This window comes from Geotrypetes seraphini, chromosome 14 (assembly GCF_902459505.1).
Source record: "Geotrypetes seraphini chromosome 14, aGeoSer1.1, whole genome shotgun sequence".
Classification (NCBI taxonomy): domain Eukaryota; kingdom Metazoa; phylum Chordata; class Amphibia; order Gymnophiona; family Dermophiidae; genus Geotrypetes; species Geotrypetes seraphini.
The window spans coordinates 64,331,562-64,475,740 of NC_047097.1; the positions used below are offsets into that span (position 1 = coordinate 64,331,562).

General features: G+C 43.9%; 2 protein-coding genes across 6 annotated transcripts; one reads left to right on the forward strand and one right to left on the reverse strand.

Moving 5' to 3' along the window:
- Positions 1 to 55,092: 55,092 nt before the first annotated feature.
- On the reverse strand, positions 55,093 to 102,010 carry MRPS11 (mitochondrial ribosomal protein S11). 3 transcript variants are annotated; one of them, XM_033920474.1, is made up of 7 exons: positions 101,745 to 102,010; positions 99,710 to 99,763; positions 79,729 to 79,848; positions 75,862 to 75,960; positions 70,322 to 70,466; positions 65,403 to 65,468; positions 55,093 to 56,018 (listed from the first exon to the last, which is right to left on the reverse strand). In XM_033920474.1, the coding sequence occupies exons 1-7, from the start codon at positions 101,957 to 101,959 to the stop codon at positions 55,911 to 55,913; spliced, it is 807 nt and encodes a 268-aa protein (XP_033776365.1). In that variant the 5' UTR covers positions 101,960 to 102,010; the 3' UTR covers positions 55,093 to 55,910. The 3 variants fall into 3 exon arrangements, with proteins under 3 accessions (XP_033776365.1, XP_033776366.1, XP_033776367.1); XM_033920475.1 differs by having other exon boundaries at positions 70,322 to 70,451; positions 101,745 to 102,006; XM_033920476.1 differs by lacking the exons at positions 99,710 to 99,763; positions 101,745 to 102,010 and adding an exon at positions 83,493 to 83,636.
- MRPL46 (mitochondrial ribosomal protein L46) lies at positions 83,815 to 97,521 on the forward strand. Of its 3 annotated transcripts, none has more exons than XM_033920471.1 (4): positions 83,815 to 84,382; positions 91,533 to 91,728; positions 93,352 to 93,525; positions 96,568 to 96,895. In XM_033920471.1, exons 1-4 carry the CDS (start codon positions 84,167 to 84,169, stop codon positions 96,726 to 96,728), a joined length of 747 nt encoding a protein of 248 aa, XP_033776362.1. In that variant the 5' UTR covers positions 83,815 to 84,166; the 3' UTR covers positions 96,729 to 96,895. The 3 variants fall into 3 exon arrangements, with proteins under 3 accessions (XP_033776362.1, XP_033776361.1, XP_033776363.1); XM_033920470.1 differs by lacking the exon at positions 96,568 to 96,895 and adding an exon at positions 96,928 to 97,521 and having other exon boundaries at positions 84,121 to 84,382; XM_033920472.1 differs by lacking the exons at positions 83,815 to 84,382; positions 96,568 to 96,895 and adding exons at positions 84,448 to 84,597; positions 96,928 to 97,521.
- Positions 102,011 to 144,179: the final 42,169 nt, after the last annotated feature.

The following is a 144,179-nucleotide window of genomic DNA, read 5'->3' on the forward strand; positions in this document are numbered from 1 at the left end:
TTATATCAGCTGATGTAACTTTCTGTTCCAATGTAGCAGGGACTCGAGAGACAGTGGAGCAGCTAGCCTGCTGGCAGTGCTTTACTTTAATCGCTAGTGCTGCCGGCAACCTATTAAAGGTCAGAGGGAGGGAGGGAAGACTAGTACAGGGGTGTCCAACCTGCGGCCCCGTGAAGTATTTTGTGCGGCCTCGGTCGAGGGCGATGCAGTGTTTTCCTCTGCTGCCCCCGGGTGTTTACCATCTTGTTAGCTCCCTCCTCTGTCTTGCTGCAGTGTCTGAGCGTTTATGCGGCCCCAGAAACATTTTTTTCAGCCAATGCAGCCCAGGGAAGCCAAAAGGTTGGACACCCCTGCTCTAGTATGTCTCCTGGACTGCAGTGGGGGAGGGGGGAGGAGGAGGAAAGAAATATCGGACCATGGTGGTTGAGAAGGAAGAGAGATACTGGATAACAGGGTAGGGGTAGGAGGAAGATTCAGGAGCGCAGGAAGATGTGCCAAGGAGAGGGAGAAAGATCATGGCCCTGAGTTGGGAGGGGGGAGAGGGTTAGGGTTCAGGAGCACAGGAAGATTTGCTGGAAGAAAGAGGTGAAGATGGGAGGTGGGGTGATGTGTAAGAGGGCCAGATTCTGGAAATAGGGATAGAAAAAACAAGGGAGATGGTGATCACTGAGTGGTAGGGAGAGAAGAGAGGATACCCATGGAAGGGGAGGAAGATGATGCCCATGAATGGAAGAGTAGAGATAGACACTAGACATTTGAAAAGGAGGAAGAAACGTTGATCTGGAAAGATGGATCTAGGGCAAGAAGTAAAGAGAAGAAAAACAGGAGGTCTTAGAAATAGAGTTCAGAGCCCTGAGTGGAACCAGAGATGCAGAATGAGATGATTAGAAAGATAAAATCACCAGACAACAAAGGTAAGAAATTATTTTATTTTTAGTTTAGTAAGTAGGGTAATGGGATTTGATATAGAAGCAATCCCTGTGTTAAAGACACCCAACAAGCATAACTCGTACTTAAGAATGCGGTCATGGCTTCATTTGATTTCACTGAGCAGTATTTACAGTGGCATGGATTCGTACACTTCTCCTGCTGCAGATTCAGGAATGAGGCATGGCCACATTAAGAACTGTGTGGTTGTGCATACTGAAACTTAAGAGGGAACAGTGGTAGGAACAGTTGGCCTTTTTGTCAGCTGAGAACAGAGGTAAGCAGCAAGAAGCTTAAAATCTACAAGTTCTGGGTTACATACAACTCCGACTTAAGAACAGCTTTAAAAAGTAACTTGTTCTTAACCCAGGGACTGCTTGTACTGTCTTTCTATGGGGCAATTGAAATGAGAATTTACATCTGCTATCAATATAGTGCACTATATAAATAAATACCGTATTTTCATGTAGATAACGCGCACCTGTGTAAAACGTGCACACGGGTATAGCGCGCGGAAAACACAAATTTATGTGCAGAAATTTTTATATACCACGCACACCCGTATACCGCGCATGCTGGCCGACTCTCCTTTCGCCCGCCCCGACTCTCCTCTGACCACCCTGACTCTCCTTTTGCCCGCCCCGACTCTCCTCTCCCCCTTGAAGTCCTGTCCCCACCCTGAAAGCCTGATGCCCCCCCCCCCCACGTCCGATTCACCCCCCGCTGGACCGCTCGCACTCCCACCCCGAAGGACCGCTCACACGCACTCCCACCCGCACCCCCACCCTGAAGGACCGCTCGCACCCCCTCAGCCTCCCGACCCCCCCCCCCATCATGTAGAAGCTCCTACCGGTGTCCTGCTGCTTTCTCTTGGCGGTCCCGGCCCTTCCATGAGCCCTGCACCTGCGCTGCTTCCTCTTCCAGCAGTTCGCCCTTTCTCTAATGTCAATCCCTCTTGCCCCGCCGACTCCCCGACACGATCGGGGCAAGAGGGAGCTCAAGCCCTCTTGCCCCAGCCAACCGCGGCACCCCCGACACGATCGGGGCAAGAGGGAGCTCAAGCCCTCTTGCCCCCCGACACGATCGGGGCAAAAGGGAGTCCAAGCCCTCTTGCCCCGCCGACTCCCCAACTCCCTGAGACGATCGGGGCAAGAGGGAGCTCAAGCCCTCTTGCCCCAGCCAACCGCGGCACCCCCGACACGATCGGGGCAAGAGGGAGCTCAAGACCTCTTGCCCCAGCCAACCGTGGCACCCCCGACACGATTGGGGCAAGAGGGAGCTCAAGCCCTCTAGCCCCCCCGACATGATCGGGGCAAAAGGGAGCCCAAGCCCTCTTGCCCCGCCAACTCCCCGACAATATCGGGCCAGGAGGGAGCCCAAACCCTCCTGGCCACGGCGACCCCTACCCCCACCCCGCACTACATTACGGCAGGAGGGATCCCAGGCCCTCCTGCCCTCGACGCAAACCCCCCTCCCCCCAATGACCGCCCCCCCAAATAACCTCCGACCGCCCCCCTGGCCGACCCCCACGACACCCCCACCCCCTCCCCCGTACCTTTGTGTAGTTGGCCGGACAGACGGGAGCCAAACCCGCCTGTCCGGCAGGCAGCCAACGACGGAATGAGGCCGGATTGGCCCATCCGTCCCAAAGCTCCGCCTATTGGTGGGGCCTAAGGCGCCTGGGCCAATCAGAATAGGCCAGGGAGCCTTAAGTCCCTCCTGGGGGCGGGGCCTGAGGCACATGGGCCCAACCCGACCATGTGCCCAAGGCCCCGCCCCCAGGAGGGACCTAAGGCTCCCGGGCCTATTCTGATTGGCCCAGGCGCCTTAGGCTCCACCAGTAGGCGGAGCTTTGGGACGGATGGGCCAATCCGGCCTCATTCCGTCGTTGGCTGCCTGCCGGACAGGCGGGTTTGGCTCCCGTCTGTCCGGCCAACTACACAAAGGTACGGGGAAGGGGGGTGGGGGTCGGCCAGGGGGGTCGCGGGTCGGCTGGGGGGTACAGTCGGAGGTTCTTGGGGGGGGGCTGTCGTTGGGGGGAGGGGGGTTTGCGTCGAGGGCAGGAGGGTCTGGGATCCCTCCTGCCCGTAATGTAGTGCGGGGTGGGGGTAGGGGGTCGCCGTGGCCAGGAGGATTTGGGCTCCCTCCTGGCCCGATATTGTCGGGGAGTTGGGTAGTCGGCGGGGCAAGAGGGCTTGGGCTCCCTTTTGCCCCGATCGTGTCGGGGGGCAAGAGGGCTTGAGCTCCCTCTTGCCCCGATCGTGTCAGGGGTGCCGCTGTTGGCAGGGGCAAGAGGGCTTGAGCTCCCTCTTGCCCCGATCGTGTCGGGGAGTCGGCGGGGCAAGAGGGCTTGACGTTAGAGAAAGGGCGAACCGCCGGAAGAGGAATCAGCAGGACACCGGTAGGAGCTTCTACATGATGGGGGGGGGGTCGGGAGGCTGTGGGGGTGCAAGCGGTCCTTCAGGGTGGGGGTGCGGGTGGGAGTGCGTGCGAGCGGTCCTTCGGGGTGGGGGTGCGTCGGGGGGGGGAACTATGTAAAAAAAATTTTATATAGCGCGCTCACACGTATACCGCGCAAGGCTATGCACGGTTTGTAAAAACACGTATAACGCGCGTGTTATATGCGTGAAAATACGGTAGATGTAACTGAGTTACTACTGCAGCTTTTATTTGGATTGTGTATTTCTTATAACATCCCAAACTTGACATTTAAGGATTGTTCCTTCTCCCGACATAGGCAACCCAGCTGAAACATGGTTGTTTCCAGAAGGTCTCTGTGATTGTGTTTGCATCTGGATGAAGTGGATTAAAGTTTGCATGGGCTCCTGACCATTCACGTATCTTACTTTTTTGCCCTTGTGTTAACGTGGGACACTGCTTCTCCTTCCTCAAGCTCTTGCACTATAAAGGAGGAAATGTGAGGGGGGTTCATTATGTCTCCAAACGTCTGCTCTTTTCCACTCCCAACCACTGTACCTGGCACAATCCAGCATGTTCCCCCCTTCCCCCTGCAATTCAACGCCACCAGTTCCCTGGTCCGGTCTACCTGAAAGATGATCTCTATGAATGGCAGCATTGTATATCTGCAGCCTGGTCTGAAGTAGAGATTTGCTAGGAGACAGAAATCAATCCCATCCCCACTAGAATTGAATCCGTCACCACAAGTAATCTCTTCTGTCCCTGCCTGTCCCCATGAACTTAAGAAGTGGTTATTTCAATTATGCTACTGAATTAACGGCTCTAGTAGAGACCCATTTACCAATAATTGGGAAGAATACATGCTACCAGAGCCTCTAATGTAAATATAAAATATAAATACTCCAACTGAGGACTTCCTCTGAAGATGGCTGAGGGTCCCATTTGCTAAGCTTGATAGGCAGCAGCAGCAGCGTCTCTGAGTCACAAATGCTGACACCTCAGTGGTTCAGGGATGCTGCCAATGACTGCTACACTTAAGTACTTCAACAATGGAGAAATAAAGCTAGATACGAACACAATGCAAAGACATCTGCTATATATATTTCCCAAAGCTAACATATTTCAGTCATTTTTTCTTTTTTTAACCTTTGTGGTCTGGAGATTTATTTTTCCATCAAGTTGGTTCCGGTTTCTTTTTTTCTGCTTTCCTGTCTTCTACAAAGTCTTCTTTAAGCGGTTGCTGTCCATTGGCTGCTCCTACCATAAGTATTCCTCCCTCTCACTGTACAGCATCCTCACTCTCTTTTGCCCCTAGAACTATCTCTCTCTTTTTCCTTTCCCAACTCCTGCACAGGATTTCTTCCTCTCTCCTCCACCCCCATGTACAACATGTCTCCCTCTCATTCCCACCCTTGCTGTCACATCCAACATTTCTCCCTCTCTCATCCCCTGGCACTTGGGCAGTATCTTTTGCTCCTCCCCACCAGCCCCATGCTCAACATTTGTCCTATCACCCTTCTCCAGTGCCATGCTGCATTTCTCCATTCCTTCCACCATGTCCCCTTTCATTGGTCCCACCCTTCTCTCCCCATTACAACATCCAATATTTCTGCCTCCCTCTTCTCCACCACTATGTCCAACAATTCTCCCAAGATTTATAAAGAGCTGCAATAGGTAGAGAAGGGGGTTAAGATGTTCCAGGTCTCTCACTCTCTTCCCTCCCCAAGGTCTAGCTTCTCTCCCCTCTTTCTCCCCTCCAACCCCTCACAGGTCTCTGCACCTCTCATACCTCTCCCCCTATAGCCAAGGCTCTCCCCTTTCCAGGCCCTGGCCCTTATTTTCATCCCAACCCATTATTTCCTCTCACTCCAAGGGCCAACCTGGGTACTGGGTCCAGTGGGGGAATCTTAGGAGCAGGAGCATGGCCCTCTCATGGCAGCTCAACCCTAAAATGCCCCTGCCCCCTCCATTCTGCCATATTTACATCACACTCCCCCCTGGGGCTTACCAAAGTACCTGTTGGTCCAGCATGAGTCTTCATGTTGGCGCAGCTCTTTTGCTCCTGCCTCCTCACTGCTCTCTTCTAAAATGGCTACCACGATCTTAAGTGGGTGCTCGTGGCATTTCTTGTAGTACCAATCCTAACACTAGAGAATTTCAATAAACATAATCTAACATAAATTAAATATGTGCTCAGTGATGTGAATATTCAATAATGCCACTGGAAGGCTATGAGATGTTCAACTCCTTACATCATTGCACAAGCCCCCCCCTGCCTCCACTGTGAATAAAATAAATAATAAAGTACTTATCTCAATGAATCTCTGTAGGCCCTTGTAAGTTGAAAGCAGGGGGTTTATGGCCCATAAAGTGCAAAGGCGTAGTACCCTCAAGCGGTTGCGGCAGCCATTTTAGAAGGGAGCAGTGAGGAGGTAGGAGTGATAGAGCTGCACTCCTACCATGAAGACCCCCGCTGGACCTCCAGATAATTCAGTAGGTCTGGGAGTCAATGGGGGAAGAGCCACAGGTTGCCAACCCTGCCCTAGCAGCATCTCTTCCCTCCCTCCCCACACCCCCTCCCAACATGTGCAGCATCTCTTTCCCTCCCTTCCCACCCACCCTCAGCCCATGCAGTCTTACTGACCTTTCTCAGGCCGACAGCAGTGTTCCTTTGCTCCTCCACACTACTGGCAGCTGATCTGGAAGCCGCTCTGACACATTTTGTGTCAGAGGGAGGGCTTCCCTCGGATTGCAAAATGCGTCAGAGGGAAGGTTTCCAGGACAGCGGCTGGTAGAATGGAGGAACGAAGAATGCTGCCGTGAGCCTGAAAAGAGCAAGCGAGTGTTACTAGATAGGACCTGACGCCAGAAGAAGGTACCATACCCGCGGGATCCCTAAACAATGACCCATCCCCTCGGAATCTCTGCAAGTATAGAGGGGATCCCCGAGGATCTGGAGGGGATATCAGTGGGATCCCCATTGCCCCCTTTCCCATGCAACTTTCTAGTCTGAAGCTTTTCCTCTGACCAGTCCTGCCCATGCAGAAACAGGAAGTGATGTCAGAGGAGGCTGGATGGAAAACTGAGCAGGTCGCAGGTTACATATGTACAGTACATTCAGGGCTGAAAGTTCACTTAGGATAACCATGGGCCAGTCCTGCCTCCCTAGCTCTAGCCAACCTGAGGAGTGAAAGAGTTGAACACAGGTCTCTCTGCACAGTTCTGTCGTTGAGCCACTCGATCAGCTTGATTTTTTCCTAAACTGCCATATAAACTTGGTTCAGAATTTCCTCTGCTACTTTCTACTCTGTGATTTAATAAATGTCATTTCTATGCATAAACCACCCCCATCCCCCCCCCCTGTTTTATAAAACCGTGATAGCGGTTTTCAGCGCAGGCCAGTGTGCTGAATGTTCTGCGCTGCTCCCAATACTCATAGAGTTCCTATGAGCGTTGGGAACAGCGTGGAGCATTCAGCAGGCCGGCCTGCACTAAAAACTGCCAGCGTGGTTTTGGAAAAGTGGGGGGGGGGGGAGTTCTTTAAAAATCATCTTAAATTACGGGAACATACATCAATAGATGGCAACCAGGATTTGCATTGCACCTGCGAGGAAGCTCCGGTATGCAAGAGTGAGCGAAAAAAGTGCACTTGGAAAACAAGGAACAAATTGGCTTATTATTTTGATTGGTATGATGTTACTGCTGTTCTCGGCGTTTGTTTTCCAAAGTCTAATCCTCTTAAAGAGCTTTCGCTCTTGAACTTTTGCCCTTATCCTGGGAGAGACAAGAAAACATGTTTGCCTAATTAGTTTTTAGATGGGAGAATATTATGGATGCAGAATAAAATAAACATGATATTACTAGAGAGCTAAGATTTAACCCTGTAATGTAAGCTTCCTGCAAGGCTTATATTGTTGTCGGTGATAAACATCTTCTCTACTCCATCAGCAGATGTACTTTATCTGAATTTGATGTAAACGAGATTTTAAAAGACCCAAGATCTGGCAATTAATAGGCTGTTTCCTGTTTTTCATCATAAATGTGTTTTCTTCTGCCAACCACTGTTTAAAGGAAAGAGTGGAAGAAACATATTTTAGAAATCCAAGTTTATTAAATATTTTGATTTATCGCCTATTCAAAATTCTAGGCGATGTACAAATTGTTCAAAAATTAAGGTAACATATCATTTAAACATACAATAATTTGGGTAAGAAAAGTAAACTTATTTAAATAGATATAAATACATTTAGGTGAGATATTTCTACGTATAATAATAAAACAAAAGGGAAGTTATTTAATGGTTACATTCATTGTTAAGTTCATTAATTCAAGGGAACTCATAGGAATTCTATGAGTGTCAGAGCATTTAACGCTTTGGGCTGCGGGAGAAACCTCTACCATGGCTTAGTAAAAGGTGTGTGTGGGGAGGGGGGGGAGGGTAATTTTTAAAGACTATGGTTATAAATCATTTATTTAATTATGCATATTCTATAGATCCTACAATTCTATGTAAATTACAAATTATTCAGGTACTCCAGCATTTTTCCCTATCTGTCCCAGTGGGCTCACATTCTATCTAATGCAGTGTTTCTCAACTCGGTCCTGGCGCAACCCCCCTGGCCAGTCAGGTTTTCAGGATAACCACAATGAATATGCATGAAATAAATGTGCATATAATGGAGGCAGTGTAGGCAAATCAAGTTTAGGCGTTTTCATTGTGGATATCCGGAAAACCTGACTGGCCAGGGGGGTGCCCAGGACCGAGTCGAGAAACACTGATCTAACGTACCTAGGGCACCGGGGAATTTAGTGACTTGACCAGGGTCACAAGGAGCAGGGTGGGATTTGAACCCACAACCCCAGGATGCTGGGGCTGTAGCTCTAACCACTGCACCACACACTCATAAGAACATAAGAATTGCCGCTGCTGGGTCAGACCCGTGGTCCATCGTGCCCGGCAGTCCGCTCCCGCCGCGGCCCTTAGGTCAAAGGCCAGCGCCCTAACTGAGTTTAGCCTTACCTGCGTGCGTTCTGTTTCAGCAGGAACTTGTCCAACTTTGTCTTGAATCCCTGGAGGGTGTTTTCCTCTATAACAGCCTCCGGAAGAGTCTGTTTAGCACGTAAACTGCAGGCACTCTTTTGCAATAGTTGTTTGTGGCTTGAAAGCCTGAAATTCATTAGTGCTGAATAAATTATGGCAAAGGCCTCTAAGTTCATTGTCACTATTGAGCACATGCTCTTGTCTTCTCTAAGTAAAATGCCTGAGTGGGTGTTGAAGCTTGTAAACATAATATACTTCTGTGGTGAGATTTCTGTTATCCACTGATTTACTGTGTCCAAGTGCAAGCCTAGTATTCAGTGTATCGCATGCTCTCATGGTCTGAAAATGATTTTTTTTTTTGTACTTTCCTAGCTGGTTTGAGAAGCATAAAATGCATCGCTATTTTATGATTCTAAAAAAACATTAATAGCAAAGGTAATTTAATCACATAGCATTGCATATACTTTAAAAAGATAAAAAGTCAGATTGGAGCATTGTTTCATATGAGGTTAACTTGTAAAATATCTATGATTTTTTTTTTAATTTAACCCCCTCTTTGATTAACGCGTAGCGTGGGTTTTAGTGCCAGCAGTGGCGGTAACTGCTCCTACGGTCCTAGGAATTCTAGGAGCATCGGATCAGTTACCACCGCTGCCGGCGCTAAAACCCACGCTACGCGTTAATCAAGGAGGGGGTAGGCATTTTTTATCACTGACTGAGCTCCGATGCTCCTAGGCATTCTATGAATGTTGCAGCTAATACCGCCACGACCAGCGATAAAAAAAAGCCTTATGCAGCTTTGTAAAAATGGGGGGGGGGGGGGGGGAGCGGGATAAATTAAGATTTAATGATTTTAGGAATTTCTTTGGTTGCTGTATAGTTAACAGTTCCATAGCCATTCTCCACCCAAGACATGCTGCCTATAAAAAATATATATTTATTTTTAAAAAAAGTAGTTAATTATGATTAGCACATGCTAAGAGGCAAAAAACTACAAAATGATGTAATGTATTTTGTGGTTCCCCACATTAAGGGCCAGATTCACCAAACGCACCGATCGTGTCCTGACCAGTTTGCAATCGTTCCCCGGCCCGTTTTTTTCCCCCTGACCCGATTCACTAACCTTGTGGCCGATCAATCTCCCACCCGATCCGATCCGCCCATGCAAATGAGGGGAAATGGCATGCATAAGTAGGAAGGCAGCGATTCACGAAACTGAAGAAGGAACACCGATTGGGCTGTTGAGGACCAGTCGCTCATGTCCTTGCCGACAGTCCTGCTCTCTGCCGCCCTGAAATCCTGTTCTCTGCCGCCAAATTAAAAGTACGGTGCGGTGCGAGCCCGTGGTTTTAACCCGCGGGTTAAAAGCGCGTTCTTTTACATAAATAATCTGGCTGCACAAGGCGTGTTCTGTCTGAAGAACTAAAATATGTACATCTTGATTCCTTTGGGCCAGCGAATACTGCAGCCACCCCTCCCCCCTTTGTTTTGACCTCGAAGACCAAGCACATGCGCAGATCGCATCTAGAGCCAACCAGAATAGCCCACGCGGGCGTCTCGATCGCTCTGCAGCGATCCATGGGGCATCCAATCAGATACTTTGCATGAGGACTCAGTAGTGAATCAGTCGCCTGGCAAGACTCGCCCACGGATTGGTGAGTTTAGTGAATCTGGACCTAACTATACAAAATGTATTTTGTGGTTCCTCACGTTAATTGGGCATTAACACTTAACACCCTACAGCTGTCACTGCAAAATGCAGGAGCACTTAACACTTCCTAAATTGGAGGTGGTAAGAGCCCTTGCAATCATTTTTTTACAAGTCCCTGTGTGCTAATGGAAAAATTAGTGTGGGACCTGAAAAATAAAATGAAAAAAGCCCTGTTGAATCTGTGCTTAGCACACAGAAAAATCCCACATTAAGACACCCATAGGGGGTCTTTGAAAAAGATTAGCACAAGTGATCGGCCAAAGCGATATGGATTGTGTTAGGGACGATGGAACATCCATCCACATGGGCTTTGTCTACTGCCCTCCAACACAGCACAGAGCAGCTGGACAAAGATTTGAGAATAGATATCCAAAAGTTGGAAATGAAGAGGGAGGTGCTGTTGGTGGGGGGGGATTTCAAACGGTTCATAGACAACCCCGCGAAAGACAAAGGCGCGCGCCGAAGAAAATTACAGTTTTTAGGGGCTCCGACAGGGGTTTTTGTTGGGGAGCCCCCCCCCCCCCAGTTTACTTAAAAGAGATCGCGCCGGCGTTGTGGGGGGTTTGGGGGTTGTAACCCTCCACATTTTACTGTAAACTTAACTTTTTCCCTAAAAACAGGGAAAAAGTGAAGTTTTCAGTAAAATGTGGGGGGTTACAACCCCCGCACCCCCCACAATGCCCCCACAATGCGGCACGATCTCTATTAAGTAAAGTGGGGGGGGGTTCCCCCCACGCCCCCCTGTCGGAGCCGTAAAAACTGTAATTTTCTGCGGCGCGCACCTCCGCACTGCTCTCAATTGTCTGCGCGTGCCTTTGTCCCGGCACGCTTTTGACCTGACACCATTTCAAACTGCCAGATGCAGATCAGAGAGTTGTGCAGGGAGAAAAATCCAACCCGTTCCTGCCTGTCCTTGCTGGAATCCAACCCATCCCCGCCCGTCCCCATCTACTTCAGATGTAGCTATTTCATTTCATTATGCTACTGAATTAGAGGCTCTGGTACAGACCCATTTACAAATAAACAGACGCTTTTAGGGTCTTTTACTAAGGTGCGCTAACTGCTAATGCGCCCATTATAGTCTATGGACGCATTAGCATTTAGCGTCTGCTAAATCTGCTAGCGCGCCTTACCCCCTCTTTTACAAAGGCGCACTAAGCTTTTAGCGCGTGCTAAACGCTAATGCGTGCATGTTATCCAATGTGCCAAATCCGTGCTAAAACGCTTAGCGCGCCTTTGTAAAAGACTCCGTTTATTAATTTGGAAATATTAAACGAGAAGAATGCATACTTTGTAAACGAGTCTCTGCCAGAGCCTCTAATGCAGGGGTGTCAAAGTGCCTCCACGAGGGCCGCAGTCCAGTCGGGTTTTCAGGATTTCCCCAATGAATATGCATGAGATCTATTAGCCTACAACGAAAGCAGTGCATGCAAATAGATTTCATGCATATTCATTGGGGAAATCCTGAAAACCCGACTGGATTGCGGCCCTCCAGGAGGGACTTTGACACCCCTGCTCTAATGTAAGTATCAAATATAAATACTGCTGCTGCTGAGGACCCTCAAGCTATGTCAGCTAAGGACTTCCACTGAAGGTGCCCCAAAAAATCCCTTTTACCAAGCTTGGTAGGCAGCAGCAACGTCCCTAAGCCACAGATACTGGCACCTCAGTGGCTCAAGGATGCTGCCAGTGACTGCCACGCTTGGTAGAAGGGGATTCTGGCCACCTTTGGGGGGAGGTCCTCAGCTGGCGGTGCTTGGGAATCCCCACCAGCTACAGCACATACTTCAGCACTGGAGAAATAAAAATAGAAATGCACTTACTTTTCTGCAAAACACAATACAAAGACATCTGTTATATACATTGCTCAAAGCTAATGTATTTCAGTCAATAAATTCCTTTTTTTTTTTTTTTTTTTTACGTTCGTTGTCTGGCGATGTATTTTTCCATCAAGTTAGTTCCAGTTTCTCTTTTTTTCCTGCTTTCCTGTCTTCTGCAAATTCTTCAAACCCTTGCAAAAGAAAAAAGTTGTGAAAAACATACCTATATCTAGAAATGCTGAATTAACAGAGAATCACAGAATTTATGGCCTTAAACAATATTTTTTTTTGGGGGGGAGGGGAATAAAATATATATTATAGTGAATCACACTGATAGATGCCTATAGAAGTGCCCAAAAATTAGGCGGCCATGCGAGCCCATAAGCATGCCTTAAGAGCACTGATTCTGTATCAAGGTGCCTAACACAAAGCCACACCCATAGCACTTAATTTTTTGAAGGCCGCCTTCATTTTTGGAGGCGCCGTTTTGTAGAATCGATATTTCTTGATCGGTGCCTAAGTTTCAATGATTTCCAATTAAAGAGCTTAATTAGGCTTGTTTTAGATAGCTGCTGTTTTAGTTAGCTGCCTCCAAAGTGGGTGTCTATCTTTAGGTGCTGTTTACAGAACTTGTCCTGCCTGTTGGATAGTTCATCCACGCACAGTGCAGCACTCAGCCTTTAATCATGTGGCAGCCACGAAGTCAGAAACATGGATGTTCCATTGCAAGATTGTGCCATCAAAGAGCAAAGTGCTGTAGTGCACTTTCTTTGGGTAGAGGGAAACCTGTGGAAATTTACCATTGGATATTGACTCGGTATGGACAAAGCACCATGAATCAACAAAAGGTTTATGAGTGGGAAGAACAGGTGTAATCGACGAAGGTCGTTCTGGTCGCCCATCAACATTGCGTACACAAGAGCACATTTACAGGGTAGATGCCTTGATTAGAGAAGACCGATGGATCATGGTGTCTCAGTTGGCTGCAAATTTGGATATCAGCTATGGATCTGCATTTGCCATAATTCATGATGACTTGGGAACAGGAAAGTCTGCGCACGATGGGTGCCCGAACAGCTTACTGACCTGCACAAGCGACGGCGCGTGGAGGTTGTGACCCAGTTCCTGAGACAGTATGAAGAAGATCTGAGTATTCTGGAGAGAATTGTCACCGGTGACGAGACATGGGTGCATTACTGTGACCCAGAGAGCAAAAGAAAAAGCACAATGAAGTAAAGGAAGTGGTGCTCACCTGGCTTCTGGAGCAGCTGAAAAACTTCTCTGCAGGCTGCAGAAGCTAGTTGAACGTCTTGCATGGGGACTGTGTGGAAAAGTGATATGATCAATTGCTCATAGTTACTTCTATTAAAGCCGTTAAAATGTATTTTCCCTTTACTTTTTGATTTACCCTCATGCATAGGTGAAAGCTTAGAAGGTATAAAAATGGAAAATACTATCAAAGCATGTGGAACTGGGAAAATTATTAGCTCTATAGCTTCAGAAACAACTGAGCTAATTACCTCAGATTACATGGGGGGTTTTGCTCTTTGGAAACAGAGAAAGAATTGACCCTCAGAAGGGAAATACAGTACCTTGGTGAATTGTTCTTGATACAATATTATATCTTTGGTTTGATTTTGGTATTGTTAACCTGATTGTGTGGAAACACAAATATCCATGTACCGCACACCTTATGAGTAATTAAGGGAATTGCGCCTGGGATACACCCTGCTGGTTTTACATTGCAAAAAAAAAAAAAGCAAAGGCAGGAGTCAGCAACAGCTTGTTCACTGATTATCCACCTCCTCATCAGCGGGTTTATCAGCTCTAACAACGACGAAAATATGGGGGAAAGGGATGGCAAGCTGGAATTCAATTAAGAAAGTGAAAAAGTGAGGAATTAAATCCTGTGACAGAGCCATCACCGGAAATATTGGTTTTCTCTCCAGAACCACATTCAAAGCGTTACTAGCATAAGATTTGACTGGAATATCATCGTTACATTACATAAGAACATAAGAATTGCCGCTGCTGGGTCAGACCAATGGTCCATCATGCCTAGTAGTCCGCTCACGCAGCGGCCCTCTGGTCAAAGACCAGTGCCCTAACTGAGACTAGCCCTACCTGTGTACGTTCTGGGTCAGCAGGAACTTGTCTAACCTTGTCTTGAATCCTACAACTCTCTGGGTGAAGAAGAACTTCCTTATGTTCATACGGAATCTATCCCCTTTCAATTTTAGAGAGTGCCTTCTCGTTCTCACTACCTTGGAGAGGGTGAACAACCTGTCCTTATCTACTAAGTCTATCCCCTTCAGTACATTAGTGATTTCTATTCCGCCATTACCTTGCGGTTCAAGGCAGATTACAAATGAATTGAATGAAGGCATGGATACCAGTGTTAGGCAGCGACTAGACTAGATGAAACTGAAACCAGAAATGAGAGGATTAGATGTACCTGTTGAACTTGGATACCATTTGATGAGGTACAAAATATTTTTTTTTCTCCCCTCCCTTTTACCGACTTGGTATTTTAGTTGTAACCATGACAACTAGAATAGCTGTAATACCAAGAATAGCTATCAATGAGGAAATGAATTAGTTTGTCTGACCTTCACCAGGAGCTGGCTGTTCAGGCTGGCAAATACTACAATACAAACCAAGCTACTAGGAAAGTTTAATAGTAAGCTAGATGAAGGGCATACAATTAAGTATTTAGTGGTGGGGCATTTTAAGTTGCTATTAAGGTCCCAAATAGAAATAGTGGATCCAAAATGTTCTCCATTAGCAAGAGTGCTATTTAAATTTTCTTGCATTTGCTTTAAGTTGATTTCAGGAGAGTCTCCAATTTATTGGTCTCCTCATTTCAAGTTTTACAGACAATTAAGGAATACAAGAAGCTCTTATTTATTTGCCTATCCTAAGCCAAATGGTGTCAGATATAAGATCTTTTTCGATAGGACTTTAGCGTTTCAGGCAGGCAAACTACAATCTTGGCTTGGTGAATGCATTCATTAAGCCATGTCTTACTGTTCTTTTCGAAAATTAGTTAAGTCCTCTTTGTTTGACAAATTTATTACTTAGGTATTTTTAAGATTGTAATTATATTTTAAACTTTTTACAATGGTTTTATTTCTATGATATGTATGAATTTTGCTGATTGTTCAGTCTCTTATGGTGTAAACCGCCTAGAACTTTTGGTAATGCCGGTATAAAAGAATAAATGTATTATTATTATTATATAAGATAAGCACTTTCAATTGATGCTAAAATGTCCAATGGTATGATATAAGAACAGCATAGGTTAATAACTAATTCAAGATATAACCAAGCTGGCATGTTTATTGAATAAGAAAAACATCTTTTTTTTCTTTTTAACAAACTTTGGTTAAAAAAATTTTCTTATGTGTGTTTTTTTTAAAATTCTTTATTAATAGATTTGAAAAAATATAACAACCAGTTTTGTGATACGACATACCTCCGGATTTACAACAGCATGATGTTTACAATGTCTGGTTAGTTGATGTTCAACTCATTGTATTCTCTTTTTTGAAAAATCAATAAAGATATAAAAAAAAAAAAAAAATCATTCTTATTTATGAAACCAATTTTTTTTTTAGAAATTAACACTGGCTTTTACAAAGCTGAGGTAGAGATTTCTACCGCGGGCCAGCGAGGTAAATGCTTGGATGCTCATAGAATTCCTATGAACGTTGGAACATTTACCTCACCCGCCTGTGGTAGAAACCTCTATCATGGCTTTGTAAAAGGATCCCTAAATCAACTCTTCCTTAGACCACAACATGAGAAGGAAGTGGCTCATATATAGGAGAGAAGCAAAAAAAGAATATTCAAGAAAGACCATTACATCACAACCCATCCCACATATTCTCTTAAATAATTCTCATTCCTCTCCCCCCACACACCACCACCACCACCACCACCGAGTTTCTTAAAGTCCAGAAAAGATTTCAACTGATCTGGAATAAAAAATACATACTATAGTACTACATGGATATGCTAATAGAAAAGAGGAGAGACTGGAAGCCCTGAATATGTCTACCCTAGAGAAAAGGAGAGACAGGGGAGATAGGATTCAGACGTTCAAATACTTGAAGGGTATTAACGTAGAACAAAATCTTTTCCAGAGAAAGGAAAATGGTAAAACCAGAGGACATAATTTGAGGTTGAGGGGTGGTAGATTCAAAGGCAATGTTAGGAAATTCTACTTTACGGAGAGGGTGGTGGATGCCTGGAATGCGCTCCCGAGAAAGGTGGTGGAGAGTAAAACTGTGACTGAATTCAAAGAAGCGTGGGATGAACACAGAGGATCTAGAATCAGAAAATAATATTAAAAATTGAACTAAGGTCAGTACTGGGAAGACTTGCACTGTCCTTGTCTGTATATGGCCACTTGGTGGAGGATGGGCTGGGGAGGGCTTCAATGGCTGGGAGGGTGTAGATGGGCTGGAGTAAGTCTTAACAGAGATTTCGGCAGTTGGAACCCAAGCACAGTACCGGGTAAAGCTTTGGATTCTCGCCCAGAAATAGCTAAGAAGAAAAAAAAAAAAAATTTAAATTGAATCAAGTTGGGCAGACTGGATGGACCATTCGGGTCTTTATCTGCCGTCATCTACTATGTTACTATGTTACTATCCTCCCAGTCTCTTTACTTCTTCTATCTTCCTTCCTTTTATCTTGAGTCACTTTCACTAAATCCGGATAGATCCAAATGTTTTTACCCACAAAACAGATTCTGATAGTTATGGAAATATAATTTCATTATTAAAATTTAAGTCTTGCTCAAAAACTAGTGATACAATCAAAATGGCCCTATCCGACACATCAGTTAGCGAGGTCTCTAACACATTTGATATGTCTTCTACTATATTAAATTCTCCCTGGGCTTGACCTTGGCTTTGAACTTGATTTCGGTTCAAATCCAGTCCTATTCGCTGCAGCAAATAATATATTTTATTTATACTGCAGGAGGGATAGCTTGCAAAAGGCATGAAATCATTAAATCAACAAACATTAAATCAATACTTGTTACAAGAGGGAAGAAGGGGAATTAATTACATTAACCCTTGTTCAATCCACCATCCTCTCTAGACTGGACTACTGCAATTCCATCTATATAAGCCTAACTAAGAAAAACCTCCATAGACTTCAACTAATTCAGAACGCCGCGGCTAAGCTTATTTTTGCAAAAGGCAAGTTTGACCACGTCTCTCCACTCGTGTCCAAGCTCCACTGGCTTCCAGTACACTCCAGAGTCCTCTTTAAATGTACCTGCTTAGCCTTCAAGATTCTACACGGCATCCTTCCTCCCGTTATTCCACTCCTTTGGAACTCCTCTAACCCTAACTCCACCGGATCTTCCCAAAAACTGAAACTATCATTCCCTTCTACAACCACAGAACTCTGGAACAACCTCACATCACTGCTCAGAAATTCAAACTCCCTCCAATTCTTCCGCAAACACCTGAAAACTTGGCTCTTTTCAAAAATCTAACACCTCCTGCTCTCTGGGACCCTTGTCCCTCTCTTTCTTCTTGTTCCTTTCCTATAACCCTTCATTGGAGTTCCTTTCTTCCTAACTCTGTAAACCATGCCGAGCTCTACGCTTGTGGAGATGGCACGGTATACAAACCTAAGGTTTAGTTTAGTTTAGTTTAGATTAACCCCCCTCTTTTACTAAGTTGCGCTAACCGACAAGCGCGTGCTAAACGTTAATGCGTCCTTAGGCTAACATGCACACGTTAGCATTTAGCGTGCAATAATTTGATAAGAGCTCTCTAAAATACTGAGTAGAGTGGAAAGGGTAGATGTGAATCGCTTATTAATGAATTGTGGTTTTTTAGTGGAAAGGGTTTTGAATACTAAGAGTAAAATTTTAAAAGTAATACAATGGTTAATTGGGAGCCAGTGAGATTTAATCAGAAAAGGAGTGACATGATCCTATTTTTTTTACCGTTATGAATGAGTTTGACGGCAGTATTCTGGATTATCTGAAAGGGCTTCTTTTCTTTTTGCGTGATATTTATTAATAAAGAATTACAGTAATCAAGTTTAGCAATAATTAAAGAGTGAATTAATATAGTTAGCCATTTTGGCTCCATCCCCAAAAGGATTTAACAGAACTAGAGAAGGTTCATAGAAGGACAATAAGAATGATAAAGGGTTAAAACTAAACTAAACTAAACCTTAAGTTTGTATACCGCATCATCTCCACAGAAGTAGAGCTCGACACGGTTTACAGGAATTACTAAAGAAAGGAACTCCAATGGGAAGAAGAAGGGCTTGGTAAAAAGGAAAGAAGGAGGGGACTATGTAGAGTGGAGAGGGAGGGAGTGGTTACATTTTAGAGAAAAGCCAAGTTTTCAAATGTTTTCTGAAGCGTTGGAGGGAGGACGAACTTCGAAGAGGGGCAGACAAGCTGTTCCACAGCTCGGTGATCTTGAAGAAGAGGGATGTTCCAAGTTTTCCTGTATGGGAGATGCCTTTTAAAGAGAGGAATGATAGTATGAATTTTTGAGTGGATCTGGTGGAGTTAGGATTCGGGGAGAGCCAAGATAGTGGAAACAGGGGAGTAAGGATGCCGTGTAGAGACTTGAAGGCTAGGCAGGCGCATTTGTAGTGAACCCTGAGGAGAACTGGGAGCCAGTGAAGCTTAGACAGAAGCGGGGAGACGTGGTCGAATTTGCTTATTCAAAAAAAAGGTTAAACAAGTTGGAGGTCTTCAGCTTGGAGAAAGCAAATATGATACAATTTGATAAAATCACCAGTGGGATGGAACGTTCAAACAGGGAATGGTTGTCTTCCTTTCAAACAACACACGAGGCCACGTCATGGAATTCATGACTAGCAGATTGCAAACAAATCATAGAAAGTGCCTAATTAAGCTGTGGAATTTGGTGCTGGAGAATATGGGGAAAAGGGGAAAACATAGCAGGATTCAAAAGAGGTTTGACAGGTTCCAGGAGGAAAAGTTCATAATCAAGCCATTGCTCATCCCTGGAAATTAGCTACGAGAAATAGGGTTACGTTTTGCGTTTGCCAGGTACAGTACATGCGATCTGGACTGGCCGCTGTCAGACAGGATGCTGGGATTGATGGACCTTGGTCTGACTCAGCTTGGCTTTTATTATGCTCTATGACATGTTTTATTTTCTGCTCTGTTTTGCAGCTTTTAATATGGAAACTAATTAGCTATTAGAAAGCAAACATTTTTTTTGGCAGGGTCCTTTCTGTCTCCCAGTAAAGAATTCTAGCATGGTGCTAGCTAGTGTAATAAAGAATTGAAAAACCCAACATTATTCTAATAAGGCTGGCATCCAAGTTACATAATTGGATAAAAGAATGTTAATAACGAGATCTCAAAGAAAAAGATTGCATAGCATTTTGCCATTATAGGACTATTGAGAGGCATCTCAGACAGTGAAGAGTAAAATAAACAATGACTGATTCATCTTTCAAAAAGCTCCTAAACAAACGCTGTGGAGCTCATAATCAGAAAACTAAAATGCGCAAAAACTGCCCGAGTTGGCACTTAGATGTCCTAATCACCAGGACGTACAAGTGTTGTTGGTTTTTGTTTTTTTTTTTAATTCTTTATTCATTTTTAATCTTACATCAAGTGTACAAATAATAAAACATTTGAAATTAAATACATCACTTGAATTTCTTTCTGATATAACATCAAATATATACATTTATTCCCTTCCCACCCCCTTTCCTTTAACATTTAATCAAAAATATACAATATAAATATTCTTTTTCTTTTGATTAAACCCACAGTAAACTATAAACCACCCTCCTCCCCCCATTTGCAAATATACAAGTGTTGATAATCAAAACCTTTTTCCTGGACAATTAACGAGACATTTCTCCTGCTGTGTGTCTAGAGTTGCATGGATCATGCTGGGAGGCATGTCACGAGAGGGTTTTGGGCGGGCTTTGGGTGGGCTTCACTTGGACATTTTGCGGTGATAATCAAACCTTTTCCGAGACATCCTGGATGGAACTTGGGCATTTTGGGCTAGACTTCTTTTGGAAGCGTCTACGTGCCAAAAAGGCAACCCAAACTGACCAGATGACCACTGGAGATATTAAGCAATGATCCCCACACACACTCCCCCACTGGTCACTGACCCCCCTCCTCCCTAAAAAAAAAATCTGAATAAAACAGTACATACCTGTCTCTGGAACAACAGCATCTGATAAGGGGAATCCTAGCAGAGAATCACATAGCCTGATGGGTGGGCTAAAGAATCATAGAGAGGAGGCACCAGAGTAGAGGTCTGCACGGGAACGGGGATCGCGGGAATCCCCCCCCTAACCCACGGGACTCCCACGGGGACCCCCCTCTGGCCTACGGGACTCCCATGGGGACCCCCCTCTAGCCAACGGGACTCTCACGGGGATGGAAGGCTTAGGAAGCAGGGTTCGTCCATATAATATAATAGACACGTCAGCCTTTGTAAAAGAGGGGGTTTATAAGTTAATTACCTGAACAGAAAACAAAAAAAGGGTTCCACCAAAGTGATTCCACAAGGAAAACAGCAAAAGAAACTGTGAAATTGATGATCCTGTCAGAAGTAATTGTTGCTTTTTATGGGGGACGGGCGGGGATGGAGGTAATTCCTTGCGGGGATGGGTGGGGACGGAGAGGATCCTGGCAGGGACGGGTGGGGATGGAGAGGATCCTGGCGGGGACGGGTGGGGATGGAGAGGATCCTGGCGGGGACAGATGGGGACGGAGAGGATCCTGGCGGGGATGGGTGGGGACGGAGAGGATCCTGGCGGGGATGGGTGGGATTTCTGTCCCCGCGCAACTCTCTACACCAGACCTATAAGGCACTCTAACCACAACATCTATGATGTTAATTATGAGCCTATCAAAACCCACCAAAACCCTACTAAACTTCCAGGTACTTGTGACCTGGGTTGGTCACCGTTGGAAACAGGATACTGGGCTTGGTGGACCTTCAGTTTGTCCCAGTATGACAACTCTTATATTCTTATGTTCTTCCTGTTAAAGGGAATGATTTAAGCGTGAAATGCAAATGACATGGAGAACATTAGACAATAGTATGCAAGTGGAGAAATGATAATTTCTGACAGTGCTACTGATCTTTATTTTTTTTTGTTTTGTTTTGTTTTGTGGAAGGACATAATTTCGGGGGACACTGTGAACACTGTTCAAAGTCCACATGTAAAAAACTAATTTCGTATAGTTAAAAAGGTTCCCGTATTGTGCTATGTTTCATAATAATTAAAACGTTGCGAAACACTTTAATACAGTCACACAAGTGATTAGTTATTCCTAAAGACCAACCAGGACTAATGTTTGACAATCGTCTCTTTATCAGATTCAATAAATACTCCTTGCACTGGGTTTGGATATGATATTGCAACATTAGGCTTCTATTTTTGGGTTCTAAATTTCACGTCAACAAAATATAAACTCACTTTGATATCTATTTTTTTTTATTTTTTTTTTAAATGTTCTTTATTCATTTTTAAAATTACATTAAGTATTACATAGATTCAATCACATTAACAATACATATATCACTTACAGACTATCATTTGCACATTACTTAAAATCTTATCCCTCCCCCCTACCATATAATCCAGTATAATATAATATGTATTAATAAAATATCCCCTCCCTACCCAATTAATACTAATAAAATTAAGGGAAACAAATCTAACTACTCCGTGCAATATTTTGTTAATGGTTTCCATACATCCTGAAATTTCTTGAAATAACCCTTTTGTAATGCAATAAATCTTTCCATTTTATAGATATGGCATAGAGAGTTCCACCAAAAGTTGTAATTTAATCTTCTCCAATCCTTCCAATTATATGTGATTTGCTGAATGGCAACACCCGTCATTATAAGTAATAACTTATTATTATTCGCAGAAATCTGACTTTTTGCTCTCATTTCCATGCCAAATATCACAGTATCATATGATAATGCCACCGGATTATCTAACAAATTATTAATTTGGTCTCAAATTGATTTCCAAAAATTCATAATAAATGGGCAATGAAACAGTAAATGATCTAAAGTTCCTTCTTCCAAATGACAATGCCAACATCTATTAGACAAAGAACTATCTAATTTTTGTAACCTAACAGAAGTCCACAACACTCTATGCAACAGAAAAAACCAAGTTTGTCTCATAGATGCCGACACCGTACATTTCATCCTCCGAGACCAAATTCATGGCCATTGAGATGCAGTAATTTCATGCTTAATCTCAATGCTCCAAATATCTCTTAAACCATTTTTTAATTTCTTTTTATTAAATCCACTTAACACTTTGTACCACTGGGCGGCCTGGTGACCCAAGAAGTCTGTCTGAAAACACAGAAACTCCAAACTAGAATGATATCTATGATAATTATGTACAATGCACACGTCTTCCCAAGAACATTGGTATGAAACACGATGCCATATTGGAGATGCACAACGTTGAAGGGCTAGTTTTTCCTCGTTAGCCTGCTCGCGCTGAAGTGGGATTGCATGGCCCAGAGTGGAAGGAAAACGGTCCAACGAGGATCCATGGCAACCAGCTCTCCCATGTTGCCGGTTTGTCGCACAATGGGAGCAAAGAATAAAAACAGGTCTTTCATTTTCTATGCCTCGGTTGGGCTTTTCTTCTGTTGTTACCCCTTTTTGTGCGGCTATTTTTCAGAGACAGTAAAATCAGGGGCTCAGGGTGGGAAGTACAAACATTTGCCAAGCTTATTTTCTTTTCCACAAAAGTTCACAGGGTGCCCAGTGGCCAAATGGATTGATTTTCCCAACGGTGACCCAGTTTAAAGCCCTGCGTAGCTCTTTGTGCAACAATTATAGGAAAGATGAAACTGGCCTAAACGACTGAAACATTTCATGTATCGGCAATGCAAAAACACAGTGCTTCACGCCGCAGATATATATTTCCGAGCCAACTGAGTTCACTTGTACAGTTCTCGCATCAAATTCTGCCTAATCTCATCTAATATCCTCTACTTTATTTCATGCTACTCTGGGATCCTTTTACTAAGGCGTGCTAACAGATTGATTAGCGCACGTTAACTGATTTAGCACACGCGAATCCATTTAGCACGCGCACGCGGTTAGCGCATGCTAAATGCTAACGCATATGGGCACGTTAGCATTTAGCGCATGCTAATCCTTTGCGCGTGTGCTAAATCAGTTAACACGCCTTAGTAAAAGGACCCCCCCTCTATTATCAATCTTTTTCTTTTCTTCACGTACCTCAGAAAGCTGAAATGAGCAAGTACCTGAACACATGAAGTTTACTCCACCACCTTCTGCAATCTCTTGCTCTACAACAGCGCCTCTCAAACTGTGTGCCCTGAAGAGATTCTTGGGGTGCCACGAGAGAATCCAGCATTTTACTTTTTAAAAATTCCCTTCATAAGTACTCGTAAACACTAGAATAGATGACGTATACATTGTGTACACAAAAGTCTGTCAGTGTTATGAGCGTGTGTGTTCGTAAGGATACAACCACCTCCTTGGTGGACTTGGAGGATGAGATGTACAGTGTCGGCATCTATGAGACAAACATGGTTTTTTTCTGTTGCATAGAGCATTATGGACCCCTGTTCAGTTACAAAAATTGGATAGCTCTAAGTCTAATAGATGTTGGCACTGTCATCTCGACGCAGGGACTTTGGATCATTTGTTATTCTATTGTCCATTTATTATGACTTTTTGGAAATCAATTTGGGACCAAATTAATTGTTTATTAGAAAATCCAGTGGCATCATATGATACTGTATTATTTGGTATGTCAATGAGAGCAAAGAGTCAGATATCATCAAATAATAACAAGCTATTACTCATAATGACTGGGGTTGCCATTCAACAAATTATGTATAATTGGAAAAACTGGAGTAGATTAAATGATAATTTCTGGTGGAATTCCTTATGTCATATTTATAAAATGGAAAGATTTATTGCAATACAGCGAGGATGTTTTAGGAAATTTCAAGATGTGTGGGAGCCATTAACAAAATATTGTACTGATTAGATGACATTTTTTCCCTTAAATTTACAGGTTCAATTATGAAGGGGGAGGGGGTAATTGTATTATTATATATTGTACAAGGTATTTGATTAGATAATAGGAAGGGGTGGGAAGGGTGGGAGATGACAGCATATCATTTGTACTATTGATGATTATTAAGTGATATATTTATGGTTAATTTGTTTTAACAAATTGACACACTTATTGTACGTTTGAAAATGAATAAAGATTAAAAAAAAAAAAAAAAAAAGGATACAACCACCCAGACAAGCATCATTCTTTGACGTGATCGGCCCTTGAAAACTAACATTAAGTAATTTTATTTTTATTTTTTATGCAGTAACCAAGCAATCAAGGCTTTGTTACCGTTTGGATCTTCTTATCTTTGCGATCTTGGATTTTCTGCTCTGACAGAAACTAACCTCCTCTTTTACTAAGGTGCGCTAACTGATCAGCGTGCACTAAACGCTTATGTGTCCATAGACTAACGTGCATGCGTTAGCGTTTAGCGCATGCTAAATCGATTAGCGTGCGCTAATCGGCTAGCAAACCTTAGCAAAAGAGGGCCTACATCGAAGAAAGAGAACAACTGCAGATGGACGATGAAATGCGTTTTTGCTTGTCGACTATCAAGCCATGCTTTGAGCTAATTTGTCCTCAAAAACAAGCACATCTGTTGCATTGATTACCAAGGGCTCCTTTTATCAAGGTGCGCTACACGTCAGACATTTCATCACACGCTAACCCCTGTGGCAAGCCAAAATACTAATGCCTCGTCAATGGAGGCGTTAGCGGCTAGCGTGGCAGGCGGTTTAAAACGCAGTATTCCTTGCGTTAAACCCCTACCACGCCTTGATAAAAGGACCTACAATTCTATTCTATCTACTTTAGTTTCACCGTTGTTACAATTATCCATACAAAGCTTAAACAACTTTAAATGACTCTCAAATGCTATTTTTTGTTGATTTTGCAATTTTATAATTTCAATTATGGATGCGCCACGAAAAACATGTGCTCCGTTTAGCGTGCCGGAGCGAAAAAAGTTTGAGAGACACTGCCAGGGAAGGCAAGTACAATGCAATGCAAAGTTCAACATGGAATCATTGCAGCTTATAGCAAGCTGAGTTACATTTGTGATATTGCGTTATTGATAAGCGAGATCAGTATTGCCATGTCTTTTTGAGGATGTCAGTCTTTGGGCTGGGAGGAGTTGAGTCTACTGGTGGGGGGGATCGGTTGGGAGGGAAGGATGGAGGGTCAGCGGGGGTTGAGCGGTTTGGCTGCGCAGCAGGTGCTCAAGGGTTCTGCTGCACGAGGGATGGGAGGGAGGGAAAGATGGAAGCTGGGCAAAGGGGTTCTGCTGCACAGGGGGATGGGAGGGATGGAGGGATAGAAAGATGCTGAAAAGGGAAGACACATGGGGATGGGTGAGAGGGGAAGAAAGATGTTGCAAATGTGGGAGAAAGGAAAGAGGAAGAATTGGGGTGAAGGAGAGGAAGGGACAAAATAAGCCCTCCCCGAAAATAATAATCTAGGTATTCATCAGGGAACACCTAGATTGGCCTCCGCGTGTGTGGGTCGCCGGACTAGATGGACCTAGGGTCTGATTCGGTGAAGGCATTTCTTATGTTCTTAAGACCTAGTGCCTTTTTTGGGCCCCAAATGAATATAAGACACCATCTTATTTTGGGGGAAACACGGTAGTACAGTTTTGCAGTGGTATAATCAAAGTATAGTTACTGGAAGAAACCATAGTTTCTAGCATCTTTGCTACATAAAATATGGTCTATTTCTAGCTAATAACATTGCAAACAACATACATCCAAAACTATTAGCCACCCAAAGGCAGAAAAATGTGTCTGGACTAAAGGTTCCAGAATCTAGCTGTGTTTATCTCAGAAAGATTCATATGGCTATCTTATTAACCTCAGTCTTATCGGAATACCAAATAAAATACCTCAAAGAGGCAGTTCATAGAATTAAGTAAAGGCAATATGCTTATTGTTCCACAGTTAAACATCTTCCTGACCCCATGGGAAGTCTACTGTATCCATGCTTTTGCAAGAGATGATTACTTTCAGTTCTCTCATGCGTTTTACAGTCTGTTCATAATTGCATTCAAAATGCTGCAGTATGGTAGTGAATTTCTTTTCAGTGTGCAGCATTTTAAAGGTTTTTCAGATTGTTTTATTATCTTTTTGTTCATGTTATTTATTTATTCATTCAATTTTCTATACTGTTCTCCCAGAGGAGCTCATGAATTGATTCAGGTACTCAAGCATGTTTCCGTCTGTCCCGATGGGCTCACATTCAATCTAACATACCGCATTGGAGAATTAAGTGACTTGCTCAGGGTTTGAACCCACAACCTCAGAATGCCGAGGCTGTAGCTTTAACCACTGCGCCACTCTAGAAATCAAAATGCAGTGAAAGTGAGCCAAGTATAGGGCAATCAAGTCATTGTGACATCACTGATGAAGCTGGCTCTTAGGCATTGGTGGAATGAGGCATTATGATGTCACAATACCAGCTCTGGTTATCAGAGACTGAAACTTTTCACATTAAAGTTAAAAGGGGATAGATTCCGTACGAACGTAAGGACGTTCTTCACCTAGAGAGTGGTAGAAATCTGGAACGCTCTTCCGGAGGCTGTTATAGGGGAAAACACCTTCCAGGGATTCAAGACAAGGTTGGATAAGTTCCTACTGGAACAGAGCATACGCAGGTAAGGCTAGACTCAAATAAGGCACTTGTCTTTGACCTAAGGGCCGCCACATGAGTGGTTTTGTTGATTTGTATCTGCATTGTGCAACATCTATCTATCGACACTCCAAGGATTTTGAGAGAGGGCTGTATGGGGTATTTGGTGCCAGCCCTCCTGCCCGCTTCCCGGTCGTTGTACTTTAAATTTTCGGGGCAAGCCGCCGCGTAGCACCAACACCCAGGCCTGCCCCGGAACCCTTCATCCTACTTCTGGGAGCAGGCCTGCTCGGTGACGCCGCACGGCGGCTGCTCTGAAGATTTAAAGTACAACATCGAGAGGAGGTAGGGGGTGGAGTCGGGAGCTGGTGATAGGCCGTGCCACAGGATTCCGTTGGGGCTTGGGCGGAGCTCCTGGGGCCCCCCCCCTAACCAACAGCATTAGGTGCTGTTCTATAAATGACCTCTAACTTTGAATGACATGTGGGAGGTGCCATGTCCCTAGGCGCTTACCGATTTAGGCGCCGTTTAAAGAATCAGGCCCTAAGGGCTCATGCGTTAATCGTGTGCTAATCGGTACACACTAATACCAACTCACTAACTGACTGGCGCAGAAACGACCGCTCTTCATCCCCAGACACACCTTCTCTTTGGAAACATCTACCCCCTCCCCCTTTTTTTTTTTTTATGAAGCCACATTAGGCTTTTTTTATCACCGGCCGTGGCGGTATTAGCTCTAACGCTCATAGAAATTCTATGAGCATCGGAGCTAATACCACCCTGGCCGGCGATAAAAAAAAAGCCCTAGCGCGTCCTCCTAAAAGGGAGAACATAAGAATTGCCGCCGCTGGGTCAGACCATTGTGGCCAGAAGTCTGCTCCCGCAGACCAGCACCCTAACCGAGACCTACCTGCGTACGTTGCCTCAGCGCCTCCCTTGGTATGCTCTTTTCAGGTGTGGTAAGCATGCGCTAATGCTTGTGGCGTCCTTTCTCCCTTTCTTCTTATTCTACACGTATTATGTGGTTCCTCCCCCTGACCTCCATGTTGCGTCTGTTCGTTATGTTTAATTATGATTTTATTGTACCCATTGTAAGTATTTTAGTGTATTTTAGACTCTAAGCTGCCCTGAAGGTTTCCCTAAGGCGCGGGGTAGTCAATTTTAATAAACTTGGATTCGAGACAGCTGCAAAATATAACCCCATAGTGAAAAAAAAAAAACCTTCGCAGATGCTTTGTTGCACAAGTACCAACATGGCAAAGAGAATTTTAATTGTCCTCTCCATAGGCCGAGGCAGCTAACAAACGGCTTCCACTGCTTATCATTTCTATAATGTTGCTAGACCCACTCAGCGCTGTACATTAGAACATTCAAGACACGGCACTAAACTATAGACACAATGGATTCTCTCCTTCCAAACCGTACAAGTAATCCAGGGAACATTTCCCACAAATAATTTGGCGTTGTCGAAATGAACGCAGTGCATCTCATCTGCTGTACAGCTGCGTTGTGTTCGGTGACAACGAACAGGGGCACTTTTAATGCGAACTTCCTTAGACTCTGCTTATCCCAAAAGGGGTATATCTTGAGTGTCAGGAAAACAAAGCAAAAAAGGAAAGCAAGTGGAGGGGGGGGGCAGAGGGGGGGGGAAGGAAGCAAGCTGGCTTCTGCAAAACAATCACTCGCTAGGGCTGAAAAGAACCCTAAGAGCACTTTGCTCCGGGGGATAAATTGATGCTCGGTTCCATCTCGCTTCCTGTTTTTCAGCCCTGTATCAGGAGATGAAGTGGTGGTTAGAAAATGATGAGGGGAAAAAAAAAAATAGAAGAAATAAACTCAAATAAAACCTCCTCGGAGGAGTGCTCCGCTAGCGAGCGGTGGCTCCTTCACTAGGCCTGCCATTAGCCAGTTCAATAAGGACAACTAGCAGAAAGTTGCTGAGTGCCAATTAAGGGCTAAAAGGCACAGGGGACTGGAGAGCATTGTGCGAGGAAAAGAGTACCAATCTGAGTGCCCTTGACCTTTCCTGACCCGATAGGTCGTGTGGAAGTAATTTGGAGATGCTCAGATGAAAAAAATGGATTAAAAAAAAAGGGAAGGAGCAGATGTCATTCACTCAAGATTCGGTGGAAATACTTTTGGAAGCTCTTTCTGTTGGACGCTGTTTGTTGTAAGTGTTGCTTGCATGCTACGGGATGCATTTCTTGCTGGTGGTGGGAGGGATAAGGGGGAGGGGCTAAAGGGTTTGGAGAAAAGGGGTTGGTAACTGTTGATGCTTTTGAAAGAGACTAACCCCCCCTTCCCCCCCATCTTTTCCTAAGGGGCGCTAACCGATTAGCACGTGCTAATCGAATTAGCGTGCCCTAAACGCTAACGCGTTTCTAGACTAACATGCGCGCGTTAGCATGTAGCCCGCGCTAATCGGTTAGCGCACCATAGTAAGAGAAGGCCTAAGGCCCGGATTCTGCAAGAGGCGCCGTTAGCGGCAGCCGCCTGCACAAGCGGTGCAGTTGGCGTGTCGGTCGCGCAATGGTGCCGTTTTCAGAATCACGGCCGGGTCTGAACTAGGCGCCGGAAATGTAGACTAGGGTTTTATAGGCCTACGTTTTCGGCACCTTAGTTTACATGAGAATCGCGTCCGTAGAGGCGCCTATGGACTCCTAAGTTAACGTCCAGCGTAAACCACGCCTGCTTCAGACGTAGGCCTCCGTAGGTGCCTGTATAGGCTTCAGATACCTACAGGTTTTAAAAAATTGTTTTTTAAATGATGCGGTCAATTACTGTGCTGCTTATCTCCAATTAAACCAATTTAGGCGGCAGTGGGTCGCCTAACACCGCCAAACCTATGGTGTGGTTTTTAGAATCAGGCCCTCAATGCCCAGCTAGATCCATGCACAGGGTCAGAGCCCTTCTGGTCACTTGGGTCTGCTTTGGTCAGTCTGGTCCATCCACTGGTCACTCCACTTGGGTCCACTCTGGTGACTCTCAGGCTTACCAAGGGATTAGGCTGAAGCCAGCATTCCTCCCTACCCCCACCCCCAAGCTGACTGGGGATAATTTTGTCCCAACCCAGGAATCAAACCTGGTTAAATTCAATTTGTCAAATTGAAAGTCCTATTGTGTACTGCAGACGGGAGCAAACTGCACCTTGCTTCACTATAAATACTATCCTCATTTCTGCTTCATCGCCTACTAGGATTAAGCATTAATTGCATTTCCACTGTACATGTACATTACGGCTTCTGAGCTGAATCAAACAATTATGTGAGGATGGGAAGACAGAGAAGGCCGGGTGCTGTGGGCCGAGTTTCATTTGCTAAATTTTTGTTCATTTCCTACCCCCCCTCCCCCCCAAGATTTGATTTCCCACCAAACTTATAGTGGGCACTGAGCCTGGACTTCTTGTTCAATTTCTGCAGTCAGTTTCAGAATGAAGCCGCTCCAGCCTCTTTGTATTAGCATGCCTGGATGAATAGCAGACGGTGTACACACGGTTTAACAAAACACAATTTTAGGGGGCCCTGTTTTGAAAAGCTTCTCTCCCTAAACATGGAATAGCAGCGTTAGAAGGCTGTGACAGCTTTTATTGAACTCTACGACATTATTATTAAAAAGAAAAGAAGAAGGCTCTACCAAAGCAGGCCAGATATATTGTAGACAACATTAAATAGACGATGTCACTCCACATTGAATACTCATCTTCGATAACCTGAAGAAGTATCGAAACCTGAAGATCAAGATCGTGTACAAGAATACGAAGAACCAGACTCCACAGAGCACACGACAGAAGGAAATGACCAAGACAGCAAGGCAAATGGGGTAACCTGGTTCTCAAAAACAATATCCTGTATTGGGATAATCACACATGGGTTTCCAGACATTCAGCACATAGAAGCATGATGGCAGATAAAGGGCAAATGGCCCATCCAGTCTGCCCATCTGCAGCATCCACCATCTCCTCTTCTCCCTATTGGCTAAAGCTCTTTACACCTGCATTGTGATGTCATAGAAACATGATGGCAGATAAAGGCCAAATGGCTCATCCACAGCATCCACTACCTCCTCCTCTCCCTATTGGCTAAGGCTCTTAACATTTGCATCTCCTCTTCCTATTGGCTAAGGCTCTTAACACCTGCATTGTGAGGTCATAGAGCTGCTTATCCGTAGTAACCATTATCTCTTTCTCTCTCCATGAGATCCCACGTGACTATCCCAGGCCCTCTTGAATTCAGACACAGTCTCTGTCTCCACCACCTCTTCAAGGAGACTGTTCCATGCATCTACCACCCTTTCTGTAAAAAAGTATTTCCTCAGATTACTCCAGAGCCTGTCACCTCTCAACTTCATCCTATGCCCTCTTAGAGAGAGGAAGAGATAATGGTTACTGCGGATGGGCAGCCTGGATGGGCCATTTGGCCTTTAACTACCATCATGTTTCTATGTTTCAAAAAAGTCACTTGTAAATTTGTTTTTGTTTTTAACTGTTCATGCTATTGTTTAGCTGCTTTTATATTTATGATATTTTATAGTTCAGATTGTTATGCTAGCCTTCCCCCTCCCCCCCCCCTTTTTTATTCTGAGGTTTGTTTGGGTGTTTTTTTTTTGGGGGGGGGGTTACTGTTTAAAAAAATATTTTAATGGTCCATTTTATCTCTCTGGATTTGTCAACCACTTTGATGTCTTATTGACAATTTGGCAGGATACCAAATTGTCAAGTAAATGAAATAAAACAATCTACAATAAACTAGCAGGAGAATTATGGAAGAATAACATTATTAGCTGACTATGTACTAGAAAAGGGTATTACGTGTTCTGTTACAATTAAGATTCAATTTAAAGAAATGAAAACATACACAGTAACCGTAGAAGAGGAAGAGATTAGCACAGCTTGATAGAAAAAAATGACAAGAAGATCGCTAGGCTAGAACATAGGAACTGCCATCTCCAGATAAAACCTTCGGTCCATCAAGTCCGGCGATCCGCACACGTGGAGACCCAGCCAGGTGTACACCTGGCGTAATAGTAGTCACCCATATCCCTCTATGCCTCTCGTAAGGAGATGTACATCTAGTTTGCTTTTAAATCCTACAATGGTGGATTCTGCAATAACCTCCTCTGGGAGAGCATTCCAGGTGTCCACCACTCATTACGTGAAGCAGAACTTCCTGATATTTGTCCTGGACTTGTTCCCCCTTAGCTTCAGTCCATGTCCTCTTGTCCGTGTCACATTGGACATTGTAACCTCCTCTGGGAGAGCATTCCAGGTGTCCACCACTTGTTGCGTGAAGCAGAACTTCCTGATATTTGTCCTGGACTTGTCCCCCCTTAGCTTCAGTCCATGTCCTCTTGTCCGTGTCACATTGGACATTGTAACCTCCTCTGGGAGAGCATTCCAGGTGTCCACCACTCGTTGCGTGAAGCAGAACTTCCTGATATTTGTCCTGGACTTGTCCCCCCTTAGCTTCAGTCCGTGTCCCCTTGTCCGTGTCACATTGGACATTGTAAATATTTTTTTTTCCCTGCTCTATTTTGTCGATTCCTTTCAGTATTTTGAAAGTCTCGATCATATCCCCTCGCAGTCTCCTTTTCTCAAGGGAGAACAACCCCAGTCTCTTAAGTTGTTCCTCGTATTCCAAGTTCTTCATACCTTTTTTTAGCTTCGTTGCTCATCTCTGCACCCTCTCCAGCAGTTTTATATCCTTCTTTAGGTTGGGAGACCAAAGTTCGACGCAGTATTCCAAATGTGATCTGACCATTGCCCTATAAAGCGGCATTATAACTTTCTCCGATCTACTCGTGATTCCTTTTTTTATCATGCCTAACATTCTATTTGCTTTCTTTGCCACTGCCGCGCATTGTGCCGACAGCTTCAGGGTCCTATCTATCAGTACACCCAGGTCCTTTTCTTGTTCGCTCTTACCCAGAGTTGCACCTGACATTCTATACTCGTGTTCCTTGTTCTTTCTGCCTAAATGCATTACTTTGCACTTTTCCACATTAAACTTCATCTGCCATTTCTCTGCCCATTTCTCTAACTGACACAAGTCACTCTGGAGTTCCTCGCTATCCTTCTGCGATCTGATTGCCCGGCATAGCTTTGTGTCATCTGCAAACTTGATGATCTCACTGGATGTTCCTTCTTCTAGGTCACTGATGAAAATATTAAATAAGATGGGCCCAAGTACCGAGCCCTGCATTAATACACACACACATCTCTGAATAGACTAAACTTCCATCACATCCCTTATACCAGGGGTGCCAAATAGGTCGATCGCGATCGACCGGTAGCTCGCCAAGGCAAAGTGAGTCGATCATCCAGTACTCCCTTTGCCTTTCCTCTCCCCGACGTCAATTCTGCCGTCGGAGAGGAAATTCGGGCCAGCCAATCATTGCCTGGCTGGGCGGAACTTCCTCTCCGACGGCAGAATTGACGTCGGGGAGAGGAAGATTGATCAGCCCAAAGCAGAGAGAGCATGGGGCGGCGGCGGGGCCTGTTATCCATTGGTGGCGTTTGGGTCCTGTTCCCCGATGGCAGCGGCAGTGGCAGTGGCTTGGGAAAGGGCAGGGAGAAAGAAAGAAAGGGGGCAGACAGGGAGACAGAAGGAAAGAAGAGAAACAGAAAAAAAGAAAGGGGGCATGAAGAGAGAAAGAAAGAAAGTGCAGGGAGAGAGGAAGAAAAAGTTGGGGGAGGGAATGAGGTGTGGAGGAGAGGAAGCATACAGGCTGAAAGAAAGATTGGATGCATAGTCAGAAGAAAGTTCAACCAGAGACTCATGAAATCATCAGACAAGGTAGGAAAAATGATTTTATTTTAAATTTAGTGATCAAAATGTGTCTGAATTTATATATGCTGTCTATATTTTGCACTATGGCCCCCTTTTACTAAACCGCAATAGTGGTTTTTAGCGCAGGGAGCCTATGAGCGTCGAGCGCAGCGCTGGGCATTCAGCGCAGCTCCCTGTGCTAAAAAATGCTATTGTACTTTAGTAAAAAGGGAGGGGGTGGGTATTTGTCTGTTTTTGTATGGTTGTTACTGAGGTGACAGTGCATAGAGTCATCTGCTTTGACCTCTTTGAAAACCCCCCGGAATAGGAATGATAATTAACAATTCTATGCGTACAGTGTGCGTTATGTTTTTTTAAAATTTTATTGTTGGTAGATCATTTTGACTTGGTCATTTTAAAAGTAGCTCGCGAGTCAAAAAACTGTGGGCACCCCTGCCTTATACGATTGCTTCCACTGTGATTTGCATCATACATGATCAATTTCATTACAGCATGCATGATCCTCATTACCCCTTCCTGATGTGTAGTTCTTCTCCTGTTGACATTAACATCTGGGATTGCGCACAGGAAATGCTCTGAGCATTTTCCCGGTGTGAGCAAAGTAAAGGGAACAGAAACACCATGTAAAATACAACTAAAAGAGAACAAGTGGGGAGACCATTGTGTGCCCCGTTGATTGATTTTTGTCCTTGGGCTTTTCTATGAGCCCCGAATACGCTAACAGTCTTTTTAAAGATTTTATAAAATTTGGAGCGACACCTAGTGAACCAATAGACACGTCCCTGAGGTAGGCCTCCACTTGGGGGCCAAAACACGGACTGCGTCGGGTCATCGGCTGGATCCTTTCAATAGAAGGACATTACGGTCATAGGACTTTTTTAGACGTGTGTTTTTATTCATGTGTTTATGTATTTATTTTGAATTTATAGACATAAAAGATTGTTTGCCCCAAGGTTGACATGTTCTATCCCACTCCCCAGTTGTTCTCTGAACATTTTGCCTCCATGGTGGCAATTTGAACAATGAGCAAGAAGCTAAAGATGCATTAGAAAAAAAGGAATTATATACCGCCTTTGTGCGCTTACACATTCAATGCAGTTTACATATATACAGGTATTTGTTTTGTACCTGGGGCAATGTAGGATTGGGTGACCTGCCCAGGATGATAAGGAGCAGTGCTGGGATTTGATCCCACAACCTTAGGGTGCTGAGACATCAGCTCTAGCACTAGGCTACTCCTTACCTCCACAGTTACGCACCAATTTGCTTCCCTTACCCAAACTATATGTGCAGGTGGGCTCCAAAGAAAGCGACATGGAAGCCAGGCAGAATATTCTGAAGTCACAACTGCAAAACATTACAACGACCAGTCAGAACAAAAGTCACGCTTGCTGTATCTGTTGACATGTAGAAACCTAATTATGGAAAAGCAAAGCAACTTGGAAAGCAACATATATATTTGATAATTATGTCCAGAGCTATGGAAACTATTTAGGCATCATTCAAGGGCTAATTAAGTGAAGAGAAGAAACACAAAGCATACGGTACATACATAAATACCCTTCATGAAGGGTTGTTTTCTGGGGTTTTTTTTTTAGAAATTAGTTGAATCATATCAAAGAATTAGAAGCTATGGATTAATAGGATGTTGATTAAACACATCCTTAATTAACAAGGCTGAATGAAATTTCTTTCAGACATGTTAATTGCATATGTAAGTTAGTTGGATGCCATTGACTCATGCTTTGAGTCCTAGCAACTTGAGAAATTACAGATTTAAAAAGAGATCGGTTTTATGCTAGTCTGGGAAGGTCCTCCAGCGTCATCCCCAATGGTTGTTTTCAACATGCCCGGCCATCTGATTGCAGGTCACCCTCTTTGCCTGGTCTCTTCAATCTTCCCAAATATAATGTCCTTCTCCAATGATCTTTCTCTTCTGACAGTATGACAAAAATAAGACAATCGTAACTTCATCATTTGGGCTTCGAGTGTCATAGCCAGTTTGATGAGTCAATCTTCTTTCTGTCTTGTTTCCGTGGTGTCCAGCTTTCACATCCGTAATTGACCACTGAGAAAATGAGTGCGTGAACAAGCCTGATCTTCATTTGGAGTGTTATTTCCTTCCCTTTGAACACTGTATCAAGAGCCTTCGTTGAAGAGTAACCCAGTACTATTCTGCAGAGAATTTCTTCCCTGCTAGTTGTTTCTTGGTTTACAAAAGGAGATTGAAATCCTTTACAACTTCTATTCTATCGTCTTCAAGCTTAAATTCTTCATCATTTTCTGTGTTCATGATTTTTGCCTTGTTTATGTTTAGTTCTAATCCCATGTTACGACTTCTGGCTTTGACATTGATGAGCATTGTGTCATCTGCATAGCACAGGTTGTTTATATTTCTGCCACCAACTTTGAAACCAATGCTCTCCTTCAGAATTTGCTTAACTGAAGATGGCTTCACTGTAAAGGTTGAACAGGTAAGGTGATAAGATGCATCTTTGCCTGACGCCATGTTTTTTTGGAAACCAATCAGTGTTGCAATATTCTGTTCTCACTGCAGCTTCTTGATTTTCCTAGAGGCTCATGATGCACGACCTACTCCTACTGGAACGCTGGTCTAGGACCTGGCAACTCAGCTTCAATGCCAAAAAATGCAAAGTCATGCACCTAGGCAACCATAATCCATACAAGACTTATACTCTTAATGGTGAGATCCTAACAAGAACAGTAGCAGAACGGGACTTGGGGGTGATCGTCAGTGAGGACATGAAGGCTGCCAGTCAGGTAGAGCAGGCCTCATCCAAGGCAAGACAGATCCTAGGTTGCATACGCAGGGGTTTCGTCAGCCGTAAGCCGGAAGTCATTATGCCATTGTATAGATCCATGGTGAGGCCCCACCTGGAATACTGTGTGCAATTCTGGAGACCACATTATCGCAAAGATGTGCTGAGATTGGAGTCGGTTCAGAGAATGGCCACCCGGATGGTCTCGGGACTCAAAGATCTCCCGTACGAAGAAAGGTTAGACAAACTGCAGCTATACTCGCTTGAGGAGCGCAGAGAGAGGGGGGACATGATCGAGACGTTCAAGTATCTCACGGGCCGCATCGTAGCAGAAGAAGATATCTTCTTTTTCAAGGGAACCACGGCAACAAGAGGGCATCCGTGGAAAATCAGAGGCGGGAAACTACGAGGTGACACCAGGAAATTCTTTTTCACTGAAAGGGTGGTTGATCGCTGGAATAATCTTCCACTGCAGGTGATTGAGGCCAGCAGCGTGCCTGATTTTAAGGCCAAATGGGATCGACACGTGGGCTCTATTCACTAGGCAAAGGTAGGGGAGGGTCATTAGGGTGGGCAGACTAGATGGGCCGTGGCCCTTATCTGCCGTCTATTTCTATGTTTCTATGTTTCTCTTTATCAGCTGAGTTATGCGTTAGGGTATTCCTATTTGAGCTAGAGTTCTCCATAGTTTATCGTGATTCACACAGTCAAAAGCTTTGCTGTAGTTGGTGAAGAAGAAGTATGGGGGCTTTTGCTATTCTTTGCTCTTCTCCAATATCCATCTGCCATTGACAATAAGGTCTCTTGTTGCTCGACCTTTTCTGAAACCAGCCTGAACTTCGGGTAGTTCTTGCTCAACGTATGATTGTAGCCTTCATTGTATTATTTTCAGCAATATTTTGCTGATGTGTAGAATTAATGTGATCGTTCTGTAGTTGTTACAGTCCTTGGTGTCACCTTTCTTTGGTATAGGTATGAACAGTGATCTTCACCAATCGGTTGGTCATATTTTTTCCTTCCAAAGCTGTTGACACAGTCGAGTGAAGTCCATGATAGCATCTCCTAAGCCTTTGATTAATTCAATTGGAATACCATCGACACCAGGTGCATTTGTAAAGCAGGAAAGAATTCCAAGGAAATTTATAAAGAACTTAAACCAGGGGCATCCAACCTTGGCCCTTGCCAAGTTGGGTTTTCAAGATTTCCCAAATGAATATGCATAAGATCTATTTGCATACAATGGAAGCAGTGCATGCAAATAGATATCATGCAAATTCATTGGAGAAATCCTGAAAACCCGACTGGATTGCAGCCCTCGAAGACCAATGTTTGGCAACCCTGACTTTGACTTTCTTTTGTGTCCAGAGGTATGCTTAGGTCAGGGAAATATATAACACATTAAGAGGTGCAAAAGTCCAAGGGTAAAATTTTAAAAGTGAAAGTATGTGCACACTTTTTCTTTGAGGTACGAAGTAGCAGTTGGAGTTCATGAAAGTCAAGACCACATGTCCAGGTTGAAAGAGGTTGGTTAAGATATAAGATACTGAATTTGTCTTTTGGGATCCCATTCAATTGCAACAATTCTTGGTAGCTCGTGAACAGAAGTGAGTTTTCTTTTCTTTCTCTTTTCATTTTCATTTATTGATGAGGAATTAGAGTAGGAATGTCCAAAATATCCTAATTTAGTTGGGAATGATTTGGGTTCATTGGAACTCAACCCATTCCTTGTTTTCCCTTAAAACTTAGTTGATATAGCAATATGTTTCCCCTTTTAGTGGGCTTGTAAAGGATTGTTTTTTGTATTATTTGTTGTATTGAAAGTTTGTATGGAAACCTTTTTTTCCTTGATATCTTTATGATATTGTAAATGCATTAAATCTAATAAAATAAAAAAAGAAAGAGGTTTGTCGAGACCTTGACCTCTCACGAATGGACCACCTGAAACTAATTTGATTTGCATGCATGAAAAAAGTACATTGCTTCAGTGAAGACGATCTGGGAGCGCAGTGAAGATCTGTACAGTGTTCAGTACTGAAGCATTTTCTGATGGTTTATCAAAGCCGCAGGTTTCATCTTCTGCGATAAGCTTCCGTTCACTCTGGAGTGACCTAGTGATTAGAGCTGCTGTTGACTCAGCACCCTGAGGTTGTGAGTTTAATCCCAGCCTGCTCCCTGTGACTCTGGACAGGTCAGTTAACTCTCCATTACCCCAGCCTGCCAGGACAGAAAAGGAAAATACTTAAAAGAGTTCCTGATTACTATTCAATGTATTGTAAACCACTTTGGGTGAATCTCTTCATGAAAAAGCAGTTAAATAAATACATATTTCCTGAATGTGATCTTTTGTCTTGAAAACTCTCTTTGGATAAGGAAAGTAGCTTTGAAGGCTGAAGATATATTCAGAGGGCTTGATACTATAAATGGCTCCTAAATCGGTAGATGCCTAGGAAAACAATACCTACTGACAGTGGAATAGTGAGGAGGGGGGTGAACTACCCCAGGCGCTGTTTTGGTGGGGGTGCTGGCAGCTCTCCGCCCCTCCATGCCACACTTTCACCCTTCCTTCCCCCCCTCCCCTGTACTTATTTAAATCTGGCCTGCTGTTCGCGCCGGCCTGGCTCCCCTCTGAAATCACTTCCAGGTTGCGGAGCCAAGAAGTGACATCAGAGGGAAAGCCAACACCGGTGCAAGCAGCAGGCCGGTGAAGCTACTTATGCTGGTGAAGAATTAAAGAGGTACGGGGCGGAGGGAGGGCATGAGTGTGGCATGGGGGGTGCGGAAGGAGCAAAGGGGGTGATGAGGGAGGTGCCACCGCCCCGGGCGCCTACTACCCTTGCTACGCCACTGCCTACTGCATGTCATTAAAATGAGGTGCTGCTAGGCGTTTGCAACCTAGGCACCGGTATATGAGGCCAGGTTTTTCGTATTCTACAATGGGCACCTACCACCATCTGTGCCCAAACTCCACCCCTAACCAGGCCTACTTTTTTGGATATTTATTTATTTAAAGAATTTCTATACCGTTTAAGGCAGGGGTTGGCAACTCCGGTCCTCGAGGGCCGGAATCCATTCGGGTTTTCATGATTTCCCCAATGAATATGCATTGAAAGCAGTGCACGCAAATAGTTCTCATGCATAGTCATTGGGGGGGGAAATCCTGAAAACCTGACTGGATTTTCCAGCCCTCGCGGACCGGAGTTGCCCACCCCTGGTTTAAGGCCTAAACGGTTCACATGATGTTACGTGCATAATATTATAAGAGAAAATAAAAACAAGTTAACGTAAATAGACAGATCCTGGGGAAATCAGCCATAAAAATCAAGACGAAAAGAGGCTACGCAAACAATCGTAGAGAGATTCTCAGAAACTGTCAATCATGAGGAATCTAGAACAGTGGTTCCCAACCCTGTCCTGGAGGAACACCAGGCCAATCGGGTTTTCAGGCTAGCCCTAATGAATACGCATGAGAGAGATTTGCATAGGATGGAAGTGATAGGCATGCAAATTTGCTTCATGCATATTCATTAGGGCAGTGATTCCCAACCCTGTCCTGGAGGAACACCAGGCCAATCGGGTTTTCAGGCTAGCCCTAATGAATATGCATGAGAGAGATTTGCATAGGATGGAAGTGATAGCCATGCAAATTTGCTTCATGCATATTCATTAGGGCAGTGATTCCCAACCCTGTCCTGGAGGAACACCAGGCCAATCGGGTTTTCAGGCTAGCCCTAATGAATATGCATGAGAGAGATTTGCATAGGATGGAAGTGATAGCCATGCAAATTTGCTTCATGCATATTCATTAGGGCAGTGATTCCCAACCCTGTCCTGGAGGAACACCAGGCCAATCGGGTTTTCAGGCTAGCCCTAATGAATATGCATGAGAGAGATTTGCATAGGATGGAAGTGATAGGCATGCAAATTTGCTTCATGCATATTCATTAGGGCAGTGATTCCCAACCCTGTCCTGGAGGAACACCAGGCCAATCGGGTTTTCAGGCTAGCCCTAATGAATATGCATGAGAGAGATTTGCATAGGATGGAAGTGATAGCCATGCAAATTTGCTTCATGCATATTCATTAGGGCAGTGATTCCCAACCCTGTCCTGGAGGAACACCAGGCCAATCGGGTTTTCAGGCTAGCCCTAATGAATATGCATGAGAGAGATTTGCATATGATGGAAGTGATAGCCATGCAAATTTGCTTCATGCATATTCATTAGGGCAGTGATTCCCAACCCTGTCCTGGAGGAACACCAGGCCAATCGGGTTTTCAGGCTAGCCCTAATGAATATGCATGAAGCAAATTTGCATGCCTATCACTTCCATCCTATGCAAATCTCTCTCATGCATATTCATTAGGGCTAGCCTGAAAACCCGATTGGCCTGGTGTTCCTCCAGGACAGGGTTGGGAATCACTGCCCTAATGAATATGCATGAAGCAAATTTGCATGGCTATCACTTCCATCCTATGCAAATCTCTCTCATGCATATTCATTAGGGCTAGCCTGAAAACCCGATTGGCCTGGTGTTCCTCCAGGACAGGGTTGGGAACCACTGATCTAGAAGGCATTTACGAACAGCTAAGTTTGAAGTAATTTCCTAAATCTGCCTGTTTCACCACATTTCCGTATTTGACTCACGAGTGACAAAAAGTCATTGCGCTGGTCTCAACCTATTTAGGGTTAACATAAGAACTGCCGCTGCTGGGTCAGACCAGTGGTCCATCGTGCCCAGAAGTCCGCTCCCGCGGGTAGCCCCCAGGTCAAAGGCCAGCACCCTAACTGAGACCAGCCCCCACCTGCGTATGCTCCGGTTCAGCAGGAACTTGTCCAACTTTGTCTTGAATCCCTGGAGGGTGTTTTCCCGTATAACAGCCTCCGGAAGAGCGTTCCAGTTTTCCACCACTCTCTGGGTGAAGAAGAACTTCCTTACGTTTGTACGGAATCTATCACCTTTTAACTTCAGAGAGTGCCCTCTCCTTCTCCCTACCATGGAGAATAGAAGAACATAAGATTTGCCACTCCTGGGTCAGACCAGTGGTCCTTCGTGCCCAGCAGTCTGCTCCCGCGGTGGCCCCCTGGTCAAAGACCAGCACCCTAACTGAGACCAGCCCCCACCTGCGTATGCTCCGGTTCAGCAGGAACTTGTCCAACTTTGTCTTGAATCCCTGGAGGGTGTTTTCCCGTATAACAGCCTCCGGAAGAGCGTTCCAGTTTTCCACCACTCTCTGGGTGAAGAAGAACTTCCTTACGTTTGTACGGAATCTATCACCTTTTAACTTCAGAGAGTGCCCTCTCCTTCTCCCTACCATGGAGAATAGAAGAACATAAGATTTGCCACTCCTGGGTCAGACCAGTGGTCCTTCGTGCCCAGCAGTCTGCTCCCGCGGTGGCCCCCCTGGTCAAAGACCAGCGCCCTAACTGAGACCAGCCCCACCTGCGTACACTCCGGTTCAGCAGGAACTTGTCTAACTTTGTCTTGAATCCCTGGAGGGTGTTTTCCCCTATAACATTTGCCTTTAATAGGGCTAAGTTCTCAGAGTGTAGTGATCTGTTCAGTAGATAATTAGTCATTTTGCTCTATAGTACCGTACAAGAATTGGTGAGAAATCATCACCAGTTTGTACTGAATTCTGAACGCAACCAGCAACCAGTGTAGTTGGAGATAGGGTGTAATGTGAACGTGTTTCGACGTTCCCGTTATTAGTCTGGCTGCTGTGCTTTGTGTGACTTGCAGTGCCCTGCACCTTGTCTTGCTTATTACGAGGTACAGGGCATTGCAATCATCAAGCCTCGTCAAGACCGTCGCTTGGACAACGTTCCGAAAGTCAAAAGGTGACATCGGTTTCACTCGGTGCAATAAATGCATCTGTGCAAAACATGCTTTACTGTCTTAGCAACCTGACAGTTGATAGGTGCCTCGGTGTACACGCCTCCATGGTGCCTACCCCAAAATTATTATTATTAAAAAAAATAATAATTTCAAACTTTTTATTGAAGGAATCAAATAAGTATATAATAATATAATACAATAAGAAAGTTATTACAATTAGATTCAGAATATTAATTTTCAAACATATTTCTATCATTCCTCCAAAATATATTTCCAAATTATCTATTTCATACCTCTATACATTCCCCCCTATTCCCATCCCCCCTTTCCCTAGCCCCCTTTTCCCCCCCTTCCCTACATCCCATTGTTTTTATTTCAGTTATAAAAAGCAAACAAAACAAACTGCAGACCTTGTACACGATGCAGGCAGACTTTATTTATAACAAATGAATCATAAATTAAAAACCTCTTTCTAGGCAAGGGACCCAACACGGTCCGTGTTTCGTATAATCTTTCTTCAGCGCGTTACTAACGTCGCAGTTTCCAGAGCGTGTCACTAGCGGTTCAGTTCCTACAGCTTGTCACTTTTACTGGACCCCTGATGAAGATTATACGAAACACGGACCGTGTTGGGTCCCTTGCCTAGAAAGAGGTTTTTAATTTATGATTCATTTGTTATAAATAAAGTCTGCCTGCATCGTGTACAAGGTCTGCAGTTTGTTTTGTTTGCTTTGGATTGTTTTTTACTGCAGACAGTTGGACCTCTGACTCCTATTTTTGATTGTGTTTATTTCAGTTATAACATTGTAATTAATGAATTAAGCAAATATACAATTCAAGTACAGTGGTACCTTGGATTACCAGCATAATCCGTTCCAGGAGCATGCTTGTAATCCAAAATGCTCGTTTATCAAAGCGAGTTTCCCCATAGGAAATAATGGAAACTCGCTTTGATGCGTTCCCCCCCCCCCCCCCCGAGAACCGGCATTGCTCCCCTCGAAGGCCCCCCTGCGATCAGGCACCCCCCCCCCTGCGATCTGGCACCCCCCTTGCCTCGAACCGGCACCACCCCCCGACACGATCCGACCCCCCCCCCCCCCCGACACAATTGGGCACCCTCCCGCCGCTTCTTACCCTCATCTGGGCACTCTTGAAAATCGGCCTCCTCGTCTGCTGGGCCTTGAGCATGAACGTGAACGTGAACTCGCAGGCCTTGAGCATGCTCAGATGCTCAAGGCCCCGCAGAGGAGAAGGCCAATTTTCAAGAGTGCCCAGATGAGGGTAAGAAGCGGCTGGGGGGTGCCCAATTGTGTCGGGGGGGGGTTGTCGGATCGTGGCGGGGGGTGCCCAATCGTGGCGGGGGTGTCGGATCGTGGCGGGGGGGTGCCCAATCGTGTCGGGGTGGTCGGATCGTGGCGGGGGGTGCCCAATCGTGGCGGGGGTCGGATCGTGGTGGGGGGGAGTGCTGGTTCGAGGCAGGGGGGGTGCTGGATCGCAGGGGGGGGTGCCGGATTGCGGTTTCCGAGGCACCGATTTTGCAAATGTTTTGCTCGTCTTTCAAAGCACTTGCAAACAGGTGCACTCGTAAACCGAGGTACCACTGTATTTCCATACATATTACTACCATCCCTCCCATTCCCTCCCCTCCCCCAGAATGAAAGGTGACACATATTACCAGATGTTGAAATGCAATTAATGTTTCCAAAGCTTCAATATAAAACATTAAGAATCATACTTCGTGCTCTTGAGGAGAGATTTGGAATATAGGGGTCCCAAATTTTCAAAAAGAGGCGAGTTCGTCTAGGAAATGTACGAACCTCCCAAACCTATATTTATTTATTTATTTGAATGGTGCTGTTCAATTAACAGCGCCAACTGAACCAATTAAAAAATTGTTAGCTGCCTAGATTGGCTGGGCACGCTAACCTTGGCGCTTAATTATAGGTGTCTTTTATAGAATCAGGCCCAGAGGAAGGATCTATAAAGATGAAAAGCAGTTGGATTTTCCATATTTAAAATTAATTTGTCAGATTCTGGATGTCTTTTTTGACTGTCTTTTGTTGTGTTCAAGATTTATACTCTACGCGACGTACAGGATACAATTATTTGTTGTACAATTTTAACTTAAGTCAGAGAACTGATCATGCTGTATTGTCCAAGCAGGATGAATGCTTCAGACAGATAACGTTACAAATATTACAGGAACAGGCAGGATATTAAAAAATTCTAGAGTGTGATAAAACTGGAGGGACTTGTGTTGCTTACAGTATGAATATATTTAAAAAGGCAAAAAAATATCACTTGGATTTGCCTCATATCTATTTCAGTGGAAAATCAAGGTGAGTTACATTCAAGAAAAGTAGATATTTTCCTGTCCCTGAAGAGCTTACTCTGACCTGAGGCAAGAGTGGCAGTGGAATCTGAACCAGGTTTTCCTGGTGCTTAGCCTGCTGCTCCTCCTCCACTCCTGAACCCTCCCTCCCCCCCCCATCCATGATTTGGGTTACCAGACGTCCAGGAAAACCCTTCCCCTGACCCTGAGACAAGAAAATGACCTCAGCAACTTTAAATCTAGTCTTAAAACATTTCTTTTCAAAGATGCTTATGAGATCTATTCCTAGATGCAACCACGATGGCATCTTTTCAGTAAGAAATGCATTTGAAGTTGCGATCCATTTTTGCACCACTGCTCCTGATGAAGCCTCACAAGGTGAAACGGAGGCCCCATCGGGCAATTCAATCTTGTGCTGTCATTTAAAGAAAAATGAAAAAATAAGGGCTCTTTATGTTTGGTGTGCTATCTTGCCTTTTGAGCGAATATAATTTGCCTTTTGCATCCTAAATTTTATGCACTTTATATTATAACATTTTATTGAAGGGAACAAGTAAATATACAATAATATAAAACAAATAGATATGCCTTATGATTAAATTCACAATTATGATATTTCCATACATATTTCTATCATTCCTCCAAAATATATATCCATATGACCTATTTCAACCCCCCTACACCCTCCTTATTCCCTTTCCCCATCCCCCTTTCCCCCCTTCCCTACCCCTCCATTCTTTTTATTTTACATTCAATTTATTACATTGTAATACATTTCCATATAACCAATTCCATCCTACTCATACATCCTCCCAGTTTCTTTCCCCCCCCCTCCCAAATGGAAGGTGACACAAAATACCAGGTATTAGAATGCAATGAATGTTTCCAAAGATTCAATTTAGTATTCTTGTTAGTTGTCCTTCTTATTTAATGAAGTCTGCTCCAGAAACATACAAATCTACTACTTTGGCTTCATTTTCAACTAGAGTCAGGTGAATTTCCCAAATTATATGGAAGAATTGTCCTTACCCCAATCAAGAAAAATACATCTCTGAATTCTTCTTGGATTACTAATTAAAGGCAGTAGCCTCCATACAGTATTTCATTACGATCAAGGAGGGATTAGTCACATTGTATCTGGAAAATTACCTGAATCAATTCAACATCCTACATGTTTCTCAGTCTGGGTTTTGTACTTTACACAGTACTGAAATTGTATTATGTTCTCCGATTGCTGAAATTAGGAGAACAATCAGAAAGGGTGCAGAAGTTCTCCTTATGCAACTAGATCTATCCAGCAGTTTGATCTTGTTCATCCTGAAATCTTACTATCTACTCCACCTCCTCCCCCCCCCCCTTTAATCAAGTTGCGTTAGAGGTTTTTAGTGTGGGATGGCGAGGTAAGCGCTCTGACACTCATAGGATGTCTATGAGCATTGGAGCATTTACAGTGCCAGCTTGCGCTAGAAGGAGGCCCATATTGGATAGCATATAAATAACTGGAAGGGTATTGAAATGGTTTAGGGCAGGGGTGTCCAACCTTTTGGCTTCCCTGGGCCACATTGGCCGAAAAATTTTTTTTCTGGAGCTGCACAAATGCGTAAACGCTGCAGCAAGACAGAGGAGGGAGCCGGCAAGACGGTAAACACCCGTGGGCAGCAGAGGGAAACACTGCATCGCCCTCGACCGGGGGCCGCACAAAATACTTCACGGGGCCACAGGTTGGACACCCCTGGTTTAGGGGCTTTCTCCAGTAGAGATCCTATATTGTTTATTGTAAGTTTCTATACCTCTACTAATGACTGGGGAGTCAATTCAGAGTGGTTTACATGAGCTTCTATGATGGCGTTATGATATATTAGTTTCAGTAATGGTGTTACAATATATGAGCTTTAGTGATAGAAACACGATGGCATATAAAGGCCGAATGGCCCTTTCAGTCTGCCCATCTGCAGCATCCACTATTCCCTCCTCTCCCTATTGGCTAAGGTTTTTAATTAACTGGTAGTTATCTGAGTTAGTTCCTCAGGGGTGTAGTTATCAAGGTGGGCTACCATTAAGACGTTATTTATCCACTAATCTGTGCTATTTTAACACAGGTCTCATTTTATACACTGGAGTTAATGAAATAACATGTCTGTGTAATGAGCTTGAGAAACAAGGGAAACTGGGTTCAAAATAGTAACATAGTAGATGACGGCAGATAAAGACCCGAATGGTCCATCTAGTTTGCCCAACCTGATTCAATCTACAATTTTGTTGTTGTTTTTTTTTTTTTCTTCTCCTCTTTAACTATTTCTGGGCAAGATTCAATAAAATGTGCCCAAATAACGGTGCCAGAAAAATCAATGTGGCACGCTCAACTGTATAGAGTGACACGATGAGTGTACACTTCCCCTTCCGTATTTGTGGTTTCACCAATCGCGGTTTCGGTTAGTCATGGTTTTTCATTTGCAGGCTCCGCCTCCCAAATGACGTCTGAGGAAATCGCTGCTCCCAGCGTTGTACAGAGAAAATGGCTGCACTTTCTTTGCAGGAACAGGTCAGGTTATTCGCGGTTTTAGCGTATTCTCTAGTGTTTTTAACAGAAAACTGCGAATGACATACGAAAAGTTAATTGCGTTTTTTTCTGTATTTGCTGAGTTGTTTTTCCCCCTTCACCGCGAATACGGAGGGGGAAGTGTAAACTGTAACCCGTTCTGAGCTTTTCGGGGAGGACAGGATATAAAACCAAATAAATAAATATTATTCTATTAAGGGCACTCCAAGTTGAGCGCTTTTTATAGATTAGCAATTAGGGCCTGATTCTATATATGTCGCCCCAAAAAATCAGGGCCAACTAGTGCGGCACTGAGGGCGATTCTGTAAAAGTTAGACGTCCGTTGTAGAAACGCGCTTGGTGCCCTCTAAGCGTGCTTAGGCGGTGCTAAGTGTCTTAACTTTTAGGCGCACCTTATTTAGGCCAGGGTTTACCTTGCCTAAATGCCCGCACCTAGGTTAGATGCCTAACTGAAAAAACCGCACTGGTCTCCCTGTCTAAAGAAGGATATAACCCTACTGGAGAGGGTGCAGATGAGAGCCAAGAAGCTAGTAAAAGGTATGGAGAATCTGAGCTACAAGGAACGGCTCGGAAAACTGGGATTGTTCACCCTCGAAAAGAGAAGGCTGCGAGGGGATATGATAAGAGACTTTTAAAATACTAAAAGGATTCGACAAAATAGAGCAAGAAACATCGTTATTCACATTGTCATATGTGACACGGACAAAGAGGTCATGGACTGACCCAGGACAAATGTCAGGAAGTTCTGTTTCACACAGCGAGTGGTGGACGCTTGGAATGCTCTCCCAGAGGAGGTTGTGACGGAGACCACCATTCGGGGATTCAAGGGCAAGTTGGATGCACACCTTCTTGCGAATCACATTGAGGGATACGGGTAAATAAGGTATTCATCAGGGAACACCTAGCTTAGCCTCCGCTTGCGCGGGTCGCCGGTCTAGATGGACCTAAGGTCTGATCCGGTGAAGGCATTTCTTATGTTCTTATGATCCACTCCCTAACCACGCCCACTTTTAACCATGTGCAGGTAAATTTATAGATTACAAACACCTAAAACACGTCCTGGTGGTGATGAGGTTATAGGAGGGAACTGGTATTAATAAAGGCAGTGGAGGTTTATGCATTGATCTCCTTGAATGACAGGAAACCAGAGGGAAAAGAGTTCCGATATTTGGGCAGACTGAGCACGTTAGCTGTTCTGTTTCTGCTTTCATTTGCTATGCTATCTTGGCCCCACATACACATAACCCATTAAAAATAAATAGAAACATAGAAAAGGGCCACAGCCCATCAAGTCGGCCCACCCTAATGACCCACCCTCATAACTTCACCCCGCTAGAGATCCCACATGTGTATCCCATTTTTTCTTCATATTCCTTTGTATCACAGATGATGAATGTTATGATCTTTATACTTCTTGACTGATATTTTCTTTATTAGTTTTGTTTTATCTTATATATAAAATCAATAAAACTTATTGAACTTAAAAAAAAAAAAATCTGGCACGCTGCTGGCCTTAATCACCTGCAGTGGAAGTTCATTCCAATGATCGACCACCCTTTCGGTGAAGAAACACTTCCTGGTGTCGCCATGAAATTGTCCGCCCCTGATTTTCAGGGGATGCCCTCTTGTGGTCGAGGGTCCTTTAAGAAAGAAGATACCGTCTTCCACCTCGATACGGCCCGTGATATATTTAAACGTCTCAATCATGTTCTTCGAGTGAGTACAGCTGCAATTTATTCAGTCTTTCCTCAAATGGGAGATTCTTGAGGCAACAGCAAACTCCCTCCCCCCCAAATCCAGAAACAACTTTGTATTTTGAGAAACTACTGTTTCCATCACAGTTGCATGGGTGCATTCCCTTCTGTGGAAAGAACACAAGAATAACCATATTGGGTCAGACCAATGGTCCAATTAGCCCAGTTTCCTGTTTCCAAAAGTGGCCAACCCAGGTCACAAGTACCTGACAGAAACCCAAATATTAGAAACATTCCATGCTAGCAATCCCAGACCAAACAATGGCTTCCGCTTTGTCTGTCTCAATAACAGACTAAGGACTTTTCCTCCCGGAACTTGCCCTTTTTTTTTTTTTAAACCTAGACACGCTAACCGCCTTTGCCACATTCTCTGGCAATGAGTTCTAGAGCTTAACTATTCTTTGAGTGAAAAAAATATTTCATCCTGTTTGTTTTAAAAGAATTTCCATGGTCTATGTACTTTTTGAAAGAGTAAAAAAAAAAAAATATATCTATTCACATTGATCTGTTCTACACCATTCAGGATTTTGTAGACCTTAATCAAGAAAAGCACTGTCCACGGTTTTTGATAGTGAACAATTATTGCTACAGTGCTCTGACAGCTAACTACCACAATTTTAGTGTATTCAAGAATGCTCAAAGCTGCATTTTTATGTTTACACCAAAGCACTCCTTTTCCTAGGCTTCATCGTGTCAGGTTGCTGCAATGGGTTAAATCATGCAACATGGAAAAAGAAATACAAGAAAAGAGTTCAAATTAAAAAAACAACAACATCAGTTTCAAAGTGGCACTACAGATTCTGCAGTAATTTCTACACTCCATATTAATTGTCTGTGATTTTCTCCTGAAGGAGAGCCATTTTAAAGAGTTGGCATTGTGAGCGCTGCTTTGAAGACCCAGATAAATGCCTATATACGTAGTGTACCTGGGCACATTGCCCTGATTGGCAATTGTGTCTCTCGCAGCAGCTAAAAGTACATGCAAATTTTTACAGCATGGATTTTTTTTTTTCAAGCTAGACTAGAAATGGTTTCCAGGGGTGTGGTTTGGTCTGACAAAAAGCATGTTTTTTTCAAATACAGTGTTCCCCCGCAAATTTGCGATTCGCGAATCGTGGACTCGCTCATTCGCACTCTGCTCTGACCGCCTCTTCCTGTAGTAAAGTCGGGCTACACCAATCAGGAGCTGCGCGTCAAAGCAGCTCTTGATTGTTGTAGCCTGACTTTACTACAGGAAGAGGCGGTTGGAGCAGACCGTGAGTGATTTTCTTCTCCCGCCAGCACTCCAGCTGCCCTTTCCTGCCTCCCCTGCCTTTGGACAGGAGAAAAACCGCACTTGCGGGTTTTCAAAATTCACGGGGGTTCCTGGAACGAAACCCCCATGAATCTCAGGGGAGCACTGTATACAAAGGTAGTGTAGCCATGGGTGGGCCTAGGTGGGCAGGGGCCTGCCAACTTTGGGTTCAGGTCCATCCAGCAATGGCGCACATCCTCACTGCAGGTGGCAGAGATCGCCAAGCTTCAGTGGCATAGTAAGGGAGGGACTGGGGGGGGGGGTTGTCCAGCCGGGTGTCGTGTTGATAAGGGCACAGGCATCTGTCCTCCTCTCTGCCCCCCACTTCTCCCCCCCCAACTGCCGCATGTGTGCGCCGCTTCCCTTCCCCATGACCTCTATAACGTTCCTGGTGCGAGCAGCAATTCCTAACCTGCTGTCGCACGTCAATTCTTCCTCTGACATCACTTCCTGGACCTGCGCCTAGAAAGTGACATCAGAGGATGAGCTGACGCTGGCACGACAGCAGCTTGGGGATTGCTGCTCATGCCAGGAACGTTACAGAGGTATGGGGGAAGGGAAGAGGCATGCGTATGTCAGGAGGGGGAGGGGAAGGAGCGTGTGGAGGTGGGGGGAGGGGCGCCATCACCTCAGGTCCCTCTCTCACCTCGCTACGCCACTGCCAAGTGAAAATGTCCTCTGGCAGAAACTTCGAGTCTTGTCAGCACTGGGAAAGCCATTGGCACGGTTCTGTCTACAGATGCCTGCGCTCTCTGGGCATGCTCAGTTTATGCGCAGGAGCTGAACGTGTGTAGGGGTGCGAGCATTGGTGGATGAAAGCACACTGCTATCTTCCCCAGTGTTCACATGGTCCAGGGTAGGGGAGGTTCCACTGGAGAATATCTTCAGATTGTGGGGTTGGGTATCCCTGCCACCTTACAATGATGGGGGGAGGGGAAGGTAGAAGACATGCGTGGGTCTACTCAGTCCACTTCTGGGCGCACCCAAAAATTCACCTCTGGTTACGCTACCGATATACACTTTTAGGCCATTATTGAAAATCACTTGTGGCATGCTTAAATGATCTTCTGATTTATGTATTTTCTGGAGGGAAGGGAGAGGTTTTTATTTGTTAAGGGTTGATGAACTATTTTTGATAGCTTATAAGTGCTTAATTCTCAGATTTATGACAAGTATGTTATATGACAAGTATGTTATACTTTTGTAAGAATTGAAAATTTAATAAAGATTTTTTTTTTTTTTTAAGAAAATCACTTGTGCCAGTGGTCTGCAAAGCATGGCCCCCAGGGCCGTTCGTGGCCTCTGAAGTCCTCCACTGTGGCCCTCAAAACAGTTGTCTGAAACACGCGTCAAATCCCGCAAATGTGTTAATTCCAGTCTTGCCCACTTGATAGAGTAACTGCAAACAATCTCTTTAAGTGTGCTACTTGGGTATCTCATTTCTGGAATTTTCTACTGTTGACAATCCAAAATAAAATGAATCGCCAAACATTAACAGCGCGAGCCAGCTGGGGGAGGGCGGAGACTTTACATGTCAGCACTGACATATCATATGACGACTGTGATAAATTAGGAAGGCATAACCATCAGTGGCACACAGTAATATCTTGTATATACAGTAAAACCTTGGATTGCAAGTAACTTGGTTTGCAAATGTTTTGCAAGACAAGCAAAACATTTGATTAAATTTTAACTTGATATACAAGCAAGATCTTGCAATACAAGTACATACAGTATACGCACATCACAACTGAGCCGATGGTTCTTCTCTCTCTGTCGCTGCAAGAGTGTAGTGACTCTTCTAAATGAGCGAGGTCTTGCAATATATTATTTTGTATTAAAGTGTTTGGATTGTGGAACGAATCGTCTGAGTTTCCATCATTTCCTTTAAGGAAATTTGCTTCGATATACGAGTGCTTTGGATTACAAGCATGCTTCTGGAACGAATTATACGCGCAAACCAATGTTTTACTGTATCTGTAAAATAGCATAAACTTCTCTAAAAGTAAGATTGCACAGGCTCGCCTATCTTAAAATGCCTGGATTAGAGTCAAAAATGCATTATTTTCCCAAAATATTATGCTAGATCTTTTCTGGGCATCCTTTTGTAAAACACAATATATATATTTTAGTCTTCCACAAGGATGTTGGTTATTTCTATAATGAGACCTTGAGAGAGTTAAATCTGTTATGGTTGCCATGGTACCTCATTTTTCTCTTAAAGGCATAGAGCACCATTATGCAACCTGAAATGTATGACAGACAAAATTTGCCAGCTGCAGGGATGCAGTGAAGGAAACAAGGACACAATATAACTAGTGTTTATTTGAGAGCTCATGCACAAGGTCCCTGCTGCGTAGATTCTTATTACATTCCTTGTCTTGTCTTTGCTATTGTGCATTATGGCTGGAAAGGAAAGATGGTACCTGATTTGTTTTCAGGCTTTTGCAACTGTTGTTTGTTTTTTTAGTTTTTGGCAACATAAATATGTGTTTCCCTCCCATAATCTAATATTGGTTATGTACAGGTACCGTACATATCTTTTTTTTCATATGCCTATAGATAAGAACAGATGCAGATGTATTGCACTGTGTCAATAGGGATGCAATGCCATCTCGACTCAGAAGACCTGTTATGTCTTCAAAGCTCCACTACATAAGAACAGCCTTACTGAGTTAGACCAAAAGTCCATGTAGCCCAGTATCCCGTCTTCGTGGAGGCCAATCCAAGGGCTCCTTTTATGAAGGTGCACTAGGGCCTTAACGCACGTGCTAAAATGCCACGCGTGCTAGTCGCTACCACTTCCTCTTGAGCAGATAGTAGTTTTTCGGCTAGCAAATCCAGTGCGTGCACTAAAAACGCTAGCGCACTTTCGTAAAAGGAGCCTCAAGTCACAAGTACCTGGCAAAAATCCAAATAGTAGCAACATTTTAGAGCTAAGATTGTGATGTCAGAATGCCTCATTCCACCAATGTCTGAGAGTCAACCTAATCAGTGATGTCACAATGGCTTGGCTGTCCTATAATTGACTCATATAAGAGCAGCCTTCCTGGGTCACACCAATGGTCCATCTAGCCCAGGGGTGGGCAACTGCGGTCCTCGAGGGCCGGAATCCAGTCGGGCTTTCAGGATTTCCCCAATGAATATGCATTGAAGCAGTGCATGCAAACAGGTCTCATGCATATTCATTGGGGAAATCCTGAAAACCCGACTGGATTCCGGCCCTCAAGGACCGGAGTTGGCCACCCCTGATCTAGCCCAATATCCTGTCTTTATGGAGGCCAATCCAAGTCACAAGTACCTGGCAAAAACCTAAATAGTAGCAGCATCCCATGTTCATAGTTTATTAAAATTAGATAAAACGCTTCTCCTGAAATACAAAGCGTTGTCCATTAAAAATTTAAATATGAATAGGGAAAAACCCCCAAATAATAAACATACACCAACCAAGACTGACAGCAGACTATGGACTTTTCCTCCAGAAATTTGTCCAAACCTTTTTTAAAACCAGCTACATTAACTGCTCTTACCACATAGTTACCCTAAAGGTTAGGTGTTTTGTAGTACTTTTGAGGATAAAGCCCATCCAGCAAGAGCAATGGGAAATTAAAAAAAATTAAGCCTCTACTTGTAGGTTTCTGTGAAACACTACTTACTAGGGGGGTAGAAGAATTTCAACGGTTAGCCAATGTACTCCCAAAGTTAGCCAGCTAGACTCAACATTTGAGAATTCTGGATACCCTATGCTCATTAATGTTAAATGTTGTAACTGTGGCTGCTTTGGTGCAGCCAGATTGTCACTGTTTTGACTCCAACCATGGTTAGTCTATACAATTTATCCCAGCTTTCTTAAGACACTCGACACAGCTGTACCATTACTCTTTGTCTTTGGGCTTGTGCTCTTCCTCACTGGTCCTTTAGAACACTGTTCTTCAACCGCCAGTCCGCAGAAAATTTCTGCCGGTCCGCACAGGGCCGGCGTGATCGAGTTGGCAGTTAAATTTCCTGCTGACTGCGGTTCCTCCCCGACTGCTGTTCCTCCCAGCCTTGGGCGATCAAGACAGTCTGCCGACGTCGGTGCCTTCCCTCTGCGAGTCTAGCCTGTTCAGAAACAGGAAGTTGAAACAAAATAGGCAGGACTCAGAGAGTGAAGGTCCCGACATTGTCAGCCTGTCTTGATCGCCGCCCCTGCTGAATTGCTGAAGAGGGCTGCGGGGAAGGCGCAAGTGAGAGAGAGCTGCAGGTACAAGGGAGATGGTCAGCATGTGCGAGCAAGATCCTGGGGAGCCTTCGACTATGGCTGTCTCCCCTCCCAGCAGCTCTCGTACTTGCCAGGGCAGTGATTCACCAGCAACTTCCTCTTTCCTCAGAGGCGGCAATGGACCCAAGGCTGCCTAAGTAAATCACTGCTGCAGGCAAGTACTGAGAACTGTTGGAAGGGGAGGAAGCCACTATAGGCTGGGAAGATGCTGGATAAAGGGAGAGCTGCTACTGGACCTGGAGGGAGGTAGGAGAGATGCTGCTGGGAGGGGAAGAGGGAAAGGGATGGGAAGAGAGTTAATGTTGGATAGGGGGAGGAGAGAAGGGAGAAGGAAAAAAGGAAAGAGGGAAGGGAGAAGGAAACAGCTGGCAGGGAGATTACAGGAGGAAAAGAGGGTCAGGGTGGAATGGAGAGATCATATGAGGGAAAGGGGAGAAAGAGGAATGAGAAAGAAGAGAGAGATTGATGCTGGAAAGGGGTTCAGCAGAGAAATGAGGGATAAAGATGCTAGATCTGGTGTATGAGAGATAAAAATGAAGAAAGCAGTGAAGCTGGAATGAATGATGTAAAAAGGAGAGAGGAGGCATAGGCTGGATGGACAGGGGAGAGGGGCATAGAAAGAAGTCAGATACAAATGGAAGGGGGAGAAGGCAGACATTCCTCCAAGTATTCCCAGATGTCTGGCCTTGTGATAAATGACCCCCTAAATGTTAAATGAACTTTTTTTTCCATAGGGATCATAATTAGCATGTGCTAAATCAGTTAGCACACCTTAGATAAAAGGACCCCCTAGTTACATAAAAACAACAAGAATTTGTGATGATTTTAAGATATGACAAACCATCTTTATTTTATTCACTAAAAATGATATTTATTACGAAACCTTCCCAGCTGAAGACCATCTCAGGCAGTTTACAGTACAAAAGTAAAGACGTAGTAAAAACAAAACAAACACAGCATAAAAATCTCTCTTCTTGAATTTGCTTTTAGTCTGAAAAATAAAAATCTGTTTGCGAAAAGACGATAAAATAAATGAGCTCGGCTTTGTTTAGGTTTCCCTGCTAGAAAATGTTATCAATTTGATGCAAAGGTCTGCCGCGTTTCAGGCTTCGAGACAGCACTGATAAAAACTCGGAGCACAGGCTGCCAGGCAAAACTAACTTTCATATGCAGCTGGGTTTATCCTTGTTTTGACGATGTATTAGTTTGGTATAGCACGAAACCAAGGAATGACCTACTTGTCTAGATGAGCAATTTGCAATGCAGTATTCCATTTTGCCTTCAATTGTCAAAGAAAGAGGTTCTGTGCTTAGCAGCAAAGAAAAGGGACAACATACAGAACACAGAACTAACAAAAACACTCCTGAAGATTTCAATATGGTAATTTTCTCTCATATATTCTGTAAGCAAAACACATTCTCATTAAAGAGGTAGCATGCTCTCTCCACCCCACACTCCCCATTTAGCCAGACAAGGAAGACTGATGCATGGTAAAAGCCTTCCGGGGGGGGGGGGGGAGGGGAGGGGGGGAAACCTTACAAGTTCTGTATAGTCTGACATGTTGCTTAAATCTAAGCGTTGCTGCTTCATTAAGATTTAATCAGGTAGGTAGAGGAGGAACCTTTCTCAAATAAATCTCTACATCCTTCGGGCTTTTCTGGGGCGGCAGCCATTGTGTGGGATTGGGGTGTTGTCGGTAATGGAGATCACCTCTAACCCTCCCATGGTCAAGCCCTTGATGGCAGCCTGAAAAGAAACAAAGATTAGAATATTTATTAGATTGGTATACTGCAGAAAGGCTAAAAAACAAAAAACACAGTGTCAACGAAAAATAGCTTGATAACACATAGTTTAAAAATACATACCGCACACTAAACAGTACCTTTTTAAAAAAAAAAACAACAAACAGACAAAAAACTAGACTTTGCCATTGTACTAATATTGGAAAGCGTTCACAAGTCAGCATGATAAAGCTCGGAAAAGCTGTCCAGAACAATAACTGCACAAGACAAGACAATTATCGTGTGCCCTGTGTATCTGCTGGCTCAGTCCGCGGTTAGTGTAAAGAATGGCAAATAATTCCCCTCTCCTCTAAAATGTCACCTAATGCACACAAATATATTTCATTGCACTACATTATATTATACAAGAGCTTTCAGTCTGCAAATAGCACAAACAGTTTCATTGCGGGAACAACAATAAGGACTAATTAAGCCAATAGTTCAAGAGCTTACAAAGTAAGTGAATAGTCACTATGGAAAGCTTGAAAAACAGACACTTGGGGCTCCTTTTACGAATAGCGCGCGCTAAACTGCCGGCTGTGCTAGACGCTAACACCAGCATTGAGCTGGTGTTAGTTCTAGCCCGTGTAGCGCGGTTTTAGGGTGCGCTAAAAAGCTGCGTGCATTAAAACTGCCAACGCTAGGGCTTTAACGTGCAGAAGAGCGCGCGCACGCGCACGCTAGACCTTGACGCCAGCATTAAGCTGGCGTTGGTTCTAGAAGCGTAGCGCGCGGTAATTTCCTGCGCGCGGTAAAAACGCTAGCGCACCTTAGGAAAAGGAGCCCTTAATCTAGCTCAAAATGCCACACAAAATCTCAGCTGACTTTTTCGCAGGTTTCTAGTACCTATGATCTCGTTTCAAGTTTCATTAAATTTTAATGTACCCGACCATCGATGTGCACCTGGCCGGTTTACCAAGCTAAAAAATGTTTTAAAATGTTAAAATAAAATTTTAGAAGGGGGGTAGGAGGAGAGAATGTGAACATGAAATAGACAGATTACGAGAATACATACATGAGTTTGAGGGTAAAGAGGGAGGAAAGTTAATAATTACATCGTTAAAACAAATTAATTAAGGGGGGTGGGGCAGAATAAGATACCAGGAAAGGGGATTGCTTCTTAAAAGCGGTTCGTTCGATATACTGCTATGCTTTACCTCACCAACTTCATTTTTTCCATATTTGCAAAGCAGACAAGCAAAGGTCTTGGGGGGTTAAGGTTACTTGGTGAACCCCCTCAGCCTTGCCCCTAATCATGCATTCTTGAAATGCTTCTCAAAGATCCACTGTGTTTGTAAAAGTAAGTTTAAGTAATGTACTATTGCTTTCCTGTTTTTACAGCTTTAGAGCATTCCAGTTTTACATAAAACATTCTCCGTGGTATGGCAGCAATTTTTTTAAAAAATGATAAACAATATTGTGTAAGTGAGCCCAGAATCTAACCAACAAACTTTGTCTGGGAGAATAAGAGGAATGTCTTTCGCTTGGTGGGGTGCTGCACTTTTAAGAGATTTGTGCCTTCCTCGTTGATTTCGCGGAGGACAGATGCAGCCTCAGCTCAACAGGCTATGATTCTCTGTCATCAACTCTTATTAAGTGACCCTCTGTATTCATCAGCGATAAGAGGAAACTGGAACATGGAGGCAATCTTTCCAAGCTTCAATACTTCTGAAGGGGCTTTTAGTGGCAAAGCAAGAGGGACAGACCAGAATTTGAGTAGGGCTGGTAAAAGCTTAGCAGACAGGCACACAAAGTGGTCTTTATTTACCAATGTCGTCTGTGTTTCTATCTGAACACATATGTGTTCTTGGCAGGGGCAATTCACATACAAATTCTAAAAGATACCCTTCTCCAACAGAACATTAGTTTTTGCTCATATAATGCAAAGTAAACCTCCACCTCACGCCCCTCCCCCAACAAAAAAAAAAATCAGCCCCTAGATAAGGTACTTTTTCAAGTGCAATTTGTTTTAAAACTGGTCTAACAGACACGGTAAGGAGTAAGGTGGATTATTGTAACCACTATACTCAGGAGTTGTGAAAGGGAAGTTGAGGGCTGTGCAAATGCTTATCAACTCCGCTGCAAGATTAATCACAGGGGTCCCTAAGGGGTACCCATATAACTCCTGTGTTGAAGAAACTACACTGGTTACCTATGCAACAAAGAATGTGGTTTAAGATTGTTGCGATTATACATAGTAACATAGTAGATGACGGCAGATAAAGACCCGAATGGTCCATCCAGTCTGCCCAACCTGATTCAATTTAAATTTTTTTTTTTTTTTTCTTCTTAGCTATTTCTGGGCGAGAATCCAAAGCTTTACCCGGTATTGTGCTTGGGTTCCAACTGCCGAAATCTCTGTTAAGACTTACTCCAGCCCATCTACACCCTCCCAGCCATCAGACATATCATGCTTCCCCAAAGATCTTACAAGAATTCTTCCAGATCTATAACCCAAGAAGAGCACTTAGAGATGTAAAGTTAGGGTTGTGCTTTGTCAGTTAGTATCTTTTATTGAATTGTGTTATTGCCTTTTATAAGACACTGTTATCTCGCTCTGTATTTTGATTACTTTGTAATTGATTGTGTAAACCGCCAAGAACTGATGGTGTGGCGGTATACAAAGATAAACTATTATTATTATTATTATTAAACGGGATGAAATTACCGTATTTTCACGCATATAACGCGCACGTTATACACGATTTTACAAACCGTGCATAACCATGCGCGTTATACGTGTGAGCGCGTTTTACAATTTTTTTTTACATTCTGATCCAGCATTCCCCCTGCAAACCGGCATCCTCCCCCCTCCCCCACGATCCTACATCCCCCCCCAGCACCGCAAATACAACTCTTACCCGATTGGGCACCGGCACCAATGCACAGCATGTGCCAGTGCCAGAGCCCGAAGATCCTCCCTCGTTGGTTTGGGCTGGGCTGGGCCGGGCAGTGCGAGAGAGATCATCCTTCTTCCTCTGCCGGGCTGGACTAGGCTTTGAGCATTTGCGCATGCTCAAAGCCTTCTGGTCTCGCTCTCTCCAAGAGCCTAGTCCAGCCCGGCAGAGGAAGAAGGAGGATCTCTCTCGCACTGCCCTGCCCGGCCCGGCCCAGCCCAGCCCAAACCAATGAGGGAGGATCTTTGGGCACTGGCACATGCTGTGCATTGGTGCCGGTGCCCAATCGGGTAAGAGTTGTATTTGTGGTGCTGGGGGGGGATGTAGGATCGCGGGGGAGGAGGGGTAATGCAAGCGGGGGGGGGGGGGGGGGAAGATGCCGGTTCGCAGGGGGAATGCCGGATCAGATTATCTCGGATCAGAGGGGGGGGGGGGTGACGCGAGCGGGGGGGAGGATGCCGTTTCGGAGTAGGCGGGAGAAGGTTTTAGCATGCGCGGTATACGCGTGTGCGCGCTATATTAACATTTTATTACATAAATTTGTGTTCCCCGCGCGCTATACCCGGGTGCGCGTTTTACACGGGTGCGCGTTATCTACGTGAAAATACGGTAAGTTTGGAGGGTAGAATGTCAACTATGCATGCTAGGATCAATGATATCTGTGGCTGGCGTAGAATTATGGAATGCGGTTTTGTATGGGGAGGATGAATTTTCTGAAAATGCTGAAAACTCAATTATTTGCCAATGCCTTCTTATGCTAAGATGTATTTCAGATGATAATCGCCTTCTAGAATTTTGCTGACATCGATGCATGATTTAAAGCTTGCTTGTACTTCTGAATTGATTGAATTTGTGCTCTATCCCTGTTATAACGGGGACGATTAACGATGTTGTTTAGACATGTCTATGTTATATGTGATAATGGTAGGGAAACAAGATTTTATGTATGTCATATGGAAACCGCATAGTTGTATGTGGTATATAAATTTAGGGAGCATGAGGTAAAACCTCCCAGCCGTATTCCTGTAGTTTTTCAATGACATTCCTTATGTGCGGGCGAGCGTTATCGTGAAGAATGACTGGCTCAGCCAAGAGCAACTGAGGTCGGGTTTTGCGCAATTTTTGCAAAAAATCATAATACACTGCTGTGACACTTCTTCTGTGGAACTTTGTCTGTGATGATGATGCCTTCTTGATCATAAGCAAAAAATCTTTGCTTGTTTGACTTTTGACTGAGCTCGTTGAAATTTTTTTGGTCGTGGGGAAGATGGAGCTCTCCACTCGTCATTGCAAAACTACGCGAATACGGCTGGGAGGTGTTACCTCATGCTCCCTACAGTCCAGACATGAGTCCACCAGACTTCGACCTTTTTCCAAAGTTGAAATAACCTATGCGTGGACATGGTTTTGCATCTCTGGAAGAGCTTTCTTCCGCCGTTACCCAAGCCATTCGGCAACTGAACTAAAACGGTGTCTTGGATGGAATAATGAAGCTTCCCAGATGCAAAGCAGGGAGACTATCGTATTTGCCGGCGTATAGGACGACTGGGCGTATAAGACGACCCCCCAACTTTTAGTTAAAAAATAGAGTTTTGTGTTATACTCGCCGTATAAGACGACCCCTTCTTCCGCACACCTTCTCTACCGCCCCGGGTGCAGCACAGCCGGCCAGGTTCCCTTACTTTTGTGGCACTTCCCCGACCGACCGACAACAGCCCCGGTCCGACAAACCTCCCTGCCCTTAACCGCGAATCTAAATTACCTTCTTACAGCTGCTGTAAGAAGGTATTTAGATTCGCGGCTACAGGGCAGGGAGGATTGTCGGACCCGGGCTGTTATCGGTCGGTCGGGGAAGTGCCACAAAAGTAAGGGGACCTGGCCGGCTGTGCTGCAACCGGGGCGGGGCGGCCGCCCCTCTCTCTTGGTAGCCACTCGAACCGCGAGGCTACTCTCCTTCTCCTTACCTGCCATGCCTGCAGCACAGAGCCGTACGGAAGTCTTCCCGACGTCAGCGCTGACGTCGGAGGGAGGGAGGGCTTTGTTTAAGCTTTGTTTAAGCCCTCCCTCCCCTCCGACGTCAGCGCTGACGTCGGGAAGACTTCCGTTCGGCTCTGTGCTGCAAGCAGAGAAGGTAGGGAGAAGAAGAGCCGCGCGACTGAGTACATCCAGCCCCGCAAGTAAGGGCATGTAAACTGTACCCGGCGTATAAGACGACCCCCGACTTTGGGGAGGATTTTAAGGTACTAAAAAGTCGTCTTATACGCCGGCAAATACGGTATATTGAAGGATTGTAAAGGAATACTTGAAAAAACAAACAAACATGTAAATTTAAAAAAAAAAAAAAAAAAAATAGTGTGCATTATTTATGAAATGACCCTCGTAGGTATGTTTTGTGACTTGACTGTGGACAGAGACCTGTGGAGAACAAGAGCTGATGTCTAACAGTTTCCTTAAAATATTAAAGCAGAATCTCTACAAATAAGAGCAAGCCCACTGGAGACCTATAGGCAAGGCCCATCTATCCTACAGAAGCTTTGTTTAATTCTTTGTAACACTGGCAAACATTTTTGTGGCACATTTTTCAAATACATTCACTGGCAATTTTGCTGTATATTGAATAAATGTGCTTATAGTTTTACATCACTTAGGGATCCTTTTACTAAGGTGCGTTAGCGTACGCTAAACTGCCGCACTTGTTAGACTTTTATGCCAGCATTGAGCTGGCATTATTCTAGAAGGGTACCACGCGGTTTAGCACGCGGTAATTTTGTGCGTGCGCTAAAAACGCTAGCGTACCTCAGTAAAAGGAGCCCTTAGTAGGCACAAAACCGATTTATAATTAAATGTCTCCAATTTTAATTAATAAAATGACTAAACAGGACGAGAAATGAAACCAAGTGAACATGATTTCTAAAATTGGCTCCTCTAATCGCTGATGAGGCAGTTCAGCAAAACACCGACCACCGTCGGTCTTCAGTTAAAACAGTTATGTTTCTAATGATTTTTTTTTTTTTCCCACTAATTCCTGCTTTGTACCGAGCCGAGGGTGAATTATTTACAGGAGTTTTTATGCCTATGAAGTAATTGCCCATAAAGCCTCGCTAAAATTTACTGCTGGAGGTGAGGCTCTGAGGATTTTTCATCCGTTTTATTGTTTAATTTTCACTTTAGCTCTCTGTCTTTGCATTGTGGTACTGAGCATAATGAATGCCAGGAAATTAATAGGTCATGCCCATTTCTAGGTAACTAATAACCACAAGCACACGACTATCAGCAGCACAGATCAACCATAGATATAGGGATCATCAGACCGCCACTGGCAGCAATCTTCATTAATCCCAATTAGTAGCCTTCTATAATTTTCTAATTACTTTGAATTCTTATTATCCATTACACTTCCCCTTCCGTATTTGCGAATTCCGTATATATGGATTCGCTTATTCATGGTTTTAAATCAAAAAATACATTTTCCCTTCTCATTCTTTTCATGAAAGAGAACAATAAAATTAAATAATCAAACAAACTTATTATAATGATACCTTTCCACATCATACCTACTTCCTTTTTTCAGGCTATTTTAAGTCCTGTAAGCCTCCGCTTAAGCCTTACCTGGTGGTCTAGTGGGTTTTCGGGGCAGGAGCGCTCCTGCCCCGCTCACAGGAAATGGCTCGAGAGACTATGGGAGCTCAAGGCACCCATTTCCTGTGAGCGATCTGCACGGGGCAGAAGCGTGGGAAGATTGCTCCTGCCTGAAAACCCACTAGACCAGGGGTCTCAAAGTCCCTCCTTGAGGGCCGCAATCCAGTCGGGTTTTCAGGATTTCCCCAATGCATATGCATGAGATCTATGTGCATACACTGCTTTCAATGCATATTCATTGGGGAAATCATGAAAACTCGACTGGATCGCGGCCTTTGAGATCCCTGCACTAGACACCCAGGTAAGGCTTAAGGGGGGCTTTCAGGGTTTAAAATAGCCAGGAGAAGCAGGGGTTAGGGGCAGAACCGGCCCGAATATTATTTGCGGTTTTTTGATATTCGCGGGACGGCTCTGCCCCTAACACCCACAAATACGGCGGGGGAAGTATACAGTTTTCTGTCAACTTTTTTCAATTCTTTTTTTTTAAATAATATCTTTATTGGAGTAAACAGTATAGCCATAGCGCAACAAATACATTTTGAAACATTGGCTGGTGGAAGAGAGTCCACCCATTGATGCTTGGACCTCTTTGATGGTACAATTGGCCCGATGTGAGCTCTTGGCAGAATGGGGGAAACATCAGACTCTTGAGGAACAACGCTATGTGTGGCTGTGGCAACAGTGTTTATCTTTGTGAGGGCCTCTGGATAGAGCCTGAGTTGAGGGGCTCCTCTCTGTTTCTCTCCTAGACTCACCTGGGTAATGTAGGGATTGGGGTGGGCTGGGGGAGGGGGGAGGGTGTGTGTGATGAGTGAGTGGGGTGACTGGAGTGTGTTTGGTGGAATATCTTGGGTTTTTCTTTTGTAGTTTAGGGAATGGAAGAGGGGGGTTTGGGTGGTTTTTTCAATTTTTAATATAAAAAGCAATGAGCTTATCTTGCAGCACCACCTCATCCGAAGTGAGTCCCGCTTCAATCCTTTCATCGGGGAGTGAGATGCAATTGTATAACTGAGCTAACATTTAACGTAGTAACAGAGTAGATGACGGCAGATAAAGACCCAAATGGTCCATCTAGTCTGCCCAACCTGATTCAATCTAAAAATTTATTGGGTTTTTTTTTTTTTTTTGGCTTAAGAACATAAGAAGTTGCCTCCGCTGAGGCAGACCATAGGTCCATCCTGCTCAGTGGTCCGCTCCCGCGGTGGCCCATAAGGCCCATTGCCTGAGCAATGGTCTATACCTATCTATACCCCTCAATCCCTTTTTCTTCAAGGAATCTGTCCAAACCTTCTTTGAAACCATTTAATGTTTTGTTGCCTACAACAGCCTCTGGAAGCGCGTTCCATGTATCTACCACCCTCTGGGTGAAAAAGAACTTCCTGGCGTTTGTTCTAAACCTTTCCCCTTTCAATTTCTCCGAGTGCCCCCTTGTACTTGTGGCGCCCCTTAATTTGAAAAATCTGCCCCTGTCTACTTTTTCTATGCCCTTCAGGATCTTGAAGGTTTCTATCATGTCTCCTCTAAGTCTCCGCTTTTCCAGGGAGAAAACTGCTTCAATCTTTCAGTATATGGGAGATTTTCCATTCCCTTTATCAGTCTAGTTGCTCTTCTTTGTACTTCCTCAAGTACTGCCATGTCCTTCTTGAGGTACGGTGACCAGTACTGGACACAGTATTCCAGATGCGGGCGCACCATTGCACGATACAGCGGCATGATGACTTCTTTCGTCCTGGTTGTGATACCCTTCTTAATGATACCCAACATTCTGTTCTTAGTTATTAGTTCTTAGCTTCTTCTTAGTTATTTTTGGGCAAGAATCCAAAGCTCTGCCCGGTACTGTTCTTAGGTTCCAACTACTGAAGTCTCCGTCAAAGCTCACTCCAGTCCATCTACACCCTCCCAGCCATTGAAGCCCTCCCCAGCCCATCCTCCACCAAACGGCCATATACAGACACAGACCGGGCAGCTAGAGAAGAATGTGAACCAGTCACTCCTGGATATGCACAAGCTGTCAACGGATAGGAATGACCCACATTTGTATGACTTCCTGGAGAACCATTACTTGGATGAGCAAGTTAAAGCCATCAAGGAGCTTGGTGACCACGTGACTAACCTACGCAGAATGGGCTGCCTGTGTATGAGGTTTGTTTTTCTCCATTTTTGTATTTATCATTTTTTTTTGTCTTTTTTTGTTTTTGATTTGCTATGAATGAAGTTCTTCAGCTAAACAAGCTACACAGTAATTTTTTTTTAAATATATTTTTTTTGACACAGTATGCACATACAGGCGAGTGCTGAAGTAGACCATCTCTACATGCTTCAGAGCAGATGTAAATGCCTTCACATACCACAAGTACAAGGGGGCACTCGGAGAAATTAAAAGGGGACAGGTTTAAAAAAAATGCCAGAAAGTTCTTTTTCACCCAGAGGGTGGTGGACACATGGAACGCGCTTCCGGAGGCTGTGATAGGCCGGAGCACGTTACAAGGCTTCAAAGAAGGTTTGGATAGGTTCCTAGAGGATAAAGGAATTGAGGGGTACAGATAGGAGTAGTGGTAGGTTATAGGGATAGTCTGGGACCACTGCTCAGGCAATGGGACTGATGGGCCGCCGCGGGAACGGACCGCTGGGCGAGATGGACTTCTGGCCTGCCTCAGCGGAGGCAACTTCTTATGTTCTTATGTACCTTCATTAGGGCAATTCTGGTAAACATTTAGAGGTGCACGTGTTGCCTTTATGAAATATCAGCAACATATGCACCTATATGCCTTCACAGCCTACGTACCAGAGTTTCGTAAAATGAAATAACTTACCAGCCGACCAGGTCCCAAACCTTTCACCACAACTCGTACGTGAGACACACCCTTGTCAATAGCCTTCTGCAGAGAATAAAACACAGACAACAGTTTTATGCAAAACTCTAAGCAAGGCTACTATTTTTAAGAGTTTATAAATGTATCTGGTTTTGCAGCACAGATAAATCAGCTAACGTGCCTTAGTAAAAGGACCCCACTGTTGGGTACCACCTCCAGATGACTTGAAAATACACATACATATTGGACCGGAATGAAACCTCGATCTACAAACCTGGAGTTGATAACTTATTTTATTCTATTTTCTTGGGTTTGTTTAATTTCTGTTCTCTGTTTTGCTTCCTTTATTTTTATTTCTTTTCATTTCTGCTTGATATTGTATTTATATTTATTTTCTTAGATTTACTCTTCTACCCAAATTCCTTCTTAACAATCCCCCTCTTTTACTAAGGTGCGTTAGCATTTAGCGCGTGCTAAATCGTCTAGCACGCCTTAGTAAAAGGACCCCAGTGTTTTCAGTTTCTCGGGGGGGGGGGGGGGGTCTTCTTCCTTCTTTCCTCTCTTCTATGTATCTTTGTCTAATCGATGCTTTTCTCTTAGGCATTTTAGTTCGATTGTGAGCCCCTTTGGGACAGTGAGGGGAGCTCCAATTCAGGTCAAGTAGATTTAGCACTGTGAATCGAACTCTTAGGAGAGAACGGGATATCCATCTAAATAAATAGTTAAGCTCTAGAACGCATTGCCAGAGGTTGTGGTTAAAGCAGATAGCGTAGCTGGTGTTAAGAAAGGTTTGGACAATTTCCTGGAAGAAAAGTCCATAGCCTGTTGTTGGGAAGCCAATGCTTGGCCTGGATCGGAATGGAATGTTGTTACTCTGTGGGGTTCCGGAATGTTGTTACTCTTTGGGTTTTGGCCAGGTACTAGTGACTTGGATTGGCTACCGTGAGGATGGGCTATTGGGGTCGGTAGCATGAAATGTTGCTAATTCCTGGGGTTTTGCCAGGTACTAGTGACCTAGATTGGCCACCATGAGGACGAGCTACTGGGCTTGATGGACCGTTGGTCTGACCCAGTAAGTCCATTCTTATGTTATGTTCTTAAATTAATAGCAACGGATGTGGAACCGACAAGCGTGGAAAAGACACAAAAAATAGAGGGAAGTGGTGATAAGGTATGGGAAAATGGCGTTGTCAGTGTTTATCCAAGAAACTCATTAGGTTTCTGCAATTACCAGGGTTTAGGAGTTAAAATCTCAAATCAGAAGCCCGAAATATGGCAAAAGCTTCTAGTGCTCTGTGTAGCACCTCTGTGTGTTTTCAGCACATTGCCTCCAGGCAGGAACTATTAACACAAAGAAATCTAGAGAGCACTTCCTAGCCCAGAGCTACTTATGTTCAATCTCTGCTTTAAACAAAAAAAAAAAGCTGAAAAATACACAGCTGCACACTTTGAAGAGACTCTTTCAAACCATCAGCTGACAGAACCTAATGGAAAAGACAAGTACTCAAAAATGAAGCTCTGCTCCCCAAATTAAAAAGACAGCAGCGAGCGCAAGAGTGAATGCTTAAATTTTCTCTCCTGTACACCTCCTGTTTGCCCTCTTGTTCCTTGCACAGTTATTTGGGCGACACATTTTTTTTAATGTTTGTATAGTCATATATTATATTTTTTAAAAGTAATTTTTTTTCTGTGTTAGCACAGGACAGATGCTTCTTTCAGTGTATCAACAGTGCCATCCGGTGGAAGTGTCTAAAATGTCCTTTAAAAGAAAGATTAGGTTCTTACCTCAATAATCTTCTTTCTTGTAGATATGTCTCTTAGTCCTGAACGCTAGGGTTATGCATCTGAACCCACAAGTTGCTTGCAGAATGATAACACTCATCTTTCAACTCCACCTCCTTCTCAGCAGGCTTGCTCCTTGTCCCCTCAGTACAAAAGCAGTGAAGAACCATTGGAATAAAAGATATCACCGGAAGGAGAACTCCCCAGCACTATACCTATGTTCTGCTCTGAAACAAGTATAACATTATCAGTCTTATACAAAACTGTGTTATGGAGCTCATAACTACTCGCATATCCTGCTAAGGAGCAGAAACACAGCCATGCTATCCCTTTAATTTTTTTTCCCAGCTTAGCTGAGAGACAGAAAAATTCTTCACTGTCAGACACAGACTGAAATTAAGACCAAAGGCAGGGCACTCCTGGTGCCTCCATGTCAGTTGACGTAGGCCACCGCTGCCTGTCTTGCCTTCCAGGGACTTCACGGCCTGCAAAGCCAGCTGAATGGCTCTGAATTCCAGGTGATTTATGGACCACTTTTGCTGGCATCAGTCATTAGGATCTCCCAGGAGGATACATAGAGTGACTTGCCCTGCTATCTGCAGCCACTACCATAAGCTGTTCCTCAGTTCCGGTGTCCATGAAAGCAGTTGCTGAGACCAGCAACTAGAAGAGAGTCTTGAAGGGGTCTCATGTGTGCTCTGGCCCAAGAAACCACTTCTATGGCTGCCACATTTGACCCCAGGACCTGAAGATAATGCCATGCTGACAAAGCCGGCCTCAATAGCGGGTCAGATATCTGCTTCTGGAGCCTTTGTCTGCATAGCTCTGGAAGAAAAGCTTGGCTTACAGCCAGGTCAAACAGAACTCCCAGGTACTCCAAGCACTGGATCAGCTCTAAATGACTCTTCTTGAAGCTGACTATCCATCCCAAATCCTGCAGGAGTTGGATCACTCTTGGCACTGCCAGTTCGCCCTCTTCCTTGAATAGGGTCCTGACTAGCCAATTGTCCAAATATGGGTGTACTTGGATCACTGCCTTGAGCAGGTGTGCTGTTACCACCACCAACACCTTGGTAAAGGTATGAGGTGCCGTGGGAAGATCAAAGGGGAGAGTGGAAAACTGGAAATACTGCTCCAGTAATTGGAATCGTAAGTACTCCATGTAAGTAAAAAAAAAAAGGGAATATGGAGATAGGCCTCTGTCAAATTGAGGGAGGCCAGAAATTGCCCATGCGGCACTGCCACAACGATCGAACAAATGGGCTCCATGTGGAAGTGCGATATTTTCACCATCACACTGACCGACTTGAGGTCCAGAGTTGCCATACTGGTACAGACCAAAGGTCCATCAAGCCCAATATTTATTTATTTATTTAAAAAATTTATAATCCACTTATATCTAAGTATCCTGTTACAAACAGTGGTCAACCCAGGTCACAAGTATCAGGCAAGATCTCAAGGAGTAAAAAAGGATTTTTATGCTACTTATCCTAGGAAAAAGCTGTGGATTTCCCAAGTCTATCTTAACAATGGATTAAGGACTTCTGTTTTAGGAAATTATCCAAATCTTTTTTAAACCCTGCCAAGCTGTTTTCATCACATTCTCAGACAACAAATTCCAGAGTTTAAATACACACCGAGTGAAGAAATATTTTCTCCGGTTTGTTTTAAATCTCATTGCATGCTCCCTAAGGGTCCTAGTATTTTTGAAAAGAGTAAACAAGTTATTCACATCTACCCATTCCATTCCACTCAGTACAGGTACGAGATTCTTTATCCTAGGACAAGCAGGCAGCATATTCTCACATGTGGGTAACGTCACCCACGGAGCCCCGGCACAGACAGTGAAAAAGTACACTGGCACTTTAAGACTCCAAAGCTCTAAATCTGCCCGCACCACACACGCGCGAGTGCCTTCCCACCCGACTCTACCTCTCGAGGTTGTCAGTTTTCCACGGAGTGAAGACGACATGTCTCTTTTCTCTCCGTCGAGTTGCCTTCCCGTTTAAATTTTTTTACGAACTTCTGTTCTTTACTCTTCTTTGAAAATCAGTAAAGAAGATTAGCAGAAAAAAAAATTTGGACTCGTTTAAAAAATAAAACAAAAAACTTCTTTCAAAGTTCAACGGCCCTCACGCAACTTTCAAGCCTTACTTCCAACTGGGATCATCGATAGTTTTTCGGCCTTATTTCTACTTTACTCCGGCTTGTGAGAGAGTTATGGGCTTAAATGGCAGCATTCTTTAACTGAAGTGAGTAAATTTTGGCTCCCCTTGCATTTATGTGTTTTTCAAATACGCACACGTAAATTACAGCGCCCAGCTAGTATTTATTTGCATAAATGTACATTCACTTGCACAAATGCTAGTACAGTGGTACCTCGGTTTACGAGTGCACCGGTTTTCGAGTGTTTTGCAAGACGAGCAAAACATTTGCAAAATCGGTGCCTCGGAAACCGAGCATGGCTCGATTTACGAGCACCCCCCCCTGCAATCCGGCACCCCCCTGCCTTGAACCGACCCCCCCCGACACGATTGGGCACCCCCCCGCCACGATCCGACCCCCCCTCGACACGATTGGGCACCCCCCCGCAACGATCCGACCCCCCCCGACACAATTGGGCACCCCCCCGCCGCTTCTTACCCTCAGATGCTCAAGGCCCAGCAGACGAGGAGGCCAATTTTCAAGAGTGCCCAGATGAGGGTAAGAAGCGGCGGGGGGGTGCCCAATTGTGTTGGGGGGGATGTCGGATCATGTCGGGGGGGTGCCCGATCGTGGCGGGGGGGGGGTGCCCAATCGTGGCGGGGGAGGGGGTCAGATTGTGGCAGAGGGGGTGCCGGTTCGAGGCAGGGGGGGTGCCGGATCGCAGGGGGGGGGACTTCGAGGGGAGCAATGCCGGTTCTTGGGGGGGGGGGAACGCATCAAAGCGAGTTTCCATTATTTCCTATGGGGAAACTCGCTTTGATAAACGAGCATTTTGGATTATGAGCATGCTCCTGGAACAGATTATGCTCGTAATCCAAGGTACTACTGTATTCTATAAACTGAAGCATGCAAATGGTGCTTAAATTTAGGCAATCTATTATAGTAATCAGCAGGCATGCCCATGTAAGTGCTGAAACAAAAGTAAGTCTCACAGATGCAGCAGAGATGGCAGCGGTCTGGGCTGCGATGCCTGTACTCTTCTTGATGTTTTTGAATCCTTCTGTGCCACAGGACGTCCGTGCCAGGGGCTGGTTCTCATGACCTGTGATGTTGATGTGTGTGCTAAGGAGAAAAGACCTTAAAAAAATCAAAACTCTGAGCAGAAGCATTTCAGAGCAGGTACGAGAACAAGCCATCAGATCACTTTCTGCTAAAATTCAGGGCTGTACATCAATTACAATTTTTAATTGCACAATTAATCGTGATTAGAAAGCACCCTTTGTAGAGTACAATTAAAGAGATAGCAGATGTAAATACTGAGAATTATCATATCTCAATTACTAAACTAAAATAATTTATCTTACCTTTGTTCTATGGTGATTTTCTTTTTAATCTCATTCCTCAACTCTGGTGCTGCTTCCCTGTGTTCTCAGAACCCATCCAGCACCTCTCCTTTCTTCTTTCTTCCCCACCACCCCCCGGGACCACCATCTCTCCCTTTCTCTTCCTATTAATTTACCCATCCATCCAGCATCTTTCCCTTCCTTTTCCTCCTTCCCTTTCCACCACCCCCAGATCAACCATCTCTCCCTTTCTCTCTCCCTCACCACCAACCCTGGGTCCACTATCTCTCTCATTCTCTTCCAACTGCCCTTTGATTCAGCATCTCAACCTCTCCACCTCCCCTGGGTTCCCAATTATCCTCCCATCCAGCATCCCTCCCACTCACCACCAGGTCCACCATCTCTTCCTTTCTCTCTCCTTCCCCACCACCCCAGAATCCACCATCTCTCCCTAACTCTCCCTCCTCTCTCTCCCTTCTTCCTCCTCCTTCCCTCCCCACCACTCCATGAGTCTATCATCTCTCTCATTCTCTTCTCAACTATCCTCTCATCCAGCATCCCTCCCACCCATCCCAAGGTCCACCATCTTCCTTTCTCTCTCCCTCTCCACCACCCCAAAGGGCTACCATATCTCCCTTTCTTTTCTTAACTACCATCCAGCATTTCTCCCTTCTTCCCTCCCCACCACCCCCAGGGTCATCATCTCTCCCTTTCTATCTCACTTCCCACCAACCCTGGGTCCACCATCTTTCTCATCCCAACTGCCCTCCTATCCAGCATCGCTCCCTCCATCTCGCGTTTCTGTTTAATGGGGGGGTCAAGCAGGGCAGCAACATGCACTAAATCATTCTTAGAGGCCTTTTTACTAAGGTGCACCAATGGATTTAGCTCATGCTAACAAATCAGTGTGCATTAATTTGCATGCAGCCTATTTTATTCTACGGACTTAGCATCTAGCATGCACTAAATTTGTTAGCGCACCTTAGTAAAAGTACTTCTTAGGGCTCCTTTTATCAAGCCGCACTAGTGGTTTAATGCGCTTAACAGCGTGTGCTAAACCGCTGGCTGCGCTAGCCGCTACCACCTCCTCTTGAGCAGGCGATAGTTTTTGGCCAGTGCAGGGGTTAACACGTGATGAAAAGTCGCGCGCGTTTACCCTGCTCGTGCGGCTTGATAAAAGGAGCCCTTAGACTATAAGCCCTCAAAAGACAAGGAAGTTATATTTAACTTACCTTGGCTACAAATTAAAAATATGGTGTGGGCCAAATCAAATAAATAGAATAAAAACAAGTATTAGAATGGTACCTTGGTTTAAGAGCATAATTAGTTCCAGAAGCATGCTCTTAATTTTAGGGGTAATTTTGGATAATAAACTTAATTACCATGATCATATCAGTAACATTGTGAAAATCACCTTTATAGGTTACGTAAAATTCGTTCCATCGTGAAATTTCTTTGTCCTAAATCACTCACTATATTGATTCACTCTTTGGTGATGTCTAAAATTGATTACTGCAATTCTTTTTTTTTTTTTTTTTTCCCCAATATTTTTATTTTCAAATTTTTCATAAAGTGAACAAACTATTAAAATACAATTGATGAATATACAATATCACTTTTATATCTAATACATCATGTTCTAAATATATTTTTTCTCCCTCTCCCTCCCCCCACCCTTCTATTACTTTTCAATCATATATTACATATTATATATCATATTATATCATATTATATATAAATTATTTTCACTACCTCCCCTCTATGTGTGTCACTAAAAAATTATTAAAAAGAAGAAGAAAAATTCTATTGTTTATTCATTGCAATATTTTGTCAATGGCCCCCATATTTTTATAAATTTAATATATGTCCCTCTTTGTATTGCTATTGCTCTTTCCATTTTGAATATATGACAAATTGTATTCCACCAAAATGTATAATTTAGGTTATTATAATTCTTCCAGTTATTGGTTATATGTTGAATGGCAACTCCTGTCATAATTAATAAAAGCTTGTTATTTTCTGGCGAAATTTGACTTTTTTTTCTCATCATCATTCCAAATAATACTGTATCATATGATATTGATATATGATTTTCCATCAGTTTATTAATTTGTGGCCAAATTGAATTCCAAAAAGTTTTAATGTAGGGACAATGATATAATAAGTGATCTAATGTCCCTGGTTCCAGATTACAGTGCCAGCATTTATTGGACTTTGAACTGTCTAATTTTTGCAAACGTGTAGGGGTCCAAAAAGCTCTATGTAATAAAAAGAACCAAGTTTGTCTCATAGATGCTGACACTGTACATCTTATTCTCCAAGACCAAATTAGTGGCCATTGAGATGCATTAATTTGATGCTTAATCTCAATGCTCCAAATATCTCTTAGACCATTTTTTGGTTTTTTATTCAAATATCCAGATATTAATTTATACCACAATGCGGCTTGATGTCCTAGGAAGTCTGCTTGAAAATTCTTTATTCAAAGGAATTGCATTATATGAAATAAAGCGATTACAAATTATACAAAATACAGCTATAAAATTAATAACTAATTCTAAGAAATTTGATCATGTAACACCGCTCCTCAAAGAGGCTCATTGGCTTCCTGTTAATTACAGAATCACTTATAAGTTATGCGTAATTATCTTTAAAACTTTGATCAATAAGACCCCTGCTTTTTTATATAGGGCACTTATTCCATATTCTGCAAAAAGAATTTTACGATCTAGCGAACAAAATCTGCTATCGATTCCATCATTAAAAATTATTAATACGAGGAGACAATTCATTTTTTCTTGTACGGCACCGCAAACATGGAACGCCCTCCCTATTTCTTTACGGGAGGAGAAAGAACTTGGAAAATTTAAAACTGAGTTAAAAACCTTCCTTTTTAAAGATGCCTTTTCAACATAATTTTATGTTTTATGAATTATATTTTACTTGGTTATACCTGTTTTAACTATATCCCTTTTGTATTTTCCCTCAATGTTTCTTCTTTACTTTAAAAATTGTATTTCATCCCTCCTTTCCTTATGTTTATCAATGTTAAATTAAGAGTATTTTAACCATTATTTAAATATTGTATGTAATGTAATGTATTACATTGTTATTGTTTTTTCGTTTGTTTTAATTGTAAATTTTAAAATGTACATCGCTTAGAATATTCGATTAAGCGATTTATCAAGTCTCCTAATAAACTTGAAACTCTTAAACCCAAACACTCGTATATCAAAGCAACTTTCCCCATAGAAGATAATGGAAACTTGAACAATTCGTTCCACCAATCCCCCCCCCCGAGGCTACCAGCGCTGCTCCATCACCCCCCTCCCCCCGCTCTAACCGGCATCGCAACCCCCCCCCCCCGCGAGAACTGCAAAGCACCCCCGTGCTGAAAGCGGCATCCGCCCGTCCTTCCTCCCAAGCACTTGGTCCTTACCCCTTCTGCTCGTTGTAAGTGTGAATGCGAGCTCCCGCCTCTTGCCTGGGCTGGGCCTTGAGCATATACTTATGAAGGGAATTTTTTAAAATAAAATAAAATTCTGGAATCTCTTGTGGCACACCACTGTGCCGTGGCACACAGTTTGAGAGACACTGCCTTAGAGGGCACAGACCGGAAGGAAAAATTCCCAACTGTTTTTAAATCTAAAAAGGCATTTCAGTTTAACTAATTTGAGAAACCTGAATTCACATAACCCATATATTTAACACTACGGACTCAAAAGATGAAATGACAACAACATACAGCTAGTTTGGGAATATAAAAATTTTCAAGCTAATATGGGGTCCATTGACGTCTTTTGTTGATCTATTGTAGATTTGATTTTTACTGATATATTATGTGCACATCCAGGGGGAGGGAGGGAGGGTGGATTTATTTTTAAATGATTCTCTGAATTCTTGTAAAATTAATGTACTGGATTATTTATTATCTCTTATGGAAATGAAATGTATATCATAATGAGCTTTTTGAAGATTTGATTATTAAATAAAAAATTTATAATAGTTATGGGATAGGGTGGGGGAGGGATATAGATTGATTTGTTTCTTGAAAGAATATTAAGTGATGTCTTAAATATAAAATGTATTTAATTTGTATTGCACTTATTGAAAATATTGAAAATGAATAAAGAATTTATAAAAAAACAAACAAACATACAGATAGTTTCTGTGCTATTAAATTGTGTACGTTTTCTAAACCCTCGCTCTGCCTTGTCACGAGGTCGCTCCTCTGACAGGCTCCTTAAGTCAGGTGTCGCAATAAGACAAACCTTTGCTTGCCAAGTATTGATCGCAAAGGGATCAATGTACCCATGTTCAGGGCTTAGAAAAATGTCACGTAACTTCAGTTCGCTTGCGCTTCTCTGCAAGGAAAATCCATACCAAACGGGCATTACAAAACATCTAATATTCACGGTGACGGGACAAAAGTGCCACGAGACGTCAGCACACCGACATTGCAGTGCCGACAATTCGGCGCACGACACCAGCGCGCCGCATAAAAAGTGATTTTTAAAGAGCTCCGACGGGGCTGTAAGACTGTTGGCGCAGCCGTGGAGTGGGGTGCAAACCCCCCCCCCATTATAGAGAAAACAACTTTTCCTAAAAATTCAGGAGAAAGTTAAGTTTACTCTATAATGGAGGGTTTCTATCCCCCCAATCCCCATCCAACGGCAACACGAACAGTCTGAAGTAAAGGGAAGGGGGGGTTCCCCGTCGGAACTCTTTAAAAGTTACTTTTTAGGCGGCGCGCTGGTGTCTTGCGCCGAATTGTCGTCGGTGCGCTGAAGTCTTGCATGCTTTTCTCCCGTCACCCATTTTTGGGGGGTACATATTTTGCACTGGCTTTGGGTACTGTAATTTCTTTGCTCACTGCAAAATCTTCAACCAACCTCACATCTGTGCCATGAGAGAGAAGATGAACCAGGAGCAATGGTAGAGAGACCCACAGGAGAACCGGCACCCTATTCTGCCAACTTAACTGGCATTGCTCCATCTATATTCGACTGAGCCTCACAGCCCTGTAAGATCATTCCTGCACAGGGATTCTCCCTTTGAAAATGCACTTGCTGTCCATGGGATTTGGCTTTCAACGTCCCTCAACAGTAAACGTGTACCCTGGAGCTTAGGTTCCTGAATGAAAAATAACATTCGGCAGTATTTTAGCATTCAAATATCACGATACGCACTTGTTGTATGTTGCCTTGATGTGGGCGATAGGTATTTCTTCAAACTTCTTCCCACCCCACTTCAAGAAGCTTTCTTGCCCTGGCAGAGGTGGGAATAGACTGCAGAAGAAAAAGAACAAAATAGTTAACATGCAGAGAGTGAAAGTCATGTGCATGATGAAATTAATCAAGAAGTAATTGCGCACTGTTTATCTTTTTTCTATGTCTGAGTAATTTGTGAACTACTGATCTGTTATTAGGCTTTCCCTGATGTATGCTGTGCCTCACCTAAAGTGTTTACTGTAAATAGGTGAGTAATAACATTTAATAAAGAAATCCATCCAAATTCCAAGCTGAAACCAGCTCCAATACCTGAACAACATGTCACGAAATGGTTCACCTGCCACTGGATATCAGAGCTTACAGATAGCGTTATCTAACTGTACTAATACATTTTCCTCCCACCCCATTAGTTCCAAAACATATGTATTTATAGGTACCTTAAACCACATCTCTGGATCAATTCAAGTAAAATGCTATCAGACTACCCAATCAACATAATATCAGGAAATAATCACTCATAGTACATCAAGCCCATTACTGTATTTCCTCAACTATAGGCCGCCCCATTGTATAGGCCACAGAAAATGCTGAGTTACATTTTAAAACTGTTAGATAATTCCGCCCCTTGTTACTATCTGCGCGTGACTCACGACTCGGGAGAACAATGCGAGTGCTCCTCGCTCCACAGTGGAGCGAGGAGCACACACATTGTATGGAATTGTGTACTACATTTGGACTCATTATTTTACAGACAGAAAAGTCCCCTGAGGCAGGCAAGAGCCGAAACACTGTCATTTATTTATTTCATACAATAAAATACTACTTCCATTCCAGTTCTGGAGGCAGTTTCACCTTTTGTGGGTGTCATTTTTTTCAAAATTGCAAAATATCTATCTTTTTTGGGTTGGTTGGTTTTTTCAAAAATGGCAGTTTTTCAGATGTGTGTTTATCTTTTTTGGGTTGGTTGGTTTTTTCAAAAATGGCAGTTTTTCAGATGTGTGTTTATCTTTTTTGGGTTGGTTGTTTTTTTCGAAAATGGCAGTTTTTCAGATGTGTATTTATCTTTTTGGGGTTGGTTGGTTTTTTCAAAAATGGCAGTTTTTCAGATGTGTGTTTATCTTTTTTGGGTTGGTTGGTTTTTTTCGAAAATGGCAGTTTTTCAGATGTGTGTTTATCTTTTTTGGGTTGGTTGTTTTTTTCGAAAATGGCAGTTTTTCAGATGTGTATTTATCTTTTTGGGGTTGGTTGGTTTTTTCAAAAATGGCAGTTTTTCAGATGTGTGTTTATCTTTTTTGGGTTGGTTGGTTTTTTCGAAAATGGCAGTTTTTCAGATGTGTATTTATCTTTTTGGGGTTGGTTGGTTTTTTCAAAAATGGCAGTTTTTCAGATGTGTGTTTATCTTTTTTGGGTTGGTTGGTTTTTTCGAAAATGGCAGTTTTTCAGATGTGTGTTTATCTTTTTTGGGTTGGTTGGTTTTTTCGAAAATGGCAGTTTTTCAGATGTGTGTTTATCTTTTTTGGGTTGGTTGGTTTTTTCAAAAATGGCAGTTTTTCAGATGTGTGTTTATCTTTTTGAACAATTTTCTAAAAAAATAAAAAAAATTCAAAAGTAGAAGGGACTAGCATACACAGTAGACTGGCCATACAGACATCCTAGGGGGCACTGCAGTGAACTTCACATAAAAAGGCCCAAGTACACATCTCACCGTAACTCCCTCCAAAATTTATTATTTATTTATTTTAATCATTTATATTCCGCATATCCTACAATTCTACGCGGATTACAAATTATTCAGGTACTCAAAGCATTTTTCCCTAACTGTCCCAGTGGGCTCCCACTCTATCTAATGTACCTGGGGCAAAGGGGATTAAGTGACTTGCCCAGGATTTGAACCCACAACCTCAGGGTGCCAAGGCTCTAGCTCCAACCACTGCACCACACACTCCCCAAACCCAACAAATACTAATTGCACACCACACCAATAGCCTTTATGCCTGCAGGTGTCACCTATATGATGGTATAGTAGGTTTTTGATGGGCTCACACATTCCACCACAAGAAAACCTAAAAAATTTTAAAAGTAAATTAAAGTGCTTTCTTTTTAAAGAAGCCTTTAATTAAATTTTTTAAATTCTGAGATATACCAGCTTTTATTATTTCATTTAACTTCCCAGTCCCTTTCGTGTTTTCCTTGAATGTCACTCACACTTTTCTATATCAATTGTATTTCTCCCCCCTCTCCTAATTGTGTTTTGGAGCCTTAGGGCTCATAATTACCCTGTAAGTAATTTGTCGTCAACACTGTAAAAATTTTTATATAGATATGTCATAACTGTTTTATGTTGTATTAATGTTATATTAAACTCTGTACAACGCTTTGAAGTATCGATAAAGCGTTTAATCAAAAATCGGAATAAACAATAAACAATAGTAGTTAGAGTGGGATATGGACTTGGGTCCCCTTCCCTGCAGTCCACTGCACTGACCACAGGCTACTCCAGGAACCTGCTTGCTGCTCTAATAGGACTGCCAGAATATCTGAAGCTCTAATAGGATACCATAACACTTCAAAATCACTGAGCTCTGGAACAACCTTACCTCCCCTCTTCGGAACTTGAGCTCTCTCCAAGTTTTCTGCAAACATCTGAAAACCTGGCTTTTCTAAAAAAATGTAAGTCTCCCTCCAACTTAGGAATCAAGGAAACTCTTATATCTTGGCATCCCAAGTCCTCTAAATTTTCTTCACACTTCTACCTCTAACCCTCTGTTGTAGTTCCTTCCTATTTCTCCTACTGTAAACCGCGCCGAGCTCTACGAACGTGGAGATGATGCGGTATACAAACCTAAGGATTAGATTAGATCCTGTGCCATTCTCTAGCATAGATATCCATCTAGAAATTAGACTTTGAAAATAGCAAACTGGAAGGATTTAGCAGGAAAAAAAGGTCCATCTGCCTCTTTAGGCCATTTTTTTAGATGGCTTTCTTGTTTGAAAATGAGCCCCAAATTGTCCATGTATTTTATTTGATCCAAGTATACAAGTTTAGTTGAGCATAAAGTTGCTTTTCAAAATCAGCTCTGATGTAACAGTCCGGTTTTGTTTTGTTAGCTGTTAGTAACTGACAAAAGTACTTGGTTACAAAGAGCCTTATTCAAAAAGGACTATTTCCTGAATTCCACCAAAAATTTAAATTAAGCCTACTATGATCCTTCCAGTTATTAGTAATATGTTGGATGGCAACTCCAGTCAAAATCAATAAAAGTTTGTTATTACACGCTGATATCTGACTCTTTTTTCTCATAGACATTCCAAATATCACAGTATCATAAGATAACGCTACATGGTTTTCCAATAAACAATTTATTTGATCCCAGATTGAATTCCAAAAGGCTAAGATAGTAGGCTTAATTTTAATTTTTGGTGGAATTCAGTATGGTACAGAATGGAAATTATAAAAATTTTATTAAAATATGGGAGCCATTAACATCTTTTTGTCATGATTAAATGCCATTTTTCTATTGATTATGCACCATTTGGTATTGGGTGGGGAAGGGTTTCAAGTATATGATCTTATGAATAGAGGGATTTGAGGGAGGGTGGGGAGAGGGTTACATTTCTACTTATAGATTATAATGATAAGTTGTTCAAGTGCTCAGATTAATTGTGTTTATTATGATTATTTGTAGACTTGATGAAAGTTTTAAAATGAATATAGAATTAAAAAAAAAAAAAAAAAAGAAAGGACTATTTCCTAATCTGTACATGTGGCATTGTAAGTGCTGTGTGCATGCGATAAAGCATAGACCTGCTTGCATTTGACCTTACCTAAATTCTTTTATGTCCTGGCTTTGTGCTGTCTCAGCTGTACTGATTGCAATTTCTGTTGATGTCTGCAGCCGTTGGACGCATGTCTGTATATTTCGCTCCAAAGCGACATTCAAGGTGCTTGTTTGTAAATGGGAATACAAATGTCAGATTTCATTAGTTATGTAAAATTAAATAAACATATGTCATAATGCTTCAACAGCTCTGATTAACTGTTCAGTAATGGTAACAATTATTCCAAAGGTAGAGAACACCTGGCAGAGAAGACTACTGACATTACTTGAGCAATCAGTGCATCATGAGATACCCAAATTCAGCCTCGGCAAAAAGTCCAACAACGGTTCTCATGACAGCGCTGAATCTCATGAAAAATAATAACCTATATTGAATCTGTTCATGGTCTCAACAAAGTAGAAAGCAAGGCCACACAAAACCAAGATTTAAAGATAATATTTCATAAGACAGATGCATGTAGGAAAAAAAAGATCTGTGGCTACTGATATGCCAGCTTGAAATGGAGAAACAGCCATCACCAGCCAGTCTTTGTCCTTCTGCTGAAGCATTTTATCAAAATACAAGCCATTTATGAAAATAAATTGTGAAAGCTGAGAATTTTAAATGCTATAGTGGCATACAGAAACCTGATGGCATATAAAGGCCAAATGGTCCATCCAGTCTGCCCATCCACTGTCTCCTCCTTTCCCTACCCTTGCGCTGGCCCTGCAAAGCTACTCCAACTCCCAATCACCTAAAAGAGGCCTTTGAAATTTATATAGTGAAATATTTTGACACCCACGGTTTCCTATTCAATATGAAATTGCTGACCTGCTGATAAACATGTGTAACCTGTCGCTAAAATCATCTATAGTATCTGAAGATTGGAGGGTGGCCAATGTTACATCGATTTTTAAAAAGGGATCCAAGGAAGATCTGAGAAATTACAGACCTGTAAGCCCGACTTCAGTGCTAGGAAAAATAGTGGAAACAATTATAAAAAAATAAAATTGTGGAATACGTAGACAAACATGATTTAATTGGACAGAGTCAGCATGGGTTCAGCCAAGGGAGGTCTTGCCTCATCAATTTGCTTGACTTCCTTGAAGATGTGAATAAACATGGATAAAGGTGAGCTGGTAGCTAGATTTTCAGTTAGCTTTTGACAAAGTTCCTCATGAGAGGCTCCTTAGAAAATAGAGTCATGGGATAGTAGGCAATGATCAGTTGTGGATTAGGAATTGGTTATTGGATAGAAAACAGACGTTAAGTTTAAATGCCCATTTTTCTCAATGGAGGAGGGTAAATAGGGAGTGCCACAGGGATCTGTACTGGGACTGGTGCTATTTAACTTATTTATAGATGATCTAGAAATTAGAACTATGAGTGAGGTGATTAAATTTGCAGATGACACTAAACTGTTCAAAGTTGTTAAAACGAATGCAGACTATGAAAAACTGCAGGAAGAACTTAGGAAATTGGAAGACTGGGTGTCCAAATGGCAGATGAAATTTAATGTGGACAAATGCAAAGTGATGCACATTGGGAAGAATAATCCAAATCATACTTATTAGATGCTAGGGACCATCTTGGGGGACAGCACTCAAGAAAAGGATCTGGGTGTCATCGTAGACAATATGATGAAACCTTCCACCCAATGTGCGGCAGCAGCCATGAAGGAAAACAGGATGCTAGGAATTATCAGAAAAGGAATGGTTAACAAGACTAAGAATGTTATAATGCCTCTGTATCGCTCAATGATGCGACCTCATCTTAAATATTGCGTTCAGTTCTGGTCTCCTTATCACAAAAAAGATATAGGGCACTAAAAAAGTTCAAAGAAGAACGACCAGGATGATAAAGGGGATGGAACTCCTCCCGTATGAGGAGAGGTTAGGGCTCTCCAGCTTGGAAAAGAGATGGCTGAGGGGAGATATGATTGAAGTCTACAAAATCCTGAGTGGTGTAGAATGGGTACAAGTGGGTAGATTTTTTTACTACATCAAGATTTACAAAGACTAGGGGACATTCGATGAAGTTACAGAGTAATACTCTTAAAACCAATAGGAGGAAATATTTTTTCACTCAAGAATAGTTAAGTCCTCTGGACCACATTGCCAGAGGAGCAGTTAATGTAGCTTGTTTTTAAAAAAGGTTTGGATAAGTTCCTGGAGGAAAAGTCCATAGTCTTCTATTGGAATACTGCTACTGTTTGGGTTTTTGACAGGTACTTGTGACTTGGATTGGCCTCCACGAAGACGGAATACTGGGCTAGATGGTCCATTGGTCTGACCCAGTAAGGTTATTTTTATGTTATTGGTAGCATGGAATGTTGCTACTATTTGGATTTTTGCTAGGTACTAGTTATCTGGATTGGCCACTGTGAAGACAGGCTACTGGACTAGATGGACCACTAGTCTGACCCAGTAAGGCTATTCATATGTTTTTATATAAACCATAGAATTATACTGCTTTGATGCCCTCTATCTTCCCTCCCCCTAACCACTGTTTCCTTTAAACCAGGGGTGTCAAAGTCCCTCCTCAAGGGCCGCAATCCAGTTGGGTTTTCAGGCTTTCCTATGAGATCTGTTTGCATGTACTGCTTTTATTGTATGCTAATAGATCTCATGCATATTCATTGGGGAAATCCTGAAAACCTGACTGGTTTGTGGCCCTCGAGGAGGGACTTTGACACCCCTGCTTTAAACTAAGCAGGAATCCTCCACCTAGTGTCCCGCCAGTTTCTGCAGGACTCAGTATCACCTACCTGTCCCTAGTGATTGAAACTATAATATTGAAACATCACCCTCCACTAAAGCAGTGCAGCTGGAGGACTCCCAATCAGCTTAGAGCAGGGGTATCAAAGTCCCTCCTCGAGGGCCGCAATCCGGTTGGGTTTTTAGGATTTCCCTAATGAATATGCATGAGATCTATTTGCATGCACTGCTTTCATTGTATGCTAATAGATCGTATGCATATTCATTGGGGAAATCCTGAAAACCCGACTGGATTGCGGCCCTCGAGGAGGGACTTTGACACCCCTGTGATATAGCAGTTGATTGGTGACCCGATGCTAACCTAGACCAGGGGTGGGGAATCCGGTCGTAGTTTCAGGATTTCTCTAATGAATATGCATGAGATCTATTTGCATGCACTGCTTTCATTGTATGCTAATAGATCTCGTGCATATTCATTGGGAAAATCCTGAAAACCCGACTGGATTGCAGCCCTCGAGGAGGGACTTTGACACCCCTGTGATATAGCAGTTGATTGGTGACCCGATGCTAACTTAGACCAGGGGTGGGGAATCCGGTCGTAGTTTCAGGATTTCTCTAATGAATATGCATGAGATCTATTTGCATGCACTGCTTTCATTGTATGCTAATAGATCTCGTGCATATTCATTGGGAAAATCCTGAAAACCCGACTGGATTGCAGCCCTCGAGGAGGGACTTTGACACCCCTGTGATATAGCAGTTGATTGGTGACCCGATGCTAACCTAGACCAGGGGTGGGGAATCCGGTCGTAGTTTCAGGATTTCTCTAATGAATATGCATGAGATCTATTTGCATGCACTGCTTTCATTGTATGCTAATAGATCTCGTGCATATTCATTGGGAAAATCCTGAAAACCCGACTGGATTGCGGCCCTCGAGGAGGGACTTTGACATCCCTGACCTAGAACGAATTATAAAGCAGAAGAACCCACGAGGTCCACGTCTCCTTCCTGGAGGACTTGAAGGGGTGAAGCAAGAAGCGCGGGACTCACCCAGCCCCTGCTGCCCGGAAGCGCTGCCAGGCCGCGCGCACCAAGCCCTGCATCCCTCCAAGCCGGCTCTCAAGGGCGAAGCGCACAAGGGAACCCCTCCACCGGAGGTAGGCGCCGTTTCCTAGGGGACACGCCGTCCCGCGCTTCACGTTGCACGCTCCGACGAAAGGAAACGTGAGATGGAGTTGCGGGGGGGGGGGGGGGTGAACCCGTTCAAAATAGCGGCGGTGGAGACCGCTACCAAAACACAACATAGCGAGTGACAACGACTCGTAAAATTGTACGTTGACCTGGGATTCAATATACCTTTTCTCAACAAAAACTACCCGGAAGAATAGGTTCCGAAGGAAGAAACTTTGCAGTCACCCCCCTACAGTTTGGGACGTTGGTTTCGGCTTCAGGACCTCCGTGTGTGCTTGCAATGGAGGGGGGACTTGGGCAGATTTCTCAAATGATGAGCAATTGAACAGTGAGAACGTTGCAGCACAGATGCTAATTACTACTTTTATAAACATCTACTATTTACTTACAGAGATCGTAACTGTTTTTCCTTACGGATTTTTAAAAACAACGCCGACGAGCCTGTCCCCCCCCCCTCTTACCCAGGATTGACTTAGAATGGTGCAGTCTTAACGTGGGGGCGGGGTTGTGGCGAGCGGTTGTTTTCTCCAAAGATGGCGGCGCCCGTTCGGCGCTTCTTCGTGCGCGACGTCCTGCGACGCTTTGCCGTTCGTCCGCCCGCCTTCTTCGCGCGGGGCTTTTCGTCGGCGGAGGCCCAAAGTGGCCCGTCTCCGTGGCGCCTCTTCGGGGCAGTGTGCCTGCAGAGGCTGGCTGTGGTGTCCAGGGCGAAGGACCCCGTCCAGGAGGCGATGGCCGAGATGCTGGGGCAGGTGAGGTTCAGCCCCAGAGACGGGAAAAGTGGCCGGAAACTCTCCTTCTTTGATTTAGTCAGTTTTCTGTACTGTTCTCGCAGGGAAGCTCAGGACGGTTTACATCGGTAATCTCAAACCCTTTTGCAGGGCCGCATTTGGGATTTGTAGGTCCTTGGAGGGCCTCAGAAAAAAATAGTTAATGTCTTATTAAAGAAATGACAATTTTGCATGAGGTAAAACTCTTTATAGTTTATAAATCTTTCCTTTTGGCTAAGTCTTAATAATAATATTGTCATTTATAGCTAAAGAGACATATGATCAATAAATGATTTTATTTTACTTTTGTGATTATGATAAACATACCGAGGGCCTCAATGTAGTACCTGACGGGCTGTGAGTTTAAGACCACTGAGTTAAGGGGAACAGTTAATCTGCTGGCTGGGTTGGAGGACAGAGGGGAGAACAGGACAATCAAGCCATTGTGACATCACTGATGAGGCTGGCTCTTATTGGTGGAATGAGGCATTATGACATCACAATCTCAGCTCTGCTTCCCAAAGACAAACAGGATGTCATGGTTACAGTTTAGCCAGTGGTCTCAAAGTCAAACCCTCTGCAGGGCCACATTTTGGATTTGTAGGTACTTGGAGGGCCTCAGAAAAAAATAGTTAATGTCTTATTAAAGAAACTAGTGTTTTAGCCCGTTACATTTGTTACAGTAACGGGTGCTAGAATAGCCCCTGACCCTGACTCAGACCCCACCCATGCCCCGCCTCTATCATGCCCGGACCCTGCCTCCCACTGATCCCACCTCACCTTTCACCATTTCCTTTGTACCCTTTTGGCCCTCCTGACAGGGTCTTTACTTACCCGAGGCGGCGGCAGCAGCAGTCCTGACGTACCAACCTTTCCTCCCTCAGTGCCCCAAAGCAACAGTGGTCCGACCATTTCCATCTCTCCTTTTCCCCCTTTCCACACCCTCTACATCTCTCCTGGTCCCCCTAGTAGCCCCTCTGTCTCTCTTTCCTCACCTCCTGCCTCTGCGGAGCTCTCGCAGCTTCTTCAGCCATCTTCCGCCGCGGCCTGCAGCCGCCGACAGCCACCAGGGCCGACATCCGCCTCGGGGGATTCTCGTGCATGCGCACTCCTACCTGCAGTGCCCTACAGCGCACGGAAAACGGGAGCACGCAGGTGGGAGTGTGCATGCGCGGCTTAGGGCTTTATTATATTAGATGACAATTTCTTTATAGTTTATAAATCTTTCCTTTTGGCTAAGTCTTAATAATATTGTCATTTATAGCTAAATTGAGATTTGATCAAGAAACTATTTTATTTTACTTTGGTGACTATGCTAAACATACCGAGGGCCTCAAAATAGTACCTGGCAGGCCACGAGTTTGAAACCACTGGTTTATATTAATTTATTCAGGTACTCAAGCATTTTCCCCTGTCTGTCCTGGTGGCCTCATGATCTGTCTAATGTACCTGGGGCAATGGGAGGATGAAATGACTTGCCCAGGGTTTGAACCCACACCCCCAGGGTGCTGAGGCTGTAGCTTTAATCACTGTGTCACACTCTATCCCTTTCAGGCCCTCCCATCTCGGTCACCCTTTCTCCTTCTGGCTTTAGTCTGGTAGGACTACATATAGGGACTATTTTACTTGTATTTATTTACTTGTATTTATTTTATTTACTTATATTTATTTTACTTGTATTTACTTTATTTACTTGTATTTATTTTATTTACTTATATTTATTTTACTTGTATTTACTTGTCGCCAAAGTAAAATCTGTGTTCACTTTTTTGGAAGAATTGATAAATCAACTTTTAGAACATCATCGTCCACAGGTTTTTTGCTTTTATCGTTTAGTCATTCCTCTCCATGCCAATTCCTTTCACAATTATTATCTCCTTTCTATTTCCCTACCAGGCTCTTTTGTTTGTTTGTTTAATATCCCGTCATCACCAGGGAACCCAGAATGAGTTATATGATAACATATATAACAGCAAGCAAGACATATACCAAAGCTCTTAATGACACACACTACACCAAACTCTAGTTACAGTTACGACTTGGATGGAAGACCACAAACTGAAACTCAACCCAGACAAAACTAAATTCATCCTCCTAGAAAATAACAAAATTCCAACCATAACCAACTTAGAAATCAACTCTATCAATTACCCTTTGCAAACTACCCTAAAACTACTAGGTATTACTATTGACAAAGGCTGCACCATGCAACCACAAATAAACAAAACAATACAGAAATTTTTTGCAGTAATGAGAAACCTTAGACAAGTCCGAAAATTCTTCGATAAAGCACAATTTCAGTTCTTAGTACAATCTCTAATCCTAAGTATCCAAGACTACTGCAACATCCTCTACCTCCCCTGCAATAATGATTAAACAACTACAGACAATTCAGAATACAGCTCCGAGACTTGTCTACTCACTGAAGAAACATGACCACATTACTGAGGCTTTCATCAACTCACATTGGCTTCCAATCCAGGAAAGAATACAATTTAAATTCTACTGTATATTAGTTAAAAACATAAATGGAGACAGCCCAATTTACCTGAACGACCGCCTCATCCAAACTACCTCTACCAGGCATAGAAAAATACACACCCCATTCACTTACCCCCCAATCAAAGAAGTAAAACGGAAAAAACTATACGATGGCCTATTAGCCACTGAAGCTGCAAAAATAGATAACCAAATCTCCAACCTATTGATAACTACCCCAGACTACAAGATGTTCAGAAAGGAAATAAAAACTATACTCTTCAAGAAATCCCTTTAATAAAGCTTAATACCATGAATATCCCTTCCCCAACTCCTGATCCTTCTTATCCCTCTCTTGGAAATGATCTCTGATCTAACTTTGCAACCCTTCTTCCATAACTCTTTTTGTAATCCGCTTTGAACCGAAAGGTAATGGCGGAATAGAAATATGTAATGTAATGTAATCCCTCCTATCCTTGCCTACCGCTTGCCCACCAGGTCTTGCCTCAGGCCCGAAAAAGGCCTGTAACAGGTTCGGGAGGGGGGTGGGTCAGCGCTGACCGAATATAAACTGAGACCCCCATTTTTTGGCCCTCAAATCTCAGTTTATATTAAAGTATATATGGTAATTAGTTCAGTGGCTCCCATTACTGGTATATATTAACTTCACAATAAAAGCAATTTACCAGTAAAGGCTTGATGGGTTTATAGGCTGGTTGTGTGACGTTTCAGGCTAACTTTTGCCAAAATAATTGATCTGCTTGAAAAATTAGTTAGAGCATTCAAACTGACTGAGTTCTCTTTTGTTGCTGCCTTAATGATTTGTAGAAGCAAAAAATGCTATGGAACAGTGGGTAATCCGCTAAGAGAAAAATAATTTAGGTTACACAAGAGGGAGCCTGGGAGCAAAAATCAATAGTTCTAATTTATTTGTGAGTTTGCCATGGATTTTCAGGTTTCTAATAATTAGATACTATGCTAAACAGAAACTGTTTTATTTAAATGAGTTCTGTCACTCAAAACTCTCTGTACTCCTTTAAAAAAAATCATGTCATCATTACGGGAAAGCTAAACTGGGCATTTATTTCAACTCCATTACTTCCTGTTTTTAAATCATACTTTTTGTTTGTTGCAAAACTATTTACTAAAAAGTTTCATTATTGTCTTTTTAATGCTGGTCATTCAGCAATTTGTCATTGCATCTTAAAAATGTTATGCTAACTCACATTTGGGGGTATTTATTTTATCTTAACACAGGTTCCATTTTCTGTAGTGTTATTTTAACACACCTGTGGAACCTTCCATTTTCTGTAATGAGACCTAGTTACTAATAACTAGGCTCATTCTGATAACTTCCGCTCACCCTACCTTTATTTTGCTGATACTGATGTTTGTTTTGCTTCATCCCATTGAAACAGAAATCCATATCATTTGTTTTCTTGTTAATAGATTTATTAGCTGTGCCTTCCTTGGGTTTGCTCAATTATTGAGTAGCTCTATGCATGTAAAGTGTATACAGTAGAATCTCAGTTAACCGGCACTTTTGCCCAACTGGAAAATAATTGCCGAGAAAAAAAATGTCCCCCGAAGCAGCAGAGGTCCTGAGCTGTGACCCCCCCCCCCCCTTACCTTAAGCCCTGAAAGCAATAGAAACGGCGGTAGTCCTGAGCTGCGAACCCCCAGCTCCCTCCTGCCCCAAAGCAAGGTAAGGGATTAGGATTTTTTGTAGTTATACAGCCACACTCAAAGCAGTTTACATACAGGTACTTAAGCATTTTCCCTGTCTGTCCCAGAGGGCTCACAATCTATCTAATGTACCAGTACGGCATCGGTCCTGAGCCGCAAAGCCTCTTTCCCTCAAGCCCTGAAGCAGCAAAAGCAGGCAGTGGTCCTGAGCCGCGAACCTCCTCACTTCCTCCCCCCCCCCCTTCTTACCTGAAGCAGCAGCTGGTCAGCAGCGGTTCTTTCTACTCAGACCCGGCAAGACCCTGAAAACTGCTACGAATATAATGTACTTTATTTATCAAGATTTGTCTCATATACAGTGGTACCTCGGTTTACGAGTGCACCAGTTTGCGAGTGTTTTGCAAGACGAGCAAAACATTTGCAAAATCGGTGCCTCAGAAACCGAGCATGGCTCGATTTACGAGTGCCCCCCCCCGGCAATCCAGCACCCTTCCCCCGCAATCCAACACCCCCCCCCCAACATGATCCGTCACCCCCCCTGATGCGATTGGGCACCCCCCGCCTCTTCTTACCCTCATCTGGGCACCGGCATGTCCTGTGCTTCATGCCGGTGCCCGAAGATCGACCTCCTTCTGCTGGGCCTTGAGCATCTGAGCATGCTGAAGGCCTAGCAGAAGAGGAGGCCAATCTTCGGGCACTGGCACCAAGCACAGGACATGCCGGTGCCCAGATGAGGGTAAGAAGCGTCGGGGGGGGTGCCCAATTGCGTCAGGGGGTGCCCGATTGCGTTGGGGGGGTGCCCGATCGCAGGGGGGGCCTTCGGGGGGAGCAATGCTGGTTCTCGTGGGGGGGGAGGAGAAACGTATCAAAGCAAGTTTCCATTATTTCCTATGGGGAAACTCGCTTTGATAAACGAGCATTTTGGATTACGAGCATGCTCCTGGAACGGATTATGCTCATAATCCAAGGTACCACTGTGTGTGTGTATATATATATACACTGTGTGTGTGTATATATATATATATACACACACACACACAAAGTATTACTAAACTTTAAACCCTAACCCTAACAAAACACTCCTTTTTTATGCAAAAAAATAATGGCTACTCATTATAATTATGAAATACAATCCTCTTGTGCAAATTAAAACAGATCTACTACAGGTGTGTTTTCTGCTATCATTACTATTACTACATTTACTCATTATCTGCAAGAAAAATCAACAGTACTGGGCTGTATAGTGAATATAAATGTTAATTTTTATCTGACACTCACGAACCCCCTGAAACCCTTCCATGGACCCCAGGTTAAGAACTCCTGGCTAGAGGTTTAGTTGGGGGGGGGGAAGGGAGGAAAGTGTAGGCACTTTCCTTTTGCTGTTTTTAGACATGTCAGCAGTGTTTGATTCATGGATTTGTGTAATTTTCTAAAAACCAGACTGAAGGAAATGGATTTAGGAACTGCTCTCTTACCTTGGTTTGAATCTTTCTTTAAACAGTCATTCCTTTGTGATAAGGGTATGGGGACAGACTTAAAGATCTCAATCTGTATATACTTTGGAGGAAAGGCGGGAGAGGGGAGATTTGATAGAGACATTTAAATCAATCTCAAAAAAATATATAATGTTATTAGCCAAGTGGTGGAAATGCACACTGAAAAACCATTTCATTAAAAGTGGAGAAAAAGCCTCAACTTAATTTTATATGCAGGTGGCAACCCAATGAGTTTTTCAGCCGTTCTTATTCTGTATCATGGGCAAAAAAACTCCAATACTCTTCAAAAAATGTAATCTTTCAAACCTGGAACATATCTCACCACTGTGCACAGGGAACAGGTAAAAGAACCTATGGAAAAGTTTCACTTATCTTCACTGCTGTTAATCAGACCAGGATCGCAATCCAACGCAATGATCTTCCTGCAACAACAGTTTTGGCATTGAAGTGAAGATAAGGAACCAATGTCCAGATCCAACAAGGCTCTTGTTTCACCAATGAATGGTTGCTTCAGGGAGTTCCCTCCTATTCCATCTACAGTTTGGTGCCTGACTTATAGCTCCTTATCTCATGACGTCATTTCCGCCGAAAACATTATTGACAAAGCACAGTACTTCATTAAGAACATGATTCCAAAAATTAATAGAATGCATACCATTCTATTTTTTGATTGAGACCATTAAGACCATTAGGATTTCCGCAATGAATATGCATGAGATCTATGTGCATGCACTGCTTTCAAAGCATATTCATTGGGGAAATCCTGAAAACCCGACTGGATTGCGGCCCTCAAGGAGGGACTTTGAGATCCCTGCTATAAGACTAGAGAAATGGTGTGGGAATTTTCAGCACTACATAGTTTAACATTGATGTCTATTTGATAAAACATGGAAGCAGTGACATAAGCACAATTAGTTAAAAATGAAGAAACTCGAGTGCCGAGAAGAATGGCTCTTTTGTTAAAATGGATCCAGCACTTTCCAGAATGCTTAAATCAGGGTGTCAAAGTCCTTCCTCAAGGGCCGCAATCTATTCGGGTTTTCAGGATTGCTCCAATGAATATGCATGAGATCTATTTGCATGCACTGCTTTCATTGTATGCTAATAGATCTCATGCATATTCATTGTGGAAATCCTGAAAACCTGACTGGATTGCGGCTCTCAAGGAGGGACTTTGACACCCTTGTTTTAAATGGTCTTGATAAAAAATGTCTTGCAGGCGGTGTTACCTTGGATTAATTCCACTTAAGAATTATCCAGATGTTCTTGAGATCTAAAAAATTACAATTCTTCAGACTCTTTCCTTCAGTGAATATTGCCCCAGTGTTGCTTCTTTACATTTTATATATTCACTGTTTTTCAATAACACATCTTTTGAAAGAGAAATTTTGAGATATGGCCATAAATTTTCAAACCCTCTAAAGCTTGTTTAAGCCCTTAACATTTGTTTATATTTGGTGATTGTTTTCCAGATGGAAGTCGAGAAAAGTTTGTATTCTGACCATGAAATCGGTCTAAAAGAGGATAAAGAGCGGATACAGAGACAGCAATCCGAGAATTATGACTCTGACGACGAAGACAGTGGAAAACGACTTATGACACTAGAAGATCTGGAGGAGATATGGGAACAAAAATTCAAACAGTTCAAAGCTGGTCCTCGTGTTACAGGTTTCTTTAATTTGTCAAGTTATGTGATATTGAAGACCTTTATTTAATTTTGTAGAGGTCAGTGTTCAAGTTCAATTTATTTGATATACCGTAAATATAAAACCAGGGATAAAATTGGCCAGTGGCAAAGAGCTTTCTTTTCTTAACATTAACTGTCACTGGCAAAGCTAGACCAGATTTTCAGTGCCAGGTAATGTCTTGGCACTAGCATTGAACATCCATGTTAGCCATAATACTGGAAAGTTGTGCAGCTATGGATGCTATTCTATACTCACTTAAGGAACTGGAAGAAGTTAGGACCACTATTTATGCAGTCTTACTTGCCTGGTTAGTTACACAGGTACTGGCACTGTCAACATGCGGGTCTGCCCCCAACTTTACCATTGGACTACTCCTGAACTGAAGGGTTTCACTAGGGCCAGTTACAGGTGATATTCAAGGCACTGGTTAAACCCTTTAGAATATCCTATAATTTGTGTGTGTTTAAAAAAAAAATACAATCCTACTAAATCCATCAGTGCTGTCATATACATGTTTAGTAACTTGGGCCACCTTTTAATTCCCTCCCTCCTTTTATAAAACCATAGTGCGGTTTATAGTGCCGGCCGCAGCAGCAACATCTCCAACACTTATCTAGTTTTGTAAAGGGAGGGGGGGTCAGGTAAATCAATCTGGTGTCTGAAATAAATCCATTGTAGCTGAGCACTCTTTTTACATCTAATGGAGCATTTTTAATGTTAGCAGTGGCTAAGATATTACAAAATTAGTTGGGTAGTATTGGAGGTAATCCTCCATGACCTTGTTCTGGACTTTGGTTTGCACTGTCAAAAAAGCAAAACAAAAAAAACACCCAAAACTTCCTTATTGTGCATTATTTGAATATCATCGTTTTTCTTTTTCTCACCTGAATTAAGTCCAACTGGAAAGTGATGCTAGAGCATTCCTTATTTATCATTACCTATGCCATCTACCAGCTATCGTTAGCTGTAAAATGCAGAGTGTGTAAAAAAAAAACCACTTTGGCCATAAGAACATAAGAATTTGCCACTTCTGGGCCCAGCAGCCTGCTCCCGCAGTGGCCCCCAGGTCAAGACCAGTGCCCCGAGCCCTACCTGCTTACGTTTTGGTTCAACAGGAACCTGTCCAACTTTGTCTTGAATCCCTGGAGGGTGTTTTTTCCCTATAACAGCCTCCGGAAGAGCGTTCCAGTTTTCCACCACTCTCTGGGTGAAGAATAACTTCCTTACGTTTGTACGGAATCCATCCCCTTTCAACTTTAGAGAGTGCCCTCTCGTTCTCTCTACCTTGGAGAGGGTGAACAACCTGTCTTTATCTACTAAGTCTATTCCCTTCAGTATCTTTAATGTTTCGATCATGTCCCCTCTCAGTCTCCTCTTTTCAAGGGAGAAGAGGCCCAGTTTCTCTAATCTCTCACTGTATGGCAACTCCATCCCCTTTACCATTTTAGTCACTCTTCTCTGGACCCTTTCGAGTCTCTTTGCCATGATGGATGTGAAAAATCTTGTTAAAGATGGAGGGCTGTGGCAAATGATCAGAACACACCCAATGGGTTTAGTGATCCATGCTAGGTGATCTAAGTCTTTTCTCCACTTGATATTCCAGATGCAGATAAAAAGAATGACCGGATGTCTTTGAACAGAAAACTAGATGATAACTTAGTGCTGTTGGTCAAGGAGAAGATCGGTAATGAAGAGGTTTGGCTCCTACCACAAGTGGATTGGCAGTGTGGGGAGACCATACGGCAGACAGCAGAGCGAGCTTTGGCCGCTGTCTCGGGTAAGCAGTTATCCGTGGTCAGAAAAGTTTGTTGGTCTCACATTTTTACTTCAATTAGTTGGAATGGATTTATCAAAGATGTGTGCTAACTCATAGTACAAGAGCTTATTTCATGATGCACTTTGGTGTTAGCCACACCTGTAGTGGTGGTAGGCACCTCTAGAATTGTGATTCCAGTTTGTTTTAGCCACTTTGACTTTTCACTTAAGTTGCCTTTCAAACAGTGTTTCCCTCTTAACTTAGGTTCCAATAGGGCGCCTACCAGCACTTAAGGCACTGATTTTAGAATGTGCTCTAATAAAGGGCTTAGCAATATTAAGGATCTTAAAATCAACAATGTGTGGCTCAAAAAAATGACATCCATGTTACACCTTAGAGGTGATCATCACTGGCTCATACACTTATTAAATAGATTTAATCTTCATTTATTTCTTAAGATTTAATCCAAATCTATATTCTATCCATGTCCTATTTATAAGATGTTTTCAAAGCTTATTTCTTTTTACTTTTACATTATACATATTCCTTCATTCCCTCAATTAGTTTGACCTGTGATCCCCTGTACGCTATTGGATGGAACCATCAAATCAATGTGGCCCATTCTACCTTGGCATTTAAACCCCTTGGTTCCACTGTATCTAATGGATATATCCATCTTTGTTCTTCTACGTTTAAAACTTTTTTCTAAGTTTCCTCCCACCCTCCCTTCCTTAAGTTGATCAGGAACCCGCCATCTTAGAAAAAGTTTTAAATGTAAATGAACAAAGATGGATCCTGCCCCTGGAAGTCTCAGCAGCTATTTTCGTCGCTGACAGAGCTTGGGCAGGAGCGAGTAGGATTGCTCCTGCCCCAGCAGTGCTGCTAGACCACCAGTGAAACAATGTAGGCCTGGGGTCTTTCCTGTGGGTCCGGGAGGGGGTTGGTGGTGCCTGTTCAGGGAGAGAGGGAGAATGCTGCCTTTTCTTGGTGGGGGTGCTGAAGGTATTTTTTTTTATTAAAAACAAAAATAGTACAGTGTACTCCCACAAATTCGCGGTCCCGGTCATTTGTGGTATTTTCCGACCACGAATGACTGGATATGAGAGGGCAGCCGGAGCACCGGCAAGTGAAAGAAATCACTTGCGGTATGCTCCGACAGCCTTTTCCTGTACTAAAGTCGGGCCTCACCAATCAGGAGCTGCTTTGACATGCATACCGCGAGTGATTTCCTTCACTCGCCGGCGTTCCGGCTGCCCTCTCCTATCTCCCCTGCTAAAAACCGTATTCACGGTTTTTCAAAATTTACGGGAGTTCCTGGAATGGAACCCTCGCGAATTCCAGGGGAGTACTGTACTTTGAATAGTACTTTGGGGGGAACTCAAATATAAATTGAGAACCCTCCGCAAAAAAAGCAATCCGGATAATTGGAGTTCAGATAATTGGCGTTCCACCGTATATATTCGCCAAAACTTTTATATGTATTCTGCAGAAAGCCTTTTATAGATTGCTAAGTACATGTGAACATCTCAACCTGAATGTCCCATTTTTCATGTTCTGACCCTCTGCAGAATGAGGCGCTTATAGCATTTCCTCTGAATTTTTAATTTCTCTACTGGGAGTGATTATCAAGTTGCTTCCTAGAATTGCATATTTCAGTCTTAGATTACTTGCAGTATTTTAACAGCAGTGAGTTAACTGGTTTAATAACCTTGAATAAGTATTCCCTTACTGCTTTTTATCTTTTTCAACCAATAAATGATAATTCTAAGTTTTTCTTTAATAAATTTTGAGGTCATTCGTTCTTTGGAGTGTAAAAGCTTTCTGTTGTGTACATGCACAATGCGAGCCTCAATGGATTAAAAGTTGGACTGTTTTTTTTTAATATCAATTGCTTGTGATATGCTAAAGTAATATTGTGTGTGGACAGGATTAAATGACACACTGCTGCAGTCCAGAAGGAAGAACCATTTTCTGCCCTCGGACACAGAAACAAAACTAAACCCCTCCCCCCATAGTTCTGCTTTTAGAGCCGGCTGCAGCAGTAACAGCTCTGCCGCTTATATAATTCCTATGAGCGTCGGATCTTTTATCACAATGGTGGTGCTAAAAGCACACTATGGTTCTGTAAAAAAGTTCTGTTAAAAAAAAAGGGGGGGGGTAAGTTTCGGAACAAAAGATGCTTGCTTTCATTTGGTGTTGCATGGACATTTATCATGCTTAGAGAATTTGAATATGAAAATAGTTGAATATTTTAGAATTGAAACATGCAATAATCTTTCATTTTTCCTTATTAGGAAAAATGGCTATCCACCACCATTATTCATAGTGCCAGTCAGTTAGTGGAGACTTATCAGTTTACTATGAAATGAGGAGCTCTGGAGGACTAACAGTATCTATCGTATTTCCCCACATATAGGCTGCAAAAAATGTCTATACATGTTTTAAAACTCTTAGATAAGCCGCCGCGGCTTATCTAAGAGTTTTAAAATCACATAATAATAATAATAATTTTATTCTTATATACCGCCATACCCGGAGAGTTCTAGGCGGTTTACATCAATTACAATAGTATCTGCGTTGACACGCAGATTTACAACAATTTATCAGATATAAACAATTTATCAGATATACACACTTTATCAGATAAAAACAAATGTTAAAGCAGATTTACAGCAGTTTATCAGATATAGACAATTTATCAGATGTAAGTAGTTTATCGGATATAAACAAGTGTTAACCAAACTTGACAGAGGATGACGGGCGGTGGGAAGATAGGGAAGAGGGAAGCAATTAAGGGGAGGAGAAGAGCGGGGGGGGGGGGAGGACGTGGGGGCGAGTAGTAATGTAAGCGGGGGGGGGGGGGGGTTGTTAGGGGTCTTGTTTGTCGAATAGGTAGGTTTTGAGTGATTTTCTGAAGCTGAGGTAAGTGGGGGCCTCGAGTATCATTTGTGTAAGCCATGGGTTGAGCTTAGCTGCTTGGAAGGCGAAGGTTTTGTCTAGGAATCTAGACATGGTGGCGGCCTATACATCCCTCCCCCCCAGTAAATATTGTACCTCTGCCAGCTGCCTCCTGCCATGTGGCCGCGATTCCCGTGAGAACTGATGCAGGCATTGAGGAACCAGCACGAGACCAACTGGATGCTGAAAAGATCGCTCCTGCTGTGCATCGCGACATGGCAGCGAGGGAACTACATTATTTTAAAAGGTACAGGGGGATCTACTAATGGGGCAGCTTATTTACAATGTCATTAGATAGGCCGCACCTACTGTTTGGATTGCAAAACCCATATATAGTCTGCGGCCTATATATGAGGAAATAATGTAATTGGGTTCTTGTACTTGTTAGATCCTTGTCTGTTGTGTTAGCATGAACTTTTCGTTTTTACTATTCCTCTCTCCTCTTGTTTTGTGGCACTTATATAGGGAATCATATCCAGGCTAAGTTTTTGGGAAATGCGCCATGTGGATTTTACAAGTACAAATTCCCAAAAGCTGTGAGGACAGAGGATAATGTGGGGGGAAAAGTGTTCTTTTTCAAAGCTTTGCTGCAGAGTGGAGATCTGTCTGAAGTCAAGAATAAAGAATATGTCTGGGTCGGCAAGGATGAACTTAAGGACTATTTAAAACCTGCTTATTTAACTCAAGTCGATCGATTTTTCCTGGGCCTGTAAAGACCTGAGCTCCACCCAGAGCAGATGCCGGAGTTGTTCTTTAAGATAGAAAATGACTGATATAGAAGGATGACATGCACAGAGAATGACTTATTTCTACACGTTGGTTACGAAGGAGATCAAAAATAGCCAATAATAGCAGCAATCACTCCTTAACTTTGTCATGCTTTTGGAAACATAAAATATATTTTGTACAATACTGTGAAATACCTTTCGTCCAACTCTCTAGAGCAGTGGTTCCCAACCCTGTCCTGGAGGACCACCAGGCCAGTCAGATTTTGGGGACAGCCCTAATTAATATGCATGAGAGAGATTTGCATATAATGGAGGTGTCAGGCATACAAATCTGCTCCATGCATATTAATTTAGGGCTATCCCCAAAACCCAACTGGCCTGGTGGTCCTTCAGGACAGGGTTGGGAACCACTCTAGAGCAGTGGTTCCCAACCCTGTCCTGGAGGACCACCAGGCCAATCGGGTTGTCAAGCTAGCCCTAATGAATATGCATGGAGCAGATTTGCATGCCTGTCACGTCCATTATATGCAAATCTCTCTCTTGAAAAGCTAATCACAGACCTCTTCACTGAATTAACTCAGGATGTAAAGTACAGTGTATTTGACTGTTTCTGTATATTTGAGTGGACAAACAAAGCAACCACAATATTTTGCCCAAAATAAAAATAAGGAAGTCAGAATTCTGTTTTTCCTTTGTCCATTTATGTGTGTTTCTTAATCTATGATTGAAAATCATGGTAGTAGCCTATTGGTCAGAGCAGTGAGCTGAGAACCAAGGAAATAAGATTTCAAACCCCATTGCTGCTCCTTGTGAACTTGATCAAGTTATTTCACCTGTCACTGCCTCAGATACTGATTTAGGGACTAATTCTGTAGATGGCGTCTTGATTATAGGCAGTGGTAGGTATTCTACTGCTGTCTGGTAGCCAATCAGGACGCACATTTTTAGAAAAAAAAAATCTATCCGAGGCAGGCGGCCTATAATGTAGGCGGGGCTAGGGAGATGTGTAGGGATACTTAAGCTCCCCCAAGGCTGGCATGCACATGATTTTGCCCAGAAGTGGTCTTGGACGAGTTTAAGCGGCCCTAGGTGTCCTACAGCTGCATGAGACATCTGAAATGTAAGCCATTAAAATTCTGGCCTACATTTCAAAATGACGCGGCCACTGAGCTGATCGCGGCAATCTCCCTGCCTCAATCAGCTGAGCGGCCATGGCAGGAACCCCCCCTCCCTCAGCGAAGTCGGCCGGCAGTAGGGATACCCACTCCCTCCTGCCAGAACTCCCACCTGTGAAGGAAGATAGGCAGGAGGGATGTCCATTCCCTCCCCCCTGAAGCACGCCAGGCACCTAAGGCCACAATTCTAGATTTCAATTCCAAATAGGCTTTAACATCTGAGTTGTTGCCTTAGCCACATCTGGAAACATCAAAACATTTAATTAGCACAACAAAACACTCCCTTATTTTTAACATACAATTTCATTATCCTCATTTACGCAAGTCACTAAGAGGGTGGATCTAGTTTGTATCACATCCCACAAATCCTCAAGAAAATTTGTAAGGTCAAATTCAGTAGATACTAGCTGGTCGAATCCCAGCTCAATTGGGAACTTTTTGTTGTTGTAGGAATATACAGGCAGTCCCCAGGTAAAGAACGAGTTAAGTTTGAACATAAAGTTGTTCTTAAGTCGGATTTGTTTGTAACTCAGAACCGGTAGATTTTAAGATTCATACTGCTTACCTCTGCTCCCAGCTGACAAAAGGGCCAACTGTCCCTCCCAGTGTTCCTTCTAAGTTTCAGCATGCACAACCACACACTGTTCTTAATGTGGCCATACATCATTCCTGAATCTGCAGCAGGAGAAGTATAGGAGTCTATGCCTCGAAATACTGCTCGGTGTATTCAAAGGCTGCAACCTCATTCTTAAGTACTGAATAATGTACTATTTGAATAATGTATTATTTGATATGGATGGGCAGACGGAAAAGGCCATATGGTCTTATCTGCTAACATTTTTTGTGTTTCTGTGAAGATTGGACTGAGCACTAAAGCTATAATTTATAAATACAGTGGTACCTTGGTTTGCGAGCATAATTCGTTCCAGAATGAAAAGCATGCTCGTAATCCAAAGCGCTCATATATCAAAGCGAGTTTCCCCATAGGACATAATGGAAACTCGGATGATTCGTTCCACATCCCCAAAACAGGCCTATGTTGCAAATGAAAACTCACCCTCCCCTGCAAACTTTCAGTGTCTGCTTTAGTACCCCCCATCCCAATACCTCAGATTTCCACATCTAATCCACCTGTACCAGAGAACACAGCATCAGCCGCTGGCCCTGACCGAACAGCTTTTCCTCCTCCCTCTGTTCACTATTGCTCAAGAAAGCCTTCCTCTTTCTCCAGCCCACCTCTTTCCTCTCTAAGCACAAACAACCCCCTCGCTGCCAACCCACCTTCCTGGCTCTGGTGCCAAGCTTAACCCACAACTCTGGAAAGAATGTCAGCCGCACACTTACCCCCGGCAGCTGCCTGTGCTCGCGTGGTGGGCGGGTGGTTTTTCTCCTCTACATCTGGAATGGTACACTCAAACTTTTAAGCACTCTTAGGGAACATCATCAGGCTACCATCATCACTGCGCCACCAACATTCAAACCTGGCGTGCAAAATTACCGGGGCGACGTCAGGAGAAGCGCTCCAATCTGGAAGTGGGAGAAGTTGTATTGGGTGGGGGAAGCGCCTGTGTTTCTCTCCAACTTCCAGCTAACCCTTTTACTTCCACTTCCTGTTTTTGGCGGAGCTGGATTAGGCATGGGCAAAGGCAGTGGTGCCGGCATGGGTTGGTGTGTGCTGTTTGCCGGTGTCCGCTGGAGGTAAGGGTTTGGGGTAGAGCCGCTCGTTGATCGAGTCAATGCTCGTTTTGCGAGTTAAAGCTTGCTTAAGTGTTTTGCTCGCAAACCACATTACTCGCAAACCAAGGTTTGACTATACAGTTTATGGTTTTAGAATTTTGACAGGAAAATGTTATAGAAAACAAAAAGGGATGTATTTATTAATGAGTCTGGTACATCTTAACCAATGTCATCATTTCATTTCTAACTCAAATATCTTTTGCTTTTTTTCCCCCCCCTGTCAGCCTTATTTTACTGTTCAATGTATTTGGGATTAATGCAAATGCAGATAGTACTCAAAAGGTTATTGGTAAATATTTGTAGTGCATTTTTCTTATCTGTATTTTTTTTTTTTGGGGGGGGGGGGGAGGCGGCAACTGTAACACTGCACTGTTCCAGAATTCCAAAGCCTTCAGGATCTCTTAAGGGGAGGGGTAGAATCACCAGTTAAGAACATAAGCATTGCCTCTGCCGGGTCAGACCAGGGGTCCATCGTGCCCGGCAGTCCGCTCCCTCGGCGGCCCCCCAGGTCCATGACCTGAAAGTGTTCCCTACCTAACCTAAAATGTCCATACCCTATTTGCTCAGTGTCCTGTAAGGTAAACCTCTATCTGTACCCTGTTATTCCCTTCGCTTCCAGGAAGTCATCCAGTCCCTTTTTGAACCCCAGAATTGTACTTTGGCTTATCACCTCTCCGGGAAGCGCGTTCCAGGTGTCTACCACCCGCTGAGTGAAGAAGAACTTCCTTGCATTCGTTATGAATCTGTCTCCTCTCAGTTTTTTCTGAATGACCTCTTGTTTTAGTTGTCTCTGCTAGTCTAAAGAATCTGCCCCTCTCCACCTTCTCTATGCCTTTCATGATTTTATAAGTCTGTATCATGTCCCCTCTCAGTCTCCGCTTTTCCAGGGTAAAGAGCCCCAGCCTGTCTAACCGTTGACAAATTATCCCTCTCCTTTATAAAGCCTTGCTAGCGCCAGACGTGGCGATAAGAGCTCAGACGCTCAGGACTTCTATGAGCATCAGAACTGTTAACTTCGGCGGCTGGTTTATAAAAACACTAGCATGGCTTTGTAAAGGAGGGGTGGATATCAGAAACATGAGGAAATGTAGCTAAGACCCATCATACAGTCCTTAAAATCATCTGCTTTGTAAAATGTAAATTTAACTGCCACTTTGTTCATTTACTTTGGGCTGCTTCGGTGGCAGACAGTTTTGATACTTGTTTTAAATTTATTAGAGGTGTCACCTGTTTTTGTGTTTCCAGGAAATGATATTCTGTATTACAGTCGGCAGGAAAATTACTTTTTCATGGTTATTTTTGTTTAACAGAAATAACTATTTTGACTGGAAAGTGACGGCTTTCCAGTGGAACCGCAAAGAGTAATTTGCATGCTAATTTACATCCTAAGTGGCTGGAAGCTAACCTGACTGAACTTTAATTAGAAATGTCTTGCGGTGTGCTTCAAAATTTCTTAATTTTCTCACAAAATCTCCCTTCTTTCCTCCAGCCAGCATTTCATGAAAATCCGCAGCCAAACAGACAAGACACACTTTCAAGACAGGACGGAAGTATTATTTATTTTTAAAATTTATAAACGGTACTGCCTAGAACCAAGATTAGATTACAAGACATGCTTTTTGGTTACAATTGAACCTCTCACTTAGCTTTTTGTTGATATCCAGCTGTGCTCCTTCCCGCAGCGTCTCTTTCAGCCGTGCGTTCTCCTAACTCCAAATCTGAACGTGACGATCCAATAGGGTCACCCCTTTTTCGCCAACGAGGCTTCCTCAGGAATCTTCCGCGCACAACAACAAAAATGAAAAAAACAGCAAACTTCAAAGCTTCCCCGAGTGATTTTGGAGCAGTGCAGAGCATTCAGCACATCTGCTGGTGCTAAAAACCTCTTCCATGCTTCTAAAAAAAAAAAAATAATAATGGGAAGGGGAGTGTCAATGTTCAAATTTTCAGAGATATATTTTATTTTCATGCTATCAAAAGACATTTGAGCTGTTGAAGGGGATAGTCTAATCTCATTTGTGGAAATTTATGTCTCTACATTTGTTGAGCATATGATTTTTGCAGACTACAGGCTTTGTATGCGTCCCCATACAAAGGACATTTAGTAGATACAGGTTAAAGGAGGTGGAACCACTGACTCCTAAGCTGCGTACCAAATGCTTCTCTGCACCATCTGTCCTGGAACAGTTGGTTCTCCAGGAGATATTAATTGAAAAGCTGACACTGGGCCTGTGCTGACACGAAGTTGTTCTTATTACCAGAGTTCACACAGCTGTCTTGCATACACAACTCTGTGCCAGAGAAAAGGGATTTTGAAGAGGTTTTTTTCCCCGCTAGAGGGATTGGATGGATTCCTGAAGGATAGGGGGATTGAGGGATACAGATAAGGGTAGATAAGAGTATTGAAAGAGTAAAGATAAAAACAAGGGGGCTATAGGGTTAAATCAAGATAACATGACAGGTCATGGACCTGATGGGCCGCCGTGGGTGCGGACTGCTGGGCACGATGGACCTCTGGTCTGACCCAGTGGAGGCAAATTCTTATGTTCTTATATCAGGTATCTTTAGGTCACTGGTATTGTCTATTGACTACACTCCAGACTGGGAAGAAACAATTTCTAAGGTTCAAGAGACATTTATACTGAATGTAAGAATAGCCTTATTGGGTCAGACCAATGGTCCATCAAGTCCAGTAGCCTGTATTCACAGTGGCCAATCCAGATCACTAGTATCTGGCCAAAACCCAAGATGTAGCAATATTCTATGCTACCAATACAGGGCTCGCAGTGGCTTCCCCCTTGTCTTCCTCGATAACAGACTATGGACTTTTCCTCCAGGAACTTGTCCAAACCTTTCTTAAAACCAGCTACGTTATTCGCTCTTACCACATTCTCTGGCAACGCGTTCCAGAGCTTAACTATTCTCTGAATGAAAAAAATTCCTCCTATTGCTTTTAAATGTATTTCTGTGTAACTTCGAGTGTCCCCCTAGTCTTTGTAATTTTTGACGCAGCGACTCGTTCTACTCCACTCAAGATTTTGTAGACTTCAACCATTTTAGTCTTTCCTCATACGGGAGGAGTTCCATGAATTTTTGTCTGTGGTTAAAAAATATATCGTGTTATGTTTCTACAAACACTTCTCATGAGTTAACTTATGGATTAATGTGCATACACTAAACAGATCTACGTGCATTAAAAATTTACCAAAATGAATCAAAAATATTCCTGAAAATCAAAGGAAAAAGCTAAACAAACCAAAAGATTTTCACTCGTACACATCCTTAATGCAAATGGATCCCTACCACAGATATGCAAGATAAAAATGTGAACAAAAAATAAATTCATTGTAGCCATTACTTGCATGTGTACTGAATTTTGATTAGAGTACACATTAAGACTGATTTTGCATATGAGATTGTCTAGGTAGGAAAATGGATGTTCAAGTCATCAACGGGCATAATTCACCAAGTATTTTACAAAAGACTCACTGAATGTGAAGCCTCTTGCAGAAAGCATAAAAGGACGCAGGGAAATAATCATGCTACGCACCATAGTTCACAGCATGTAAGAACAGAAACAGCCATTTTAGAAAACAACACATTCAAAGAGAATGGCGTTAGAGAATGACACAGGGAAAAAATATGTCCCCGTCACTGCCCCCTCCCCGTGACCGACCCTATCCCCACAGCATCCATACAAGCCTCAGTACTGCAATATTTAGCTTATTCCTTCCTTATAAATCAAAGTTTGGCTGCTGAACTAGAGAAAGAGATGTTCAGCTGGCAGGGCTTTGTTTATAAATTTTCATCAACACAACTAAAATACTACTTTATCTTAAAGCAAAAAGAAAAGAAATAGAATTTTTTTTTCTACCTTTGTTGTCTGGTTTCTGCTTTCCTCATCTTCTCATTCATTTCCTTCCATCCACTGCCTGCCTTCTCTGTCTCTTCCATATGCTCCCTTCCATCTCTCCCTCCACCCCCACCCCAATTGGTCTACCACCCATCTTCTTTCCTCCGCTCCCCCATAGTTTAGATTCTTTCTCTTCCCCATATCCCTTCAGCGTCTGTTTCTCTGCACCCCACCTTCCCCATTTCCCTTCAGCGTCTGTTCCTCCGCACCCCACCTTCCCCATTTCCCTTCAGCATCTGTTCCTCCGCACCCCACCTTCCCCATTTCCCTTCAGTGTCTGTTCCTTCCCACCCCACCTTCCTCCCTTTCTCCCTCCCTGTTCATTACCTTCGCAGCAGGCAATGTCTGTAAAAGTGCTTCCTACCAGCAGCCGAAGTGTTGAAATCACGTGTGGCTGCTGGTAAAGGTCATCTCTGATATTCAGGTACTCAAGCATTTTTCCCTGTCTGTCCCAATGGACTCGCAATCTAATGTACCTGGGGCAATGGGGGATTGAGTAATTTGCCCAGGGTCACCTTTTAAGATCCAATTAATGCTTCTCTCAGCTTAATCTAACTATTGGAAACCGAGTCAAGCACTCTTAGATTGAAGTCTCGGTATATAAAACCAAGTATTAGATTAGATTAGAAAGAGCAGCATGGGTTTGAACCCACAACCCCAGGGTGCTGAGGCTGTAGCTTTAACCACTGCGCCACTCTAGAAATCAAAATGTACTAAAAGTGAGCTGAGTCTAGGATAATCAAGCCATTGTGACATCACTGATGAGGTTGGCTCTTAGGCATTGGAGGAATGAGGCATTATGATGTCACAATACCAGCTCTGATTATGAGAGGCTGAAATTTTTCACACTATTTATTTAATTTTCTATACCATTCTTTCGGGGAAGCTCAGAATGGTTTACATGGATTTATTCAGGTACTCAAGCACTTTTCGCTGTCTGTCCTGGCAAGCTCACAATCTATCTATTGTATAAAGAGCTTCCATCCCAGAATGCCTGCTACAAAATATGAAGCGCTGATTTTTTTTTTTTTCCAATGCTGAATTATGAGCACCATTTACTGAATTCAGCCCTTTGCTGCCACTTATGCGCATAAGTGTGTACATACTGGGGAAAGTGATGGTATTCTGTGCATTTGCACTCCCAAGTGGTGTGCGTTGTGGGCATTCATGTACAGAATCACCCTTAAAAAAAAAAAAAGGCAGCTCAAGTTTTTACTGAAGAATCCAAACAAGTTGAACCATAGCCAGTCTCTCAGGGGTAAAATTAAAGGGTCTGTGAGAGCAAATAGAAGGGGATTGAAGAACAGTGCCTATGTAAGCACATCCAATCTAATTCTAATGGCTAGAAAGAAAAACCAGAGAAGATAATTTCACTTTTCTATATTTCAGGCAAATAGTAATTTATCTTGGTGTGTGTTTAGCTAGCTTAGCCGTCTTGAGATCTCTTAATAATTGGGTTTGTGACAGATCAACACTGTTTACTCTTAAGCTTAGCACTTACCTCTTTGTGGTTAATCTTACAGGTCATTGAATTGTTTAGAATTTTAAACAATGCTTCGTCTAGTATCTTCTGTTTTGGAAGGAGAAATCTAATCTGAGAGCCGTCTGACTGGCGCATTGAAGGATATTAGAATGATCTAACAAGGCTTCTCAAGTTTGTTCTGACCCTACAGCCAGGGCAGGAGTAACCAATAGGCCAAGTAGGCACGTGCCTAGGGCCCAAAATGGTCAGGGGGGCCCGATGAAGGAAGGCATCAACATTGTTTTTTCCAAACGGCGATGGGCCCCTCCAGCATTGATCGGCAACGCGGGCCTCCCCCCCCCCCCCCCCCCCGATCAGAAACGCTGTCCCCCCCACACACACATCGACGGAAAGTAAGACAAGCAAACAACATGGGTAAGAAAGACAACGGGAACTGTAATTGTGCAAGCGGTGATGCTTGCTCAAAGCTTCCCTCTGACGCAGCTTCCTGTTTTCGCCTGGGTGCATGGTAGGGTGGGGCGGGGCAGGGGCCCAGTGTACTTGTGTGCCTAGGGGCCCTCGACAAATTAATCCTGCCCTGCCTACAGCTGTCATCTGGTCATGTTTTTCTACTGGGCCATGCATTTAGCCTTCAAAAACCCAAAAATAGTACAGTAGAGGGGGTGAAATACTTCTGTGCATGAAAGAAGTGTAGGATTTGTTGCTGATTGTATCTGGTGATCTTAGGATGGTGTAACAGAAGGGGTGATGGCAAAAGTCAGAAGGATGTTTGGATGTATAGGGAAAGGAATGGCTGGCAACAGAAAGGAAATGATTTGGTTGTTAAGTTAGTATCTGGTCATGGATATTCATTATAAAGCCCATAGGGACAAACTTAAAGATCGCCATATGGAAAAACTTATTATAGCTTGCAGATCCTTTGCTTCCAGACAGATTTAGTAGGACATCAGGCCGCCCAGAGGTACAAATTGATTTCTGAATTTTTGAATAAAAAGCCAAAAGATAGTCTTAGAGACATTTGGAGCACGGAGATAAAACAGTATATTTCTGTATCTCGTTGGCCACGAATTTGGACTTGGAGGTTGAAATGTACAGCGTCAGCATCTATGAGACAGACATGGTTATTTTTATTACATAGGACTTTTTGGACCCTAGTTCGTTCAACAAAAATTAGACAGTTCTAAGTCTAATAGATGCTGCCATTGTCATAGTGATATAGGGACTTTGGATCATCTGTTATATTTTTGGCCATTGATACTTAATTTCTGGAGGTCAATTTGGGGACAAATAAATCTTATTCTTGAGTCATCTATTCCCTTAACCTATGAAGCCGTAATTTGTGGTACGTTACTACACATTAAGCCTACTTTGGATAAATATAAAAGCCGTCTTTTCTTGATCATGATGGGAATAGCTATCCAAATGGTCACACATAACTGGAAGAGCCACGACAGAATAAATTACACATTTTGGTGGGCAAATGTCTGTACCACATATAAATAGGAGAGAATGAATGCGGAATGTATGGGGATTAGTAGTTCATTTAATAAAGTGTGGAGCCCATTGACTACATTTGTTACCTCGCAATAAGGGTCATCTATCTCTCCTTTTCTTAGATTTCCTTACACATTCAGGGTGGATGGGTGGGGGGGAGGGAAATGTGTTTTGAGGATTTAAATTACTTAATTATAATATTGTAATCACATCATATGTCTATTGTATTAATAATTGGGAGGAGGGTGGGAGAAAATGATTGTTTTATGTATTACTTGTGTAGTTAATAGTGCGTTCAATTAATTGTATTGCACTGTCAAAGTTTGAAAATCAATAAAGATTAAAAAAAAGAATAATAAAGATCTCCATATGGATACTTTGGAAGAAAGGTAAGAGAGGGCAGATATGATAGTCATGAGCCTGGGGCAATGGAGAGTTGGCAGCAGGATCAAGGCCTGGTGAGTATGTGGTGCAGTGGTTAGAGCTACAGCCTCGGCACCCTGAGGTGGTGGGTTTGAATCCTGCACTGCTCCTTGTGACCCTGGGCAAGTCACTTAATCCCCCCCATTACCCCAGATTGTGAGCCCACCGGGACAGACAGGGAAAAGTGCTTGAGTACCTGAATAAATTCATGTAAAACTGTTCTGATCTCCCCTGGGAGAACGGCATAGAAAAATGAATAAATAAATAGTGTGAAAAGTTTCAGCCTCTCATAACCAGAGCTGGTATTGTGACATCATAATGCCTCATTCCACCAATAAGAGCCAACCTCATCAGTGATGTCACAATGACTTGATTGTCCTTCACATGGCTCACTTTCACTACATTTTGATTTCTAGAGTGGCACAGTGGTTGTGGTTTCAAACCCACGCTGCTCCTTGTGACCCTGGGCAAGTCACTTAATCCCCCCATTACCCCAGATTGTGAGCCCACTGGGACAGACAGGGAAAAATGCTTGAGTACCTGAATAAATTCATATAAAACTGTTCTGATCTCCCCTGGGAGAATGGCATAGAAAAAGTTTCAGCCTCTGATAACCAGAGCTGGTATTGTGACATCATAATGCCTCATTCCTCCAATGCCTAAGAGCCAACCTCATCAGTGATGTCACAATGGCTTGATTATCCTAGACTCAGCTCACTTTTAGTACATTTTGATTTCTAGAGTGGCGCAGTGGTTAAAGCTACAGCCTCAGCACCCTGGGGTTGTGGGTTCAAACCCACACTGCTTCTTGTGACCCTGGGCAAGTCACTTAATCCCTCCATTGCCCCAGGTACATTAGATAGATTGTGAGCCCACTGCGACAGACAGAAAAATGCTTGAGTACCTGAATAATTTGTAATCCACATAGAATTGTGGAACATAAATTAAAAATAAATAAACCATTAGGCTATTCCTGGATTGGCCACCATGAGAACAGGCTACTGGGCTTGATGGACCACTGGTCTGACCCCATAAGGCTGTTCTTATGTTTGCTTGGCATACATTCCACTCAGTGGTTAACTTCCAATGTCTTTTTTTTTTCTTTATTAAGAGAGACTATGGGCTCCTTTTACTAAAGCTGTGTTAGGGCATTAACGCACGGAATAGCGCACGTTGGAAGCTAACGCCAGCATTGAGCAGGCGTTAGTTCAAGCCGCGTAGCGCAGGTTTAATGCGTGCTAAAATGCATGCACTGAAAACGCTAGCGCAGCTTAGAAAAAGGAGCCCTGTGTGAACTTAAAAAAAAATTTGGTGAGTTAGGTGAATTATCCCTCCGTATCTGTCATAGGGAGTTGAAGGATTCGAAAATCAATTGGCAATTTTGTAATTCCAAATCAGGGTGGTTCAAGATACATTTCAGGTCAATTAATGGCATAATTTCACCCTGAAAGATTACTTGAGATAGAGCCCATATCATTTTTGAAATACAGATCTCCGTAATATGAGAATCAATGGCGCTGTTATACCATAAAGGAATGTGGTCCCAGTCTATGTTGCTGTCTTAAAGTCTTTTTTTTTTATTATCTTTATTCATTTTTAAACTTATAAGTGTGATAACATATCCATACAAATAACCATAAATATATCACTTAATAATCAACAATGATACATATAATATTCTCTTATCTCCCCGCTCCCCGCTCCCCACCCTTATCTATCATATAATCAATACTTTTACAACATGTAACAATAAAAATACCCTCCCTCCCACCCCATAATTGAACTTGTAAATTTAAGGGAAACAAGATTTTTCTAATTATTGCTGTCTTGAAGTCTTAAAGACAATGTAAAAAAAATCCCCTAAACAAACAAGTTTCACAATTTGCGGTCACTCTTGGAATGTAACCCCCGCAAATTTCGGGGGAGTACTGTATATCGAGTCCCATCCCCTTTAAATTTTATTTTATTTTTTTCCTGCAAACCTGTGGAAAAAGTGCTCTATTTCGCATTTACCCCGAGGGTTACGTGCATATAACGTAGGCACGGAGACTGTCTGCATCTCCTTTTGCACAAACCAAAACAAAAGTACGGTATCCAAACGAAGTGCAGCTCAAAGGAAAAACCGCAGTTACGATATACAAGGTGTAAAAACTGATCCTCATTGGAAAAGTTTCAAGTTTATTGAGTTTTAATATACTGACCATCAACAAGTATCTGGCCGGTTTACAATAAAAAATTTTTAAAAAAGATAAATAATTAAAAAATAATGAAAGTGCACACCTAGGACATTAACTGGACAGACTTGAAAGTGAGAGAAAAAGGGAGGAAAAATTACATGTTAGAAGAAGAAAGAGGGAAGAGGGTAAAACATATGGGGTGGGATCGCTTTATAAAAGCAGTTGGCTGAATAAGAAGAGAAGGAAAAAAATTAAAAAAAAAAAATGCTCTAAACACAGGAAAAGGCATCGCTAAATGAAAAAGGCTTATCTTAAATTTATCAAGTTGTTCTTCGAATCGGAGTTGCTGTGGCAGAGCATTCCACAAAGTTGGAGCTACTACTGCAAAGTTTATTTTCCTAGTGTAAAAGAAATCTTTTATGGAAGGAATTAACAAGAGTTTCTGATCTGCTGACCTCAGTAGACGTGTTGGGCATTGTGGGATGAGATACATTGACCGCAAGTATTTTGTACCGCAGCTGGATAGGCTTTGCTTGTTTTGTCTGGTTCTATGCATTAGCAAATTTCGGACCCCCTGAGGAAGGAGTGTTTTCCGAAACACAGACCGTGTCGGGTCCTGTGGACTCACACCTGAGAACTATTTTTATTCATTTTTTTGACTGCTACATTGTATCTTTTTCAATAAAGATCAGTTTTTACACCTTGGACATCGTATCTGCAGTTTTTCCTTTGTTTTTGCCCTCCCTTTGCACAACCGAAGTGTAGGCGTGTTCGGGGGGGGGGGGGGGGATGAATATGGTTGAAGTGCAAGTGGGCTAAGAAACTCGCATCGATAGACGGAGGAATCATTCTTCCCTCTCTCTTACATAAGAACATAAGAAATGCCTTCACCGAATCAGACCCTTGGTCCATCCAGTCCGGTGATCCGCACACGCGGAGGCCCAACTAGGTGCTTCATAATGAGACCTTGTTTACCTGTATCCCTCAATGTGATTTGCAAGGAGGTATGCATCCAACTTGCCCTTGAATCCTATAATAGAGGTCTCCGTCACAACCTCCTCCGGGAGAGCGTTCCAAGTGTCCACCACTCGCTGTGCGAAACAGAACTTCTTGACATTTGTCCTGGGCCTGTCGCCTCTCAACTTCAGTCCATGACCTCTCGTCCGAGTCACATTTGACAACGTGAATAACGATGCATCTTGCTGGATTTTATCAAATCCTTTTAGTATTTTAACAGTCTCTATCGTATCTCCATGCATTCTTCTCTTCTCAAGGGTGAACAAGCTCAGTTTTCTGAGGCGTTCTTTGTAGCTCAAATTTCCCATACCTTTTACTAGCTTTGTAGCTCGCCTCTGTCCCCTTTCCAGCAGGGTTATATCCTTTTTTAGGTAGGGAGACCAGTGTTGGATACAATACTCCAGGTGTGGCCTGACCATTGCTCTGTAAAGCGGCATTATGACGTTAGCCGACTTACCATTTCACTCAGTTCTAAAAATAAGCAAACCTTTCTGTAATAATATGTGCATTCCATGTGTGGTGATCCTCATCTTCCTATATATAATTCTGCAAACAAGATGGGCAGGCATGCTTCAATTTACAGTAATAGCAAGTTTAAATATTCCTATGTACACCATCCCAAGCCATTTGTTATTTGTCAACTCTTATTTTGTTTTAATACTGAATTGGGAAGTTAAATGACATTTAGAAAGATGAATCCCGCTGTAGCAAATCAAGGTATTAATCTGTGTGCTGAACTGCAGATTTCAATGTAAATCGATGCATTACATCTCTGTGAAGGTATAAAATTAGTATTTAGGAATTTCAGATATCCCTTCCGATGGCTAGTGTTATTGGAGGCGGCTCTAAAACCGAGGTGAAGGAAATCGGTCTTACTAGCAGCACGATGGACTGGAGCTGGATTTCTGTAAAGCCCTCTCAAGCCCCCGCGCCAGGGGTAGGCAATTCCGGTCCTCGAGAGCCACAGGCAGGTCAGGTTTTCAGGATATCCACAGTGAATATGTATGAGATCCATTTGCATGCACTGCCTCCTTGAGATGCAAATGTTTATTTAAGATTTGATCTACCGCTCCTGCATTTTACTGACCTAAGCGGTTTACAATGTATCAAACTAAAATGAAATTAGGTACTTGAGAAAAACGACCCTATCTGTCCCGAAAGCTAAAGTACCTGATTAAAATAAAAATATGTAATACATTTCCAAGATCAAAAATCAAAGAAATAGAAAGAATGAAAGAAGAAGAAAAAAAATTAAAAATAAAATAAACAACTTTAAGAGATAGAAAAGTCTGTAAGTAAGCTTGATAGTAAGTTCAGTCTGCAGAGCCAGGTCAACCGGCCGCCACCCAATCTATCTCATGCATATTTATTGTGGATATCCTGAAAACCTGACCTGCCTGTGGCTCTCATAAGAACATAAGAATAGCCTTACTGGGTCAGACCAATGGTCCATCAAGCCCGGTAGCCTGTTCTCACGGTGGCCAATCCATGTCCCCGGTACCTGGCCAAACCTCAAGGAGTAGCAACATTCCATTCTACCAATCCAGGGCAAGCAGAGGCTTCCCCCATGTCTTAATAGCAGACTATGGACTTTTCCTCCAGGAATTTGTCTCGAGGACCGGAATTGGCTGCACACACCTGTGGAAATGTCTGGCCTTCTATTCAGAAAGTAAAAGGTACTGCATTTCCACTAGCAATTACTCTTGTGCAATTAATGCTGTTTTAGAAAAAGGTGGCACATCTCTGCTGTCAGTGACTGATACTCACCCCCGGGTGCCTCTTACCCTTGCTGTGCCACTGCCTGTGTTCGACCCACTTGCAAATACGGGCTATGTAAGCTAAGTGGGTATATGCAGAGTAGCGTAGAGGCACCCTGCTAGCAGTTACATGGGTATGTGAACCCTACATACATGCATAAGTGCTAGCATTCAAAACATTTATTTGAGTAACAGATGTGTAAATGAGTGGGGGGGGGAGGGTCTAGGTTACGGGTTAAGCTTTTAAACCTGTTTGAAACCCCTGACAGCTTCTGCGTGACACAAATGTTTCTGGAGTCCAATTTTTTTTCACGTACTTTGCCCGAGCGAACAAATGAAATTGCTCCAGGTCTGCAGCGTGCTGTTGGCATGTTATTAGTCCAAGTGTAGGAGCACTCGTGCGCCCCACGTGTTTTTAGTTAATTGTAGATTTTTGAACCCTCACAGCGATTGTATCAAATGTGCCACGCTCAAGGTTAAATGCTACATTACTGAACATGTTTCAAATATTTATTAAATTTTAAATAATTATACAGTAAAACCTTGGATTACAAGTAACTTGGTTTGCAAGTGTTTTGCAAGACAAGCAAAACATTTTATTAAATTTTAATTTGATATACAAGCAATGTCGTGCAATACAAGTACATACAGTATACACGCGTCACAACTGAGCCAATGGTTCTTCTCTCTCTGACGCTGCGGGAGTTTAGTGACTGTTCTAAACGAGCGAGGTCTTGCAATATGAGTACATACAGTCTACACGCGTCACATCATCACAACTGAGCCGATGGTTCTTCTCTCTCTGACGCTGCAGGAGTGTAGTGACTCTTCTAAACGAGCGAGGTCTTGCAATATGAGTACGTATAGTATACGCGCGTCACATCCTCACAACTGAGCTGATGGTTCTTCTCTCTCTGATGCTACGGGAGTGTAGTGACTCTTCTAAACGAGCAAAGTCTTGCAATACGAGTACATACAGTATACGCGCGTCACATCATCACAACTGAGCCGATGGTTCTTCTCTCTCTGACGCTGCGGGAGTGTAGTGACTGTTCTAAATGAGCGAGGTCTTGCAATACGAGTACATACAGTATACACGTGTCACACCATTACAACTGAGCTGATGGTTCTTCTCTTTCTGACGCTGCGGGAGTGTAGTGACTGTTCTAAATGAGCGAGATCTTGCAATACGAGTCCATATAGTATACACGCGTCACATCATCACAACTGAGCCAATGGTTCTTCTCTCTCGGTCGCTGTGGGACTGTAGTGACTGTTCTAAATGAGCGAGGTCTTGCAATATGAGTACTTATAGTATTTTGTATTAATGTTTTTGGGTTGAGGAACGAATCGTCTGAGTTTCCATTATTTCCTATGGGGAAATTTGCTTTGATATATGAGTACTTTGGATTACAAGCATGCTTCTGGAACAAATTACACTTGCAAACCAAGGTTTTACTGTATTATAAAAAAGATTCTTGAGCGATAACGACAAACATACACATGCTTGTATATATGTAATAAAGGACAAACTATCGAATACTGAAAATTGTTCCTGGATTATGAAAGATAATTGTCTAAACAGTAGCGTTTGGGGTGGTTAGCACCCAGCATCGCCACCTTGTGCACTCTCCTACTTTTTCCCAGTGCTCGAGTGCCCTCCTCCTCCCCCCCTTGCCTACCTCTTGAAATGTTCACCGGCATGAGTAGCCTCTTCCACGTCCTGCTCGCGTCGGCCTCGGCTTCCTTCCAAAGTCACGTCCTGGTCCTACTAAGGGCCAGATTCTGTAAACTGCACTGAAAAATGAGTGCATAAAAGATTGACACTAACAAGGCAAACTCTATATAGCCCACCTAACCAACGCAGGCGCTTAATTGTTAACAGACTTAATCGGTCTCTATAATCGACAATTACTGCCTTATAATTGGCCCAATTAAGTGCAATTAAGTAAAGGACAATCAAGCCATTGTGACATCACTGATGAGGTTGGTTCTTAGGCATTGGTGGATTGAGGCATTATGACGTCAGAGGCTGAAACTTTTTTCACTCTACTTATTTATTCACTTTTCTATACCATTCTCTCAGGGGAGCTCAGAACGGTTTACATGAATTTATTCAGGTACTCAAGCATTTTTTCCTGTCTGTCCCAGTGGGCTCACAATCTCTCTGGGGCAATGGGGGGGAGGGGGATTAAGTGACTTGCCCAGGGTCACAAGGAGCAGCGTGGGTTTGAACCTACAACCCCAGGATGCTGAGGCTGTAGCTTTAACCACTGCGCCACTCTAGAAATCAAAATGTACTAAAAGTGAGCTGAGTCTAGTCTAATCAAGCCATTGTGACATCACTGATGAGGTTGGCTCTTAGGCATTGGTGGATTGAAGTATTATGATGTCACAATACCAGCTCTGGTTATCAGAGGCTGAAACTTTTCACATCATTTACTAACTCAATTTTCTATACCATTTTCCCAGGGTAGTTCAGAACAGTTTAAATAAATTTATTCAGGTACTGAAGCTTTATTCCCTGTCTGTCCTGGTGGGCTGAGGCAATAGGGGGATTTAGTGACTTGCGCAGGGTCCCAAGGAGCAGCGTGAGTTTGTACCCACAACCTCAGGGTGCTGAGGCTGTAGCTTTAACCACTGTGCCACACTCGTCCTTATTTCTATACAAGGTGCCCTGAAGCAGAGGAAAAGGCATGGCACATCTAATACAGCATAAAAGATCTGTTTGATGAACTACATTTCTGTATTATGTAAAACCAACAAGCGTCTTGTTGGAAATTATGTCTGAAATGTAACCCCACAGGAGAACCGGTCAGCACTTCTCAAACACAGTATGGTTTCTATTTAAGGATAAAATGAGAAATGTGTAATTTCTTCTGCTGTGTTTTGCAATAAAGTTAAATATTAGAGGAGACAGATAATCAGACTAGCTGAAGTACTGCAAATGGAGATTGCAATCAGAAGGTTGCAAATCTATATCCTTAGGCTAAAATTATGCCACAGAAAGACAGAAAATGAAGGCAGAAAAAGACCATATGGGCTATACACTTCCATATCAACTACACTTTTCCCTCCATATTCATGGGGGTTAGGGTCAAAGATGGTCCGCGAATGGCCAAAAAATCACAAGTTCCTTTTCACGTTCATATTCGTGGAGTTTGCGAATGCCGTGAAATCGCAACTAAAACTTATTAGTATTTGCGACCATGCTGATATGTGCTGACCTTTTCTCTCTGCATCCCCCCCCCAAATGCTGCTGTTCGCCCGACCACACTGACAAAAAGCACTGAACTTTTTTCTCATCATTCCAGGATGGCATCATTTAGGGGCACCTGCCTAGCCTTCAAGTCTCTACACGGCATCCTTCCTCCCCTGTTTCCACTATCTTGGCTCTCCTCGAATCCTAACTCCACCAGATCCACTCAAAAATTCATACTATCCTTCCCCTCTTTAAAAGGCATACAGAAAAACTTGGAACATCCCTCCTCTTCAAGATCACCGAGCTGTGGAACAGCTTATCTGCCCCTCTTCGGAGTTCGACCTCCCTCCAACGCTTCAGAAAACATTTGAAAACTTGGCTTTTCTCTAAAATGTAACCACTCCCTCCCTCTCCACTCTACATAGTCCCCTCCTTCTTTCCTTTTTACCAAGCCCTTCTTCTTCCCATTGGAGTTCCTTTCTTTAGTAATTCCTGTAAACCGTGTCGAGCTCTACTTCTGTGGAGATGATGCGGTATACAAACTTAAGGTTTGGTTTAGTTTAGTTTAGTTTAGGGGCAGAGTCAGCAAAATGAAAACCGCAAATAATCGAAGTCACGAGTGCCGAACCTGCAAATATGGAGGGAGAAGTGTCCTAATCTCTACAATCGCTTCTCTTCGGTGCCTGTCCCATGCTTTCTTCACTTGGACACTGTCATTGCAGAGCTGTCCTTAGGGCTAGGGTTACCAGATTTTATGATTGTTAAATCCGGCCCCACGGCCCCACCCAAGTCACGCCACATTCCACCTCAGCCCTGCTCCCAAACCTCTTGTGCTCAGAGCCGCGTAGGGAGGGCATCTGTGCTTGTGCAGACGTGACTCGATGATGTCACACACATGCACACGTGTGCAAATGCCCTCCCGGCTCGGGTCCAAGCTGGAAGCTTTTTAAAAGCCAAAGTGCCGGGTTTTGAAAAGCCTTTCAGATGCCTGGACAGTCCTCTAAAAAGAGGACATGGCTGGGTAAATCCGGATGTCTGATAACCCTAGTGTAGCCGCAAAGGGCACAAGAGAGACTGGGGTACAAAAATCACTCCCTCTCCATTAGCTCTTCTGCATTGGCTCTGATGCAGTGGGTGGACTGGGGTTGCTAGGCAGCATGTCACAAATGGCACAGTTCTGGCCTGAGTCACTCCTGACAGTGGCGTGCTGAGGGTGAGAGGCACCCGGGGCAGTGGCATCTCTCCCCCGACCTTGTCTCTTCCCCCCCTGCCCCCGGTCCTTCCCTGCTCCCCCCTTCCCCGCACACCCCTTCCCTTCCCCCATATCTCTAATTGCTCACCGCCCTGGTCAAGAAAAACTTCAACATGCTCCTTTGCAACCCCCTCAGCTCTCCCTCTGACATCGCCCCCTATGTGTGGCACCTGGAAGTGATGTCAGCAGGAGAGTCGCTGCAGTCGCGAGGAGCACTTTGAAGTTGTTGCTCGTGGCAGTGACAAACCCATCGGGGGTGTGAAACACCGTACGAATCGCCTCTCCCTGAACACAATGAAGGATTTTGCTTAACATTGGGGGTGCTCAGCACCCACAAATCTGGCTCCTTAGTCAGGGACAGCAGCTGACTGCTCGCCAATCCATAGCACTATTAATTATTTCTATAGTGCTACCAGACGTGTGCAGCGCTGTATACGGTAGAGTTACAAAGAAGAAGAAAACAATCCCTGCTCCAATTTTCCATAATGTTTGTTTATAGCCTTAATTGCTGAGTCCAGATGCATTTAGTGACTGCATTTTAATGTTGTTAAATCAGTAGGTAGTAAAGAAAAAGGTGGGTTTTTTATCCTAACTGGGTGATATTTCCCAAATGAGATAAAAATATGTGGAGACCCTGCACTGTAGATCTGCCACAGGATTTTATAATTCTGGCTGCAAAAATGTACTTGCCTTGAGCTTCTGTAGGATAAGAGACGCAGGGAGTTTTGCCTCTCGCGTACAGGAGTTATGGCATCATCAGCACACTAGATGGCAGAATTTCTCCAAAAAAAACGTGGAGAAATGGATAGCTAAGCATTAGGGGGAAAACAAGCAGAATAGCATGGGTTGGTAAGGAAATCTCTTCTGACTTAGTCAAAACGGGATCTTTTGGTCACCATGGCTTCTAATCATGTCTTTATTTGTGCTTCTGGCTTCTCTTACAATCTTCCTCCCGGAAAGCAGCCATAATGCCAAGATAAGTCATGTTCGTCTAAGTTTGCAGATTTCATATTGCTCTTTCATAGGGGTAGGGTTGCCAGATTTCCTCTTTAAAAAAACAGGAGGCCACCTGGCCCCACCCCGTTCTGTCCCCAGCCCCACCCTGTTCCGCCTCCAGCTCCACCCCAAGCCCCGCCCCCAGCCAAACCTGTCTCCTTCTCCATCACGCTGACATCCGCGCATGTGGGGCGCCGCTATCAGCGTCTGCCTAAAAAGCATCTGCCGATCGCGTGTCAATTTCACAATGGCAACCTACAGAGAATTGCATCTCTGTGAAAGATAGGCACTGGAAATGTGCCTACATTTTTGGTGCTTATCTTTGTCATGAGTCATGCCTACATAGGCACTTTTGGCTGCCTAATGCCACTTCTGGCGTTCGCCACACCTATAGTAGTGTTAAGCGGCCTATTGTTTTTAAAAGTATTTCCCTGTAACTTTGTCGCGTGTCCCCTAGTCTTTGTAATTTTTGACGGAGTGAAAAATCGATCCACTTGTACCCGTTCTAGTCCACTCGGGATTTTGTAAACTTCAGTCATATCTCCCCTCAGCCGTCTCCTTTCCAAGCTGAAGAGCCCTAACCGTTTAAGTCTTTCCTCATAGGAGAGGAGTTCCATCCCCCTTGGTCATCCTTCTTTGAACCTTTTCTAGCACCACTATAATCTTTCTTGAGATATGACCAGAACTGAACGCAATACTCCAGATGAGGTCACATCATGGAGCGATACAGGGGCATTATGACATTCTTAGTCTTGTTAACCATCCCTTTTTTAATAATTCCTAGCACCCTGTTTGCTCTAGTCTTTCCTCATACGAGAGGAGTTCCATCCCCTTTACCATCTTGGTCGCTCTTTGAACCTTTTCTAGCGCCGCTATTTCTTTCTTGAGATGAGGAGACGAGAACTGAACGCAATACTCCAAATGAGGTCGCACCATGGAGCGATACAGTGGCATTATGAGTCTTCTTAACCATCCCTTTTTTAATAATTCCTAGCATCCTGTTTGCTTTTTTGGCCCGCCTTCGCACTAATTGGTCTTATTAAACAACTAAGTTGTGCAAGCAAATTGTGGGTACCAGTTTGTGCACACAACCGATGGCACCATATACAGAATTGGGGGGTGGGTGGGAGGTTAGTGAACACTCAATTGCATTCATCTGAAAAGACTGTCCATCCCTAAGTACCAGTTAATCACCGAGAGGCAGTCTGTTGGTGGTACCAGTTTGAAGGCTTTTGCCAGACACTTACCTCTCTAATTAATGACTGAGAGGGTTGGCTAAATGTTGACTGGTTGGCAACCCTACTTGTCTACATGTTAGCTCACTGCTTTTCCAAGATGTTTCAGTTTTTGAAATGACACTGCCATCTGATATCTTTTTCTTTTTTTTATATATTCTCCTCCCCACCTGTTTTATTCCCCTTACATCTGTTATTTGTGTATTTTTTTGGCAAAAGCCTTCACGTTTTTTTCTAGTCACACTCTGTTCTGGGGATCTGATGGACCGCAATCCGGCATCTTCAGGATATATTTTTCCTCTCCCAATTTATTTCCCACAGCTTTGCTTCACGTGCCTGAAGTATATCTTTTAACTTATCTGCTTTTTTTTAATGTTAATAACCGAAATCTGGGACTGTATGGTGGACGCTGGTTCTTAACCGGAAAAAAACAAGTGGAAAGAAACATAGGCCCTGTTTTACTAAGCCACGTAAGGGTTATTTTTTTAATTGAAGGCTACTGCTGTGAAAGCTCTGATGCTCATAGAATTCCTATGAGCATCGGAGTTTTTACCTCAGCAGCCGGCGATAAAAAACTCTAACATGGCTTTATAAAAGGGGGGCCTTAAAGCCCCTTTTACAAAACTACGGTAGCGATTCTCCTGCAGCAAATGCACCAAAGCCCGTTCAATTCCTATGGGTTTCTGTGCATTTGCTGCAGAAGTATTGCTACCGCAGCTTTGTAAAAGAGGCCCTTAAATTTTAGGGGAACCCATTCTGAGGAGAGCACATTGTCGTCGTCCCCCCACCTTTTTACAAAACCATAGCACAGTTTTTACGCCAGCCACAGTGATAACAACTCTGATACTCATAAAATTCTGATGAAGGGAATCGACTTAGTAGATAAGGACAGGTTGTTCACCCTCTCCAAGGTAGGGAGAACGAGAGGGCACTCTCTAAAGTTAAAACGGGATGGATTTGTACAAACGTAAGGAAATTCTTCTTCACCCAGAGAGTGGTGGAAAACTGGAACACTCTTCCGGAGGCTGTTATAGGAGAAAAACACCCTCCAGGGACTCAAAAAGTAGATAAAGATAGGTTGTTCACCCTCTCCAAGGTAGGGAGAACGAGAGGGCACTCTCTAAAGTTAAAAGGGGATAGATTTGTACAAACGTAAGGAAATTCTTCTTTACCCAGAGAGTGGTGGAAAACTGGATCGCTCTTCCGGAGGCTGTTATAGGGGAAAACACCCTCCAGGTTTTCAAGACAAAGTTAGACAAGTTCCTGCTGAACCAGAACGTACGCAGGTAGGGCTAGTCTCAGTTAGGGCACTGGTCTTTGACCTAAGGGCCGCCGTGTGAGCGGACTGCTATGTATGATGGACCACTGGTCTGATCCAGCAGCGGCAATTCTTATGTTCTTATGAGTATTGGAGCTATGGCCGGTGCTTAAAACCGTGCTACAGTTTTGGAAAAGAGGTTTGTATTTGGTACGAGTATTCAGAATGGAGACTATAAAAAAAATATTAGATAATACTAGTAAGGTGCTATTAAAATCCAGGCTAAAAGCCTACCTTCATGAGACGACTTATTCACCTGCTCAATATCTATGTTTCTTCAAACATTCCCAAAATAAATGTATTTATTTTTAAAATTTCTAGCTCGCGTGAATCCGAATTACTCCTTAATTACTTATCTGTCCTGTCAGACTGTCTTGAATAGATTGTAGTCTCTGATGAGCAGAGACTGTCTCTTATCAGTGGCGTAGAAGTGTGGGGGGGGACGGTCCACCCTGGATGCCATGTTGATGGGGGGTGCCAGCACCCCTCCTCCTCTCTGCCCCCCCCCCCCGCCTCTTCCCATTTCTCCCCTCCACACACGCGACCCCTTCCCCCGCACCTCAAGTTGAAGTTGTTTGCGGCGGTCAGCAACGTACTCTTCGTGACCCTGTCGGCTCTCCCGCTGACATCACTTCCGGGTGCCGCGAATAGGAAGCGGCATGAGAGGGAGAGCCGACGGCGTCGCGAGGAGCATGCTGACCGCCGCGAGCAACAACTTCAGCTAGAGGAAATGGGGGGAGGGGAGCGCGCGGCAGGCAGGAGCGGGGACGGAGCGAGGGGGTGGAGATGAGGGTGGGGGGAGGGGCTCCACCACCCCTGGCGCCTCTCACCCTCGCTACGCCACTGTCTCATATATTTGCGCGCAATGCGGTGTATGCCTTGTAGCGCTGTAGAAATGACCATTTGTGTTCTCTTTTAGTGCAAGGTAGAGAAGAAAATACTTCTCTAGAGGCTGAGCCTTTTTATATTCTTTAGTTTCTGTGTGGTCGGGGTTGATAGCGATGGTCCTTAATCGCTGAGGGCCGGATCCTGTAAATTGCGCCTATATCGGCAGTGTCTACAAAAATGGACGCTGGCCGTGTGCCAGTCATGCTTAGGCACCGTCAACAGGATCATGGCCAGCGACGCTTAAGGAAAAACTTAAGATGCCTGCAATGTAGGTCAGCGTTTTACTGGCCTACATTGCAGGCATCTAAGTTCTTTAGCGAATCGCACCTAACTGCGCCTAAGTCCTGCTCTTCCCCCCCCCCCAACCATGCTCGCTTAGGTGTAAAGTGCCATTAGAAGTCCTGCTGTAGATGCGATAATGGCGCCTACGCTGTAGATGTGTCCTGGTCTCCCACCCAGCACTGTGTATTGATGCACCTTCTTGTCCAGTTTGTCTATCTCAGGGATCTCAAAGTCCCTCCTTGAGGGCCGCAGTCCAGTCAGGTTTTCAGGATTTCCCCAATTAATATGCATTGAAAGCAGTGCATGCACATAGATCTCAAGCATATTCATTGGGGAAATCCTGAAAACCCGACTGGATTGCGGCCTTCAAAGAAGGACTTTGAGACCCTTGGTCTATCTTGAGTAGATTGTAAGCTCTTTTGAGCAGGGACTGTCTTCTGTGTTTTGATGTACCGCGCTGCATATGTCTAGTAGCACAATAGAAATATTTAGTAGTAGTGGAAGCTGTCTGAATGCTCAGTGACATCACAATGCATCTGAGCCATACCCAGAATTCTTGATGACATCATAATGCAGCCGTATATGGTTCCCCACCTGAGCATTGTGTATTGATGCACCATCATGTCCAGTTTGTCTGTCTTGACTAGATTGTAAGCACTTCTGAGCAGGAACTGTCTCTTTTGTGTTATGATGTACCGCACTGTGTATGTCTAGAAATTATTATTATTAGCAGTAGTAGTAATAATCCTGTCCTACAAAAATAACAAAACCTTTTTACCCTTACGCATACACATACAACCTAACAAGCTAAACAATGCCTTGATTTTCCACCAGAATAGCTATACAATGAAAATTCTTTGAGAACTACTGGGAAATTAACTGAATCTAACTAACTTTGCCTTCTCATGCCTTCTTGTCTTCTCTGTGATTCTTTTGCTCCTTACCGCTTCGTTTTCCCAGTGAGCAGATTTTTGCCGGTTTTTAGAAAAATGCACAGCTGGCATTCTGTCACTGTCAAACGAGACACTGTCAAATGCTTCATCCAGAGGGGCTCAGTGTAAAAGGGAAAACCTGGTATCAATCTGGCCCACTCGGTGCCAACTAGCCTTAGGCTCAGTTGGGCAATCCACCACCAGCACGCTAGAGGCAGTGTCAGGTCCTTAGGTACTCAAATGTTCTCCAAACACATCAATCAGTGGCTAACGTGACTAAGCGCGAGACCCTTTTCGAACATCTGATGGCAACTAGACTTCTCACAAGCTGTTCCTTAAATTATCAGGGCTAAAGAGGACGCTCTCTTTCTCTTCTCCTGGTCCCTTACTAGCTGACATGATCAGTTTAGCAAGGTGTGCAAGACAGAACAAGAAAGAAGAAAACATAAGGGAACAACTAGCTATGGGGAAGGACTAGTATGTCCTCCTCAGTCTCGTCTCAATCAAAGTTATCAATCTGAGCTACTGTTAAGATGTGTTATTTTATCACTAACTTGTGGTCCCACTTTATGCAATAAAACTTAGTTACTAATAACCTGGGTTAACAGTACAATAACATCTTAACAGAGTCTATGTTGATAACTCCCCCCCACCTTTAATCTTCTATATACCATATTTTTCGCTCTGTAAAATGCACCTGACCATAAGACGCACCCACCTGTAAAGGAGGAAAAACCAAGAGAAAAAAAATTTGGTTCAGAATTTTTTTTCTTGGTTTTCCTCCTCTACACATAGGTGCGTCTGGTGGTCTGGTGTGTCTGCTGCTGGGGAAGCCCGCAGCCCCCCAGTACCTTTTTTTTAACAGGCGGTGGTCCTGCGCGGTCTCCTGCTGGACGGCTGTCTTTCAGTTGCAGAGCGGCGAACAACACAGGAGCGCGACCTATGTGCTTCCTGCCTGGTGCCACACCGCTATGTGATTGGGAAGATCGATGGAACTAGGCGAAGAGAATGACCTGCAATCAGATGGCTGGACGTGTAGAAACCAACCATGGGGATGACGATGGAGGACCTTTCCGGACTAGTACACGAGCTGATGGCACTTAACAGCAGCACTTCTGGAAAGACCAATGCCATGTTAGCAATATGTAAAAAGGGTGTCTTAGGGAAGTGGTTCAGTCTACTGTTATCTCTTTTCAACTACCCTATGTTCTCTCTACTGCCCTGGTAAGGATCTAATGGGTTTTTACACATGCAGGTATAGTTGAAAATTAGGTGAATTCCACCACTGCATTTAGCTGCTTTCCCACAGCGAATTTCAGCCCCGGGAGAATAAGAGGGGGATACTGAAAGGTTCTCAACTCAACCCAACAAAGTTGGGGGCAGTCTCCATCGAGGACTATACGCTTAGTCCAGTGATTTTCCACCGTTTCTTGTTCTGTTGGAAGAACACGGAACAAAAAAGTGGAAAATCGCTGGACTAAGTGTATAGCCCTCGATGGACACTGCCCCTTTGTTGGTTGGGCTGAGAACTTTTCAACGGCCCTGCGTAGACATGTAACTGTGGAAGACACCTAAATCTCAAAGTTCTCCCTCCACTAGGCTGCAAAATTAGGCCTGCCTACACTTTTCACTATGTCAAAAATGGCTTCAGCCATTTTTGTGCTTTCGACTGCACGGAGCTGGCAGCTCCTGAGAGACCACGGGATCCCGCGTGGTTCAAAGGATGACATTGCAGGAATGGTACCAGGTGGAGAGGAAGGTACTGGCAATCCTCCCTGCAGACTAGAGCTCTGTGAAAGCTGCCCCGCTTCCTCAGTCTCAATAATGTTCCTTTATTTTAGTGAATAATTAGCACAAATGTGTAGTCCTTGAGAGAAGATTGGCAAGGGCTTCCATTTGCACCGAGAGAGAGTGAATGGTAGATTAGGATAATAGCTGCTCACCTGTTTGAAGAGATCACCTGTGTTTCAATTTCCTAGAAAATTTTGTATTAATTCACTTTATATATGAGTATATCCTTTTTTTTTTTTTTAGACAATGGCTATCTTCCTATCTCTCTGTCTGCCTTAAAGTACAGTCATTATTTAGCTTTTCCACTCAAGGGACTACACTGAAAGGCTGTCGAAATGCAAATTGAATGCATTGCAAACTCATTTCGGGGACAAGTAAATTGGGGGCTTTGCCGTTGTGTCAGATATGAAAGTGTTTCACTGCATTAGCAATTATGCTAAAACAAATGCTTGGATTATAAAGCATGCTATACACTCCCAAGTCCCTCTTGCTTAAGAAATGCACATTTTAATAACATAGCAAACTTATGACAATACTGAAAAACTGGAAGAGCAAATCTGAACGCATAAAAAAAATAATAGGTTCATCCTGCAGCCTGGCAACCAACTGCAACGTTCCACGCATACGGGAAAGCTTGGATAGAACCGGGCGATTTTCAAGTGCAAAGTCCTTCTCACACTGAGTTTGTAAACTGGGTTGTTAATGCCTTTATTTAAGCAATATAAAATTGGGGGTGTATGTGTGTAAAAAGAGGTACTTTGACATCAGACTGGCTAAGGGGTATTTTTACAAAGATGTGGGTAAAAGTGGTCTTTCGATTACTAGTTCAGAGCACAGTATTGTCCACTTTAGATTATTGTAATATTGTTTATCTAGGACTCCCGAAAAAGCTTGTATCAAGACTTCGATTGGTTCAAAATACTGCCGTTCGTTTAATTTTTGGTCTTAAAAAGATAGGTTCATGTAAGTCCTTTTTATGCCAAACTACACTGGCGGCCGTTTGGGGCCAGATAATTTTTTTTAATTCGGGTGTGTTTGTTATAAATCCCTTTTTGGACTACTACCCTCTTATTTGGTATCATATCTGAAATGGTTTAATTCAAAAAAAGCAGACCAGGAATTCGGGCATGTTTATTTTCCCCACCCCTAGGGGCTGTCGCTATAAAACATTCTTTGATAGGACTTTAGAATATCAGGCGGGGAAAGCGGATTCCTGGATAAGCTCGCTGATTGCTCAGGTGTATTCTTATCCTATATTTAGGAATTATTAAAAACTCCTCTGTTTGATAATGAAGAATGTTGATCTCCAAGCTTTTTAATGATTTTATCATGCCGTGTTTGTAAATTTTTCTTTACAATTAGGTTGTATTTTAATCGAGATATTAATACTAGTATGTTTAAGTTGTATTTTATAACTACATATATGTCACAATATTGTAATTTTTATAATATTCATTAAAATATTCTATTAAATAGTGCTCAGACCCACAACAAAACACAGGCTGCCATCAGGCCATCATAGCCCCACCTTATGTTGTAATAAATCAGTCATAACAAATCAAGTTTCAAGTTTATTAATTTTTAATATACCGACCATCAACTGGTATCTAGCCGGTTTACAGTAAAATGTTAAAAATAGAGATAAAAGAACTTATCTTTTCTGGTGGTATTTTCATATAGGATGGCCACGTGACAGGCAGCACCGCGTTATAAAGTGCTCATGCATATTCTTTAAAAAAAAAAAACCTCCTGGAAGCCAAGAAACACAAGTCCTCCCTTCGACTCAAGTTTCACGATGTGCGTGCTTCCTCAGGAAGGGATTATCTAGTAATTCAAAACAAAAACATTCCTTGTGCTTCTCAAATTCATTCTTTCAAACATTTTTCCTCCACATTAATCTATTATCTTATCTCAACTTATTCAAATCACCACTCAATTTACCTTGCTTCAGCCACCAAGGAAGGAACAAACCATACTGCTCTTACCATCAGGCAACTAACCGACAATGCAACGCTGCCATGATGCCTAATTCTGCCCATAGAAATGTATATACGATTGCGTTTATCTACTGTTGGCAGGGCGGTATACAAGAAATAAAAATTATTATTAGTGCGCCCCTGTCCTGCAAGCTAAGGCCACTTTCTTACCGCAGCAGTGAAATGATCGATTTCCCATTCTTTTGATTAATGGACACAAGCTAATATTGCCACGAGAGGGCAGCCGTTAAAACAATTTAGAGCATGCGCACTTAACGACACCTATTTTGCAGGCAGTAAGGGATCATGTGCTAATCAGGAGATTTTTTTCACCAGAAAACTGGTGTATATAGTTAAGAAAGCATAGCCCCTGATGAAACCAAGAGTGAAATGGTTGGGTAGACGTCGGGCATAAAGATAAGTGCCTTCCCTTTACAGCACTATAAGCACTTTATAATTTTATAGAGCCTGTCAAAAATCATTTAAAAATCAACTCGCACACGTCACTTTGCCAAGGCCAATGAACATATCACCCCAGTAAGGACACGAAAAATTAATAGAGTAGTGCCTTGGGTGTTTGAGGTCTGGTAATTAAATTTATTTGATATGAATTTGTTCTCTATTGCATTCAAGTTAGTTTTTTGAACATCTCAGTATTTTCCCATTTTCAATTGATTTGTAATGCCAAAGTTGAACTTAGACATCCTATTGAAAAATGTTCCTTCACACCATTGTAGCTCTAACCACTGTGCCCTGTGCACTGTACCACTGTGCCCTCTCCCGATAGCAATTATCAGACAGGATGAGATCCACTTAAGCCTCTGCATATCACATGCCTTTATTTTCATGCATGTACAAGTAGAGTTTCATGCCTACTTATTAAGGTAATCCATTGCAAGTTTTCCAAGCACTTAGGGCTGTCACAGCCGATATTGTAGCAATTTCAAAAAGGCGAGTCATTCTCCAACGACCTCGCATGCAAATGAGGTCGGCAGAGAGTAGCGAAGATTTGCTAAATTTGCATGTGCTCATCACTGGTGATAGCGATGGGCACATGCGCAGAATAAACGCAAATGTTAGAAAAAACAAATCAAAGATCAGCAGGAGGGATGCCCACTTCCTCCTGCTGCCCATACACACACACACATGACAGCGGGAGAGATGCCCACTCCCTCCTGCCACCAAGCAACACCCCCCGCCAACCACCATGCCTCTGATGACACCCCCCCCCCCCCCGCTCCCTCCCCTTACCTTATTTATGATGAGGACCTACTCTCTCTGGACAGTTGGCCACCTCTTCAAAATGGTGGGCCTTCCGCTTCCTGGTACATTCTAAGATGCGCCAGGGAGGGGCCTAAGGCTCTGATTGGCTCAAGTTGTTTAAGGCCCCTGCCGATATTCAATTTGTTTTCTCTAATTATTATTTTAATTTGCGTAGGGGGTGGGGGTGGTAGGGTCTGAGCTGCCAAACTTTACTTTCCTGTCAGTGCCTGAACCAATCAGCACTCAGACACGGATCAGAAAGTAAAGTAACAACAGGTCAGACCTGCCAGCAAATTTTGGATGCAAATGTGGCACAAGGAGGTTAGAGAATCACTCAGGGCCAGATTCTCAAAACAAAACCTGCCTTTAACGTGCTCGCTAAACTGGTTTCAGCTGGTTTATAGCGGATTATAAAAACGGTTTATAGTGGCCTTTTCCAAGCTTCCTAGCAGTATCTGATTCTGCCATGCAAATGGGCTCATCGGTATTTATTTATTTAAATTTTTATTATCATTTCAAATATAATAGCATTAGGAAACAAAAATTCACTTTAGAGTACAAATCATTAAAATAAAATTTAACAGAAATTCTGTATCATAATTTCAAACAATTGATTTTCTTATAAACCCCCTATAAGTGACGAGGAACTCTTAAGGAAAAGAGGTATTATTTATAACAGGGAACCAAAAAAAAGCCCCTTTAAACAAAAATCAGGTACCTAGACTGGAGTCCTTTTATTCTATTTCTTCCCTTTCAAAATAAAGAACTATATTTTTTCATTCAACTCCTTCCTTTCAGCACTAGGGACTGAATTGACCGTTTATTCTCAAGAAAAGCCATGAGTTGTTTCGGGTATCTATTAGACCAGTGGTCTCAAACTCCAACCCTTTGCAGGGCCACATTTGGAATTTGTAGGTACTTGAAAGGCCTCAGAAAAAATAGTTAATGTCTTATTAAAGAAATGACAATTTTGCATGAGATAAAGCTCTTTATAGTTTATAAATCTTTCCTTTTGGCTAAGTCTTAATAATAATATTGTCATTTATAGTTAAAGAGACGTATGATCAAGAAACTGTTTTATTTTACTTTTGTGATTATGATAAACAGACCGAGGGCCTCAAAATAGTATCTGGAGGGCCGCGAGTTTGAGACCACTGCTATAGGCTAAGGCTCTTTACACCTGCATTGTGATGTCATAGAACTTTATGGTTATGGAAACATACAAACATGATGGCAGATAAAGGCCAAATGGCCAATCCACAGCATCCACTATCTCCTCCTCTCCCTATTGGCTAAGGCTGTTAACATTTGCATCTCCTCTTCCTATAGGCCAGTGGTCTCCAACTCCAACCCTTTGCAGGGCCACATTTGGGATTTGTAGGTCCTTGGAGGGCCTCAGAAAAAATAGTTAATGTTTTATTAAAGAAATGACAATTTTGCATGAGATAAAGCTCTTTATAGTTTATAAATCTTTCCTTTTGGTGAAGTCTTAATAATAATATTGTCATTTATAGCTAAAGAGACATGTGATCAAGAAACTGTTTTGTTTTACTTTTGTGATTATGATAAACAGACCGAGGGCCTCAAAATAGCATCTGGAGGGCTGCGAGTTTGAGACCACTGTATTAGATGGATCCAGTTTAGCAAGTTTCAAGTTTCAAGTTTATTAGGATTTTATATACCACCTATCAAGGTTATCTAAGCGGTTTTTACAATCAGGTACTCAAGCATTTTTCCCAAGCACGTTAAAGGCTGATTTTAGTTTTGAGAGTCTGACCCTTAGACCATTGGTGTAAAGTGTGTCAAGATGAGTGCAGGCTAAATGGCCTTAATTGCAAGCTAAACTCTAGCTTGCTCACAAACCAGCAAATATTGAACAAAAATCCCTTGAAGGCCAGATTTACTCCAATTTTCCTGTTTGAATGTGCTGAAAAAATGACTGAATGCTTCCGGCAATATTTGTTTTCCCTCCTTCTCCGGAGGGAGGCTGAAATCATTTCATTGAGTGCATATTCTCTGTGTTTCACCAGTGTTAGAGACAAGTTGGATTGATTGAAACAAGCCTAATAATTGGTGTGAATAACAGCTATTTCAATTTCTCGATTTGTTGCCTCACAGGACGGATTTCTGCTTTGCCCTTCTTGTTACCTTTCTCCTTCCAGCTCATTTGGAACCAATGGACCTTTCTCTGCAGCTACGCGGGGATTATTCCTCTCTGTAATAGGCCCCCTGTTTATAATCTGGTCCTTCCAGGACTTTGTATCATGGACTCTGAATCCAGCCACAGCTGTTTCCTTCCCCTCCTAAGGAGCTTGGAATGCTGCCCCCCTCCCCTCACCCTCAAGCCCAGCTGAGCTGGAGTGCAGAAGACCTGATCTAGAGGCTTGGAAATGCCACAGTACTTGTCACTGAGCCAGGACACCATTGTAACACAATCATGCTTTTAAAAACTCCAGCTCAAACGCTCCCTGTGTTCCATGCAGAGCAAGGACTAAGGGTCAGAATTCATTGAGAATGAAATGACAAAGCCGGGCCTGATCCTGTCTCAGGGCTCCTTTTACGAAGGCGGGCTCCGGCGTTAATGGGCGGAAATAGTGCGCCGTACATCGCCCCGCACGCTAGAGCTGGCATTAGTTCTAGAAGCGTAGTGCGCAGTCATTTCCTGCATGCGTTAAAAACGCTAGCGCACCTTAGTAAAATGAGCCTTAAGTCTCTCTTTTCTAGAGTGGCGTTTTAGTGTACAATTTGACGTCTGGCTGCCGTCCATGCTGCCAGAGGCGGCTATTCTGGGTATTTGCAGGTGGTCCTAATAACGTGACTCGACCGTGTAGATCAGTGGTCTCCAACTCAAACCCTTTGCAGGGCCACATTTCGGATTTGTAGGTACTTGGAGGGCCACAGGAAAAAAAATAGTTAATGTCTTATTAAAGAAATAACAATTTTGCATGAGGTAAAACTCTTTATAGTTTATAAATCTTTCCTTTTGGCTAAGTCTTAATAATAATATTTTCATTTATAGCTAAAGAGACACACGATCAAGAAACTGTTTTATTTGACTTTTGTGATTATGATAAACATACCAAGGGCCTCAAAACAGTACTTGGCGGGCCCTGAGTTTGAGACCACTGAGTTAAGGGGAAGGGTTAATCTGCTGGCTGGGTTGGAGGACAGAGGGGAGAACAGGACAATCAAGCCATTGTGACATCACTGATGAGGTTGGCTCTTATTGGTGGAATGAGACATTATGACATCACAATCTCAGCTCTGCTTCCCACAGACAAACAGGATGTCATGGTTACAGTTAAAATAATAAATACAGGTTCCACATACAATTGACTTGTACTTAATCAAGAGGGAAAGACCTCAGCAACTTGCTCCATGCACCGAATAGTCAATTCAAGCAATGGTTTCTTCAGCAGGACAAAATTACCATCATAGGTCATAAAACCCTCACAACCACCCGAAAAAACTTTTTATAATAGTGTCTGTAACACCCAACTCTTTCACTCGGTAAGTGGTTGACAAAAATATATATAATGCACTTATCTGTTCGCAAATAAGATAAGTTGCGAACAGATAAGTGCATTATATATATTTTTGTCAACCACTTACCGAGTGAAAGAGTTGGGTGTTACAGACACTATTATAAAAAGTTTTTTCGGGTGGTTGTGAGGGTTTTATGACCTATGATGGTAATTTTGTCCTGCTGAAGAAACCATTGCTTGAATTGACTATTCGGTGCATGGAGCAGGTTGCTGAGATCTTTCCCTCTTGATTAAGTACAAGTCAATTGTATGTGGAACTTGTATTTATTATTTTGATTCTGAAGAGGTTCTTATCCATTTTTTGGAGTAGTAGATGGTTACAGTTAAGCCAGTGGTCTCAAACTCAAACCCTTTGCATGGCCACATTTTGGATTTGTAGGTCCTTGGAGGGCCTCAGAAAAAAATAGTTAATGTCTTATTAAAGAAATTACAATTTTGCATGAGGTAAAACTCTTTATAGTTTATAAATCTTTCCTTTTGGCTAAGTCCTAATAATAATATTATAGTTTATAGCTAAAGAGACGTATGATCAAGAAACTATTTTATTTTACTTTTGTGATTATGATAAATAAACCGAGGGCCTCAAAATAGTACCTGGCGGGCCGCATGTGGCCCCCGGGCCGCAAGTTTGAGACCACTGGTGTAGATGGACCGTACAGGTCTTTATCTGCCCTAAACTTCCAATGGTTACCATATTATGTATTGCAGCCTGCTCGCTACTAAATGTTCGCTTGTTATCTGTCTAAGGCATTCATGTGGAAAGGCAGCTTTATAAACTGTAGAATTAAATTAAATTATACAATACATATTGATAACTTTCTGTGTACTGGATTGATTACTTTTAGCTGTTAACCGTTTCGTGCCCAAGCTGCCTCTGCATTCTTGTTTCTTGCCAAACCAAATCTTCTGCGGGAAGAGAATTAGGCTAGCAGGTACTTTTCTAGAAGGTTCATGGAGGCAAAATATTCAGACCAGCAAAAAAAAAAAAAAAAAAAAGGTTAATAGGTTTTAAAAAAGGACAGCTTTCTCTGACAAAAAGCACGGCCATGCTATGTAGCTCCGTGCCTGGGGTGTGCGGAAGGGCTGCTTTAAGAGGTGGGAATATAATATTCTGTCTCCTGCCGGATGGAAGCACTCAAGCTGTTAGACACAGGGAGAGGGAAGCTTTGCTCTGTGCCTCAGTGCTGCGCAGAATTCAGATATACTGTTTATAATCTGGCACCAAGGACCGCAATGCTTTCCGCAGCATGTGTTACTAAGGGAACTAGCAGAAAACTGATCTGTAAGCAAGCTGTGAACCTGTGGGATGAAACCCTCTATTCACTTCAAGATGAAATCACATATCAGAGCTTCTTTTGTTTGGGGGGTTTTTAACCCCCCCTCGCCCCCCCCCCCCCCCATTTCACTTTGCATGCTGTTGTTTCCTCCGAGGTCTCATCCACTCCTTTCCTGTCTGAATAAGATCATTCCTCAGCCTTGCACACTGCAGAGTCGCATTTGTTTCTTCAATAGATTTTACTCCTGCGACGTACCCGCTATCATTGCAGGTGGTGGGGGAAGAATAATAAGGAGAAATTAGGTTCTTACCTGCTAATTTACTTTCTTTTAGCTTCTCCAGACCAGTAGAGGTTAACTTTACGAATGGGTATATATCTAATCATGACCAGCAGGTGGAGACTGAAAACAAAACTTTGGGACAGTATATCCTAGCCCCTCCTCTCTATTTCCCTCAGTCTGCCGAATAGCCAAGCAGAACCAAGAACTGGAAAACAACAGAGAGAAAAAACAATACTCCGAAAGGAGTAACAAATAACATACCCAAAAATGCTGTTGGAAAATGCAGAGGAGAAATTCCCGAAGGAAGAAGGTCCCCACAGCTCGCCAGCTAAGCCAGCCGAGCCACAGCCGCTGTTCTTCAATTCTCCCCGGCCCTAGAAAAATACTAGAACCCGCAGCAAAAACCAAAAACTGCCCGCGCAACAGCCCCAACAACAACAACAACAGACAGGGTGGGGACCTCTACTGGTCTGGAGAAGCTAAAAGAAAGTAAATTAGCAGGTAAGAACCTAATTTCTCCTTCTTTAGCACTCTCCAGACCAGTAGAGGTTAACTTTACGAATGGGACGTACCAAAGCAGTCCCTCTCATGGGCGGGACCCCCGAAGGGCCGATACCAGAACACGCTCACCGAACACCGCGTCCCGACGCGCCTGAACATCTACCCGATAATGCCGAACAAATGAATGCAAGGAGGACCAAACCGCAGCCTTACAAATATCCACCGGAGGCACGAGCGACGACTCAGCCCAAGAAGCCGCCTGACCCCTAGTGGAATGAGCCTTGAGAAACTCCGGAACCGGCTTCTGACTCAGAAGATAAGCGGAAGCAATCATCTCCTTGATCCAGCGCGCAATAGTAGCCTTAGAAGCGCCAGCCCCCCGACGAGGACCCGCCAGAAGCACAAAGAGATGATTGGAGCTCCGAAAATCCCGGGTCCGCTGCACATAAGCATGGAGGACCCGACCGACATCCAACTTGCGCAGCTGTCGTTGCTCAGAAGAACCCTCCCGACTACCCAAGACCGGGAGGACCACCGATTGATTGACATGAAAAGGAGAAACTACCTTCGGCAGAAAGGAAGGAACAGGCCGCAAAACAACCCGCTCCTTCGAAAACTCCAGGAAGGGAGCCCTACAAGAGAAAGCCTGTAGCTCCGACACCCGTCTAGCGGAAGTAATGGCCACCAAAAAGACCGACTTCAGCGTAAGGTCCTTCAACGAACAGCCATCCAACGGCTCGAAAGGAGGGCGCACTAGAACAGAGAGAACCAGATTGAGATCCCAAGAGGGAATCGAGGGCCTTATGGGAGGCCTGAGCAACTTGGCCGCCCTAAGAAAGCGAATCACATCAGGAATGGCGGACAAACGCTGACCTGTCACCAGCCCCCGAAAAGCCGACAGGGCCGCCAGATGAACCCGAAGAGAAGACCAGGCCAGGCCCCTATCCAGGCCATCCTGCAAAAACTCTAGAATGTTAGGCAGAGAAGCGCGAAAAGAGACCACTCCCCGCGCTCGGCACCATTCTTCAAAAAGACGCCAAACCCGTACATAAGCCCGAGAGGTAGAAAGCCTCCGGGACCCCAAAAGTGTAGAGATCACCTTGTCGGAATATCCCTTCTTACTCAGGCGGCCCCTTTCAAGAGCCAAGCCGTAAGACAAAAGGGAGACGGGTCGAACATGGGAATGGGACCCTGCGTCAGAAGATCGCACCCGAGAGGCAGAGGAAGAGGATCCGCCACCAGATGCCTCACCAGATCCGCATACCACGGACGACGAGGCCAATCCGGAGCCACCAAAACCACCAGCCCCGGATGGCGAACAATGCGAAGCAGTACTCTGCCCACTAATGGCCAAGGAGGGAACACATACAACAGCCCCTCCGTTGGCCACGGTTGGACCAGAGCATCCAGACCCTCGGCCAGACCGTCCCTGCGACGACTGAAGAAGCGGGGTACTTTGGCGTTGCCACTTGTAGCCATCAGATCCATCAGGGGCTGCCCCCAAGCACGCACTAGCAACTGAAACGCCTCGGCGCCGAGACACCACTCTCCCGGATCCAAGAAGTGACGACTGAGGAAGTCCGCCTGAACGTTTTCTACCCCGGCAATGTGAGAGGCCGAGAGGTCCAGAAGATGCGACTCCGCCCAAACCATGAGCCGAGCCGCCTCCTGCGCCACCAGAGTGCTCTTGGTGCCCCCCTGACGATTGACATAAGCCACCGCCGTGGCATTGTCCGACAGGACTCTGACCGACTTGCCCAACAAAAGGGAGTGGAAAGCCAACAGCGCCAGCCGGACCGCCCTGGTCTCCAACACGTTGATCGACCAGGAGGCCTCCTCCGTGGACCAGGTTCCCTGAGCTGAGTGACCCAGGCACTGGGCCCCCCACCCCAGGAGACTCGCATCCGTAAGGAGCACCGTCCACTGCGGAAGATCCAGACCCACCCCCTGAACTAGGTGAGGGGTCCGGAGCCACCAACGCAGACTGCAGCGCGCCAAGCCTCGCAGGGGAACCGGAACATCCATCCCGTGCCTCTGGGGAGACCACCTCCGGAGCAGAGCATACTGGAGAGGACGCATGTGGGCCCGCGCCCACCTCACCACGTCCAGGGACGCCGCCATCGACCCCAGGACCTGGAGGAAATCTCGCGCCCGAGGACACCGGGACGCCAAAAGCAGGCGAATCTGAGACTGCAATTTGCTCACCCGGGCCTCTGGGAGGAAGACCTTCCCCAAGGAGGTGTCGAACAGCACCCCGAGGTACTCCAGACGCTGAGCCGGAACCAACCGACTCTTGGAAAGGTTGACCACCCAGCCCAGCGACCGTAGAAACTCCACCACCCGAGCCGTAACCCGGGAGCTTTCCTGCAACGACTTGGCCCGAATTAACCAGTCGTCCAGGTAGGGGTGTACCAGGATGCCCTCCGACCGCAAGGCTGCCGCGACGACCACCATCACCTTGGTGAACGTCCGGGGAGCCGTGGCCAGCCCAAAGGGAAGCGCACAGAACTGATAGTGCCGACCCAAGATCGCAAAGCGCAGGAAACGCTGATGAGAGGCCCGAATAGGAACATGCAAGTAGGCCTCCGTCAGATCGAGAGAAGTGAGAAACTCCCCCGGCTGAACCGCCAGAATGACCGACCGCAGCGTTTCCATACGGAAAGAGGGAACCTTGAGAGCCCTGTTGACCCCTTTCAAATCGAGGATGGGCCGAAAAGTCCCCTCCTTCTTGGGCACCACAAAGTAAATGGAGTACCTGCCCGTGCCCCACTCCGGGGGGGGCACTGGAACTACTGCCCTGAGATCTAGCAAGCGCTGAAGGGTCTGGCGAAACGCCAGCGTCTTCCCAGGAGTCTGGCATGGAGAAGCGAGGAAAAAATCCGGCAGAGAGCGGGCGAACTCCAGGGCATAACCGTCCCGCACCACCTCCAGGACCCACTGATCGGACGTGATCTCGGCCCATTTGGGAAAAAAGTCGCGCAGCCGGGCCCCCACCGGAACCAAGGGGGGCGCCGGCAAGGCGTCATTGTGCAGGACGGGAAGCGGGGGAACCGGCGGAGGGATTCCCTGCCCCCCGACGGGCCCCCCGAAAGGGCTGCATGCGCTGGAAGAACCGACCCCGGGAAAACCCCGGAGACTGGAAAGAAGCAGCCCCACGCCCAGGGCGATACTTGCGAAATTCCCGCAAACGCCCCCGGGCCGCACCACCCCGAGACGCCGGGCGGGCACGGTCCTCCGGCAAACGGGGAACTTTCGAGTCCGACAGAGTCTGAATCAACTTATCCAAGTCCTCTCCAAATAAAAACGACCCCCGAAAGGGAAATTTAGTAAGCTTAGCTTTGGACGCAGCATCCGCCGCCCAAGCGCGCAGCCACAACACACGCCTTGCGGCCACGCCAAAAGCCATGGACTTAGCCGAGATCCGCACCAAGTCATACAGAGCATCCGAGAGGAATGAGGCAGCCATCTCAATCTTCGCTACCTCCTGATCCACCAGAGACCAGTCGTCAGACTCTCGATCCAAGACCCGCTCCGCCCACCGAAACACGGCGCGAGCGACCAGTCCCCCACAAATAGCCGCCTGGACCCCAAAGGCAGAGACTTGAAAATTTTGCTTAAGGATTGTCTCCAATTTGCGCTCCTCAGAGTCCCGCAAGGCAGAACCGCCCTCAACAGGCACGGTATGCCGCTTGGAAATAGCCGAGACCACCGCATCCACGACTGGCGAAGCTAACGTAGCCCGATCCCCTTCAGGAATGGGATACAGGCGAGCCATGCTGCGCGCCAGCCGAAACGGCGTCTCCGGCGTTTTCCACTGCTCCAGAAAAATATCCCGAATATCCTGATGCATAGGAAAAGAGCGGGAAACGGAACGGATCCCTCGTAACAGAGGGTCCCCCACACGCGGAGTCTCCGGCGGCGCGTCCTCAAAACGCAAAGCCGAAGAAACCTGTTGAATAAGGTCCGGCAGCTCATCTCTCTGAAAAAGGCGCACCACGGATGCCTCGTCACTGGAGAACGGGAAACCCGACAACCCGCCGCCAGCTTCCGTCCCCTCCAGAGGGTCCTGGAATTCCTCAGAAGGGTCCAGGTCCTCCTCCAGACCGACACGTTCCTCCGACCACAAATCCTCGTCCCACGACACCCGCGGACGCTTGGACAAGAGAGGCGGCGGAGGGGACGTCACGTCAGACGAGAGAGGCAAAGCCGCAGGGAGCGCGGAGGAAACCCCACCCCCCGAGACCCCCTGGGCGCAACCGGGACCCCCAGCCGCCTGAAAATAGGCTTTACATAATGAAAAGAAAAAATCAGGGGAAAAACCCCCCGAGGGTCCCAAGGGACTCCCTGCCACAGCAGGGGACCCAGCAGAAACCTGCCCCTGCTTAGCCAAAACCGGGGGAAGGTCACCTGAGGTGGAAGACAAAATGGAGGGGCCAGACAGAGAAGATGGCGTCTTTCCCGCCAAAAATGCTCCCTCCATAGCCTGCAGCGGCTGAGAGACCTGAATAGTCTCAGCCGCTAAAACAGGCAAGCCGGCATCAGCTGTCAAAATATCAGCTGAGAGGGAATCCTCTAAAACCCGACCGTCGGCGGCTCGGGGAATCCCTCCGTGGGCGGACGGAGAAGACCGGGCTTCTCCACCGTTCCCTGCCGACTCGCGAGGCACCATCGGCGGGGAGCTCTGGGCGCCTGCAGCCGCTGCCGACGGAGCTCCTCCACCGCACCGGCCTGAACACCGCTTGCACAGGCCGGCCGCGAGTGCCTCGCGTCTGGAGCACAATGAGCACTTTTTCCCTTTAGAAGTGCTCATTGCTCCATACGCGACCTAGCTGTAAAAAAGTGCCGGTTAGTTGAAAAAATACAGTAAAATACAGTTTTCTTAAAGGGATACAACCCTCCAGACCAGCACTACCTCAGGATTTTTTTTTTTTTTTTTTTTACAGAACAGACTCCACAGGCTCTCGAAGCAATATGCCTTGCTTGATTTAGGGGGCAAGGCTTACTGCTGAGGCTCCTCTAAAAAAATATGGGGAGGTGGAGGAAGTGGGGGGAGGGACCCCGCTCGTGACCCGCCGGGTTTGACACCCCCGAGGTCGGACGAACCCCCAAACAGAGTCCGTCCAAGCTCCGTCCGGCTAAAAACAGGGACAATAAACCCCTAAACAAATTCCAACAGCCCTACCAAGGGAGATGGGTACAGATCACTCAACACCTGCTGGAGACTGAAAGAAGACTGAGGGAAATAGAGAGGAGGGGCTAGGATATACTGTCCCAAAGTTTTGTTTTCAGTCTCCACCTGCTGGTCATGATTAGATATATACCCATTCGTAAAGTTAACCTCTACTGGTCTGGAGAGTGCTAAAGAATAATAATTTTATTCTTGTATACCGCCATACCCAAAAAGTTCTAGGCGGTTCACATCCATTAATTAAGGTCCGCGGTGACACATGGATTTACAAAATTTTAACAAAATTACAGGCAATGAAAAGGGGGGCGTGGGGAACTCTTTAACTGAGAATTAGCAGAGGTAACAGTAAGACAGAAAGTAGGGTTGTAAGGTAAGCGATAACGAAAGAGAGACCAAGAGGGGAGAGGGGGGGGGAGGAGGGAGAGCAGAAGGAAAGGGGGGAGAGTGGGCAAGGGGAGAAGCAGGGGGCAAGGGGGATTAAAAGCCCTGTTCGTGGAAGAGGTGCGTTTTGAGAAGTTTTCTAAAACTAAGGTAAGAGGGGGCCTCGAGTATCATTTGGGCAAGCCAAGGGTTCAGCTTAGCCGCCTGGTAAGCAAAGGTTTAGTCGAGAAATCTTTTGAAATGACATAATTTTAGGGATGGGAAGACGAACAGCTGGATTCTGCGGGATTTCTTGTTGGTGAGATTCAGAGTGAAATGGTGATTGAAGTAACTAGGTAGTAGGCCAAAAACTGTTTTGTAGCAAAAGCAGGCGAATTTGAATAGGACTCTGGATTCGAAAAGGAGCCAATGCAGTTGGTGGTAGAAAGGCGTGATGTGGTCCCATTTGTTCAGTCCCATTTGTTCAGGCCGAAGTCGGTGCAGCCAGGCTTCCCAAATCTCTCCTTGGGATTTTGAGGATATCCACAGGGAACATTCATAAGATCATTTATGTGTATCAAAACTCCTGTGAATGCAAATTGATATCAAGTATATTCATTGTGGACGGCCTGAAAAGGCGACTGGCCAGAACAAATTTGGGTAGGGTTACCAGAGGTCCGGATTTCCCCGCGGACTGCTTTTCAAAACCCAGCACTTTGTCTGGATTTTGAAAAGCTTCCAGCGAGCAGTGACGTCGGGACGGCATCCGCAAATGCACGGATGCAATGCGGTGATGCCACAGGCACGGGCTTGTGACATCATCGCGTTACACCAGCATGCCCTCCAAACCAGCGAACAGATTGAGGGGACGTGACTCGGACTGAATGGACATGGACCGGGCAGAACTGGGCGGAGCCATGGGTCTGGATTTTTGTTCTGGAAAATCTGGTAATCCTAAATTTGCGAAGCTCTGGTGTAGAAAGATGGCATTGCAGGTGCTGCATTGTCAACTCATAAGAGCATAAAGACATTGTAGGGGCAGGTCAATAATTGCACACCTGCAATTACACAGGCCTCGCACAGACCTGCCAAGTCTTCCATTGTGTGGGTCATCTCCCGCACTCCTTGACCAACCGTCTTTCCCCTCATGGCAAGTTCACTGGGACTAATCTCTACAAGTAAGTTTTACCATCAGCCCTTTCACCACTCCACTCCCTTCTTAAGAGCATGACATTTGTGTTGGATTCAACACACACAAAAAAGTTAAAAATTAGAGTCTTTTAAAAAATGTATTACATAGAAACATAGAGACATAGAAACATGATGGCAGATAAAGGCTAAATGACCCATCCACAGGAACCAGTATCTCTTTCTCTCTCCAAGAGATCCCACATGCCTATCCCAGGCCCTTTTGAATTCAGACACAGTCTCTGCCACCACCAACTTTTCTGGGAGACTGTGCCACGCATCTACCACCCTTTCTGTAAAAAAGTATTTCTTTTGATTACTCCGGAGCCTGTCACCTCTTAACTTCATCCTATGCCCTCTCATTGCAGAGTTTCCTTTCAAATTAAAGAGACTTGACTCATGCGCACTTACACCACGCAGGTATTTAAACGTCTCTATCATATCTCCCCTCTCCCGCCTTTCCTCCAAAATATGCAGATTGAGATCTTTAAGTATGTCCCCATACGCCTTATGATGAAGTCCACATACCATTTTCATCGCCTTCTTCTGGACTGACTCCATCCTTTTTATATCTTTTTGAAGGTGCGGCCTCCAGAATTGTACACAATATTCTAATTTAGGCCTCACCAAAGTCTTATACAGGGGCATCAATACCTCCTTTTTCCTACTGGCCGTACCTCTCCCCATGCACCGTGGAATCCTTCTAGCTTTCACCGTCACCTTTTCAACCTGTGATAGAATTCCCAGTGGTCCTGTTGTTGTCCTTGAACCAGGGGCGGGGAACGAGGGCCACAATCCAGTCGAGTTTTCTGGATTTCCCCTATGAATGTGCATGAGATCTATTTGCATACAATGGAGGCAGTGCATGCAAATAGATCTCATGCATATTCATTGGGGAAATCCTGAAAACTTGACTGGATTGCGACCCACTTTTGGAGAACATCATTTGTATTAGGAGTTCTTAAACCAGTCCTCAGAACACACCTAGCCAGTCAAGACTTATCAGACCCTTTTTTCAAGAGCACCACTTTGCCGCAAATGCCCAGATGGATTATTGCAACTCCGTCTATGCGGGTCTAAACTCTACTCTCCTAAACAAACTACAGATGATTCAAAACACGGTGGTCAAACTGATGTTCAAACTAAAACAATTTGACTCCATCTCACCTTACTATAAAAATTTACATTTGACCGCCTGTCAAAATTTGTATCACCTTCAGACTATCATGCATAATGTTCCAAATCCTATATGCAAAAACTGCAGAACTCTGCTCGGAATAACAAACTTCTCTTTATAATCACAGGGGTTGCCAGACAGCTTATTTTGAAGAATTGGAAGAACTGTGATAGGTTAAATTACTCTTTCTGGTGGGAATCTCTTTGATATACAGTGGTACCTTGGATTACGAGCATAATCCGTTCCAGGAGCATGCTCGTAATCCAAAATGCTCGTTTATCAAAGCGAGTTTCCCCATAGGAAATAATACATTCCCCCCTCCCACGAGAACCGGCATTGCTCTCCCCGAAGGCCCCCCTGTGATCCGGCACCCTCCCACCCGCGATCTGGCACCCCCCCTGCGATCCGGCACCCCACCCCCGACACGATTGGTCATCCCCCCGCCACGATCCGGCACCCCCCCCCCCGACACGATTGGGCACCCCCCCGCCACTTCTTACCCTCATCTGGGCATCCTGAAGATCGGCCTCCTCGTCTGCTGGGCCTTGAGCATCTGCGCATGCTCAAGGCCTGCGAGTTCACGCCAGATCGCGGGGTGGAGGGTGCCGGATTGTGAGGGGGGGGGCGCTCGTAAATCGAGCCACGCTCGGTTTCTGAGGCACCGATTTTGCAAATGTTTTGCTCGTCTTGCAAAACACTCGCAAACCGGTGCACTTGTAAACTGAGGTACCACTGTACTTTTAAAATGGAGCGTTTGATGGCCGTACAACAGGGACATTATAAGAAATTTATGGATGTTTGGGAGCCACTGACTAAGGTCTGTAAGGAATGATAACTGACTTTATTTTACTGACCTGTAAACACACATCCAGGGTGGTGGGAGGGGCCTGGTTTGGAATTGATTTAGGGAATTTTTGGATAGTTTCTTGTAGGTATTTATTTTCTTGATTACTAGGTGAGAGGGTGGGGGAAAATAATTGCTCATTAATGTCTGTAAGTTTAATGTGCTTTTCTTGTAATATTATGTATACATGAAGTATTTGTTTGCACAATTGTAGTTTGGAAATTGAATTAAAAAAAAAAAACAACAACCCCCAAAAACCTGCAGAACTGCTCATAAACCTATTTGCCAATTCCTGGTCCACGTCAACCAGAAAACTGAAATTGCTTTACTTGCTCCTCCCGTCTCCCAAGGGCGTTACATACAAACGCATATTCGATTCGCTCTTCACATATCTCGCCACCAAGACCTGGAACAAGCTCCTGACTGACATCAGGATGGAAACATTCTACAACAGATTCCGAAAAAAAATAAAAAAAATAAAACCTCTCTTCTTTGAAAGCATACACACCGTAGACAATTACACTTCCCCCTCTCGAACTGCGGTTTTAGGACTCGCGATTTTGATTATTCACAATTTCCTAAAACCGGAATCACCCCCACCTCCCTCCCGCCTCCTGGACCTCCCCGGACCTTACCTGGTGGTCTAGCGGTCTTTCGGGGCAGCAGCGATCTTCCTGCGTTCCTGCCCCGTGCAGCCTTAATCTCTTTAGGCAATTCCTACCCCTCTCACTTCCCCCCTTAATCTTTTCAGGCAATTCCTACCCCTCTCACTTCCCCCCCCCCTTCACCCCCTTACTTTCCCTCCCAAACAACCCTTTTCTTCTGTAACATTCCCCTCATGCATTTGTAATTTGCTGAATGTCCAGCCTTCTTTCGATGTGAACCGCCTAGAAATCGACTGACTATAGCGGTATAGAAAAATAAAGTTATTATTATTATTATTATTATTATTAATGACTGTATTGCACACACCTCTTCCCCTTCAGATACCTTGGCAATAATATGTGGTACACTACTTCATGTTAAACCCACTTTAGATAAATATAAAAGTTGCCTTTTCCTGATCGTGACAGGAATAGGGGTCCAACTGATTACTCATAATTGGAAAAACCATGATAGGATTAATTGGTGTGTAACTGTGTGTACTATGTATAAGTATGAAAGGATGATGGCGGAACGTCAGGGAAATAATAAGTCCTTTAATGATATATGGAGTCTATTGACTAATTTCATTGCATTATAATTAAGGTTATGTTTCTTCATTCTATTTCCGTTAGAGTCCTTGCACATCTGTGTGTGTGTGGGGGGGAAATGTATTTTAAGATTTTAAATTATTTCATTATAATATTGAAACCATATCATATGTTGTATTATTATTTTAATAATCAAGATAAGAAGGGGAGAAAATGATTGTTTAATGTAATATTTGTATAATTAATAGTGAGTTTTCATGCAGTTTGTATGATTTTTCTTATTTGTATTGCACTATCAAAGTTTAAAAATCAATAAAGATTAAAAAAAAAAAAAGAAAAGATACCTTGTTCCTGTTAGGTGAGAACTGGTAGTTTTACCTTAGCCAAATCATTTTCAATAGCCTGGTCTTTTCTTGAAGAATCCTGTATACAAACGTGAATTTGCTTCTACAAATCTAGCACAGGTGGCCTCGCTGTCAGTCACCAGATCTCCCAAATGATTTTGAATCTTTAAAAAATCTGCCTTTGACATTTTTTTTTGTCAGTTAATTTTAGGGCCAACGGGCTGTTAGCCTTCTTTCCCTTTTCAAAATAATTTTGATTTACCCTTGTTAACTTATCATTTATGTCTTCAGCATATGTCTTAGCTGTCCGAGCACCTCTCCGTCACTGAGCATAGGCGCTGGCGCTATGGGCTCCTTTTACGAAGGTGCGCTAGTGTTTTTAATGCACGCACTAGATTAGCGTGTGCTATAGCATGCGCTAGCTGGAAAACTACCGCCTGCTCAAGAGGAGGCGGTAGCGGCTAGCTCGCGTGGCATTTTAGCCCTAACGCACCTTCGTAAAAGGAGCCCTATGTGTGCCTGGACATTCCCAATATTATAGAAAGGGGGGGGTCTGCCCCGGGGTGCAGCATCCCCCCTCCTCTCTGCCGCCCTGCTCCTTTCCATGCTGCGCAAGTGCGCAAGATCCTTGCCTCCCCGTACCTTTTTACTTCCCCGCCGTGAGGTTTCTGCCCGTGTCGGCATCGGCGTCCTCTCTGACATCACTTCTGGGACCCGCGCCTAGGATGTGACGTCAAAGGGCGAGCTGACACCAACGTGGGCATGCCAGAGAAGTTAAAAA

Coding starts and splice junctions, on each gene's coding strand:
- MRPS11 (XM_033920474.1), bottom strand. CDS start 101,959: ATGCTCTGCACTGCTCCAAAATCACTCGGGGAAGCTTTGAAGTTTGCT. Junction 99,764..101,744: donor GGATATCAACAAAAAGCTAA/GTGAGAGGTTCA, acceptor GTACCATTCCAG/ATGTAGAGGAGAAAAACCAC. Junction 65,469..70,321: donor CTGCCATCTCTGCTGCATCT/GTGAGACTTACT, acceptor TATTCTCTGCAG/AAGGCTATTGACAAGGGTGT.
- MRPL46 (XM_033920470.1), top strand. CDS start 84,167: ATGGCGGCGCCCGTTCGGCGCTTCTTCGTGCGCGACGTCCTGCGACGC. Junction 84,383..91,532: donor TGGCCGAGATGCTGGGGCAG/GTGAGGTTCAGC, acceptor ATTGTTTTCCAG/ATGGAAGTCGAGAAAAGTTT. Junction 91,729..93,351: donor AGCTGGTCCTCGTGTTACAG/GTTTCTTTAATT, acceptor TTGATATTCCAG/ATGCAGATAAAAAGAATGAC.